We start from the raw sequence: 144,179 nt of genomic DNA on the forward strand, positions 1-144,179 counted from the left end.
TTATTTATTTTTTCAACCAAAAGTAATGACCTGAGTATTTGACTAAAGCCAATGGTTGAGCCACCTGTGCTGAAGCAGGGATATCCTGAAAACCCTGACCTGTTAGTGGCCCTTGAGGACTGGAGTTACCTACCCCTGACATAAAGTAAATTGGCAAAAAAAAAAAACCCAGTGGAACGTCTACAGGGTTCGAGGTTCATTAGTTTAGGTCAAGGGCTGATGCAATTGATGCACAACCCATATTTGTTTTGAAACCTTGCTATTGTACATGGCCGAGAGATACAAATACATATCAAAGTAAGTTCCTGGAAATACTTGCAGTATGTGCAAAACACTTTGCAAGTGTATCGGGAGCATTTTGTAATCAAAGATTTAACGAAGTGAGTGGCAGTTCAAACTGATTTAAGTCAACAGGAGTGAGTCTTCTGAAATTTAATTGTTTTACTATTGTCTCATTTGGGCCTAGTTAGCAGTAGAAGGTTTAGGAAACTTCCTACTGGTCGTCTCGCTGGATGGATGAATTTGGCAGTAATTTTTTTTTTTTTTTTAATTGTACCCAAAATGTTTTGTTTGAGTCATCTGAATAAAATCAGTCTCTCCAGACCAGGAGTGGCCAACTCCAGCCCTCAAGGATCCAGCAACAGATCAGGATATCCCTGCTTCAGCAAAGGTGGCTTAATCAGTGGTCCCTGTGCTGAAGCAGGGATATCCTGAAAACCTGATGTTGGTAGCCCTTGAGGGCTGGAGTTGGCCACCCCCTTGCTCCAGATCATATAGATAAATCAATAAATGAGTTTATACGTTCACACACTAAACATGGAAGTCAGCGATGATGCTATTGAGAAATTGTTTACTGATCTCAAGTTTCAGCATCTATATTAATGTTTTTATCATACGATCGTTACTGTTCGGCTGTATTCTCTGAAGACTCTTGATGTCTGCTTTTTCATGTAAATATACAACCACTGCTTTTTCCCATGATGGTAAAGAGATATTACGGGGAAAACACGTTACAAATAAAATACAAAAAGGATAACCTCTGTATATGCAATTGCAAAGCCTTGACAAGCCCAAGTGGCTAGGTTCTTAGGCCTTGGTCCCGCTGCGGCCGGCGGCCACCAGCTGCTTGCCCCGTTCTAGATGCCCCCGCTGGCTCCTTCCGGCGTGGCTGCGTGCTGTGACGCGTCAGCCAGCCGGAGCTACAAGGAGCTTGTGGTTTTGGCGAGTGTCGCGTCACGTGACATCCCAGCAGCCAATCCGATTTCCTCCCCCCCCCGTTCCGATTTCCTCCCCCCCCCGTTCCGATTTCCTCCCCCCCCCGTTCCGATTTCCCCCCCCCCCCCCCCGTTCCGATTTCCCCCCCCAGCTCCGATTCACCCCCCCCGTGTGTATTTGCCTGTGTGTGTATGAGTGCCTGTGTGTGTCCTTCCCTAAGTGCCTGGCTTCAGAGTGCGAGGGGCTCCGGGAGTAAGAGAGGGATCGACATACGACAGCCCCCCTCTCAAACCACGCCCCCCCCCCCGCTCCCTACAGACCGCAGGTAGCGGTCAATTGCCTGTCAGCACGCTGCCTGCATGCAGTGCGGGCGCGCTGACTGAGGGAGCGGGGCCTTAGACCAGGTGGACTTCTGGGGTGTTCATTTATTAAGTTCAACATTAAGTATTTGTATCTCTTATGCTAAGTTACCTAGTCTTACCTTGCGTGTGTCTATAGTGACCATTATATACATACAAGTCTAAAGCCAGCTTGCGGTAGGTTATAAAATTTGTCGGCAGTCCGCTATGGCCAAGTATCGGAGTTTAGGGAATAACGCCTAATTTCCATTCATGCGCCGCCTAACACTGACATATCAACGTGGTAATACGACCCTGGCCACTGCTTTAATACAGGCGGTACGGCTCTAGTAAATAGGACAATAAATCAAATTGACTGTAAATATGGGTAATACCACTGTTTTCATTTCTAGATCTTTAGTGCATTTCTACCGCGTTGTTTCATTTCCTAGACTTTCACCTCTACAAAACCAAGCACATTTATCAATGCTTTACTTTGCTCCAGTATCAAACGCCTGCTCAATTATTTTACTTAACGAAAATAAAAGCTTTTAAATGATGAATACATAAATGCACAATGTATAAACAAAGGGTCCCTGTAGTATCTGCGCACGGCGATATTTGCAGGTAATGGCGTGTAACCTTAGACGCAGGACTATGCAGGCAAACCTTGCTTCAAAGAATGTCTAAGGTAGTATTTGCTACCACAGGAGTAGGGACATTAAAAGCTAGATTCTCCAGGTTGGCAGATATCTGTCTGAAAAGGAGACACTGCTTTACAAGTGAAGGCTACCCCCCTGCAGTATAGTACCTCTTTCCCCTACATATATAATAATACAGAATTCATACTGCTGGAGCACATATTGTACCATCAGTGTGTACACACACACACGCCGCCGCCCCCGCCGCAAAATGCATTGTTCACACAGTATGCTGTTTTACGTTAAACGCCGATACCATTTGTTTTGCAACCAACCTCGCACAGATGAGACCCAAAAGGTCTAAACAGCTGTCTGTGAGCAGGTTTACTCGCCAGCCACTTCTTTAACCCAGGCTGTGCTGAAAAGCTGTGTAATGCGGCACGAGTATGCTTATAGGGGTCCATGTTAAAATGGATTTGAAGCAAAAGGTGACACTGCTTATTTGCATGTCATTACCCAGAATCCCTGGTTGCAGTGTACGCATTGTATGGTAAGTGATAATGGGGTAAGACAGAGTTGCAGACCTGTCGGAGAAATGAATGTGCTCACAAGTGGTATTTTTATTTACTGTACGATGGAGGCTTTTTGTCCCCCTTTTTTTCTTTTCTTTCTTGCATCCTCCTCAACTCTTGTATACATTTTCAGACCATACTAGAGCAGTGCAGTGCAGTGCAGTGCCATGCTGTGATCAGATGTACAACTTGAGATTAATTGGGCTGGCCACCAAAGAAGATTTTGGAATCTGCTTCCTCCTCCCCCCCCCCCCATCCCCCTTCTGCTTTAAAGCTCATATCTGCCCTTTAGGGTGGGAGGGGGGTAAAGCAAAGTGTCTGAACCCCTTAAATGTAAGCTGTCAGAAAGTGATTGTTTACTTTTAGGTTTGAAGAGCTTATTCATATGATTTATTACATATCATGTTATTTTGTTGCATTTATTACTGGTGCGATCCGAAACCCTACGTACATTCAATCTGAACCCCTTCAGTGTACATATGCGTCACCCCAAAGGTGGATGCCCAATAGGGTTCCCCAAGAGCTGCTATCCTCTGCACAGGACCAGTGTGCTAAGGGTTAACATTTACTTGTACTATGTGGAACGTCAACCCCACCCACTAGAATATTAATGAGCGAGGAGGACAAAGAACTTTGAATTTGCAGCTGAATTCAATCTGAAACCCTTCAGTGTACATCTGCATTAGCCCCAAAGGCGGACAGCCTTTGGTGCAGCCAAAGGGTGTTGGCCATTTGCTGCCATTCTCTGATGTTAAAGCTTCTCTATTTCAATCTGAAACTCACCAGCCCTTTATCCCCTGTACCCAATTTTCCAACTATCTGTCCATGAAATGTCTGTGAATTGACTGTGTAACCCTGTTCTTTTAATGTAACCATGTATTGTTATATCTCTGCGCCCAGGACATGCTTGAAAACGAGAGGGAACTCTCACTGTATTACTTCCGGGTAACACATTTTTACAATAAATGCACATGGATGGCACTATACAAATAAGGATATATCCATACATACAAAGTGTAAAATATAATGCGGTGTCCCTGCACTAGTTTGTAATCCCTTGGGATAACTTCACGAGGTTTCCCTTCAAGTTATTACAAGCTTTCATTCATTCAGACACTATGTAACACAGCACATTCTCTGAGGGCCATTAGCAAGGGCTCTGATGTTCTCTCATATACCCATCTGGAGCAGTCTCGTGATCTTTTCTCAGCATCTGTACATCTTTGTCCTTACTGTGACTCAGGAGCAGTCTCAATCTCAGACATAATCTCTTTCCCTACACATAAGCAAACGGCTCCACTCTTCCCTTCTCTTAGTGCTATTCACCTGGAGTAAACTCTCCCCTCTCTCATGCTATCTCATCTTAAGTCTCTGTCCTTTTCATTAGGAAGCTCTCTACCTCTCCACTCTGAGCAGTCTATCTGTCAGAAGCAATCTGTCTACCTCTCTCAAGCAGTTTCTTTCCTCTCCTGCTGAGCTCTCTCCCTATTACAAGGATCCTCTCACACAAAGCAGCCTTTCCTTCGGCTCTCACAAAGAAGTCTCCGTTCTTTCCCTCTCACAAGCAGTCTCTCTACTACCAGCAGTCCTTCCTACAGCTCTCTCTTCCTCTCCTCAGCAGTCTCCCCCCTGGCCAGGTGTGTCCCCAGGCCGCCGCTCTCCGGGCACCGCAGTGAGTGTGTGCGTCCCTTGGCCCTGCAGAGTGTGTGAGTCCTCGGGCCCCGCAGTGTGTGTCTGTGAGAGTCCCCGGGCCCCGCAGTGTGTGTGTGTGTGTGTCCCCGGGCCCCGCAGTGTGTGTGTGTGTGTGTGTGAGTCCCTGGGCCCCGCAGTGTGTGTGTGTGTGTGAGTCTCCGGGCTCCGCAATGTCTGTGTGAGTCCCTGGGCCCCGCAGTGTGTGTGTGTGTGTGTGTGAGTCCCCGGGCCCCGCAGTGTGTGTGTGTGTGTGAGTCCCCGGGCCCCGCAGTGTGTGTGAGTCCCCTGGCCCCGCAGTGTGTGTGTGTGTGAGTCCCCCGGCCCCACAGTGTGTGTGTGTGTGTGTGTGTGTGTGAGTACCCGGGCCCCGCAGTGTGCGTGTGTGAGTCCCCGGGCCCCGCAGTGTGTGTGTGTGTCCCCGGGCCCCGCAGTGTGTGTGTGTGTGTGTGTGTGTGTGTGTGTGAGTCCCCGGGCCCCGCAGTGTGTGTGTGTGTGTGTGTGTGAGTCCCCGGGCCCCACAGTGTGTGTGTGTGTGTGAGTCCCTGGGCCCCGCAGTGTGTGTGTGTGTGTGAGTCCCTGGGCTCCGCAGTGTGTGTGTGAGTCCCCAGTTCCCACAGTGTGTGTGTGAGTCCCCGGACCCCGCAGTGTGTGTGTGTGTGTGTGTGTGTGTGTGTGAGTCCCCGCGCCCCGCAGTGTGTGTGTGTGAGTTCCCGGGCCCCGCAGTGTGTGTGTGTGAGTCCCCGGGCCGCCCCCTCTCACCGGGCCCCGCAGTGTGTGTGTGTGTGTGTGTGTGTGTGTGTGTGAGTCCCCGGGCCTCGCAGTGTGTGTGTGAGTCCCCGGGCCCCGCAGTGTGTGTGTGTGTGTGAGACCCCGGGCCCCGCAGTGTGTGTGTGTGTGTGTGTGAGTCCCCGGGCCCCGCAGTGTGTGTGTGAGTCCCCGGGCCCCGCAGTGTGTGTGTGTGAGTCCCCGGCCCCGCAGTGTGTGTGTGTCTCCCCGGGCCCCGCAGTGTGTGTGTGTGTGAGTCCCCGGGCCCCGCAGTGTGTGTGTGTGAGTCCCCAGGCCCCGCAGTGTGTGTGTGTGTGAGTCCCCGGGCTCCGCAGTGTGTGTGTGAGTCCCCAGTTCCCACAGTGTGTGTGTGAGTCCCCGCGCCCCGCAGTGTGTGTGTGTGAGTTCCCCGGGCCGCCCCCTCTCACCGGGCCCCGCAGTGTGTGTGTGTGTGTGTGTGTGAGTGAGTCCCCGGGCCTCGCAGTGTGTGTGTGAGTCCCCGGGCCCCGCAGTGTGTGTGTGTGTCTGTGTGTGTGAGTTCCCGGGCCCCGCTGTGTGTGTGTGTGTGTGAGTCCCCGGGCCCCGCAGTGTGTGTGTGTGTGTGTGTGTGTGTGAGTCCCCGGGCTCCGCAGTGTGTGTGTGTGTGTGTGAGTCCCCGGGCCCCACAGTGTGTGTGTGTGTGAGTCCCTGGGCCCCGCAGTGTGTGTGTGTGTGAGTCCCTGGGCCCCGCAGTGTGTGTGTGTGTGAGTCCCTGGGCTCCGCAGTGTGTGTGTGAGTCCCCAGTTCCCACAGTGTGTGTGTGAGTCCCCGGACCCCGCAGTGTGTGTGTGTGTGTGTGTGTGTGTGTGTGTGTGTGTGTGAGTCCCCGCGCCCCGCAGTGTGTGTGTGTGAGTTCCTGGGCCCCGCAGTGTGTGTGTGTGAGTCCCCGGGCCGCCCCCTCTCACCGGGCCCCGCAGTGTGTGTGTGTGTGTGTGTGTGTGTGTGTGAGTCCCCGCGCCCCGCAGTGTGTGTGTGTGAGTTCCTGGGCCCCGCAGTGTGTGTGTGTGAGTCCCCGGGCCGCCCCCTCTCACCGGGCCCCGCAGTGTGTGTGTGTGTGTGTGAGTCCCCGGGCCTCGCAGTGTGTGTGTGAGTCCCCGGGCCCCGCAGTGTGTGTGTGTGTGTGTGTGTGAGTCCCCGGGCCCCGCAGTGTGTGTGTGTGTGTGTGTGTGTGTGTGTGTGAGTCCCCGGGCCCCGCAGTGTGTGTGTGTGTGTGTGTGTGTGTGTGTGTGAGTCCCCGGGCCCCGCAGTGTGTGTGAGTCCCCGGGCCCCGCAGTGTGTGTGTGTGAGTCCCCGGGCCCCGCAGTGTGTGTGTGTGAGTCCCCAGGCCCCGCAGTGTGTGTGTGTGAGTCCCCGGGCTCCGCAGTGTGTGTGTGAGTCCCCAGTTCCCACAGTGTGTGTGTGTGTGTGTGAGTCCCCGCGCCCCGCAGTGTGTGTGTGTGTGAGTTCCCGGGCCCCGCAGTGTGTGTGTGTGAGTCCCCGGGCCGCCCCCTCTCACCGGGCCCCGCAGTGTGTGTGTGTGTGAGTCCCCGGGCCGCCCCCTCTCACCGGGCCCCGCAGTGTGTGTGTGTGTGTGTGTGTGTGTGAGTCCCCGGGCCTCGCAGTGTGTGTGTGTGTGTGTGAGTCCCCGGGCCCCGCTGTGTGTGTGTGTTTGTGTGTGTGTGTGTGTCCCCGGGCCCCGCAGTGTGTGTGTGTGTGTGTGAGTCCCCGGGCCCCGCAGTGTGTGTGTGTGTGAGTCCCCGGGCCCCGCAGTGTGTGTGTGTGAGTCCCCGGCCCCGCAGTGTGTGTGTGTGTGAGTCCCCGGGCCCCGCAGTGTGTGTGTGTGAGTCCCCGGGCCCCGCAGTGTGTGTGTGAGTCCCCGGGCCCCGCAGTGTGTGTGTGTGAGTCCCCGGGCCCCGCAGTGTGTGTGTTTGAGTCCCCGGGCCCCGCAGTGTGTGTGTGTGTGTGAGTCCCTGGGCCCCGCAGTGTGTGTGTGTGAGTCCCCAGTGTGTGTGTGTGAGTCCCCGGGCCTCGCAGTGTGTGTGTGAGTTCCCGGGCCCCGCAGTGTGTGTGTGAGTCCCCGGGCCCCGCAGTGTGCGTGTGTGTGTCCCCAGTGTGTGTGTGAGTTCCTGGGCCCCGCAGTGTGTGTGAGTCCCCGGGCCCCGCAGTGTGCATGTGTGTGTCCCCAGTGTGTGTGTGTGAGTCCCCGGCCTCGCAGTGTGCGTGTGTGTGTCCCCAGTGTGTGTGTGTGAGTCCCCGGCCTCGCAGTGTGTGTGAGTCCCCGGGCCCCGCATTGTGTGTGTGTGTCCCCGGGCCCCGCAGTGTGTGTGTGAGTCCCCGGGCCCCGCAGTGTGTGTGTGTGTGTGTGTGTGTGTGTGTGTGTGTGTGTGTGTGTGTGTGAGTCACCGGGCCCCGCAGTGTATGTGTGAGTCCCCGGGCCCCACAGTGTGTGTGTGTGAGTCCCCGGGCCCCGCAGTGTGTGTGTGTGTGAGTCCCCGGGCCCCGCAGTTTGTGTGTGTGAGAGTCCCCGGGCCCCGCAGTGTGTGTGTGTGTGAGTCCCTGGGCCCCGCAGTGTGTGTGTGTGTGTGAGTCCCCGGGCCCCGCAGTGTGTGTGTGTGTGAGTCCCCGGGCCCCGCAGTGTGTGTGTGTGTGTGTGTGAGTCCCCGGGCCCCGCAGTGTGTGTGTGTGTGAGTCCCCGGGCCCCGCAGTGTGTGTGTGTCCCCGGGCCCCGCAGTGTGTGTGTGTGAGTCCCCGGGCCCCGCAGTGTGTGTGTGTGTGTGTGTGTGAGTCCCCGGGCCCCGCAGTGTGTGTGTGTGTGTGAGTCCCCGGGCCCCGCAGTGTGTGTGTGTGAGTCCCCGGGCCCCGCAGTGTGTGTGTGTGTGAGTCCCCGGGCCCCGCAGTGTGTGTGTGTGTGAGCCCCCGGCCCCGCAGTGTGTGTGTGTGTGTGAGTCCCCGGGCCCCGCAGTGTGTGTGTGTGTGAGTCCCCGGGCCCTGCAGTGTGTGTGTGTGTGAGTCCCCGGGCCCCGCAGTGTGTGTGTGTGTCCCCGGGCCCCGCAGTGTGTGTGTGTGAGTCCCCAGGCCCCGCAGTGTGTGTGTCCCCAGGCCCCGCAGTGTGTGTGAGTCCCCGGGCCCCGCAGTGTGTGTGTGTGTGAGTCCCCGGGCCCCGAAGTGTGTGTGTGAGTCCCCGGGCCCCGCAGTGTGTGTGTGTGTGAGTCCCCGGGCCCCGCAGTGTGTGTGTGAGTCCCCAGGCCCCGCAGTGTGTGTGTGTGAGTCCCCGGGCCCCGCAGTGTGTGTGTGTGTGTGAGTCCCCGGGCCCCGCAGTGTGTGTGTGTGTGTGTGTGAGTCCCCGGGCCCCGCAGTGTGTGTGTGTGAGTCCCCGGGCCCCGAAGTGTGTGTGTGTGAGTCCCCGGGCCCCGCAGTGTGTGTGTGTGTGTGTCCCCGGGCCCCGCAGTGTGTGTGTGTCCCCGGGCCCCGCAGTGTGTGTGTGTGTGTGTCCCCGGGCCCCGCAGTGTGTGTGTGTGAGTCCCCGGGCCCCGCAGTGTGTGTGTGTGTGTGTGTGTGTCCCCGGGCCCCGCAGTGTGTGTGTGTGAGTCCCTGGGCCCCACAGTGTGTGTGTGAGTCTCCGGGCCCCGCAGTGTGTGCGAGTCCCCGGGCCGCCCCCTCTCTCCGGGCCCCGCAGTGTGTGCGAGTCCCCGGGCCGCCCCCTCTCTCCGGGCCCCGCAGTGTGTGCGAGTCCCCGGGCCCCGCAGTGTGTGCGAGTCCCGGGCCGCCCCCTCTCTCCGGGCCCCGCAGTGTGTGCGAGTCCCCGGGCCCCGCAGTGTGTGCGAGTCCCCGGGCCGCCCCCTCTCTCCGGGCCCCGCAGGCCGCGGCCTCATTGCGCATGAGCGAGATCTCGGACGGCGCCACTCACACTCCCCGGGAGGCCGAGCTCCACCATGGTGAGTGAGCGGGGGCCCGGGGCCTCACACCGGAGGTGGGGAGGAGGAAGAGACACCCGGCCCTGCCGGCCCGCAGCTCAGGGCCTCCCCCACTGTGGCTGCAGTGAGACACGGCGAAGCAGGCTGGTGTGGCTCTGAGCCGGGCAGCGCCACTAATCCAGCCCGGGGTCTGAGGGCCTAGCCGGGATATGTGTGTCCTCACCGGTCCCTGGGTGCCAGCAGCATGGAGAGGGTATGGGAGACCGGGCAGCATGGAGAGGGTATGGGAGACCGGGCAGCATGGAGAGGGTATGGAGGACCGGGCAGCATGGAGAGGGTATGGAGGACCGGGCAGCATGGAGAGGGTATGGAGGACCGGGCAGCAGGGAGAGGGTATGGGGGAGAGGGCAGCAGGCAGAGGGTATGGGGGACCAGGCAGCAGGGAGAGGGTATGGGGGAGAGGGCAGCAGGCAGAGGGTATGGGGGACCGGGCAGCAGGGAGAGGGTATGGGGGACCGGGCAGCAGGGAGAGGGTATGTGGGACCGGGCAGCAGGCAGAGGGTAAGGAGGACCGGGCAGCAGGCAGAGGGTATGGAGGACCGGACAGGGAGTGGGTATGGGGGAGAGGGCAGGGAGACGGGTGGGGGACCGGGAAAGGAGGCTAAAATACCGGGGATTATGTGTGTATATGTATATATATGTATATATATGTATGTTTATACAGTCTTTCCCCCTTTATATACAGACAGGTTTGGTGTTTAAATGTCAGTCTGGTGAACTTTCATATCACAAAAAACATATATATATATATATATATATATATATATATATATATATATATATATATATATATAGATAGAAACACGTGTGTGTGTGTGTGTGTATATATATATATATACATATATATATATTTTATATATTATATACACACCACCACCACCCCTATTCACTTTTATAGGACCGCCTGTATTCAGTGAGTTACAAGAGAAATCTATATGACAATAATGCATGGGTGCGCGTTGCTTCACCAATGAATGCAAACAGCGGGAAAGGAATTGTGACTTGAGCTTAGCATCACCATTGTGTAAATATTGTAGAAATGTGTGTAAAAAGGTTGACGCGAACCAGCCTTGTGACTCATAACTGTGTATATATTCTTTTGACGGTGTAAATGGGGTTTATACAACCGTAATTATGTCATCAACCTATAGTGAGTGCCATGTAATCCATCCCGCAGTTGCTCTGGCTGAAGGTTCGTGATTGTCATCCAGCAGAAGCAAGATAAAGATTATAAAGCTCTGCTTCCAACGTTCCACTGGCAGGAAAACCCCACTGGAATGGCGAGAAACAAATTAGATGCAAAAAAGCCCATTTAATACTAAACCTTCTAAACATATTTCCCAGCATTAAGTGAATTAGTTAATAATAGCAAGTTCTTGTATTAGTTGTGAGAGTCTGTTTGGGATGATATGGTATAGAAACCCATAGTAAAGGTTAAGCGTTAATACCAAGAGGAGTGCGCCTCACATTTGGGATTTATAAGGTTCTGTGTCTGGGCATTCTTATTTTGACCCAAAAATGTACAATAATTGAGATACCATAATCCTCTTTTGCTGAAAGTAAGAAACCTAGGTAGTACATTTTTCATACCGATGATTTGGGTACAAGCAGGGAAAGGATACCTTTTTGATGCTCATCTGATTACACCTGCTGGGAGAAGGAGCTGATAACATACATGTGACATTTTTAACAAATGTTTAAGATGAGGTATAAAGGGCTTTAATACAAAGATGTGTTGAGGCAACGATAACTTTATCGTGCATGGGTATGGTTCATGTTCTTTGTATATTCAGTAGCCGAATTCATTTTCAGAGGGATAGGAGGCACTTTCTGGTAATTGTGCCAGGAAGATCTGAAGGAGAGGTAGATGACATTGTCAATTTAGAGACTAATCACCTGGCTCTAGGGATGACAGGGTAGTTGTAGTAAGGAATTAGGTGATGGCCTCAGTGGCTTTTTTTTCGGCGGTATTGCCAGTACATTGGAGTGGGGAAGTCTTTTATTCACACCAGAGACTTTGAATGTGTTTGGGGAAGCGGTGTGAAGATGAGAGATTTCAATTTATTGGACATAGATGTTCCACCTGGAGGGATATGGGCAAATATAAGGAGGATTGCCTGCATCCACCTTGGAGGGGCACCAGGATATTAGGTGAGCAGTTTAGATGCTTCATTAGACCGGATTTAAACTAGCTAAGGGAGCAGTGAAATGAGACAGTATAAATCTTTATCCCCCCTCAAGAGATAGCAAGTTGGCGGGACTATAAAGCAGGGAATACATCCAGGGGAACAGAACGCACCTTAACCTTTTGGCCATTGAAAGAGAGACAGCCTTTTGGGATAGCGATCGATTGGGGCTGAGCAGTGAAAGCTATCTCCACCTAAATTTATAGCATGACGTACCCAAGGGAGGGTTTGGATATTGTGATTTTTACAGAGTCGTGGTAAACTGAAAATCAGGACTGGGATATAGCTACCAAACCATTTTACCCGCGATTTAAAACCCGCGATTTAAAAAGGATAGTGGGGAGCAATATAATGGATAATTTAATACAATGCACTGGAGGAAAGGCAGAAGTTTTAACGGCTTACAGGATCCCAGCCAGCATGGATTTACTGGTGGGAAACAGGGGCGTAGCTAAAGCCCGGGGGCCTGCTCTCTTAGGGGGGTGTCTGCTCTCCCCGCCCCCCCTGTAGAGAAAGGTGGGGGAGATGGTATGCGGTTGACCCCCTAGTGTTAAAGGAAAAGCCGGTTGAAGTATCAGTACTTGTTACAGAGGCAGAGCAGGACAGCAGGGGAGGAGCGTGCCCCCCGCGGTCTCACCCGGAAGTCTTTCTTAGGCCATACAGCCTTCGCCCACGCGTAGGCGTGAGTAGGCTGTGATGTCACCCGCGTGAAGCGGGTGCGTTTTCTGTCCATGGTAGATGCGCCGTGGGGGGTGTGCCTAGGGGTGTCACGGAGCTGGATCGCCCTCAATGGGTGAACCGCTCGTGTGACCTGGCTATCGCGCCAAGAAATCAGTTTCAACTGATTTCTCGTGCAATGCGCGCCCCCTCTTGCTGCCACGCGTGCATGTGCGGTCTATGGGTGTGATCAATGTCTTTAGGCAATGTGATCGCGCCCTGCGAGGATGCCTCCGTGCGCACTGCAGCAGTATGGACCTGCCCTTACTTCTGGTGTGTGCTACTAGAGCGCGCTCCTCACTTCGTGCCGTCCTCCTCTGCCTGTGTGACAAGTGCTGGTTCTTCTACTAGCTTATACTTTAACACTGGTGGCCCGCCGCCACCGCCGCATACCATCTCCCCGTGCCTGTCTCCATTACCACAGGTAGGCATGGAGGGGGGGGAGTAAGGGGGAGGGGGAGATCTGATGAGGAAGAGATCTGATGATGATGAGGAAGAGATCTGATGATGATGATAGGGAAATCTGATGATGATGAGGGGGAGAGATGATGATGAGGGGGAGAGATGATGATGATGAGGGGGAGAGATGATGATGATGAGGGGGAGAGATGATGATGAGGGGGAGAGATGATGATGATGAGGGGGAGAGATGATGATGATGAGGGGGAGAGATGATGATGATGATGATGAGGGGGGGAGATGATGATGATGAGGGGGAGAGATGATGATGATGATGAGGGGGAGAGATGATGATGATGAGGGGGAGAGATGATGATGATGAGGGGGAGAGATGATGATGATGAGGGGAGAGATGATGATGATGATGATGAGGGGGAGAGATGATGATGATGATGATGAGGGGGAGAGATGATGATGATGATGATGAGGGGGAGAGATGATGATGATGAGGGGGGGAGATGATGATGATGAGGGGGAGAGATGATGATGATGATGAGGGGGAGAGATGATGATGAGGGGGAGAGATGATGATGAGGGGGAGAGATGATGATGATGAGGGGAGAGGATGATGATGATGAGGGGGAGAGATGATGATGAGGGGGAGAGATGATGATGATGATGAGGGGGAGAGGTGATGATGAGGGGGAGAGATGATGATGAGGGGGAGAGATGATGATGAGGGGGAGAGATGATGATGAGGGGGAGAGATGATGATGAGGGGGAGAGATGATGATGAGGGGGAGAGATGATGATGATGATGAGGGGGGGAGATGATGATGATGAGGGGGAGAGATGATGATGATGATGAGGGGGAGAGATGATGATGATGAGGGGGAGAGATGATGATGAGGGGGGGAGATGATGATGATGAGGGGAGAGATGATGATGATGATGATGATGATGAGGGGGAGAGATGATGATGATGAGGGGGAGAGATGATGATGATGAGGGGGGAGATGATGATGATGAGGGGGAGAGATGATGATGAGGGGGAGAGATGATGATGAGGGGGAGAGATGATGATGATGAGGGGAGAGATGATGATGATGATGAGGGGGAGAGATGATGATGATGAGGGGGAGAGATGATGATGATGAGGGGGAGAGATGATGATGATGAGGGGGAGAGATGATGATGAGGGGGAGAGATGATGATGATGATGAGGGGGAGAGATGATGATGATAGGGAAATCTGATGATGATGATGATGATGAGGGGGATAGATGATGATGATGATGATGAGGGGGACAGCTGTTGATGGGGAGAGCGGCTGATGAGGAGATATGATGATGATGATGGGGAGAGAGCTGATGATGGTGATGAGGGGGAGAGCTGAGGTGAGAGAAGATCAGTGATGAAGTGGGGGGACGCAGAAAAAATTGCAGTCAGTATTAATATTAATTCGGCCCTGAAAAAATGTTTGCACGGGGGCCCGCGCATATCCAGCTACACCGCTGATGGGAAATCATGATAATCTAATACATGTTTTTGTCTTGTTGACTAAGGTAATAGATAAGTGGGGAATAGAAGATGTAGCTTACCTAGAATCCAGTAAGGCCTTAGACACTGCCCCACATGATCACTGATAACAAGTTGCAATGCTTGGGATTGAATGTTAAGGTGGTTGTGGTAAACAGAGTGCGTTCGGAGGAGGTAAGGGTTACAGTGGAGAGCTTCAGAAATCTGTACTTGCATCGGTGCTCTTCAATATCTTTATAAGCGACATTAGGGAAAGTATATGCCTGTTTGCAGGTAACACAAAGATATGCAACAAGGTTGGCACTCCAGGGAGTAGGAAGGTAAACAAAATGATTAATGATTCTGGTAGATTAGAGAAATAGTTGAGTGTGGCAACTACACTTGAATGCCAAAAAGTGCAAAATGATGCACTTGGGCCCACAAAAATGCAAAAGTAGAATACAGAATGAATGGCACTATGGCAACTACTGAAGAGGAAAGGGGCCTGGGAGTCATTATTTTAGCTTATTTATAATTGGGAAAGCCAGCAGGATGCTACAGTATGTTGTTGTATGGGAGAAGGTATTGGCAGCAGAAAAAAAAGGTAGCCGTGCTACACTGTAGGTCATTGGTCACACCTCACATAGAGTACAGTGTCCAGTTCTGGAGACCATATCTCCAGAAGGACATAAATCGGAAATTGTGCAAAGAATGACTACTAAAATGATGCATGTTCTATGTCATAAAACGTACCAGGGAAGATTAGCAGACCTTAATATATCCAGCTTGGATGAGAGGTGGGGTATTATAGAATTCTTCAACATATACATACATGGCAAAGGAGGGATGCATATTTCGGAGAGCGAGAAGTGCTAGGTAATATGACCTGCTAGTTTTGTCAGCAGGGGTCCCTAGGAACCTTAGGATGCACGGGGAACCCAAAAGTGTTCCCTGCAGAGTTCCTTCAGGTCAGAAGAAATTCAAACTTGTTTGTATTACGAAGCGCCGCTCTCCCTGCAGCGCATGTGTATGCGCGCACTTTGCTCATATGCATTGGCGTCATAGTGTTTGTTTTGGCGCGAGCTATGTAGCTCACGCCGTATCCTGCACTATGGTCACGGCCTTTGGGGAAATGTGAGAAGTACTTCTTAATTGAAATGGGGGCGGGTTAGCCTCCCAGCAGAGGCTGTAGAGACCAATACATTAAGGGAATGCAATTGGGACTATCCTAAATATATGAAGGAGCCATGGGTTACGTTGGGTCTGAGGTCTTACAGGAGATAGGACAACGGGCAGACGCTGAGCCAAGTCGTTCTTATCTGCGTTTGAAAACGCCATGAGTACACTATATAAAACCAGCTGAAAGATATGAGGTAGGGTTGGGCAATAAAAAAAATAAATGCTAATGCTATTGAGAAATGTATCATGAATAACCATGTTAAAAATAAGTAATTCAGAAGCTGGCAATAGATATTCTACTATCGTGATATTACTGTCCTATCGGTATATTGCCCAACTCTAGTATGATGGGAATTCCAGCGTAGAAGATTAATATACAAGTTTCAGTAAAGAGCTTTCTAGGTTTTTTTTCTTTAATGTATTTATTTCTAAAACTATAGTTTGTTTTTCTAAACAGAGTTAACGACTTGCACTGAATAATAGTTCCCTCCAATGATCCTAATATCTAGTAATAACAGAGTACGTTCACTTGCCTCGGTGCTTGATAAAGTTCTTATCCCTGTGCAATGTGACTGCATTTTCTTGTGGCATAATAAGGCTGAGTCCATAGAGACTTCAGCTGTGCGGAGGCTGAGGGAAAGCGGGTGCTCTCCCTGGCCTTAGTTCGCGCGCCGTCGGGGGGCGGGCCAGTGATGTCACGGAGCTGGCTCACGTGACCGGCCCTACCGGTCCCGTGAGCGCTTAAACTAAAAAAAAAAATTGTCGGCTACGCTTCCGCACGCCTGCGGAAGCGTGCGCGAGCCCCTGCTAAAGCCCCTCTCATTGCGGCTGCAGGGGCTCACTGCCAAGCGTGAGCGCGGGTCAGCGCCTAAGCGCTGACCATGCCCACGCCCTAAGATGTAATGTGACTGGCGTGAGGTCCTCGCTCTTGGTACAAATGAAACTGAGAATTCAGCACATCTCAGCCCCCAGTTGTAATACGCGAGGCATAGTTTCTGGTCTCTGACTTCCAGACTGATCTTTAAATAAAGAAAAAGAAAATTGGGATATATTTTTACTCGCAGTTGGCCTTTTCATGGTGGTTTTTTATTTTGTGCTGCTAATCTATTTTTACATTTTTTACATTTTTCAATTGAAATAGAACAAGTTGAAATCCTCGCAGAAAGATAAAGTTCGTCAGTTTATGATCTTCACACAATCGAGTGAAAAGACTGCAGTAAGTTGCCTGTCCCAAAATGACTGGAAGATAGATGTGGCCACAGACAACTTTTTCCAGAACCCCGAGCTGTATATACGGGAAAGTGTAAAGGGGGCATTGGACAGAAAAAGATTAGAGCAACTTTACAACAGATACAAAGGTGAGCAGAACACTTCCCCCAAAACCCATCATCGTAAATCAACTAACCCAGGGGTGCTCAAGTTCCGTTCAACAGGTCAGGTTTTCAGGATATCCCAGCATTAGCACAGGTGGCACAGAGACTGTCGACGACTGAGCCTCTGATTGAGCCACCTGTGCTGAAGCAGAGACTGATTGAGCCACCTGTGCTGAAGCAGGGACTCCTGTGCTGAAGCTGGGATATCCTGGAAAGCTGACCTGTTGGAGGGGGTTGGGGGGGGGGGGCTTGAGGACTGGAGCTGAGCCTTGAGGACTGGAGCTGAGCACCCCTGAACGAACCAATGGTTTTTCATCTATAATATACTTTTGTTTGTTTCTGATCCGCAGACCCTCAAGATGAAAATAAAATTGGAATAGATGGCATCCAGCAGTTTTGTGACGACTTGGCGTTGGATCCCGCTAGCGTCAGTGTGCTAATTATCGCGTGGAAATTCAGAGCAGCCACGCAATGCGAGTTCTCAAAGCAGGAGTTCATGGACGGGATGACAGAACTAGGGTAGGTGGGTGGTTCTGGGAATGAGACTCGAGGTTGACAGCACCTATTATTTCTAAAACGCCTTGTGGTGCTTTTCATCGAGCCGGAGTTACAGCTGTGTATGTAGCAGAAGTATAGCACAAGCTAAAATACAATGCACATTATATTACCTAGTACTATGTGGGCTTGTAACTGGTATTTTCATGTAATTTTATGCTTTGTATGTTTGTGTTTACCTTCCAGTTTTAATTCCTCTAGAGCAGGGGTGAGCAACTCATGTCCTCAAGGGCCACCAACAGGTCAGGTTTTCAGGTTATCCCTGCTTCAACACGGGTGACCCAGTTGAAGACTGAGCCACCGGTGCTGAAGCAGGGATATCCTGGAAACCTGTTGGTGGCCCTGGAGGACTGGAGTTGCTCACCCCTGTTCCAGAGCATTACTAACACAAGATAATGGGTACACAGAAAGATGGCAGCCTGTTTGACCTGGTCTTCATGGGGTCAGTGAACAGAATACATGAATGAGGCCAATTTTATACTACAAGTCGGCATTCACGTCATTAGATTTAAATTGTAAAGTGTGTCGACACTGTTGCTATTGTGTTTTCTGTTCTGAACAAGGGATGTTTAATCCATTATCTTTTTGCGTCTGTAACATGGCTGGTTGGAGCTAGTGCCCGAGGTAAAAGTGTTGTGTTTAGAGGCTTGTATCCTGGTTTGGTAACATGGCCGGAGGACAAAATGATGCATCTATGCTATGAAAAACAAGCGCATATTTCATGTTGCTAATCAATAATTGGCACGTATCCCTTCGTTGATGAAAGTGCGTCATGCACAGGAAGTTCAGATGGCAAAATAATTAAAAACCCTGGACCGCATGATCATCCCTTGGTTTCTGATTTGCTCTAGTCTAGTCCTGTATTCTTTCTCTTGTGTCCTAGTTTTTTCCAATTCAGCTGCCTCTCCTTTGCAAAGCCAACATGGCCAGCCATCCATGGTGTGACCCAGCTTTCAAGGAACTTACTTTATAGAAACAAAAAGGTGTTGCCGTGTAGGAAACAGACGCACTGCGGTCAGCTGTGAGCGTGACTCTGATATACAATGAGCATTGCTGACGACAACGTTTAACTTTGGTACAGAGTCTTGAAATAGCTCAATGGGTCAGGGTGCTGGTGCTGTAAAATTCTCAGATCCGAGATAAAGCTTTTGGAAAAGATATGTGAAACCTCCCGCTTTATCATTCAGCAAATGTCCATCCCTGCAAAACATGTTTTGTCATTTGTAAAAACTCAGTTATAATATATTAAACACTTTGTGTCGTTCTGGCATTACATGTGATACTGCTGATGTTGGATCGTATGTGCATACATTACGACACAATCAACTTTGTTAATGTTATTTTGTACAGAAAAGTATTGTTCAGCGGAGAGAAGGTCTTTTGACATTGTGTTTGTTTTTGCCAAAGTGCTGGTACATCTCATGCACTTCATTTGAAGGCTGCTGCAGCACTTGATGGAATTAACTGATTTTATAACACAAAGAGAATCTTGTTTTGTGTATTTATGTAAACTTGTGTGTTGCTGCGATGTTAAATACAAATGATTTGATCATGATGTAAATCTTGACCATAGTTGTTACAACGAGCAGAAACCTCTCACGAATTCTCTGCCAATAACCCTGTGCAGGAGCATGGACTGTGTTTTATAATTATTTTGTAGTGTGACTATATATTCAACAAACTTATTTCCTCTCTCGTTTTTTTTTTCTTCCAATGCAGAAGTGACGGAATAGACAAGTTAAAGGCCCAGCTACCGAAAATGGAGCAGGAATTAAAAGAACAAGGGAGATTTAAGGATTTTTATCAGTTTACATTCAACTTTGCGAAGAATCCAGGGCAGAAAGGTTTAGGTTTGTTTTTGTTTTGTTTTTTATCTCTCTACAAATTGAAACAAACTTTGCCATAATCTTATGCGACCGCTGAGTGCAGATTTAAGCGTCATTCAGGCAATTTAGGGGTTAGGACATTATGACGGTCTAGAACATTGGCCGCGGCTCTTTCGCTGCAACCAAACCTCAGCCGGCATTTTACCGCCAGTGACCTCGCCGCAGGGTTCCTCCACTGTCGGACACTTTGCTGCTATGGTAAATCAGTAGCTAAAAAGCCCTAATCGTAAACCCTAATACGCACGCTACCCCCTACCCCAAACCTTAACCCTAAAACCCCTAAAGTTAACCCCCCACCATAAAACGTACTTTCTCGTAGAAGTGGCCGAACGCCGTCGGCGAGACTAAAGGTCCTGTTCCGCATTCCGAGGAACACACCTGCCATTCCCTGCCGCCTTGATTTAGGAAGTGTACATTTTCATACATTTTCCTCATACCGTAGACTTGTTTTCCCTACGAAAATACACAATCTTGGTAAACTGGTAACTTATAAGATGTTCTTTACCATTAAAAAAGTCTTAGCACAATTTTGAAATAGCAGAACATAAATAAATGGATCCACTACAGGATATTGGATGAAAAAGGTAGAACAACCCTTGAGCATACAGTAGGTGCAATACAAGAACCCAGCAAGAGGCTGGTGATGTTACGAACGTCACAAAACGCGTAGGGGTGTGTCGAGGGCCACCTGCTGCTGGCTGCGTGTATTGCACCTACAGTATGCTTAAATAATCTACCTTTTCATCCAATATCCTGGAACTGATCCATTTATTCACGTTCTACTGATCTTTTCCGAGACTGGGGTGACCTGCTCGGTGAGTTGGAAGAACAGTCGGGTGGACCCTTCTCTACTTTAACTGCACAATTTGGAATAATATTTTTTTTTAAATGATCAAGTTACATTTTTTTTAAAATTTTGATAAAATGTGTCTTGACCAAGAATGAATACGATCTTTAATTTGCTGAAATGTGTCACTTTTCAGATTTAGAAATGGCCATTGCCTACTGGAATTTAGTACTAAATGGAAGATTTAAATTCCTAGACTTGTGGAACAAGTTTTTGTTGGTAAGTTTCTGTTGCACTAGGAGCTGCAAGTTTTTGTTATTTTGTTTTTTTTGCAGACAGTGTTAATGCTTTTACATGTATTTTATTCAACCCCTTTTGTTGCTCGAGAATCCAGCGTTGCAAAGCAATTTGTTGCTGTCATATATTGCACTACAGCATATAATCCAGGAGTGGCCAACTCCAGTCCTCAAGGGCCAACAACAGGTCAGGTTTTAAGGATATACCTGCTTCAGCACAGGTGGCTGTCAATGACTGATCCACCTGTGCAGAAGCCGCAATATCCTTAAAACCTCACCTGCTGTTGAGGAGTGGAGTTGGCCTATAAGGCATGTTGGTTATGACGTGGAAGTTATATTTGTTATACATAATGACTAATATTAGCTTAAGAAACTGAAATATATTCTCCTACTAGGAACACCATAAACGCTCAATACCTAAGGACACATGGAACCTCCTTTTAGACTTCAGTACAATGATAGCTGACGACATGTCTAACTATGATGAAGAAGGTATGTCTTGATGCCCCTATTACTTAAGCCTCTTCCGTGGTAAAAAGACTGAATTCGTCCCCCCAAATTGCATTGCATAATTGCAATTACTCTTGAGCATTTGATGTTTCCAATGTACTTGTTAGAGGAGTTTTAGGATCATTATAAATCACACTTCCTGCAATACTATCCGTGATCTAAAAACAGGGAAGCAAAATAGTGTGTGCGTGTGTGCGTGTGTGCGTGCGTGCGTACACACATAACGTTTGATCCATTTGCTTAATGACGTTTCTGCTCCTTTGTACAGGGGCCTGGCCGGTTCTCATCGACGACTTTGTGGAATTTGCACGACCTCAAATCGCAGGGACAAAAAGTACAACAGTGTAGCACTGAGGAACCTTGTAGAATGTACATAGTCTGTACAAATTAACACAACAGAAAATTGCAGTCAATTTCTTCTGGCTGGACTGAACTGGAGCTCAACCTTCACTGCAATTCCCGAGGGTTGAGAAAGACATTTCGGAGACATCTTGGACCACATCCTATTTCATTCTTATGGTGGTTTGGGCCTCTGTGATTAGTCTGGATTGCAGTTTCCAGTTAATATTTTAAAATTGTGGATTTCATCAGATGTCTATGGAACATTCTAATTTACTCTCCCATACATTTTAGATTTATTTCTTTTGGCGTTTTCACATTCACATACAGCACAACGCTGCCTTCATCCGCTAACAGCATCACGGGCCTGAGTGAAACCAAGTTGAGCCTGTTCTGGTGGTCAGTTTCAGAGACTATGCAGGTAGCACCTCAAAGAATAATATCTGTTCTTGTTCTCATATCATTTTTAGGAGGGGAAGAAGAAGGGGTTTTGTCATTGTACATTTGTCACTGTCTGTTTTTGAACATCACGTTAAAACTGAGCAGGAAGGAGACTGATGCACGGTGGTTTGTTGAAACTAATGGAAGTGTTTGAGGACCCGGCTGGAGCTCACCGCTGAAAATATTCTACAATGGAGAACGACGTACTGTAGCTACTCCGCCTGTTTTTGTGCAGTAGGGAAAGGTGCTTTGCACAGGTTGGTTTCGCGGTCTGTGCTGAAGTGGTGTTTTCGCTCTGAGGAGGACCCTTGAAAAGGCTGGGAATGTGTAAGCATACTTGGAATCCTTTTATACAGTGCAGCTTGTTCATATTTGACTAAGGGCCTGGAGCTGACCTTTCTGCTCCATAAACAGCATATTTAACATTAAATCCAGTCCCACTTCCAAAACAAGAATAAAATGTCTCGTCCGCAATGGCATTGCGTAAATTAACACAAATACAACATCCCCAGCGTTCCTTTCCTCTTTATCTTGTGTTAATAGTTCACAAATTCCTCCTGCACTGATGCGTAAGCAGTGCTTGGGGCTGGATTAAATGCCACTGTTTGCTGCCAGTTGGATATCCCTTCAACATATGTCTCCTGATACTTTAAAGTCCATATCCGACTGCACGATATAAAAATCAGATTGGGGATTACGTGTTGAATGAGTACAACGTGGCTCAGTTCTGTGTTCGTAGCTCAAGTGATCAAGTGTTTACTATGCTAGGAACAGCAAACGACCATACACTGGTTTATTCTTACGTGGAGTAATATAAATATAATTCTGTACTAATGGAAAAAGGTGGTGACGGCAGCTTACCTCCCGAAGCTGCTATGTCCTGTGCGGTACCCAACCAATGGAACTTTTCTATAGCTGCGTCGGAAACGGATCTGAATATTGGGTTTTCTTATGACACGCAAAATAAGAACATTTAATTTATATAAAACTTTTGTTTTTGTTGTTCTTTTGCCAACAAGCCAGTACTGTAAATGTCTATTTGGGTGTATTTTATTTCCCCTCCCCCCGGCTCCACCTTCATATTGTATGTACCATGCTATTAGGAGAAAAGGATGTAGTTAGAAGCTGTAATAATGCTGAACAAGTAAGAGAAGCAGGAGTGCTCAACGCCAGTCCTCAATCTTCATGTTCTCCCCCCCGCCTCAACAGGTCAGGTTTTCAGAATATCCCAGCTTCAGCACAGATGGCTCAATCGGAGCCTCTGAGCAAACTGTGCTGAAGCTGGGATATCCTGAAAACCTGATCTTTTGGAGGGGGGCTTGGACTGGAGTTGAGCCCCCTGCCCTACAGCACCCAGAGTTAATACTTTGTATTGGTTTACATTATGTGCATGTCAGTTCATCTACAAGTGAAATCCTTGATAAACAGATTTAAGGATACAGTCCCGATAGTGGTTATAAAACATACACAGAAAAGCACTGTTTATTTCTTGTTTTTAATTTATCACTGCATTCATAAAACGAATGTGTCTAAATAGTAGGTGGTGATACTTAGGGGTAAATTTGTTATGGACTGAAGCAAGCGGAAATCACCCTTGAAGTTTATGGGGATTTTCTCCGGAACGGTTGCTTCAGGCGCCAGAATTTCCCCGGGCTTAGTTTATGGTCTCTTATTAACAGGATGTGAAATCGCTTCTCCATGTCGGGGAAGTTCTGGGCTCCATGCATGTCATTGGGAGCTTCCCAAACAAGGAGAAACCGCCTCACAGCAGAGAGAATAGGGGGCTGTGGGAGGAAACAGGAACATTTCCTTTGCAGGGAAAACAACCATTAACAAGTCAAACAAAAAAAAGTGTGTCTTACAATGAAAGTACCCCGGCTGCTAGCACCTCTTAAAAAGAGCAATTCATGTTTTTTTTTTTTTTTTTAACATACTGTTGAAGCGGGGGTCTCTCGAGTTGAACCCCGTTAACTTCAGCTCCGGGGACCCCCTGCTTCCTGAGATACTTGCCTCCGAAGGGGATGCCGGTATCGCGGCAAAGTTTAAAGCTCCCGCGTCACGCGGGCCAATAGGAAGCCGAACCTGATGATGACTTCACAGCTTCCTATTGGCCCGCAGGGCCCGGGAGCATGGAAACTCCACCATTACGTGAACCCTGCTAGCCGAGCAGCTACCACCGGCATCCCCTACGGAGGTGTCTCCGGATGCAGGGGGCTCCCCAGAGCTTAATGGGGTTCAGCTCCAGAAACCCTCTGCTGCAATAGCATGTTAAAAGAATTAAAAATAAATCGCCACTTGGATTGCCTCTGTTAGGATACCGGTGACTTTATAAACTCATCAAGGTAAAATAGTGATTTTTGTGCCGGCTACAGTTATTTTATAAAGAGTTGGCTATTTCTGGAAGCATCAACAATGGGTCTGTCAAGGCTTGGCCGTAATGTAATGACTGATTTGATCATGACGTAATGACTGATATTCATCAGTCACATTGTATCCCAGTCAGAAATGGTATCAGAATTAATGGACTTGGTATGCTTCCGGGGAACATTGACAGCAACCCAATATCATGACGTGGATGTAATTACATTTTAATTTTTGTGTTTCAGTTTTGAACATGGGGGGGGGGGGGATGATGAGCAAAACATAAGGGAACAAGTCCCAAATACCCCAGTATGACGTCAGTGTCTTAGAAATAATGTATTTATTATTACGAAACTGCAGAACAATCCGTTAGAGAAAGTTAGCAAGTGTTTTATTCACAGTATAAAGAAATGACAGCATAAGCAAAATAAAGAGAATATACATAGATGGAAGTGTTTATTTTAAAGGAAATAGCAGCAGAAGCAGCAGCAGCAACAAAAAAAGGCACAGGATACCTTAATCCTTTCAGTACCAGACAGGCCTGCTATGCAATGTGTTGCACTCATTTGGCAGTGAGCGAGTTAAATTGAGTTATCACTTGATTCCAGTATTTCCACCAATATTTCTACAATCTAAAGCGTTAGACTGTAAAATCAATGGAACCATATTCTGCACAAGCAGATGAGCTGTACAGGATTGGCGTGATATAATGATGACAGCAGACAGTTACAGATCTTGAAACAGGCCAAGGCAGTTACCTCCTTCACTGCCAGATGGGCAAACAATTCATTGCAAAGCATTGGCATTCACGTTCCTTCTGGTAATCAAGGATGCAAGTTTTTTTCCCCCAGGGCTTCTGGTGTACGAGTTAAGTAAGCCATACTAGAACTGTTCAAAACGGCTGCTAAAACCAACTGTTTTATATAGGTTTTGTTTATTTTTTGCCATTATGTAAACTAACATTATTAAGAAATGGGCTTTTATTAAAATCAAAAGCACATTTGTACTTTAAAAAAAGATAAAAGCCAGGCGTAAGTTGGCTACTCAGAAAATGAAATGCTGCTTTAGTATTTCCTCTTCTGTAAGAAAATCCGGCTTGAATTTAAAAATCCGTATGCAAGACGTGCAATACGTATCGCTGTCTGTATGAGTTGTCAATCTATTGTTGGAGATTCATTTGTTTGAAGCATTTGCTGTAGATGTGAAACATGCGCGTTCTTCATCATGATTTCCGACATATCCGTAACATTGTAATGTCAAGACGCTTCCCTTCGACAAGGAGAACTTTCCAACGTAATAACAATGCTGCCATCTGTTTGATACACATTACAATTACTGTGTAATTATAAAAATACATGATGTGAAGTGTGTGTAGCTGAGACACCAGGGAGGCTCTCTTGACATTGCGTTGTTGATTACACCAGAAAAGTATCTAGGGCTGAAAGAAGAAAAGCTTGGACGCAGAATGCTAATGTGCAGTTTATTTGAAAGGAGGTGTATTGTGCTGCAGGAAATGTTTTGTATTGGAAAGTGCTCAAGTTGTGTGTATTTTCTTTAACCTCAATTACTAAATGCTTTCAGTCACCTCAGACCTCCACTCACTGAATCCTTTTTGTTCCCCTCAAGCTGAGCAGAAAGGTACATCATCATTTTTGCCAAATATCAATAAACATGGGTAAATAAAGCAGTTAATGTGTTTTTATAAAGCAAAATGAAAAGTGCCTCGATTCAAAAGGCTCGTCAGACCCCAATTAAAAGCAGTGCAGTTCAATGTAATTAGAAGTGACATAGCTTGTGTATATTACAGGGTGTTCACATGTACAATCCGATGCTTCAAAATCATAATTGCACCTAATCTATTGAGTTTTACAAAGAAAAATAATCCATTCATTGATATGTAGTTTAAATTCAGCATGTACATAAAAGGCATGATACTTTACTGAGGGCATAAGAAAGTAACAGGATGACTTGTTACAATTAGCTGCAAAATATATGTGCATGATTAATTGTGCCATGAAGCACCAGATCACACCGTTATGCCATGAAATACTGGATATTGAGAATACGCCCAAATAACTTGCTACCATAGTGAGCGAGGCCTTTGCAGGTACCAAGGTTACCACATTGTAAAATAGTAGTGACCTGGAGCAGTGTTTTATTTCATGGTGGCGTAATATATTGCAGTGGCCATATGAAGGTCATGGAACATGAGAGCAATTCACAACAGGTGACAACAAAGGAACAAGTGCAAATACTGTACTATAGTATCAAGTGATCACACTTGTGAACGTTAATAAAAATAAAAATAGTATTATACAGTCCTCTGAAAGGGTGCTGCTCCTTAAAGGACTAAGTTGAAAGAGAGATGGAGGTAGGGGAATCAGGACCGCATTCACATCCATTGTGATCAAAGGCTCATTAAACCATGCATGGACTTGGGAGGGCGTTGCTTATATCCACATAGCTGTGACTTAAGGGATGAAAAGTACATTTTACCTAATACACACTACCCATGGTGCTGTAACAGAATACAAATTATTTCTATTTTCAATTTGGCCCCTGGATTTATTTATGCAAACGCCTTTTGGGTCTGTAATGTTGACCCTTTTCCCTTTGCGATTTGAGGATTCCCCCCCCCCCCACCTTTAACAATTCATGATGTGCACACCCAATATTTCTGATTTCCAGCAGAGGATGCTGGCTAGAATCCAGAGAAGGTGGTATCCACAAATCTAGAGCTGGATGCAAGGAGCGCATGTTTGGTTTTGAGAAGACCTTGATGGCGAAAAAGCAGCTGGGATGGAAGAAATATTAAAGCATGGATTTACTAACCAAAGGGCCAACAAAAAATCCACAGAGGCTAAGAACTTGGGTTGCCCCAACAGAGGGTTTAAGGACAAGGGTAGCCAGGCAGGGTGCTAGGACAAAAAAAATATCTTGGTCAAGATAAAAAGTCATAGGAAGGCAATAAGTAAATTGAAAATAATTTTAATTAATTGGTCATTAAAACCACTTTCATTTGACTATCTAATTTTTTGGGGTGTGCTTGACTATATTGCCTCCCTAACCAAAGGGCTACAATAACAAAGTGCCCTTAAGTAGGGCTACAAAGCGCTGGTAAAACACCTAAAGAAGGAGCTGGCGTTTGGTTTCCGCAGGTTAACACGAGGAGAGGGAAATAACACTATACAAGTGAAATCATACCTAACTGTGATGCTAGCACCCACCCTGCAACAGACCTATTGCAGGCTCTGGATGTGAGTGTTGGTAAGTTGAGCCACGACCTACAGATGTATCCAGATATTGTGTCTCCAGGTCAGCGGCTAAAAAAAAAAAAAGCACAAATCCGCAGATCCGGAGACTGTGATGGTTGCAACATTGCTGCCAGGTGTACATGTTTCTACAGAGGACTCCACAGCAATAATACTGCAGTGCCAAGGTAGCCGCGGTCACGTTCTCAAAACCTGCTCAGATGCCAGCAACTCGTCATGTTACAGATGTAACTAGACTAAGTCTCTGTGTAATGGGCAGTCATAAGTTTATAGGGGGTCCATGTTAAAATGGATAACTAAAGTGGCACTGTGCTCATTTGCATGTCATTACCCATAATCCCTGGCTGCCGTGGCGCTCATTTAAAAAAAATATATATATATTTTTTTTAATCAGCAAAACACCTGCAGTTTTATACCAATGGAAAGCACACAATAGCTCCATAATGAGACATTGTGAGTATTAGTCCCTTTGAATTTCACCAACGCCAGTTGCCTAGCTCTCAGTTTGGAAAGGGCAGCTGTTTAAAGCTGCAGTTCAGGCAATATCCTGCATGTGTGGTTTTTTTTAATAAATCAGTTCTGTAGTAAGAAAAAATACTTTTAGCATTTTCTGTTTTAAAAAAAACAACTTTGAAAGACCAATTTTCTTGTATTCTATTTTAACAAGCATGCTTGTTCCTATAGCAACAATTTACATTCCCCATATTTAAAGATGTCGCCAAATTTACTGATCAATAGACGGAGAACGAATTGACCGGCAGCTATACAGTTCTTTAGGTAATTAGAGATTGCACACATGAAACTATTGAAGTAAAAAAAATAAATAAAAAAAAAAAAAGACTGAACTGCAGCATTAACGCAGTTGTCCAAGCTGCTTTTTTTTTTTAAATGTTATTTTTTTCCCCCTTTAATGTGCATCAATACAATCCACACAATGATAAGTAATTCAGTAAGTTGCTGATCGATCTGTTCTCCTGTGATCGATTGGTGAAGATTAGGCTCGGGGGTTCACAAAATGGCATCAGTGCAGCAGAAGAGGACCAAAGATGCAAAGTTCTATGGGGAAGATCATGTGACCAGGCAGTCACTAGATACAATTGGTGCACTGCTAGACAGAGGGCAGGGCTCAAAAAGGGGTGTGCCAGAGCCTGTTTCAGAAGAGGAAGTGACTTTGTAAATGGTTGCTATAGAAACCAAAAATGTTTGTTACATTGTAATACATTAAAAATGTAATTTCCGAATTGTTTTAAAAAATAAAAAATGCTACAAGGATTTTCTCATAGTACAGAACGGATTTATTAAATAATAAAAAAAAACCACGTAGGATATTGCTTGGTCTACAGGGAGGAGGCGTGGGTTGGAAAACGTCTTACCCAGTAGATGGCACTAGTTGTGCATGAATCGTACACATGAATAGGTTTATCCCCTTTGTTTCTCCTCACCGCTGAACCAGCAAACATTATACGGGCCACAGCAATAAGGTATTCCAGAGTCACCTAGGAGCTTGTGTACATATGTCCTAGTTTTAAAAAGTGTATAGACATGGAGGGGCTTACTACAGTGGTGGGCAACTCCAGCCCTCAAGGGCCACCAAACAGGTCCGGCTTTCAGGATCTCTCTGCTTCAGCACAGGTAGCTCAGTCAAAGGCTGATCCACCTGTGCTGAAGCAAGGATATCCTGAAAACCAGACCTGTTTGGTGGCCCTTGAGGACTGGAGTTGCCCATCCCTGCATTAAACTATGATAAAGCAGAAGGGGGCACTACTGCAGTTCAATGAATAACCCGCCAAACGTTACCAGGGGGTGCTAAACCTTAAACTAAAAATCTCTTTTATTAACTTTAGCCGTAAGTGTTTTAGATTGTCGCATCAAAGCATCTTTCCCCCCTGCTAGTGATAGTACAATATTTATACTTCTACTCCATTCCTTGTAGGGTGCCTGCCGCCCGTTGTGCTGGACTGAAGTGCTTGCTACAGGAGTTCTAAAAAGTACTTTAATCTTTTAACCATTGTGTAAAAAGAAAAAAAAATCTTTAGCGGTAAATACATCCTTCAATAATTCATATAAATTCAAATGATTTATTCTCGTACAACTGAAATACTTATACAACCATCATAAAACAGCTGAGCGTTCGTTTTTACTAAAATTATAAGCAATAAAAAAAAACTGCTTACATGTCAGGACGCAGCTTCCAAGATCATTAGAAAGATTTGCACAAAAGATGACCACTAAGGAAAATAAATAAATGACTGACTGCAACACACCATGTTGGCAAACAAAATGGTCAACCACAATCATTCAGTAGCTGGAAAGAAGAAGTGTTACTATAACGTGGCAAATCTCCACCGTTCTGAGATTCAGCTTGTCATGTTTGCCACTATCTCCTTCCTCCGCGTCTCCCCAGCGCCGTCGGCTTCTCCGCGGCAAGAGCAGTAACCAAGGACGATATCCTGGACCCAAATGAGAACCACTTTCCAGGCAGAACACACCAAAGCACTTTACAAACATAATAGCTGTGATCGTCATATTGACTTTACCTTTTGATGGCCGTATATGCTGCCTTAGTTTCCATGATTTTTAGTTTACGTTGTGCGCCAGACAAATAAAAGGAGTTTGTTTATTGTTCTCCACACCTGAAACTCGGGACCTGATTTATATCCCGGTTTCCTTGTGGCTGCAGGATTAGTACGATTTCTAGTCCGGGTGAAGGACTCCTCCCTATAAAGTGGCACGCTGATTGGATACTTTGTAAAACAGACAGTTCTCCCCTTTTCTACATTCAGTAACTATTTACCAAGCAAGGGTTGATGTCTGATCGTAATATAGGGGTACACTACTTATATACACAAACTACCTATTTACACAGTTTCACTTTATGTATATAAATATAGCCTTATTTTAGAAATATCATCTTTTAGCAGAAATATATTGTAAACCTAAAGTATCACCCCTCAATGTTTAATAAATTCAGTATTTTGTTTAGTCAGACACGGTACCACTACTGTTTAAGACAAGCCGCTTTGTTCATATGTCTAGGTTTCTAAAACAACCAAGTTATCGTCTGGGGCACAAATGAAGAACAGATAAAGTGCAAGATAAGACAGTACTGCAATAAACAGTTTCTATATCATTTAACAGTCTCGCTTTATTCCCCAGTGATCTGAACGAACTTAAACAGTTAGCAATGTAAATACACACCTAAAAACCTATTCGCCTGAATAAATGCAAGTACAGTTAAAAAAAAAAAAAATATTCTAATGATCGGAATCTTCATTAAATTGTAAACAGTTTAATTAAAGGAGAAATATACAGTAAACATGTTGGTATTATAACATTTTGGGGCTAAAACCCTCTCTTCAATGTACAGCATACATTAAATAATATATTAAAATTAAATGGCAATTCTGGACATAAAAAAATATATATTGCATCCTTACACAATCACATGTCCTATGATATTCAGGGGTTGGGGAACAGAGTAAGTTGATGATGTGTTGTGTGGCACATTATGTAAATGGCGAAAAAATTGGGCAAAAACAAACATTTTCAGAAGATTACAGTTTGGTTGCTGTCCAGTTAGCCACTCCTGCTGCTTTTAAAGGATAACAAGGCATGTCCAAGATGAAGAAACGGTAAAACATTTTACACAATGAGAATTAAAACAGACAGCCATAAATCATTTCAACAGTGTTAACTTAACGATTAGACGATATGCTTCGCTATTATTTCCATATGATATAAAAAGCAAGATTCGGTGAGGTTGATGGATACCAGAACGTATGTCCAGATACAAAAAAAATAGATTGCTGATACTGGCAACAGAGGTATTTTTCGTGAACACCCACAATTTTAACGTTAATGGTAAAAAAATAAAAATAATTTTTTTTTTTTAAAGAAAAGGCTGTGAAGACGCCTTCCTTGTGCCCTAAAATATTTTAGTCTTGTTCATTCGAGTAGAGCTGATCTCTTCTACACCACTGGGATGATCGCCCACACACAATTGAAAATGGTCCACTTAACCCCAGGGACAACGGCCAATAGACGAGCTTTGCAGATGTTGACAAAATGACCAAATGAAACAAACAAACAAACAAAAAAAACCGCAAGAAGTTTTTGTCAAAGTTACAACTGCAGCAACATGAAATATTCCTGCATATAATTGATACATACATCTTATATGGAATGTGAGTAAATCGTCCCAGAAATGAGCAGCTGTGCATAGATTTGGTTAAAATAACTACAAAGAAAATACACTTTCTATCACTGAAACACACGAGAAACGTTTCCAGACACCAAACAGACTATAATAGTGGCTATTTTTAGTCGTAGAGAATCTTCCGTTCAATGCATCCACCCAACATTATAACTGATAACACGGCAACAACCTGCAGAGTTCCAAAGGAAAGTCACGTCCATTGAAGAGATGTAACAATGAGGGTAATCAGTTGTACGTCTAGATTCCTTAAATAAATAACTTAACCTACCACAAAAAGGGTACCCATGAATATTTTGGAAGTTCACTTGATTTGAGAATCTATTCAAAGTTCTGTTAATGTAGGAAAATACATTTTATGTTCATAAATTATAATTAACAAAGGCTAGGCACTGGAAAGCTAGCAAGACCATTAGGCCGACATCCGGGCCCTGCTAACATGTAGAAGAATCCATAGCAGAGAGGGTCAAGATGCTCCTGTCGTTTGTATAGTAGGGTTCTGTTTCGCTCCAAGATCTAGAGTAACAAAGAGAGAAAAATGGGCTGACTGAAACCTCATTTTAATAGAGTACGTATCAAAATGTGTTCTAGTCTGTCTCCAAGGTGAACGATTCATGGTAACAGCAGCTACAACTTCATGGATGAACTTGCCAAAATCTATTTAGCTTCTAATTCAACACTGAGCCCCTGAGGCAACTGTTTACTTTAACTCTTTGGGTGCCCAATGATGTAGCTACTATGGCGTGGGGTCTGGAACTCTATAGGACCAATGACGTAGTAACCGTCAATCTAATTTAGGGGTGGCCCGCTTCAGTCCTCAAAGGCCACCAACAGGCCAGGTATTGGGGATAACCCTAATTCAGCACAGGTGGCTCAGTCATTGTGCCCCAATACCTGGCCTGTTGGTGGCCCTTGAGGACTGGAGTTGGCCACCTCTGATCTAATTGCTAATTTTTGTAGGGGTGAACGTGATCGAACAGGAAGAGGAGAGGACTGCTTCGTAGAAGCGGCCATGTGATCGGGAGTGCCGGGTGAGGGGCTGTGACGCTGCACCTCAGCACTTAAAGGATTAATAGAAAAGGCTCGACAATTTTTTTTACATGGAGCCAAAAAGAAAAAAGTTTTTTCTACAATATGTTTCGCTATTCCAAGTTAATCCAGTTAATGTAGGATTATTTATACTGCTGGTTTTGATTGCAAGGGCTCCAATTGGACAATACCTATTGTGGGCCATTAAAATAGTAATGCCCAGGGAATATATACATGCCCTGCATATCACAGGATACAAATATGAAAAGATTTTACGGTATGGTGCTGTTTAGGTCTTCATGACGGGACCCGCATAACCGGTCATATTTATTAAGTCTAGTGTGCAAGGTGAAGAAAGACAGACAATAAATGCCTTCCCTTCTGCGCATTAGCCTGTATATTAGTAACAACGTCTGTCTCTAATCTGCCTCTCTCTGGCCTCTAGCACTATAACGTTTCAAAGAAGACTAAGGGAATTAAACATACACCAAAAACTCCCATTCAAGTTAATGTAATGCTGTTGCTTCAGCGTATGTTCATCTGGCCGCAAAGTGGGGAGGTGCGATAGGAAATTTTGAAACTTTTGTAACCAAAAGTTTTTTGATTGCTCTGCACTTTGATGATATAGATTGGAACTCCTTAAATTCGGCCCACGAGGACAACCATGAGCTCAGGTTTACAATTTATCTCCAACTTATTCATAATTAGAGCAAGCTTAATTGATTAAGTGTTGATCAGAAACATCTTGAAGTTGGCTTGTTTGTTCTGGAGGTCTAAACTTGAGTAGCCCCGAGTTAGTTGGATGGCAGGACATTCTTTGGGATCTCCCAAAGTGTAACATGCAGCATTTTGTGGCAGAACTACACTCGGTGTCCATCGACAGGCGCCACCAAACACACAGAGGCTTTACAGAAGTGAAATAATTCTATGAAATAAATGTATGCGGAGGGTACAATCTTAGCTACAATAATCATGCATATTCATATTACAGTCTACAGAAATGCTTTCCAGGAAAACATATCCTCGGTATAAAAACGTATCATACTTGACAATCAGCACGATGCTTATTTTTTAAATTATAATGTTGTCATTACGAGACCTTGATGTAAAGATCTTACATAGTCTTAACTCCCAGACTGTAAAAAGAAATGTGTTGCAAGCAGTAGCGGATTTAAAATGTTACCGCCCATAGGCAGTTACCCCGCCTCCTGCAGCGCCGTGACATCAAATAATGACGCGTTTCCATGACAACACATCGCCATGTGACGCCACGTTGTCATGGCAATGCATCCCCATTTGAAGCAGTGATGCTGCAGAACAAGGAGGGCGGAGCGAAGGAGAAGGCAAGAGACCTTTTCAGAGGCCCCACGCGGTCCCCCGGCAATCAGTGGGGAAAGTGAGCGGGTCCTCTGTATGCCGCCCTAGGCGCGCGTCTATCTGGCCTAATGAGAAATCCGCCACTGGTTGCAAGCCATTTCAGTAGCCAAGGGGTAAGAAACACCAAACCCGCCAACTTTGTCATTTTTCTGTAAATAATGGAGTAGTTAACGCAGCCGATGCTAATGAACCCCAACATACTGAAGCATGTAACATGGAGCCATTTTTTAAATACATTTTTGCATATGTACTTTTGAACCATGGTTCCAAATTGATGCATACGTATTTAAAAATAATCAAGTATGCGGCTTCGTTGTCTAGCATGATACTAGAAATGTTTTATCCTCCATTTATCGGAGGTTGAACTAATTCAAATTCCATATTATACCAACACAGCAAGAGAAACCAACGAATCTGTTACAGTTCAAACACCAAGTTTGGTCTTGTTGAAACCAACTGTAGCCAATTCCATTAAACATACATCCCTCGTTGGGAAGAGTGTACACCAATGTATTCTTTGAATTTTAATAGATGTCCTTGTGGTCATATTTTTTTTTATTACGCCAGCAAATAGACCCAAGTTAACATCAGCGCACACTCTGGCCAACATACAAATTCATGGAAGTCTCATGTTCTGATTTTTGATTTATAGGGTTAGGTTAAAACAGCAGTTCTCCATAAAGAGGTGATCATCTAAGTCACCACCTTCCCATGATGTGCTTTCTGGATAAAGTGCTCCACTTTCTTCTATCCCGTCATTAGTGGCCGGGGACAGCCGCCTGTATTATACACATATTCATCTCCTGTTTTCTCTAGATTTAAACACGACATGCTTTCGGATTGGTTCATAATCAAACCCAAATTTCGAATTAAAAAATACAGCCTTTCAGGAATATTTTGGCAATGGGGAAATGCAATGAATAGAATTTGAAATCAAGGCGCAGTTCCCCGAAATGTACGACATGGGATGAGTGAGGCGGCTTAGAATAATGTGACTTTGAGGGACTGCTGTTTTAAACTACATAGCACACACAAAGAAGAAAAAAAGCCTTTTTATTGAGAACACCCAGAGGACAGCTGAGAAGCAAGAGGCGAAAAACAGAAAATCGCTTAATAAAACCACACCAAAAATTACTTTTCCACCTGGCCAAAAAAAACCAGCGCTGATTTTGTAAAGGATGTCTTTATTTATGAAAATGAAGATATATCTTATAAGAATCAAGTCTAAAAAAATTACACTTTTTATAACATGTTTGTATAAATATTTGCTCTCATTGATACTTTTCTACACAAACATTAAATTCCCAAAAATATGCATTTTATCGTTTGAAGCATTTGTTTTAAATATAAAATGAACAGTTTGCATATTGCTCATTGCAAAGGTACATTAACATGAAAGAGAATGAACAATGCCAGGATAAAAGGGTTGGGTCACAGAAGCTGACTTACACCATTCAGTGCTGGCATGGCCAGTAATTGCTATGCAATGTAGAAACTGCATGTTCAGCAGTGAATGGGCTAAGGCAGTCAGAACTAAACTGCAAGGCAGAACCATAGAGCCCGAACAACAAGATACCATTATAAAGATTCATTCATTTTTTATTTTTTTACATGTGAATATCACATTCATTAAAATGCTACGCAATGATCGAGGATCCCCTTTCCACAGCGTCTCTTTAAGACAAAACCCCAAATATATCATTGATGAGCTTGTGCCGTGAATGTGATATTGACTGTAGAAAAAAACCAAACTGATGTACAAAAGGTTTTAAAGGTCAGAAATTCAAATATGAATGGGATGATTTTTGTAATAAAAACTGAGCAGTTTTTACAAATGTACACCTACCCAACAGTAGAACTGGCCGTGGAGTACGCTCAATTGTGAAGCAAGTGGCCTGATCAGTACGGATGGATAAAGACTTAGGATTGCAGCAATAAGACGGCTTGAAAGTCTGCGGTCATGTGCAAGATTGAAGATTAATCGGGGGTCTTTACATAGTAGAACAGTTTATAAGTTTTAAAAAAACCTTTTGTATATCTGTATAAGAACCAGAGCCCAAAACAGACCAATTAAAACAAGTTCATGAAATGAAATGATTAGACACACAGAGGTTGTGTTCCCCAATATTGACTTATGCAGCCAAAGCTAGCAAAAAAGCCAACAACATACCATTAAAACAGATACGTACAACACAAGACCTTATATACAAAAGAAAATGTACAGGACACATTGGGAATGAATTAAGAGATTTCAAAAAGGTTCAAAGTATGTCGCTCTTTCTTGGTTTCTTTTCCCTACCAGCATATTAATCTCTCTAATCAAACCTCAAAAGAAAAAGGCTTTCCTTCAAACTCCCCCATCCCCCCCCCCCCCCCCCCGTCTCTGAAAGCAGAACCCCACCGTTCGGTTACTAGTCATCTAAAGCTGTGGGTTCATCATTTTCCAGTTTATAGGAGAATCGTCGGCAGCAAAGGCTATTTAGAGAGAATCCACACCTGTTCACCCTGGACGGGCTGCAATGTCCCATCAGTCGGCCCAGCATTCTTCTAATAGGCACGCACGCTGTCTCCCCGTCTGAGTAGCAGCACATTGAGTCCAAGCAGTTGATACCTGATCCTGTCTCAGTAAGCTGGTGAGGAAATAGAAAGAGGACAGCAAACGGCTGTTAAAATTGTATACGCTTTAACACATTCAGCTAGGTCAACATTAGTGAAATGACATGTTAGGAGGGGGGGGGGGGGGGGAGAGAAACAAAACAAAAACTTTACATCAAACACAGCTACCATGAAAAAAGCCCACAGCCTCAGGGTGAAAGAAAAAGCCTCGGAATTAAAAATGGAACAACTTTTTGCGGTTCGTGTTTAAAATGTGCAGCAAGACTGACGAGCTGTTCTATGCACGAAAAAGGATTAGAAGAATAGCATTTTATTGCTTTACAACACAAAAGAACCACTACTGTAATTACAAGAAGCCAGCAAATGGCGAGATGAGCAATAGAATTACACACGAGAGATACGAGAAAATGTACAGACCACCCTAATGCAACAATTCTAAATCATTGCTCAACAGAAAACTAAATATCCAGCTAACATCAAGTGACTAGCACTGTATCTTTGTTATTAACAATCAATACCACCACTGTGCCATTTATACAAACAAAACAAATGGCTCATTAACATAGGGACTGTAGTTAAACCTCCCCCAAGGTCTAGAAATAATTAGGTGTGCATTTGATTAGATAACACACACAGTTTACAAGATTATGCTTTTTTGGCTCTTGAATTGCTCTGTAAAGAAGCAGTATCATCGGGGTAATTGGCGGATTACTTTGTGTAGATATGATAAGAGGAGGCCTCCTGGTTTATGTTTTAAGCATATAAAATCAGGGGTGGGCAACTCCAGTCCTCACGGGCCATCAACAGGTCAAGTTTTAAGGATATCCCTGCTTCAGCACAGGTGGCTCAATGAGTGGCTCAGTCTTCGACTGCACTACCTGTGCTGAAGCAGGGATACCCACAAAATTTGACCTGTTAGGGGGGTGGGGGCTTGAAGACCGAGTCGCCCACCCCCCCGATATAAATGATGTATGATGCACACCTGCGTGTATATTGTATATATTTTATTGTATTTTTCTCTCCCATCAATGACAAAATACCAAAGTAGGAGCAGTTCATTTCTTTTGTGCCATCTGCTCATCCAAATACAAGAACGGTTTCACTCCTAGAAATTGCTGAACAGTCGTGTGAGCTCATCTACAGTGTAACTATGACATCATATTTTCTCATCAACATAAACTTCCTATGGTGTATGCTCACTACAAGAAACCTTCACAATGACTTGTGTTACAGAGACGTCTTAAAGATTTCACTGGACAATCACTAAATAATCACCATTTTCAGCTACCAATGGAAATGACTGGACTGAGACATTGGTTATTTTGCTCTAGTAAACATTATGGACGTTGCTATGTCTATTATGGTACAACATTATTAAAAAAAAAAAACCAAGGTATTGAAGCAGGGGGTCTCCTGGGCTGAACCCCATTTATTTCAGTTGCGGGGACTTAACTCTGTAAGGGGGCCGGTAGCTGCTCCGCTAGCAGGGTTAATGTAATGGCGGAGTTTCAAAGCTCCCCCGCCCTGCAGGCCAATAGGAAGTCGTGACGTCACCAGATTGCGCTTCCGACTGGCTCGCATGACGCTGTATCTTTAAAACTTTGCTGAGATACCAGCACCCCCTTTGGAGGTCTGTATCTCTGAAAGCAGGGGGTCCCCAGAGCGGACATTAAATCGGGATCAGCACGGGAGGACCACTTGCTCTAATCCTATTTTAATAAATAATACATTTTAAAAAGTGCATGAATTGCTCCTTTAATGGCTGGGTAGAACTAAAAGGCACTTGTACAATTTTTCACATTGAAGCTCACTTGTAAGTTGAACTAATGTAATGTATTTGTATAGATTGTACAAGCTATCAAGGCTCGCAAAAAAATAAAATATAATCATTTGTAAGTCTTTAAAAGTATCTAAAATGACACTGCGATAAGCTTGGATCCCTGCTACTTCTAGATGTTTTCTGATCTGGCCTCTTTGGATAACTAGTTTAAGAGCCCTGGTCTAGAGCAGATCGTTGGGTAATGTGCCGGGGAAGGTACCGAGAGGTATAGAATGTATGGTCCTAGGACAATTGACTTCTAATTAGATATACATGGGAGAAAAAGAAAAAAAACCCTTGGAAACTCAACCTACTCATTGGCAAAAAGAATGATCAACATTTAGAATCACACTGAAGTTTGCTGCCACCTCTTCAATGATCTAACAAGACAAGTCTGTAGATCATGCCCAACAAAACGTGTCCCAGTGGCCCTCAGTGCATTATAATTCCATCTGTTTGCCACAATGAAAACTTAGAAAGCACTGGCAAGCCTATCTCCAAAGTTGACATATAATTATAACACCTGCACTTTAGCTGAAGTGTAAACCATACGCTGCAAGGTTCAATTTGAAAACATATGGAAACGTTGTGAATAAAACAATAAGGATTACTGAATATTGGATAGATGACAAAGTAGACAGAAAATGTCATTTTTTTTTTAAGATGCTTTTTCTTGATTAGCACTATGGCACTGTGCATTCTTATATGGAAAGCGCAGCGGGTGGATTTTTTAGGGCCCTTGTGCACTTTTTAACTGGAAACCAGAGAAATGGAGAACAATCTTGCAAAAGGAAACCACTGTTAGATCCACTGTGCCGCTCCTACGAGGAACATGAAAACACAACATGTCGGGTAACTGAAGATTTCACCGATGAATGAACTTGCAGAAAATTGAAATCATGTTCACTACATTCACATGATGTGGCTGGAACACAACGTTTGTATCAGTTGACAAATTCATGCCACCAGGTGCATTCCACAAACAGGTCCACAAGTGACCACACATTATATTACAGTAGGCGTACTACCTAGTTTGTTCAAGTGTTCTGATGGCTGGATGAAGCAGCTAGCAACTGCCTATAGTCGTCCCCTCTAGGCTCGCATTCAGCAAAGTCAAATGCTGAGCGGACTGAACCCTTATCCTCTTCCATCTAGGGACAGAAAAGTAACAGCTAGTGAAATCACCACCCCACTAGGTGGCTGGCTCTGAAAGCTCTATTCATATTCTAATTAACCTGAAGAAATTAAAAAGTGGTCCGCATGAACCCATTTGCTTGGCAAAGAGTCCCTTCTCTGCATTTGAAGAGATTACATAGATAAATCAAATTGCTGCAACTGAATGTATTTCGATCTTAATGCATCTGCTGCTGATATCATATTTTGAGAAAACACTATTTGGGGCAGATTCATGAAGCGCCGAAACGGGTTTACGCACCTGACCGGCTGTTAACCCCTACTCAAGTCAATGGATGTCAACGCTGGATTGGGTGTTGTAACCCGTACCGGCGCTTGATGAATCTGCCCGTGTGTCAACAGGTCAGTGGTCAATCTCACCATTTGTCTTGTATTCTTTATTTGTAAAGTAATGATACCGCCATCATTAGTTACACTCAATTGTCTCGCTCCTTAAGTATCTAGGAAGAATTAGATTTGTAGGACCTGAACAAAACCAAGAAGCATCTATATTTCACAGAAATACAACTGAGTCAAACATTTCTTTTAGGGGTGGCTGCATCCCTTTAAAGAAGGTGATCACGCTGATAAATTGTTTTGTGCCTGTTTTGTGGGGCTTTTCCTGTAAAACCCTGCCTGTTTATAAACCACTAGTTAATATTCTTTGCTATAGACATTTGCATGGTCTAGGCCAGGGGTGGCCAACTCTAGTCCTCAAGATCTACCAACAGGTCAGGTTTTCAGGATATTCCTGCTTCAGCACAGGTGGCTCAATCAGTGGCTTCATCTTTGACGGAGCCACTTGTGCTGAAGCAGGCATATCTGGAAAACCTGATCTGTTGGTAGCTCTTGACCCCTGGCCTAGATATTCAGGACAATGTTATACATATTTTACACACACACACCACCATGGGTGAGGAGAAGTATAAAGATTTGTTTACATAGTAAACAACAAAATTGGTGAATATACAGAGATACACGAGTCAGTAAAACAAAGAAAGCACTGTCTTTGTGAGTCTTCGAAGCCAAACTTGTACAAGATACACCAATAATTGTGCACCGTGGTAAGCGTGCAGGGACATTTTTTAGACAGAAAGGTAGCTTCTTGTCGTATTGGGTATTATATATTATGCTGCATGTGAAAACCTGTATCACATGAGCTTCCCTATTTCCAGATGGCTACATTGTGTCACTTCCTTTAGTGCAATTTACTGTAGTTTCTTGAAAGACTTGCAAATATGGGAAATTGCAGCGACTTCTTGCCAAACCGAATACCGTTGATCAATTCAATTTATGAGGCAGGAAAATCTAATTACCTGCACTTTTAAAAATACGCATTAATATCATTCCAATAATTAGTATGATTTTTTGGATGGTTGTATCGCGTTTAAACTGCAGACTGCACTTGGAAATGTAAAGGAGAGGACTGCAGTAAGACATGAATGACGACTCCCAGGGTCCTCCATCTTGTCTCTAACAACACTATTCAGCACCGTTAATGACGTAACGCTATTTCTATGAGCATAATAAAAAATAGTGATTTTAATTTCTCTTCAAAAAAATGTGTACTACAGGATTGACTCAGGGGGACTTCGGAGCTGAACTGTGTTAATTTCAGCTCTGGGGACCCACTGCTTCCAGCAGGGGATCCCCATAGCTGAAATCAACGCAGGTGTAGCTCCGGAGACCCCCTGCTTCAAACCTGCAATAAAAAAAGGTGGGGGGAAAAAATGCGCAATGCTACATGCTTTGTTGCTTTCAATATTGCAGCGTCAATGTGAGGGAGGAAATTGATTAATTTTGGAGCTGCCAGGTTTATGATCGTGTCAACGAACAAAATAAAAGTGTAAATGGTCTTAAAAGTGGACATCTGTGTAAAACAATAGTCTTATTTTACAAATAAAATGTTCTGGGAGCATGAAAGCAGCCGTCAAACCTATGTTCTGGAAAGATCTACAGTGCAATTATTAAGAGGAAGCACACATTACAAATACTGAATTGATATGCAGTTTAAAATTTACACCAATTTAGTGAATGAGAGAATTCCCACTGTTGCTGGCCCATAGGAGATTGCCCTTTTGCTACATTAGGTAGTTACAAAAACAAAAGAGATGAGTGTGAAATAAAAACGGTACCGATAATTCCACAGACAAGACAATCAGGGGGAGAGGAAAGGTTTTCTTTTTAAAGAATTGAATAAACAAAAAAACAACATATGATCCTGCTTTATGTAGCATGGAATAATCCAGCAAGCGTTAAGCACAGACAGCAGTTTTAACATGTTGCCCCTAATCAAGAGACATTCAAACCATGCTAGGAAATGTAATAAAACAATAGGAGTATTCTGTTAACAGACTGTCATGCTAGGTCTCACTTTAACCGAGGTATACACTGCATGCGCTCTTGCAGGCTATACACCCTGGTAAAAAAAAATAAATACATGGCAAAAAGGATGCTGAGAAAACAGCTGGCAGTTTGGGCTGTTAGCACCATCGTATTCATGCCTGGTCCCAGCTCTTAGTGCGGGTTAGTTGACCCTCAGCATGCATAAGAGTTGCAGGATGAGCCACCCCTCCTACTCTACCTAATTTTGCTCAGCTGATTCCTTGCTCGTGACAAAGGCTGCAGAGCGATGAACTCGTCACTTAAAGCAACTCTGTTGGAATACATCTACAGGTGGACAGAAAAGGTATGTAACACACAACATGTCAATAAGAATTAGTCATTTCACAAAGGCAATTAAACATGGGGTAGGAACTTCACATTTCATAATGCAAAATCAACAAACGCCGAACAGAAACCATACGTAAACTCATTTTCCATGCACACTATATTTTTCTAAACATATTAGAACGCCCTAATTTAAAAAGTACTAAATAGACATTATAATATCCCCACCTGTTTTCCAGGGGCGGGGAGGGAATAATTGCCTGGTATTAATTTGAATGTGACTGTATTTAGTAGCGATAGAGTTATCAGAAACAAATACTTGGGGTGGACCGATCTGTCCTCCACAAACAGGTGTGTGGTCCTTGGGTTTGCAATGTGAATATTTAGTTTGCTTAAATTGATGAACTTTGCAATTCCCAATATGTAGTATTTTAGCTAAAGTACATAGAACAGTCAGAAAACAAGTCTGAAATACGATGAAGGTTTTTCAGTCCATGGGATAATTTTGAGCACCTCAAAATAGCAGGAAACAAAGCCTAACATAACTGTGTAAACTTAGAAGCAACTTGTGCTGCTTCTCAAGGCAGAATGAAAGCATCACACATCTAACACAATGCACTTTGTGTAATGCCTCTCTGCAATATCTTATTCCCTAAAACTAGTGCTAGTGTTGGAAATTAAATACATAATACAGTACCATGAAGGTTTCATTTTTTTTATTTGTAAAAGCACTACTTCACAACGTGCTCAAGCAAATCAGACAAAAGCAAAAAAGGCTTAGTTAGTAATTATGTCACTACAGTGCAAATGTTTTCTAACCGTGAATCACTGACATATACTTTAACCGATATGTTTAGTGGTCTTTAACACCTGTGACCGTATAATGCATCACATTTTATCTGCAAAAAAAGAAAAAAAAAAGCATAACATTTGTGCTTGAAGACTTGACAAAAAAAAAAAAAAAATTAAAAAAAAAAATTCCCACACTGCTTTAAAAGAACACGCCTGTCATTCACACGCATTAAAAAAAACCTGGTACAAAAAAAATAATTAAATACCACAGTTCATAGAACCGCAGAGTCTCTGGCCAAGAAGGCTATACTGTATTATAAGGCTATATTATAAGGCTATATAAGGCACAACCAGCAGTAAACAATTTTTGTTTTTATTTCATATGTTCTGAGGGATGATTTTGAATTATATTTGCTCGACATCTGTCTAAATGGTTAACAATTTGGAAACAAGCCCAGACGAGCTCATGCTCATTAGCAGTAGAAAAATTGTCAAACTGCTAGACTTTTCCACTAGTTTATGCTAAGCTTGGGGACAAGACACGCATTTTTGCAGTGTGCGGTAAAACAAAAAGCGTATTAGGAATACCTTGCGTTTCAGAAGTCTAACACCTATTTGCTATTAGAGCAGGGGTGGCCGACTCCAGTCCTCAAGGCCACCAACAGGTCAGGTTTAAAGGACATCCCTGCTTCAGCACAGTCAATGACTGAGCCACTGGGGAGTGGGTGGGCGCCAGAGTAGGTGAATAGTCGGTTGCTGCGCCAGCTCCCTGCCTACACAGGGCAGGAAAACGCAATCTCTCCCCCTGAACCTATGTGCAGCATGCAGGCGAGTGTGCTTTTGAAGTATGTGCATGCGCGCGCATGTACAGAAGTACATTTATATATGGGTGTGAGAGGAAAAAATATATTATATACTATATATATATTATATAAATATTACTTGTGAGCACATTCACATCATAGACAGGTCTGCAACCCTGCTTTTCACCATTATCACCTAGCATACAGTGCTTCCACTGCAGCAAGGGATTCTGGGAAAAAACATGCAAATGAGCACACCGTGCCACCTTTTGCTTCAAATCCACCTGACATGGACACACACACACACACACACACACACAGTGTGTGTATGTTATGGCTCACAGTATCTATATATAAGATATATATGTGAGGTGGATATATGGATATATCTGTATACATACACGTGAGCATGTCTACATTAAAATACTGTGTGTGTGTGTACATATATTATGCACCGTATACACACACACACACACACACACACACACACACACACACACGTGTCAAAGTGATACGCGTAACGGGTGTGAGAGTGTGCACGGTTCTGGAAGGTTAGGGCGAGCAGGGTGAACTGCCCCCGATAAAAAAATTGGGAATTTAAATGGATTGCTAAGCAATTTTGACGAGTACCAGAAATATACACGGAATAAAGTGAAACCATTTTGCTGCAGGACAAATGTAAGGGGGAAAGAACACATTCGCTGCTTCTCATAAGAAAAGTAAATTAACTACAGTTTTAGGCATAATATAATTTAAACAGATCTGGCTATTAATAGTTCTAACCATTTTCCCATTGATATACTGTAGACAAAGTACTCAACTTATTGTTGCCGTTTGTTTGGCAAAACTTAAAATGTGTCGCAAAGCTGAAATCCACGCGTCCGTTACGTAGCAAGATGCAGGTGTGTGTAGCCCATGGGGGCTCAATTCCAGTCCTCAAGACACCCCAACAGGTCAGGTTTTCAGGATATCCCAGCTGTGGCACAGGTGGCTCAGTCTTGGACTGAGCCACTGGTTGAGCCACCTGTGCTGAAGCAGGCATATCCTGACAACCTGACTTGCTAAGTGGTCTTAAGGACTGGAGCTGAGCCCCCTGGTGTAGACATTTCTAGAGTTAACACTGAGAACTTAAGTGCATCCCAGGTGCATTGATCTATATGGCAAATCCATTAGAAACCCCCAGCTCTCTCCGAGTCTCATTAACTGTGCTACTAATCAGGTTATGGATGTGTAAAGAGTTCTTGCTGTCTGCAATACATTGCTGTGACACTCTTGTCATTGTCCTCCAGCAGCAAAAATGGTAACATGATCTGTCCATGCATCCCTGTATTTTTGGGGTGAACAGATACTACGAAAGCATAATAATTATACAAGCCACAACTAAAGGCACAGCTAGAACAATCTTTCCGCAAACACTGTTTGATGGCCGTGAACAGTTCTCGATACCTGTGCCTTTTCTGTACTTGAAGGCTGGAGGTGTCTGTAGGCGACTTTCTTCACAACATCGAGGATTAAACATGACGCGATGATGATGATGATGGCAAACCAAGCAGAACCACTGGAAAGTAGCTGAACAAATACAAAGTACATGTCCTGTGTATGCAAAAATGGCCTGAAAAAGAAAAAAATATGTTTGTTATATATGCTGAAACAAATGGTATGTTTAGATCCTATTGATTAAAACGTTACATTATCACTATCTAATTAAAGCAGCAATACTATATTCACCGTTGTTATTTTCTTCTTATTTGTATAAATAACATGTGACAATGTATAATTCTACATTCTTACCTAAGCTGGCAATCGTTTGGTCCTCCTGTTATAAATTTGTAAAAATCCTGATTGCGTGCTTAACAAAATGGCCGCCTTCTAACGTTGTGCTGCAGTCTGTGACATGCTGCACCTGATATGTAATATTACTAAGTGCAACACATATTACTATGTGTAACACATTATTGTTACAGCTGTTACTAGTCTGTTTGGAACATAGCAACTTATCTGTTTGTGATACATTATTGCCAAAGGGCAGAGCTCTACAAGGTGTGTTTCAGAGCCTGTTTCAAAAGAGGAAGTGGATATGACTTTCTAAATGATTGTACATTAAAAAAAACCATTAACAATGGCATTAGGAGTTTAAAAAATGCAGACCATATTATCGAATACTACAGAACTGATTTATTGAATAAAAACAAAGGATTTTTTACGTTTTGCTGCTTTAAATGCAGTTGCACTTTAACAAATTAATAAAGTCAAATACTCTAGTTGCATGATCTTTTGTTAAAATATCAGTTGTATCAAGTTAGTTTAATGAACTATCCTTAATACAATGTAATTGAATATACACTGCAGACAAGCGTGACATATTGGTCTCACCAGATGATTCCTCCGTAGAACAAAGCAAATATAAAATAGAATGCGATGGAGCCCCAGGTAACAAAGTGATTGATCCAGGTCCAGAAATGAGTCTCTAGAGCCATCTGAAATACAAATGACATTACCAATAAATAAACCACTGACGTACAGCACATTTTTTTTGCGAATTACTTTTTTTTTTAAATATAGGCTTCAAACAAGGGGTCTCCGGAGCTGAACCCCGTTAATTTCAGCTGCGAGGACCCCCTGCTTCCAGAGAAACCTGTAAATTAGGTGCCGGTAGCTGCTCTCCTCGGTTAATTCACAATATGTCCGCTCTTCAGATATTTCCCGGCCTGCGGGCCAATAGGAAGCCGTGATGTCATCGGTGCAGCTTCCTATTGGCCCATGTGACGCAGAGCTTCAAACTTGAAAGCCCTGCTTGCTGAGTCAGAGCAGCTACCGGCACCTACTTCGGAGGCAAGTATCTCAGGAAGGAGGAGGTCCTCGAAGCTGAAATTAACGGGTTTCAGTTCCGGAGACCCCCTGCTTCAATTCTGTATTAAAAAAATAAAAAAATTAATTAAGGGTTTTTGCCTTCTCTTGATTGCTCCTTTAAGCTCTTTCACTGCCAAAGGAGTCAGCAAAGCAAAGATAAATTAGGCGGATTTGCTTTTCTTGTTAAAATAAAGTATTTGTTATATCTCCAGCAGCAGAAGTGGTATTATATTCTTTTAAGGAGTCCCTGCTTCGCACAGGAGGCTCAATTCAGTCTTAGACTGAGCCCCCTGTGCTGAAGCAGGGATATCCTGAAAACCTGACCTGTTGGAAGCTCTCGAGTTGGCCACACCTGTACTAGAATGTGACATTCTTTTAGAAAACAGCAGGATTAACAAAGGAGTTATTATTGACAATAATTGGAATGGGAGAGGGTTATTAATAGAAGTAAAACGTTAGATTTGATTGTTTCTCTGTTACAATATAGTCCAACCACATACCTGCTTACATGCAAACACAAGGGTCAGCGTGACAATGGAAAATTGCATGACAAGGTGTTAAATGAGCTCCTGGTGAAAATGATCCTACCTTCATGGTAACTGTTATTACCATAACGGTAAACACCAAAGTGCCGAACGTCCAGTTCCCAAACATCTAGGCAGAAGAAAAGAAAAAAAAATATATATATATTGTATAGGAATATGGAAAAGCTTTAGCTGATTTTAGAAAAAGTTATAATCCCGCTTTCAAAGTGCATAACACAGCAAAGAAATTCGCAGTGCTATGTCCATCAGGAACGCAGAAACAGGAGACATTCATAAGTTTGCTTACTGTAGAGGCACATAGATCGAGTCTAGTGACACATAGGCTGCTCACATCTCGTCTCAATTTAGTATGGTCGTCTCCACATCACCAATTGGTAGTTTGGCAAAAGGCAGTAATATTTTACCTCAGGAGTGCTCAACTCCAGTCCTCAAGCCCCCCCCCCCCCCCCCCCCCCAACAGATCAGGTTTTCAGGATTTCCCAGCTTAGGCACAGGTGGCTCAATCGACGCCTGAGCCTCTGATTGAACCACCTTTGCTGAAGCAGGGACTGATTGAGCCACCTGTACTGAAGCAGGGATATCCTGAAAACCTGGACCCGTTAGGGGGGCTTGAGGACTGGAGTTGAGCATCCCTGCTTGACCTCATTCTAGAAACTAGCGAGCCCCTGTTCACCACCAGTAATGTAACCAAACATGATCTGAATGTTGCCGATTATGTGGCGTTGAAATCTCCAAACGGGTTGTTTGTTTTTTTTGACGCACACAAAGCTAATACTTCTTGGTAGTTGAAAGGGAAAACTATTGGGGGATTAGTCCGCCTCTGTTTGCTGTCTCTCTGCAACTGGTGCCCAGCATAAAAGGAGATCACCCCCTAATACTGGGGAGGCTCCCCAAGCACATACCAGCACCCCTGTGTTAGAGGGTGTGGGGAACATTGATCACAGATGTTTTCTGTTAGAGGGAAATAATGGAATAGTGATAAACAGAAATAAATCTTGGGCAGGTAATTCAGTGCATTAAAAATACTGTATCTGCTGCCATTACCAGAAATAGCTGCAACTTACATTATATTATTATACATTAACAAACAGAATAGCTCGACTTTTTGCACATTGTGGCATGTTTTATTTAAACATGATGGTAGATATGGTAGTACGGGAACTTTTTAAATCACAGTCTTTTCTTGAGACGTGAAAAAACTCTGGGATCCAGAAATCTCATCATAGGAGTCTTTGAACAGGTAACAAAAGTAAATTGTGAGCTTTTAAAAACAGATTCCTCATATTAAATGTACATCGCTCAAACACAGGCAGACCAAAGTAAGGGATGAAATATTGAAAACAACAACCATGTGTGTTTCATGTTGAGCTAATAAAAGTTATCAGAGCGTGCAAGTAACACTGGTTAGAATTTGTGTCACACAGTAAAAAGCCACGGATGAATCCAACCAGCCAAATACCACAAGAGAAATCGAATAAGACTCACAATCTTATTAACCTTTACAGTGCCGGAAGGTGGGGGAGCTAGTGGCAGCAGAGTACCAGACCTTCAGTCACATGATGCTCCCAGGCTTTGGATGCTGGAAACTGAAGTGGAAGGGGCTCCACTTTCGACTGGTTTGGGCTGGCCTCTCCTTCAGAGCAGTCAGCCCAATGAGCCCTTAAAACACAAGCTAGTTCCCATGAAGCATCTGGTACATTATAAGGGACTCTGGCATGCCAGGGCCCATGCCTTACCAGGTACGTCACTAGGGCACTGAAAAGGTTAATATGATATCCACAAAGGTTTACAACTCGCATTTTATTCTTTGGGGACTAAGGGTATCTACAACACAGAAGATTGCAGGACTTTCCAAGAGTAAAATGAATAACAATGCAGCATAGCTCGCAGTTTTTAGCACCGCTTTCCTCTTTCCAGTCAGAGTTAATAGTCAGTGTGTTTGAATGTCATGGATAGAAATATACTCTTTCTATTGTGTTGTAAAACTCCTCACTACAAGTATCAATGCTTCAGACATGTGGCACACTTGTTACCATATTTGCAATGTGATCTTTCCACGTACTGTACACTTTTTTGCACAATAACCAAATGTGAGGTTGTCCGAACGTCTTCAGGTCGAGAGCAGGGAGTATTTAGTAGCCTAATATTGTCAGGGGGCTGCATCACGGACGCTCTGGTAAAGTCCTGTGGCTAAACCAGTTATGTATGTACAGATGTATAATTTATATAGTGTCAACAGTGTACGCATCGCTTTACAAAATAACAATGCAAGGTTAATAAAGTACAAACAATTGGGATAAAAGCAGAAAGTAAATCACACCGTAAGCAGGGGCTCTCGACTCCAGTCCTCAAGAACCCCCAACAGGTCAGGTTTTAAGGATATCCCGTACTGATTGAGTCACATGTGCTGAAGCTGGGATATCCTTAAAACCTGACCTGTTGGGGGGGGGGGGGTCTTGTGAACTCCTTACGCAAGACCAAAGACTTATGATTAGGGACGTCTCTACAGTGCCAACTCCGCTGGCACAACAATACGCAATGTTACCCTTTCACTAAATCTAAATAGTGCTAGTTAATGACATTTGGACCATTCTGCAATAGATGTCTTTTGAAGAAATGAACATTTCTCCTCTTCCTTTAATTATACTCTTACCAGTTGCCTGTTAGGTTTGAAAATCTGACGGCATGCACAGCGTGAAAAGGAGGAAAGGAACAGCAGAGCCAAAAGATCAGAGTACAGCACAGAGATGCACATTCTAAAGCCCCAGCGTTCCGTACACAAAGCCAATGCTGTATACGGTCAATGAACTGGGGAAGCCTTTTTTCTGCTAAGAAAGGGAATGTAAGTACTAAAAAGACCCAACATCTATCAGATATGTATAAACCTTTCAATGTACACTTACAAAGAAACAGAGACCCGCCCCCCCCCCCCCCCCCCCACTACAAATCTTTGCATTGTTGAGTTTTAATTGCCTTGTACAGCAGGTCTCAGAGAACCTTAGACTATTTACATGTTCCACAGCTTTTGCTGGACCAACAGAAAAATGTGTGTGCGTGTGCTTTACAAGACCAACAGGACACATGTTCAGGTGTGAAGTCTCACATCTCTGCCTATTCATCTTCACTCTTGCAGATCGGAGGCAGTGGAATTGAGTGGAAAGTAGTGCATATTTAAACATTGGAAAATGAAAAAGGTGAATATTGCAAAGAGGTAGTTATCATACAGATTTTCTTTAAACCCCCCCCCCCCCCCCCCATGTAAATACGACATAAGAACACTATGCAAAATGATACGGGAATGGGACCACATTAAACTTTTGTTCAGAAAATTACACAATCTGTCCCGGGTATGAACTCTGTCTTTACACTAGACCAGGGGTGTCCAACTCCAGTGCTCAAGGGCTACCAACGGGTCAGGTTTTCAGGATATCCCTGCTTCAGCCAGGTGGCTCAAATCAGTGGCTCAGTCACCTGTGCTCAAGCAGGTTATCATGAAATCCTGACCCGTTGGTAGCCCTTGAGCACTGGGGTTGGACACCCCTGCACCAGACTATCCTGCAGGGACCTGCTTTACGGACGCTGGTTTCTGTCTCAAATATTTACCTCTCACTTGAAAGCATCTTATGCTGGCTGATCCCCACCATATATCATGTCTCTACATTCTACACTAGACACACAAAAAGCAGAACTCTCACCCAGGGTGGCATGCTTTTTTAATAAGCTTCCTGTATGCACAAAGAGAATACAAAGTCAAACAGACAAGGGAAAGAGTAGATCTCAAATGGTTTCTTACCTGGCCATTTCCTAGCAGAGAAGTGTCTTCACCCATAAGAAAGTATGACCCGAAAAAGAAGACAAACGCGTGACCGAAGCCCAAAAGTGTCCAGTAAAGAAATGGTTGGAATCCAAGGAGGGCATTTTTACTAATGTCTCTGTGGAAATTAGAAATGAAGATAATGCAAAGATCACTCCAACGGCAAATAATCAAGCAACCCGTTTACACTCTTCATTGGGCTATATTAAAAGGATCAAATCGGCACAGTGGGTGGAGTATCTCAGCCATCATTTACTGCTGCCTTCTCATTTTTTGGGGCCTATGCAGAGAGCAGCGGTGGAATTAATTGGAGATGTTAATAAATAGTACCTTTTTTGGCGTGATTTTATCTCCATATGCAGAAAGGTCCTAAAACTGCATTTAAAATCATGTCTGCATATGGAGAGTTTCAACCGGCGAGATGCGCGCTGGTGAAACATGTTTTAAAAAAAGCGCGTTTTTTTTTTTTCTTCTCCCTCTGGCCGCCGAGCTCCAGCTTCCTGCCAACTTTTGTTGGCGGCGCTAATTGTTGAATTTTTCTCCATTTTAATGGCGCGATCAGCCGCTAGATGGCGATCGCGCCTTTCTGAATACGGCACTTTTGAAACCTGGCGAGATTTAGGTTCTCGCCACCCGCGCGGCGAGATTTATATATATTTAAAAAATAAAAAATAAAAAACATACTCGCCATTACCTGCCTTTCTAATGTCATATTTCGCCAACAAATGCCGCTAATTCAGTTACCGCAGTGAATATAACAGGTGGCCCTGTATTAACAGTGTGTGTACACACACACACACACAGTTATATTCAGGTGCACTGAAGCTTCACACTAAAGAATATGTCACATTGACTCTGTTGCTGATGGAGATGATACCCACAAACTTAACATCTGCCTTGCCGATAGTGGTGGGGAACACTTTCCCAAATATACACCCAGTGCATAGCTTACATAGATTGAATATATATAGATATATGTAGATACACTGAAGCCCCCCCCAAGTCGCACTCACCGATAGAGACCAGGTTTGGTCTGTAATACATGTGGATGCACATGTTGTTCAAACAGACTGTACATCAGAATGGGTAGGGAGGTGAAACATATATTGTACAAAGTCAGGTACACACTGTCATACAGTGTCTGCAAAAAATACAAAACAGGAAACATTTCAATTAAAAAGAGATCACAATTGGGAGGGGAAAAAATGAGCATTTGAAATCTAATGTTGAGTTCAATAAGATGTTTATCTGGTCATCCCACTTCTTGGTATGCGCTGCATTAATTAACAGTGAGCAATTAAACTAAGTGGTCTGGCTTGGCGAGACGTCGTATGGATAGTTGCCTTGAGAACAGCAAATTACAGTCAATTCTCAATGAACGGTTTGGAAAGTTCTCCGGTTTGAAAGGTTGCTGCATAGTTAAGAAATGTCATCAGCAGTTTCCGCTACATCCTGAGAGAAGTGACTGTCTGCTCAACTAGCTGAATGAATACTTCCTTGTTTGGAACGGACAGCCTGCTCAGCGCCAGTCTTTAAGATCCCCCTCCCTCCCCCAAGAGATCAGGTTTTAAGGATATCCCTTCTTCAGCACCGCACAGGTGGCTCAATCAGTTGAAGACTGAGCCTCTGATTGAGCAACCTGTGATGAAGGAGTATCCATAAACCTGACCGCTTGGGGGGGTTAGAGGTCTTGCATTGAGCACCGATGTGCTAGACCAGGGGTGTGCAAAATGGGGAGCACAAGATTTTTCTTTCTTGGGGCGCGGGAGCTGCAGAAGCCCCACGCTCTTTCCCATGGCATTTAAATTAAGTGCCGGGGAATCGCGTGAAGCCTCTGCATGGTCTCCTACCATGTCTTCGGCGACCCGTCGCCATGGCAACGCGGAGTATTTTCATGTGACGTGACGCGTCGCCATGGCAAGGAGCGTCAAATGACGTCGGAGTTTAGGTGGGGGGGGGGAGAGTTGGCACAGAGTCTGGCAGTCGGGGGGGGACGGGACGACACACGCACCCCTGTGTTAGACAACGGGATATACTTTATATATATTAATCTGGTTTGCGGTGCAGAAAAAAAGTTTGCTTTAAAAAACAAACACGTGTGTGATGTCGCACTTACCTGTTGTGAAAACAAACAAAAGAACTGATACAAAAATTGCGGTGTAATAAAACACACATTCTGAAAAAGACAAAAAGGAACACAATTATATTATTAGTTTGAGAATACGAACCAAACACAGATCTGTTGTATCAGAGAATTATGGAACAAAGAGCAAACCTATTACATAAACCACTTAAGTAAATACTAGTGAATAACACTATAGGGATGAAAAATGATCACACTCTGGGACAGGTGCAGCTGGTAAAAGGGTGTTTCTCAACACCCTTAATTAGAAGTTACAGCACGACTTCCAAAGTGTAAACCCTCCTCTTGTGAGGTAAATATATAGTGCAGATATGTGCACAATAGTGAGAAATAATAGTGGTTATAAAGTGAATGGGCATATATCACTTTATAGCCACTGTGAAAACAAAGAAAAACCTGGCGCCAAAAGTTCATTGGATAATCCTGTACTCCTCAGGGGATCAGCACACTTGCTTGACAGGCCATATAGGGGAAAAAACACAAACAGACACAGATCATAGTGCAACACTGTAGGGTTAAAACAGGTCTACACTAATACACACACTGCACATATAACATAGAGACTCCTAGTGACTATAAAAACTATTTATTAAATAAAAAGAACTATGCCATAAAATGGTTTGGACAAATGAGAACACCGCTGGTCATCCAGATATGAAAAATCAGAGCCCTACTTACAAGCAGCAAGGCAAATACAGGCAATGCAACAAAGAGTCTTCCGGCTGCTGCTGATGTCTTTGCAGAGATGTGATTCCTGCTGCACCGTGACTCTCGTGCTGACTCTCCCTCCAGGGGTTAACAGGAACAGTGGCAGTGTTGGAGGCCTGCTTGTGGGGCTCACAGCTCTCCTCCACGTGAGGCTGCTCTCCTCACTTCCTCCTCCGGTTACACAGGCTGTCTCAGCGTGCCTGCACGCGAGTGTGCACGTGCCCTTAAAGGGACAGTACAAACGTCCTGTATGCCAAGAACTAACGGCTGCAATGGGGCTCAAATGTGACCAAGTGTCCCAAAAAGTCCAATACCAAGCTCAAAGTGACTGTGTCACCTGCCCTACGCGTTTCGTGGATGTTACTCCACTTCCTCAGGGGGTAGCCCCTGAGGAAGTGGAGTAACATCCACGAAACGCGTAGGGCAGGTGACACAGTCACTTTGAGCTTGGTATTGGACTTTTTGGGACACTTGGTCACATTTGAGCCCCATTGCAGCCGTTAGTTCTTGGCATACAGGACGTTTGTACTGTCCCTTTAAGGGCACGTGCACACTCGCGTGCAGGCACGCTGAGACAGCCTGTGTAACCGGAGGAGGAAGTGAGGAGAGCAGCCTCACGTGGAGGAGAGCTGTGAGCCCCACAAGCAGGCCTCCAACACTGCCACTGTTCCTGTTAACCCCTGGAGGGAGAGTCAGCACGAGAGTCACGGTGCAGCAGGAATCACATCTCTGCAAAGACATCAGCAGCAGCCGGAAGACTCTTTGTTGCATTGCCTGTATTTGCCTTGCTGCTTGTAAGTAGGGCTCTGATTTTTCATATCTGGATGACCAGCGGTGTTCTCATTTGTCCAAACCATTTTATGGCATAGTTCTTTTTATTTAATAAATAGTTTTTATAGTCACTAGGAGTCTCTATGTTATATGTGCAGTGTGTGTATTAGTGTAGACCTGTTTTAACCCTACAGTGTTGCACTATGATCTGTGTCTGTTTGTGTTTTTTCCCCTATATGGCCTGTCAAGCAAGTGTGCTGATCCCCTGAGGAGTACAGGATTATCCAATGAACTTTTGGCGCCAGGTTTTTCTTTGTTTTCACTTTCACTTTCTCTGTCAGTACTGACAGTATTACTAGGCAGCCTTTATATATATATATATTTTGCAATTGTCACACTGGTGTTTTAGTCTTTAGCGCTTGTGCACATTTTTTCTTTTTCACTTTATAGCCACTACTATTTCTCACTATTTTGAGAAATCCTTTAACACGTTCAGAAGAAATGATGCGACAAACCATGAAATGACATTACACATTAAAGCAGCAGATCGGATTGAAGCTGGGGGTCTCCGGATCCGGACAGTGTTCATTTCAGCTCCGGGGACCCCCTTCTTCCCGAGATACTTACCTCCATAGGGGGTGCCGGTATCTCTTTTCAGTTTAAATGTCCCGGTCGCCCTGGTCAATGGAAAGCCGCAACGGATGACATCACGGCTTCCTATTGGCCCGAGTGACGTGGGACATTTAATGCCGCCATTATGTTAGGCACATACTTTCTCTGACTGCAGATATACTGGCCTGCTATGGAGGTAAGTGTCTCTGGAAGCAGGGGGTCCCTGGAGCTGAAATGAGCACAGTTCAGCCCCAGAGACTCTCTGCTTAAATACTGCAATTTAAACAATAAAAAAAAATATAATTTTTTTAACGCAACGCAGCCTGTTCTGCTGCTTTAAACTGCCAAGGAATCTGGACTATATTGGTATTTACCTGTTATTTACAGACGGTGCCTGTAAAATTCCTAATGTGCTGCATACTGCTTGCTACACTATTGTGAAGCGCTGAGAGTCCCATTGGGAGAAAAACACTATATGAATAAAGTTATTATTCATCATTACCTAAAACATACCATTCCCACTGGACGTGCACAAGTTGCACTCACAATATACACTTACCTTATAAAAAAAGTACTGTACAAGGGTGGCTATTCTAATGTAGTAGAAGTGGCCATGGACCAAAAGTAATTTTGAGAGGAATTTAAACCTTGCAATTGCATAGTCACTGTTCCGCACGGCTTGTCTGCCTTCTTTTCCCATGATTCCTACAAAAACGTGGTACATTTTTTTTTAAAGAATATATATACACATACACACACCTACATATATTTATATATACAGTCATATTTCATAGCAAGTAAACAAATTACATATGTTTTTATCAAATACATTCACTGTAGTTATATTAATAGTGCAGCATAGGAATATATTGAACAGCAGGAAAAGATATTGTATTACCAAAGAAATGAAAATAAAAACCTACTAAAAAAATGTAAAGGGGACCAGATACACATTGGAAGATATCTTACCTATGCCCACATGAGCTTCTTGTATCATGCTTACATCATTTGCACCATCACCAATGGCTAGCGTGATTGGTTTTTCTGGAGATGTTTTTAACAGTCTTACTACCTACAAAAATAAAGAAGAAAGCAGATTTCTTATGGACCAGATTATTATATATTTTAGGATTCATTAATACCATTGTAAGGATTTTTGTTGGTGCAGTTTAGTTTAAAAGAACATTTATACTTTTCCGACACATTAACACTAGCATTTGTAACCAAATACATGGCTATGTCCTTGGACAGCCAGGAAAACGTAGAAATCTTGTTTTTCTTATTGAAACGTAACTCTGTGTTTGCATACCTTTGCTTTTTGTAGAGGTGCCATTCGACAACAGAGAACCGCAGAGCAGCTTCTGCAGACTTCCATGAACAGCTTCTCGTGTTCCCTGAGTGCGAGAGAAAGGCTGGCTCCATCCACAACCAGCCCATGCTGAATAACATGGTCGTCCTTCAATCTAAACAGCAGAACAACAAGGTGCGGTTATTTAAAGCTGCAGACCAAGCAATGTCCTACTTGTGTGTTTTCTTTAAGTGAAACTTCTTTGCTGGCGCCAACAGGGTTTTCATGGGAAAAAATCCTTGCCTTGTAACGAAATACCGTAACGCGAGTGACGTCAAGGTAATAATAGGCGCGCGCGCCAGTCGTGCTCGCGCCCGTCACCATCACGCTCGTGCACAAAAACACTATGCCAGGCTCGGCGCATTGGTGGTCGAGCTCAACGCACATTGTCATTAATATGCATATGCGTTCCAATGACTGCAGAATACTCTTCTGCAGTCATTTAGTGAACCCGCGAACCGAATCTTCGCCAATCAATCACAGGAGAACTGATCGATCGACAACTTAGCTAATTACTTATTGTGTGGATTGTATTGACGCACATATTAAAAGGAAAAATAAAAATGTAAAAAGAGAACCGGCAGCTTGGACTGCTGCTTTAAAGCTGGATGCAGAGGTGCAGCTGCAAAATAGAGCAGAACAAGTGAAAATCAAGTGCTGTGGTTTATGGCCCAAGCTACTACACAGCAATTTGCAAAATCCCCTGTGCATGTATCCATCCGTTTGTGTGATTATTTTAATGTCTATCAAAAGTCAAGGAAGGTGAAGAGGTTCAAAATATCTGAGAGTGATAATTAAATGCAAAAGTAAAATGTTCTTTTTTAGAAGAGCATTCCGAAAACGGTCAAACTCCATCCTAGTTAAATATATAGTCTACATGCAAAACCTCAAAGTATTTTAAGCATAATGTCTTGGCAACTATTCACTTACCGCCTGGCAAGCTTCCTCAGCTGCTCTGCACATTCATTGTCTGATTTTTGCTGCACAAGTTCAAGAACATTCATAGTTCTGTGAAAATGTCCGCAGGATAAGCTGACGCTCACTGCGGTTTCATGCTTGTCTCCCGTGAGAACCCATACTTTTATTCCTGCCAGTCTGAGAGCTTCAATTGTTTCCTGCACCTTGTCCTGCAGCCTGAAATACAAACCACACCTAACATATTCGTATTAGCACACTATATACACAACAACCACTCAGTATACAACTCATTAACCATTTAGTTTCAAGACGAGATAAACACACATTCCAGGCCACTGTGGCAGTACACAGTCTCTGCACACTCAACAGACTACTTTTAACAAGGAAAGTACTACGGATATAGCCACTTATCAAAATAAAGAAAATCTTCTTTAATGTAATATGCAAATGCTGTGTGTGACTTCAACTAACAATATTTATGGTTCTGAAATGTTGGGTTATCATCAAATCAATAATGATTTGAGATAAAGGTTGGTAAACATGAATGCGCCTGAGTTTATATTATTTGCCAACGTGCTTGTTTTAGACAATGCGGTCGTGCAGTATTCTTACTTGTCTTCAACTCCGGTTGCCCCGAGCAGCTCCAGGTCCCTCTCAATGAGGCTGAATACATCAGCTAAGCGTTCATCCCTATGCTGTAATGCAGCCCTTGCTTCAAACAGCCGCTGATCAATCTCTTGGTATTCTTCTGCAGTGAACCGTCTATAGGCCACGCACAGTATCCTTAGCCCTTTCTAGAACGAACAACAAACGGGATTTGTGAACCCAACCTGAAGCAAGAGCAGATAGCACCATAAACTAAATATACAACTATGGCTGCGGTTATAGTGCCGGCGACGGCGCTCCAAAACAAAACAATTGACTCTGTCGCGAGTGCTTATAGAAAGCGCGACGGAACGACCAAAAGTTTGGAAGCCGGGTAAATTTGATTTTTTCAGAGACTGTGGCCACATGTGACTGTCTCTGAACCAAGTGCGTCGCCAGCACTATAAGCGCGGCCTAAGTGAACTGAAGCGAGCGAGCGTGAGAGACCCGACCCCCCACCCCAAAAAAAGAAGTATTATCTTATACTATACATTTGACCTTTTACAAAACATAGGACTTCTAATGAAATGCTGCTTTAAGGTCCCCGTCTCAAATGGCAGGAAAAATATTTTTATGCTATTTTGTTTCTGATGCCTAAATTATAAGGCTAAAATAACTGCAGATGGTCCAAAGGTTTCAATGTCAGAAATATTGATTTCCCCCCTTGTATTTGTCCAAGACAGCCAATAATGCATACCAATATAGATATTGCTTTTAATTTTAAATATCAAAAACTTACCAAGGCAAATTCATCCACATGAAGTTTAGTTTTATCTATTTCTCCACTTTTTGAGTTGGGGAGGATAGCAGATTCTGCTCCTTTGGTAAAAAGTATCTTCTCTCCTAGAAAGTAAAAAAAAATAATAATAATAATAATAAAAAAGGATCAACAGGACATCCAAAGAATAATAATGTGTACAGCTACAGACAAGGTGGTACTCTTACCAGACTGACTCTCTACAATGACGCTCATTCGACGACGATTTGGATCAAACTCCAACACATGAAGAAGTTTATACCTTAAGAAACACAACATGTTTATTGAGATATAGGTATAGATACTGTACATATATATCTCTCTCTCTCTCTACATATATATATATTTACATATATAGATATATATATATATATATATATATATCAAGCTAATGATGTCAACAACAAAGATTCCCCAATGAATGCACTCGAATCAATAAGTGAGAAATGATGAATGAATTAAAATTACTCTTTACTCAGAAATATAAATGTAAAATAATGTTGTACAGAGGGATATGGTATTAGTATCCATGACCAATCCCTTGTGACATACCAATTCCTATATATAAAATAGAAGAAAAAAGTGCCCATTTAGGGGTTTTTTTATACATTTTCTGATCATTTATTATTATATTATTGCTGTCACACCATACCCAAGCGCAGTCCTTTTCTGTATATATATATATATATATATATATATATATATATATATATATAAAATTATATATATATCACCTTCTACTGAAGATACTGTATATATATATATATATATATTTTTTTTATTTATTATTATTATGTTTTGCTATAGGTGTGTGTGTGTGCGGTGTCTTCCGGTCTATCAAGCCCTTCTCATGGTATCTGCACACACTATCTGCACACATAGTGTGTAATTGTTGAAGTCTATTAAAAGGCAGTGCTAATTTGCTAGTTTAATGTTAAAAAAACAAAAATCCCTGGACAATAGGCCGTAAGACTAAATTTTAATTTCACACTGCTTCAGCATGTAAACGGAATATTAATAAAACACTACCTTTCGACTTTACCAAGACTTTTGATTTCCATTGTTTCTCCGCTTGTGCCAGAAAATACAACACCCATTCTAAGACACCAAATAAAAACAGAATTAGTGGATTACATTTATTAATACGTTTTCAATTCATATGTATTTATTGGCAACACCTATAACAAATTACAGAGCAAAAACAAGAAGAGAAGAGACGACAGACGGTAAAAACACTCCAAAGCATTTGATTTCTGTGGAGTCAACAAAAGTCTAAAAAATGATTCTAAACACATTTGCCAGATTAAAAAATACCAGCGGCCTTCATTTAAAGAAGTTTTCTATTTTTTTTATTTTTACAGGGTGGGAACCCCCTGTTTCCAAAGTATTTACCGGTGAAGTTACCGGGTTTAAATATCTCTGGAGAAATAAAATGACTGCCAAATATCGGGCCAATAGGAAGCTCCAACATCATCAGTTGTGGCTGCCTATTGGATGGCCATTTAACACCCCCTTAAAAAACAGGAAGTAACCCCAATAACATCACCAGTATCTCAGGAACAAATAGTGGGGTTCAGATCCTGTTAAGAAAAAGAGATGTTAGTTAGGGTGGATTGCTCCTTTAACCTATTAATCATGCTGTCGCTATTAGATCTCTTTGGTAGGAGGGACTGCACCTTCATGGATTCTCTCACCTGCTAGACGCTTCAACCAAAGCCTTTTCATCTGGTGAGGAAGCATAGTACTCGAATTGGGTGGATATTCCATTCGCATGCCAAGGACCTTCTCCATTGCCATCCGGTTGGTCACGACTGATTTGCACCGTGTGACACAGGGAGACTGCCTTCAGGAAGAGCTCCTCTTCCCTGCTCTGGTAAAATAAACAAGGAGTTATCCATATTTACTAAGCAGTGTTATGTCATAGGAGACCTTAAAACCCACTCAAGTGAATGGTGCTATGCCAGGGGTAGCCAACTCCAGTCTTCAGGGGCCACCAACAGGTCAGGTTTTCAGGATATCCCGTTGACTGAGCCACCTGTGCTGAAGCAGGGATATCCTTAAAAACCTGACCTGTTGGTGGCCCTTGAGGACTGGAGTTGGCCACTCCTGTGCTTTGCCATAACGCCTTACAAGCCACAATGCACAGGATGATAACTGCACATTCGTATTGAGTGTAGAAATATTCTTTATACAATATACAGCAAAAGTGTCTCTATACTGTCCACCTGTGATCATTTTTAATCAAGTCATCTTCAAATCGTTTCTGAATAAGGGAACATTTCTTTTAACACACGGAACAAAGTCTCACTAGGTTAGTTGTGGTTCCATCAAGGAAATCCTCGGTCACTCCTTCTGGCACCAGCCTGCCATTGATCTCTTGGTATTTATTTCCATTTACTGAGCATTCTCGAAAATGCATCTCATTTTCTGTCAGCGTGCCTGTTTTGTCTGTGAACACATATTCCACCTGCGCAGAGGGGATAACAAGGAGAAGAAAGGTTGACAGGCAGTAAATATATATCTATTAAACCCAGTATCTCAGCTACCAGTTAATAGATTTGTCTAACCAGTAAATAACAAGATCAGTAAAAACAATAAGAATTAGTGTATATTTCTGTAATACCTCCACTAAATGCTTTTGCCTGTTACATATTGTTCTAAAAGTGTAGGAAGACAAATGCAGTGAATATCCCAGTAACAGATGTACTTTATTTTTTAATACAGCACTGCAGGCGTGACAGAGAATTAATTTTGACTGTTCTTTTTTCATAGAGAGCCAGATCCCTCTCTCGCCTACCCCCATTCCCCCCCTCCCTCTATATCTATATATATATATATCACATCTACTTCTTGGATTAGGTTGTCCATTGTAGAGGCTGCATATTTTGCTCAATATCCTGTGTTACATATTCGTATTAATCCACGTATTCTATATCAAACAGGACTTCATTTTTATTTTCATTACACTTCGTTTTCAAGTATATGAACACGTTAATATTTACACTTATTTCTGGATTTAGCACTGTCATTTTAGGTGTGTACACACACACACACACACACACACACACACACCTCCCCCCGCTGGACTACAAATATGGTCGACGGGGTCATCACACCGTCATCACTTTTCCATTGGTCGCCCTGCCGAGCCCTAACCTGTCACCATTTGGTGCATTGGTGTTGAGGCGGGGGGAGTCCCCACGGAGCACTACCAGGGAACCCTCTGGTTTTGGTGCAATGAAAGATAAACGTGGAATGCGGCTGCCAATGTGTTGGGATCTCTGTGGTTGAGCCATGTATAGAGACGAGGGATCTGGGAGGCTTTAGGCCACAGCAATAGGGGTTTTATGAAACTAACACCGTCATTACTTTATTTTGACCTCTGATGCTGTTTAAATCTAGTTATGTCAGATTCTGCTGCCCAAACAACTAAAAACAGCGCAAACAAGTAACCTAGCCCATCAAAAATAAACCTGGCATTTAAATATACCAGTCTCACATTTTAACTTTTACCAAAATAGTTATGTATCCTGGATATACAGCACACTGTTCTGAATATTCAGACTATTTTTATGGCAATCACTATTCAAACACTAATAAAAAGGCAAGCATTATGCTCAGGAAGGTCACACTAAAAAGGCTTGTGTCTTACTCCGGGTCACTGTGATTTCTCTACTTTGTACCAGTGGGAAAACGGTCCAAAAGTTGTAAAGAGCGCATGGAAAGTGTAGTTGGACCCATGGGAATGTAATCATTGCACACAGGAAGAAAACAGGCATGTTAATACAGTTTAGCTGGTGCATGGAACACCTCACTATTGCATCTGAAGGGATTAAATCGCATCAATATGCTAGCTATTATGATTCTTGTGGTTTTCTACGGATGGAAACATCCACTCGCGGGTTTCTAATCACCAATAACCTGGCGCAACCCTGAAACCAGCAAAGCAAGAAGTAATGGTCGCTGTTCAATTTCTAAAACTCCTCCTCCAGCGCAGTCCCACTTTATCCAAATCACTGTTTTTCAACACACTGCCTCTATTTTCTTCCTACCCAAGAGCTTTATAACCTCTAATTACAGCATTCCCCACACTAGAGCAGGGGTGATCAACCAGTCCTAAGGAACCCCCCCCCCCCCCCAACAGGTCAGTTTTTAAGGATATCCTAGCTTCAGCACAGGTGGCTCAATCAGGGACCGATTGAACAACCTGTGATGAAGCAGAGACCGATTGAGCCGCCTTTGCTGGAGCAGGGATCTGTGCTGGAGCAGGAGAGGTAGAGCTGAACCTAGCTATTTTTAGCTCTGGGGACTCCCCGGGTTCCATTTTCGTTACCGATCACACACATACTTTACCTGTCCCAGCTCTTCATTAAGGTCGGAGGTATTAACTTGAGCTCTCTGGTCTGTCTCCTCGTGGTAAAGATCGAGATCCCAGACAATAAAAAACGAGCCAAGGAACTTCTGCATCTCCACCGTCACGTAAAGCGAAATGGGGATGATAAAATTGTACAGGACCAAGAACGCCAGGAAATCGGAAATAAATTTGAGGATCTAGTAACAGGAGAAGAGAAATAATACTTTAGCGCTTCCCACAAATTAATCAGAGGAACAGCACGTCGATATAAACCACTTAAAATAATTGGCAACCTGTCGTTTAGCTCGAATAGAAAAGGCTTCCAGAGCATTTATATATATTAATTGAAATGCCAGTGTAATAACTTGAAGTTTGATTTGACCAATTCACCCAAACGATCCTTTGGAAATTCATGGAAATCTAACAAATTACTATACAAGAAAAAAAATGATTCTTGTTATACGCAAAAAAAAAAAACAAACAAAAAAAAAAAACCTATAATGAAGGCAAATAGTAACAACTTATCCATATATATCCATAACATATCCAATAAAAGGTATGTTACAAGCTTTACCTCTTAGGGTCAGAGTAACCCCATGAAGGACCCCGAGAGGTTGGAAAGCTTGTAACATAACCACTACTTGTTGGTCCAATAAAAAGGTATCATACCCCCTACTCTCTCTCCCTTCTTTGTTCCTAGATGGAAGAAAGGACGAACATGTATACCCATCTTTCTTTCCTTATAATGAAGGCAAACTGAAATGTTGATTCATATACAAGCAGATAAATGAGGGGAGTGGTGTAGGCACAAACACACTAATTAAAGTTCATGTTAATATTATAAATAAGTAATCCTTAGAAATACCTGTGATAACATACAAACCTTACTGCTATTTCTGTCATGTTCAGTTTTTTGGTTGTAATAAGGCTCGTCCCATTTCTCTTCAGCTTGCCATGCATACTTCAGAATTGTGCTCAGAATTGCTTCAAAAAGGAGGATTATCAGGTATATAAGCAGAAAGGTGTTCATGGATCTAAAGAAAAGAACAACAATTATCCACAAAACTTGAAAAGGAGTTTCAAGATGAGTGTGTATTTAAAGCAGCTGCTTTTCCCAGGTTTTTTTATTTTTTAAATAGATGCAGGGGGTCTCCGGAGCGGACCCCCATTAATTACAGCTCTGGGGACCCCCTGCTTCCGGAGATACGTCCCTCCGTAGGGGGTGCTGATAGCTGCTCCACTAGCAGGGATCACGTAATGGCCGCTTTTCAAAGCTCCCGCGCCCTACGGGCCAATAGGAAGCTGTGACGTCATCCGGTGGCGGCTTCCTATTGGCCCACGTGATGCAGGAGCTTTAAACTAGCAGACATACCAGCACCCCCTATGAAGGTAAGTATCTCAGGAAGTAGGGATCACTGAAAATGAAATTAATGGGGGTCAGCTCCGGAGACCCCCTGCTTCAATCCTACGTAAAAAAATGAATAGAGAATACATATATACACATTTTTTTTTTTAAATGGCCACTTGGATTTCTCCTTTAAAAGGGGTATTTTTTATACATCTCACTGCATTATAAATATTGATAAAGGTTGTGAACATATTCATATCCCCAACTATCCCCCCAAAAACCCAGATACATCTGGTTAATTTCTCTTAATATTCCAAGAGACATATTACAGAAATCAGTGCAACCCCCATATATTATTATTGGCTCTGAAAGTATCTCCGTCCCCAAGAGATGGGAGAAAACTTACTTTTCCACAGCAGAGCGTTTTTGGGATTTACTTTTGTAATTTAATGCCATCTTTGCTTCCATCCCAGTGTACACAGCCACACCTCCAATGGTAAAAGGGAAACGCTTGTTACATAGGGGAGAACACGTAACCCCCGCAAACGTCCCCGTGAGGACAAGCTACTCTTGAAAGTTTATTATTAATATGCCAACATCTCACACCAACATATGAGAGCTCTTCAACTAGCTCTCTCAAGGAGCCAGATCGGAAAACATTTTAGCGTAAAAAGGCCGCAAGCTTGTCATGTCATTTTAGATATATTCAAAGACTTACATATACTATAATTAAACATTTTGCAAGCGGTATCTTGTATATTTACATTACTGTAACGTACAAGTGAGTTGCAGTGTGAAAAATTGCACTTAGCTGCCCAAGCAAATAGTATGAAATTAGCAGGAGTAGAGAGCCCAAGGGCCCATATCTAGGCCGCTAGTTAAAGTGTCCTGCAATATACTATATATAACTACAACGATGTAATTAAACAGTTAGTTATAGGGGAGCCAGCAGAGAATAGAACCAGCTAAGAGAAATCAATGGTTGGCTAATAAGTCGGTTTTTTTTATCAGCTTAAGAATGCATGTTTATACACATAATTAGATACAGATGTAGAATTGTAAACCATCAACTTTTAACTTTATCCAACTATTAATAAAAATGGTAGAACGATCGAATGGAAAGTTACTTACCAAAAATTTCCTTTGTGTTTTTTAAACTTGCCCCTCGAAGTAATAAATTTTCTGGCCCAAGAGGTCTGAAACAGTAGAAAAGAAGTTGCATTTACCACTATTGCATAGATATACAGGTTTTTTTTCCCTCCATTCAAGAACCTACAGATAATATGGCATCACTAACTTTCTTCAAGCCACCTTACTGTAGTTTGAGGATCTTTATAACGAAGATTACCAAGTTTTTGGCAATACAGCTCAACCCCCTTATAACGCTGTGCTTGGGGTCCAAAGTATCACATCGCGTTATAAGCGGATCCTGTTTGGATCGTGTTAAAAATAATGTGCAATTATATGCATTGCACAATAAAGTATTTAAGATACCAATAATCGTGTCGTAAAATATTAATAAATACAAAAATACAAAAAAAAAAAACGGATCGCACTATAACGGGGTTGAGCTGTACTACCAATTTTCTGTAATTGTGAAACACTGACGCACACAGATGTCATTTAAACACTGACGCACACAAGCAGCTACGTGGTAAGCAAATGCAATTAATAAACATGCTAAATAATGGTGTTCGATATAACCAAGAGAACAATCATATAAAAACCGTAATAAGAAGCAAAATTTAATTATTTACCTCACAATATCTTCTTCGTGTTGACTCACTGTCATTCTTCCAACAAATCTAAACAGGATGAAAATATTAATATTTTATAGAGTGCATCTGGCATTAATCACTAGAGCAGGGCTGGTCAACTCCAGTACTCCAGGGCCACAAACAGGTCAGGTTTTTTTCTTTTGACAGCCACTTATTGATCCACCTGTGCTGAAGCAGGGATATCCTGAAAACCTGACCTGTTTGTGGCCCTGGAGGACTGGAGTTGCCCCCCCTTGCAGTAGACAATGGGGGGGGGGGGAAGAGGAGGGAGAGGAGAATACCTATAATTAAGGAGTTTCTAGCTTTAAAAAAAAATAAATAAAAAACACGTATGCAATGTTATTTGCTTGTGTTTATTCTACCTTAGACTTCCTTACAATGCCAAAAATGTATGGCAATAGCGATATCAGAAATAGTAATTTTAAAAAAAAGTACCAAATCTTGCACCGCAGTCCAAGACCTGTGCCTATCCCAATCTCTCACACATCAGAGTGTACAAACTGCTATTTAAAGCAGCATTCAAAGCAAAACGTCATTTAAGAAAAAAATAGGTATGGAGCTGGGAGTCTCTGTAGTTCAAACACGTTAATTTCATTCCTGGGGACCCCCTGCTTCCCGAGATAATATCCTCAGTATCTGCTGGTACTTCCTGATTCTTAAATCTCCCCCAACACACATAGGAAGCAGTGAGGGATGATGTCGTGTATTTCTATTGGCTGCCATGCCGAGGGAAATTTAAAACCCTATATTGTTTATCCAGACAGGCATACTACAAGGTGCACCTTCGGAGGTATGTATGTCGGCAAGCAGGAGGTACCTGGAGCTGAAATGAATGAGGTTAATATCCAGAGACCCCCTGCATCCCACGAAGGGGTAGGGGGTGGGAACCCTAAGCGGGACCACACCTTAAAGGAGCATTTGTCACTTTTGTGTTCTATATACCTTCCAATTATCTTGAAACTACAATGTAACCAATTCATTACATCTTAGAAATGTGAGGAGATCAGATATATTGCTGCCCCTTTTAAATCGCTCAGCTACATGTGGTATGTTTAGTATCAGAAAGTGCCGCCGCTACACTAGAACAATCGTTTTTCTTATGTTACCTGTACAGATCTGCTTCCGGTTGCTGACATTCTATAACTGCTATTAGAGCGTCCAGGTTTGTAACTGACTGCAATACCGCCGTTTCTGGAACTGCAACATGGGTCTGAAAAGAGATTTTTTTTAGTATGTTTTATATATGTATGGAAATAATGCACTAGGTCAGGGGTGAACCAACTCCAGTCCCCAAGGGTCAACAATGGGTCAGATTTTCAGGATGTCCCTGCTTCAGCACAGGTGGCTCAGTCAAGGATATTCTTAAAAAAAGATCTGTAGGGGGGAGGGGGTGGGCTTGAGGACTGGAGATGAGCACCACTGCAGAACTACTGCTACTCTCTTGCATGCTTGAAAAGGCATCGAATACTTGAGTCTTCAGGCCCAACATAAGCATGAAGATGTCTGCCAAGTAGCAAATCTAGATTAAAAGCACACCGTTCTACTTTTTGGGGGTATCAAACTGGACTATTGTTGCCGGTCTGCATGTCTATTTCAGCATTAACATGAGTGATATATAAATATGGCAACTGTTCCAAACCTTGAGATTAGTCTCTCCATCCAGACTCGCCGTGGTCACGTGGCACGAGCCCTCATCTCTGTCAGAGGACAGCAGCACCAAATCAACAGGAAAGGTCTCATCTTTGGCTACTCTGACTATGTCACCGACCTGGAAAGGTTAAGAAACAACACAAGAAATTAAAATAATGTGTTAAGAGTTCTGACTAGTCACCCGGGCATATATATATATATATTTTGGAAAGTTCGCTATGCATTTGGTCACTTCTTAAGATAGTGTAGCCAGGGGGGGGGAAGAAAGGAGGAAGGGGGAAGAGACGGAGAAAGGGAGAAGAGACGGAGAAAAGGGAGAAGAGATGGAGAAAAGGGGGTAGAGTAATTTAGATTACTGCAGCCTGTGCAAAGCCAGTTACTTTCAGCTAGTATACTATATAGAGAGGCACGAGTTTTCATTATTCAGGTGGTAGCTGTGATGTTTCTGTACGATACGTACTCGGATGTTTTTTGATCTAGTTTTAACAAGGCCACCACTTCGGACAACAAAAACCGGAGCTCCATTGACTTCATTGTCCGCTTTATGTCGTAACCAGTCTTCATAGCCCTAAGAGCAAAGCAGAAAATAAGACCTCTGAAGAGTCAATGCAAACTATTCATTCGCCTAAGAATCAAGATGTTTAACACTTTCTATTACAGGGGTAGCCAACTTGTCCTGAATGGCTGCCAACAGGTCAGGTTTTAAGGATATCCAGGCTTCAGCACAGGCGGCTCAGTCTTTGACTGCGCCACCTGTGCTGACACAGGGATATCATTAACACCTGACCTGTTGTTGGTGGCCCTTGAGGACTGGAGTTGGCCAGTCCTGTTCTATTAAATTGTTATTACAACAAACTTGAGTCTAAAATGTGATTTCTTGTATGTGAGGTACAGAGAAACAAAAACACAGAATTCAGGACCGGAGGTCACTCTTGCATACACTGTGTGACAGAAATGATGCAGTGCTACATGGCTTTGGGTAACATGTCCGTTAGTCAGCTTGACTTGAAAATTCTATTGTGTAATCAAAAGCTATTAAGCAACCCACCGCCAAAGTTTTGCAACTAATAATTTCAAAAGCATCTTGCCCCTCAAGCTTAATATGTTATACTGTACTGTATATCTGCAATTATTCCCAGCTGACCGGTGTTGCGAGAGTTTCGGTAAAATGACTTTCTTATGATCACACGGTCCATTGCCATTAGCCCCAAACATCCCGGCAAAAAACGTTGTGAACGATAAACACAGAACTGAGGCATGAAGTCAAATTTCTGTTCCACACACAAATGTTCCCATTTATTCCGCAGTGGTATTACATCAGGGGAAAAGGGTTGTGTGCTATACAAATGCGGATTTACCTGTTTAATGGCCGTTACCGTAATTACAAAAAATAATGGCAGTCCACTTGTTACAGGACTTGTGGGAGTATCTATCATCAGCTGCAAGAAAAGAAGAAAAAAAATCTGCTTATTATATGACATTTTGTTAGCATTTCAGGAAATAGATTTGAACGTTTTCACTGTTTCTTTCTGGAATACAAAGTACCTCTCCATTTTTAAGTAGCAATCTCGTTTAACAAACCCCCATTTTTCTTCTTCTTGGGAATGGGAGCTAAGAGGGTCCCTCTGCAGAGTTAAACCGTGCTATTTCAGCTCCGGGGGTCCCGAGGTTCTGGAGATATTTACTGCTAACGCTACTGGTATTACCTGCCTTTTTTTAATTTATTTTTTAACAGGGATTTAAATGGCCGTCCAATAGGAAGCCGCAACTGATGATGCTGCGGCTTCCTATTGGGCCACTAGTCTCACAAGATTTGGGGGTCATTTTTGTATTCTCATAAGACTGTTTTTAAACCAATAATTTCACCGGTGAGTATCTGGAGAACTGTAAGGTCCCCGGAGCTGGAAATGACCCCGTTCAGCTCCAGGGACCCCCGATTCTCACGCCGGAAGTTCTTTTCATCGTTGCAAACAGTGCTCGTAACGCTAAATATTTCAAGCTTTTATGTACCAACAATAATCTTACGCAGGAAAAAAAAATAAACAAAAAGTATCAAAATAGTGTTGTAGGAGCAGGAAACTATATACTTCCTTCTTTTAAATATAATTTGAGAAAATGTTTTTACTTCACTAATGCACCACTAATTCGTGCACACCGAATACAGCTTTAAAAGCTTGCTCATCCAAACATGAAAACACAGATTACACAGGCTTTTTGGGGCTCAATGATGTCATCAAAACACTTCTTTACATCACAGATCATTTGCAAAAACACAAGATAATGAAAATACAGGATTAAACAAAAATACATTTATTCCAGTTAGCAGCTTATTCCACAATGCAACAGAAAAATATAAGCGTGAAAAAACATATTATGGGAGCCTGAGAAACAAATCCATTTCATAATAGAAAGTTCTTTACAGATGGCTACACAACAGTGACTTACCTGAACAAGAAAAATGATGAGAAAATAGAAATTGGCTATTCTTCTGAACTGTTCAAATAAATTCTTAGGGACAAAATTCCACACAGTGTACTGCAAACAAAGAAAACTTGTATTAACATTTAGACTAATGAACCAGACACAATTCAAATGTCCTTTATGCAGCCATAACCCACAATTTAATAAGGACACTGTTTTTATTATTTACAGTCAGATACTCCATTCAGGAGGCAAGTGTTTGAAATATTAAGCGTTCAGAAGGTTAAAATGAAGCTCTCCCCAGAGCCCAGCGCAGTGTAAAGGTTACCATGGTATCATCTCAGATGCTAAAGATTAAGCTTAACACACCAAAATAAATATATATATATATATATATAAATATATATATATATATATATATATATATATATATATATATTAATCCATTCATTTTCTTTTTTTACAGAGATGCTCAGAATACAATATACATGTACTAACATATTAGTTAAACTCATAGGCTTCTAGGAGGGATTTCTGCATTAAATAATAAATAACATTAATGCCGTTAGATTAATATGACACTGCTGTTTTAGGGACAATTCTCAATTCAGTATTAAGTGACATTTTAGAAGACCAATATTGCATGAATGTAAAACGGAATTGAGAACTGCCCTTAAAATACCAGTGTCACAAAGCCACCCAAAATTATGTTGCTGGCTAATTATAGCTTCTATTCTGGTCCTAGAAGTAGCAGTAATTTAGTCTTTAATTACGTATTCTGCAATATGCCCATGGACAAAGCAGGCTTCAGTAATATTTCACACAGGTTCTAATTTACTGCGCTATTTTGTTCCGCTAACTCGCAGATCGGGGGTTAAGAACTTGCGCACGCATGCACACACTTTTTATATTGCTCTATAGAGTTGATCTTTAATCTTTGCCAAAACATTGTGTAGATTTTCCAGCCACACAGGTGTTAATGTAAATTGGACCAGCAACTAATGAAGCAAAGTACATTTTTTCAAAGGCACAATTAAAGGGTCAGTTAAGCCTAGCGGCTCACAAAACCACATTTTAAAAAAACTTCTCTGTGTAATTAGCTTTCTTAGGCCTCGGCCATGTTATCTGCTTGCTTGCTGAAGTGTGCTGACGCGCACTCCCGCTCAGCACTAAGCCCCTACAGCCGCAATTAGAGCGGCTTTAGTAGGGGCTCGCCTACGCTTCCGCAAGCGCGCTGAAGCGTAGGTCTTAGCAGATTTTAAAATTCCACCGCTTGCCGGCGCGACAGGCCGGTCACGGGCGAACCGCTCCGTGACGCCACTGGCCCGCCCCTGGCGGCGCGCAGGGCAAGCAACCGCAAGGCCAGGGAAAGCACTCGCTTTCCCTGCACCTCAGCGCACCTCAGCACGCAAGCGAAGAGCCTGGACGAGGCCTTAGGAAAATTCAATAAAGCTTAAAGTAACCATCATATTCATGTCTTGAGAACATGAGCAGGAATCAGTCCATGTCAGGAACACTGACACCAAGTCTATCGGCTTCTTAGGCTGAATCCATAGTGACTTCAGCCGTGGAAGGCGCGCTGAGGCTGAGGGAAAGCGGGTGCTTTCCCTGGCCTTAGTTCGCGCGCCGTCCGGGGGGCGGGCCAGTGACGTCACGGAGCTGGTTCTCCCTCATTGGGCGAACCGCTCATGTGACCGGCCCTGCGCTTCTGTGAGCGGTCAAACTAAAAAAAATTCGGCTACGCTTCCGCGTGCCCCTGCTAAAGCCGCTCTCTTTGCAGCTGCAGGGGCTCACTGACAAGCAAAAACAAAAGAACTAAGCTAAACCAGCAATGTTAATGACCATATAATGTATTTGTGATAAAACCATTTGTTTACCATGGAAATGTTAAAATGTAAAAAATTATTTAAAAAATACTTATATATTTGTATGATTTAATTATAATTATTTTTTTCTATCTATTAAAAGGTGTCAATTACATTTAACTGGCTACTGTTTGTTCCCTTTCGTCCTAAGTAGGCTGAAAAGCTCTTTAAATCCAGTTCCACTCAGAACGCAGCTCAGGAAACTGGCATTTCACCTAAAATACGTCTTCTGCTGCACAAATATTTCCATATTCTTCTGCAATTCTTAACAAGAAAATAGCTCTGAAGGTTTATGGATTTCTGCATTTTAACTAGAACAAGGTCCACACATAAAAAGATAAAACACCAAACTAAAAGGCAGGGAAAACAGGAAGGAAAAAATAAACAAAAGCTGTACAGCAGATGGAAAACAAGAACAAATATGAAAGGTAGGGTTTACCGATGTAACAAATGTAATATTTATGCTGCGACAGAGCTGATCTTTAAAAGAATTATAGACCTAGATATTAAAGGACCTCTGAAAGTAGTCTTCTGTTCGGAACACTCCACCGATAGTGTACATGCTGCAATATAAAACATGGGTGGCCAACTCCAGTCCTCAAGGGCCACCAACAGGTCAGGTTTTCAGGATATCCCTGCTTCAGCACAGGTGGCTCAATCAGTTCAATAGAAGACTGAGCCACCTGTGCTGAAGCTGGGATATCCTTAAAACCTAATCTGTTGGGTGTGTGTGTGGGGGGGGGGGAGGCGGGGCGTCAAGGACTGGAGTTGAGTTCCACTGCATAAGGTTACTCTTATCCTTATCCTATCCTTTTAAAAACCAAGGTTTCCCTTCATTACAATTCGAGATAAAGAGTGGCATGAGGCATGGTTGTCCCCTATCCCCTCTTATTTTTGCCCTTTGTATGGAGCCCCTAGCGGCTCATATCTGCCAAAACTCTAACGTCGTGGGTCTAGATGTGGGGGAACAATCCTACAAATTAGCCCTATTTGCCGACGATGTCATCGTAACGATAGCAAACCCTCTAACAACCCTTCCAAACTTGTTCAATGAACTTACCACCTTCAACAAAATATCCGGATTTAAAATTAACAACAGCAAGTCAGAGGCTTTAAATATCAATTTAAGACAGGAAACAGTCAAACTAATCAAACTCAAGTTTGATTTCAAATGGCAACAGTCATCTTTGAAATATCTAGGAGCAGAATATCTAGTGAAGATTATGACTCCCTCTACCAGGCTAATTACCCCCAAATTCTGATAATACTGAAGGCCGACCTCTTGGTATGGACCAAATTCAATATACTGTATCCTGGAAGGGGAGAGTCCAATCAGTACAGATTAACCTGTTACCAAGGCTGCTCTATCTTTTCCAAACCCAACCCATCCCTATTGCACCCTCAGATATAGTCAAAAACCAATCTGCAGTTTCTAAATTTAATCTGGAACAATAAGAGACCCAGACTCAATCGTAGGTTGCTAACTAGACCTACTAGAGCAAGTGGCTAGCACTTCCCTGCTTACTTTCTTACTACAGAGCAGCACAAGCTAGTCAATGAGTAGCATGGCACGCAAACCCATCACTTAGGAGATGGGTTTCTCTCGAAGTGCAAATTCTATACGCCCAACCTCCACAGAAAATATTATTTGGCTTCCCTCTCGGGTGGACCTTCTGACTCTCCCCTCCCTGCCGACAATCACACACTCTCTCAGAATGTGGGACAGGCTTAAATTTAAATACAAGCTGAGTAGCCCAAACTCTCTAATGACCCCCATTTTTGCGTACAAGGATTTTTCTCCAGGATGCGCCAAACAAATGTTCGCAAATTGGAGACTAGCAAATGTTAACAGACTTTCTGATATTAGCCACAATCTTAAGATTGTTCCATTTGACAAACTGGTAAAGGATAAAGGAATCCTGTCGGGTGAGATTTTCCGTTATCTCCAGATTAGGGCCTTGTATGCCAAAATCATGCCCACTGAACCAGTCTCTGTTTGAGAAGCTGTCTGGGTGCAGACTCCCACCAAAGGTTAATCTCAAAGTTATATGGCCAATTCTCCCTTCCAGTTGCAGATTCCCAAGGTAAACTTAATTTTATGAAAAAATGGGAGAATGATCTGGGAGAGGAGCTGGAAGCGGATGACTGGGAGGAAATTTTTTTAATCTGTGGCTAAAAGCTCTATCTGCTCAACTATCCGGGAAAACGCATATAAAGTTGTGACTCGCTGGTACAACACCCCTGAGAATATAGCTAAATATGTCCCGGGCTACTCCCCTCTATGTCACAAAGTTGCCACCATCCAAAATATGTGGTGGTCCTGCCCACGGGTGTATGATCTTTGGAGATAGGTGAAATCCTGGATCCAGTGGATCCTGGGTTCAGAGATTCCCATGGACCCTTGGTTGTTGCTTTTAAACAAACCACTCCAGGAATACACAAGGGCTACAAACAAGCTAATTAACCATATTTCCACGGCGACAAGATGCGCCATTGCGAGTCTATGGAAGCAGGACAAACTCCCACCAATTCTGTCTATTAGAATTCTGTGGTTTATTTGTATGATGGAAAAGCTGAAGAGCTTCCTTAATGATAAATACCAACATTTCCATTAAGTCTGGTTTCCCTGGATAGGCTCACGCAGGAAGCCTACATATTAACCCGGACTCTGAGCCTATATCCCGAGATTAAATAGCCCCACTCTTCTCCCGTAGAAAGTTTAGATGTTTCTCCCGTCGCCCATCTACAGAATATTTATTATGTCCTATTGGTATCTATTTAAGGCCATCAGACCGGCTTTTTTTTTTTTATCCCAATCAAGGAAGCTCTTACACGATATTCATTCCCACCACTCGACCTTAAAACTGTTTCAAGTATGAAGAATTGCTGACTCACCCTGATGCTGTCTCCCCCCACCCCCCCAACTCCCCTCTTTTTTGTATGTACCCACTCCCCCCCCCTTCTCCCCAACAATCACTCTTAAATGTTTTACGTTCTGTATACTTCTGCTGAAAACCCAATAAAAATTTTGTTTAAAAAAACAAAAATCTAACCTGTTGGTGGCCTCTCCTGATCTAAAGCAAACTAACTCGGTCTAACCCAGTTCACAGGACAACATAGAATGGAAAATCTATGTCATTCCCACTTAATGGGGTTTACTGGAAAGGGAAATCATACAAAACAGGCCAGGCACGTTAAAAAAGTTTGGCCTTCATTAAAAGTTCCATTTGAGAAATGTGTTGAAAATGTCAGAAAGGAAATGTCAGAAAGGAAATGTAGTACAGCACGCCGACTTCCTGCATTCGACAGGTACAAAAATACACAGCTCTTAAAGAAGCAGCCCCTCATAGGACCAAATGGCAATAGCATGTCTAATGGGTTTTCATGGCAAACAAATGCTTTGAAGGGGTTTTAAGATCTTTAACAAATCTCTTTTGTTGACCGCAAGTTTCATATACAGTAATTCTAACACAATCATTACCCAAACGGATCTTGATGCAAATAAGCGATTCACTCTACAGGAAACAAACTAGCAAAAGATTCACTTTTATAATGACACCAATAAACGGTTTACATTTGTTTTTCTGCTTACAGTGCGGCTCTGCCTCTTTAAAAGAACACAGTGTATTTCACAAATGAGAATAGTTTGCTTTGCAGGCTTTGCAAGTTTAACAAGAACTCAGGCCATCTGTGACGTGCAACGCCTTCAGAAACGTATTCAAGAAAGTCAACAGAATGTAAAAGGGAAAACATGACACCACCCCACACTCCTTTACATGCAGTACAGGGAGAGGGTGGCTTGAATTTATTCGGTGTAGGATTCAACTTCTTTATTTCAAAAGGCCGGTGAGCCGCACTAGCTTTTCAAATGCCGTGTGTGTGCCTCCCATGGCTGTATATCGCAGCCAAGTTGTTGTTACCTCATGATAATGCTAAATCATTCACTGGAATGACTTGCAGGCACCAACCTGTTCACGAAAGTCAAAAACTAAGGGTGAAGCGGTTCAATTAAGGATAGGCATACGAAAATGTAAAATCAAAGAAAGACACGGGAACTGTTTTCTAGGAACAAGGAAGATCTTTGGACACCACAATTTTTTTTAAAAAAAATAAAGATTTATGGTGTTTCTTTGCTGTTTGATTAGTAAGGGAGAGAAAAGAAAGGCCATCCTTCATGCAGACCTCCCGAGGAAAAACAAAAAGTAAAATTTGAGGGTTAAAAAACAAACAAAAAAAAAATTAAAACACCAGTAGCACTTACTACCAACTTAATCAGGTTTCTGTCCAAAATATATATTTTTTGTGATAATTGCCCTCACATTCCTCTTTTTAATACCATCGTACAATCTTTTTTGTTTGTTGTTGCAGATAGATACTGTTAAAAATAGATTACGTGTCCCCACGTGGGACAGCACCTTTTAAAGGTGCACTGAAAGTAGTCGGTCATCTTCTGGACCGGCCACTGATAATGTAGATACTATAATATAAATCCGACCAGCTCCACAAATGGCAAGTCTTGAGTCATTATTTCCATCTGCATTGAATCTCAACCACCCCTGTGTACATCTCCGTTGCCCCAAAGGCGGACAGCCTGATGGGGCTCCCCAAGAGCTGCTCCCCTCTGCATAGGACCAGTGTGCTAAGGGTTAACATTTGATTGTACTTTGTGGAACATCAACCCCACCCACTAGAATGTTAATGAGCAACGAGGACAAAGAACTTTGAATTTGCAGCTACATTCAATCTGAACCCTTTCAGTGTACATCTGCATCGCCCCAAAGGCGGACAGCCTTTGGCGCAGCCAAGGGGTGTGGGCCATTTGCTGACGTTTGCTGATGTTAAAGCTGCTCTATTTCAAGCTGAAACTCACAAGCCCTTTATCCCCTGTACCCAATTTTCCAACTCTGTCCATGAAATGTCTGTGAATTGACTGTAAAGCCCTATTCTTTTAATGTAACCATGTATTGTTATATCTCTGCGCCCAGGACATTCTTGAAAACGAGAGGAAACTCTCTCAGTTTATTACTTCCTGGTAAAACATTTTTATAAATAAAAAAAAATTAAAAATCTGCAAGCGGAATACAGGATAAGAGGAGCTACCTGAACTTGACTGCTGTATGAGGTTACATGCAAGGACGTACATGGTATTTAACAGATTGCGCAGGCCTTTGCTGGTTTTTACCCAGATGCACAAATTCATTTGAAAACAAGTAGACTCACCTTGGACGAAATAATTCTGTTGTCTGCAAACTTTTGAGGAACGTAATGACCGTTTTGAGGGAATCGATTTGCAACGTAAACTGTTCGTGTTTCACTGTGATTCGGTGGGTCAAACCCCTAAATAAAAAAACAAGTGCTTCGTGAATTTATGAAAATGGTAATCTATATAAAACAAAATGAAATACATTTAAAATAGGTGCTTAACCATCCACATCAAAAATGGCAAGTCACATTGGACCTGCCATTAACGGTTTCAGGGCGATGGGTGGGAAATGCATTCAGTTGACGGCCACTGAAGGGGTTAAAAAAAAGTGAAGGCAATTTCTTTGTGAATCTGAAGAATTCACATGCTACTTTCGAATATGCTGTGTAACGTCCGGTTTACTGTGGCAGCAGTGAAGTGGTTAGATCATGGGTGGGGAACTCCATTCCTCAAGGGCCACAACTGGTCAGGTTTTAAGGATATCCCAGCTTCAGCACACGCGGCTCAATCATTCCCTGCTTCAGCACAGATGACTCACTCTGCGTCAGCACAGCTGGCTCAGTCTTTGACTGAGCCAGCTGTGCTGAAGCAGGGATATCCTTCAAACCTGACCTGTTGGTGGCCACCCCTGGATTATATGGAACAAAGATCCATTTGATAAGAAACTACTGGTGGAGAGATGAGTCACGTTTAAAATCCTAGTAACACTGACACAAGAATATTTCTGTCTTATAAAGTGTCATAAGTAGGCGTGGCACGTGTGGAAACAAGTCGTCACTCCCTGGATTAACCTGTTCCCTGAAAGTCAGTATTGTGGCATGATGTAAACAGTACTGCTACAAAATAAGAATATTTTTCCAGTCAGATTATATCTATAGCGCAATGCCAGGCAACCCAAATACTTCATGGACACCACAAATTTGATTAAAACACACAAAGGGGTGGAGAAAGATATAAAATACTTGAGCTAGACAGAATTTTTAGGAGCCAGCGTTTTGTTAAGCGCCAGGGAGGGTTGGGGGAGGAATTGAGAACCAGGTCGGTCAGAGTACTGGAGCATTACGACTAGCTCTGCATGCTGCCCTCGTGCGCCTGCTGCCTCCTGACCCCCACCCAGCGGGCTGGCGGTGACTGACAGGTCAGTCGTCACTACGCACAGCGTCACATGCCCTTTAAATATCAGGTCTTATGATGCACCTGTGAATGACCAGTTCATGAAGACTCCTTCCTGCATTAGAGAGGTAAAGAGAATGTTTGCAGATAGTGTTAGGACTTGCCGAGGAGGGGACACCATGGCATGGTTTGCAAACTTGTAAGGCTTCGGTTGAAGAATTGAACTAAATGTAAGGATCCGTGAGTCCCGCTACCCTCGGCACGCCCCCTTCCTTACCTCGGTCCGCGATCGGGTGCTCCGTTTCCCCCGCCTCCTGCGGCGCGTCACCTGGGCCATCAGCCGGATTACAGGCGTGCGCACGGCGCATCACACGCGGAAGTTTATACCAAGCCCTCTGGTCCCGCCTCTGGGTTGCGCCCGCGCGGGGCGTCAACGCCACGCGCGCAGGTACCGCCTCACCAGCCTCCGCCTGCAAGTCCTCCCACACCTCGTCAACCAATCGCAGCAGGCGTTCCTGACGCGCCTCCTCTCGCCTTATCCTCATAGGCTCCTGTTTGCCTTATATGCTCAGCCTTTTCACTGGAACATCGGCTGAGCATAAACCTTCCTACTAGTGAAGTGTTCACTGCTGTCTTGCCTCCAGTCTTGTCGTGCTTCCAGATCCTTGCTCCTGACCTCTAGCTTTCCGCCGGACTCCGCTCTTCTGTTCTCCTGACCTTGGCTACGTACAACCATCCGCACCTCTCCATCCAGACCCCGGCTAGCTCCTCGACGATCCGCTCCTCTCCAATATTGACCTCGGCAAAGTACCACGACGATCCGCCTCTGTCCAATCCAGACCACAGCTAAGTACTTCCTACGATCCACTACTCTCCAATACCGACCTCGGCAAGTATTACTGACCATCCAGACCTCTCCTACCCCGACCGATCTACACTCCAGACGCGCCCACGCGGCTGTGGGTTGGTGTTATAGCAAATCCCCACCTCGGCCTCGCAGTAACGCCTTGTTGTGGTGAGCACTCCGTTAAATTAAACGGAATTACGCTCCCTTATAAGGAAAACAGATAAGCATTTAAACTATATAATTCGTCATATTGGATGTAGCACTGTGGTGTCTTGTCTTTTATATACATTAGGTCACAATCCCAGTAGCACTTCTTTTGACACATATACAGTATTATGGTGTTGTGGGGTTGGGTTCTGAGCTTGCAGGGACTGTGTGTGTCAGTGCATACAGCGCTGGTGCCGGAGAGGGTTCCGTCCCTGGCATAGTGGAAGCATTTAAGCATTTGAAATCAATTTGAAGGTCAACACTTTGAAGTAGATAAAACCGCTATTCAGCAATTACCTATTTCGGAAGGGTGATAATGCTCCCTTGCATGTCTAAATTAAGCCAGAACAGAAATTTAAATACTGGTGTCAAATGAGCATGAAATGGTGTCACCACTGCAAAGCAACTTCAAACTTGCCCTTGGTGTGTGATATCCGACAAACACACACTCACAAGGCATTAATACAGAATATATACTTTCCAGTTCTCCAACTGGATGTAAATTGTGATGCAATTACATTTTCAATTAAAATATTGTGTTAAACACTATGCTTGGTAATCGATTTAAAAAAAAGTTTTTTATACTCACAGTAAGAAAAGTATAACATAATGCAAATAAGGAAATGTAAATTCTAGACCACTTTGGCCTATAAATGGGCAATCCCTTTTATCCCTTTAATCCCAAGGATTAAAGTGTAGTAATGACTGACATTTAAAGCAGCAGTTCAAGCTGCCACAATCTACACGATAAGTAATGAGCTATGTTGCCGATATATCAGTTCTCCTGTGATCGATCGGGATATTTTGCTGAAAACCTGAACTGTTGGTGGCCCTTGTTGAGCACTGGAGTTGACAAGCCCTGGTCTAGACTGCATGTGTGCAGCTTAGACCATTATATTCGTTTGATATTTCAAGCGGCAGATGCAGAAGGTGTTGGGGTGGCGAGTTTTTTTTTTAATATGTATTAGCGGTGGCCCTTTTAATATGTATTGGCGGGGGCATTTTTTAACATGTAGGCGTGATTGTGCGCACGCCAAGGCGTGCGCTGTAGAACGCACTGGGACTGCAGCCTTAAACATAGAAAGACTATACAGAAAGTATTTTCCCCAAAAGGAAAATACCATAACACCGAGACCTGCATACTGCCGAGAGCTAGGAATAAAACGGCAGGTAACAGCTGTATGATAAAACGCCTGAGATCAGATGCATTGTAAGGAACCACAAAGCTCTCTAGTAGCGCATCTGAGATCAGATGCATTGTAAGGAACCCCAACCCTCTCTAACAGCGCGTCTGAGATCAGATGCATTGTAAGGAACCCCAACCATCTCTAATAGCGCGCGTCTGAGATCAGATGCATTGTAAGGAACCCCAACCCTCTCTAATAGCGCGTCTGAGATTAGATGCATTGTAAGGAACCCCAACCCTCTCTAATAGCGTGTCTGAGATCAGATGCATTGTAAGGAACCCCAAACCTCTCTAATAGCGTGTCTGAGATCAGATGCATTGTAAATTCTTCTGTATTTGGTACAATTTTCAGATGACCTGAAAACTGCAGGGAACCCTTTAGGGGTGCCCGGGGAACCCAAGGGTATCTAGGAAGACCTGTTGAAAAACACTGGGCAAGGCACTTCTATGTAGTTACTGCAAGGGTATATGCCAAGGCAGGGGTGCGCAAACATTTCAGTCTGCGTCCCCTGCCTGCTCTCCCCCCTCATATGTCAAATGATGCTGCGCGGTCATGTGATGTCACGTTGCCATGACGACGATTCGCCCGAAGCCAAGGTAAGAGAAGTTACAGAGGCCTTGTGCAGTCCCCCAGCATTTAATTTAAATGCTTTGTGGAAGAGCCAAGGGCCTCTGTAAGCACCGCGCCCACTGGAAAATCTCACACACCCCAGTTTGCGTACCCCTGTGCTAAAGCAATATTAAGAACTATATTATTTTAAAAGAATTTGTTTAGTTTAAAAGTTTATATGAATATACAGTGCATTATATTCATTGTCAGACTAAAATGCATTCTTATCCTGCTCTCCCCTTCCAAATTCATGCAACTTTTATACAAGACAATAGTTTAAGATAACTCATTAAAATCTCAGATATTAAACTAAATAAGGACACGTTGCTTACACAGTACAACTGATATTTCTAAAATAATTGTATATTGACCACCTGCACAGTGATCGCAGTACACCAAGTCCAAAGCATTGACCCAACTCGTTAATGGCAAAGTAGTCCAAGACAGGTGAGGTGGGTAAGATATAGTGACTCATTTTGTGTTTTCTACTTAATTACTCAGCTTTGCCATTTTTCCAGCATTGGCTGCTGCTCTGCCCATAGCTGCAGCAGTGGCAAACACGACCTGTCAGGTATTACTAAAAACAGCAACATTCATACTTTCTGAACACTTATCACATCTTAACCTCTTCAGTGTCTGGGGAACATATGATTCATTTCAAGCCCATGTTTGCCTAGTTTATATGTAGTTGGATTTTTTTTTTGCCAACCCAGTGGGAGTTCAATAATAAAATAAATAATGCCTATTTAGCTTTTCATTGCCCCATAAGTCTTGCTTTCATTTTTTTTGCAATATTTTTTACGTAATGCTGCAATGTTAAACGACCTATAGAATAACAATGCTGTAAAAAAAATAAAATAAAAAGTATAATCACATACATGCATACATGCATACATGCATATATACATACACGAACACATTAACAGTTTTTAGATGTTTAAATAAATCAAGCATTCCAGAGATGGAGAAAAGTATATTTTACGTGTTCTGCAGTTCCTGAAAGGTCAAAAACACACCAATTAAAAGCTACATATTTGTCGATATCACCTTCAAACAAGTGTGCGTGCGGCCTTTATTTTACAATTGCGGATGTTGGGTTGTCCCCTGTATTTAGGCATTCACCATCTTGCCATTGGGCTCATTCGGCACTGCTTAACAGCATCATGAGTCACATGATGTCCAATGATGTTCCAGTGACCTCTGTGAAGCAGAGTAGGCTGAACAACACTGGCGTAGAGAGGAGGTTCAACCCTGATGAACAGAGATCTTTCTTTGATTTTAATTTATCCCAAGGACACTAATGTTCTAAGTACAACAACTCTGCGGTATGGCAATTTTCGGGAGTTCCTGAGAGAAGACTTACAGTTCAATAAGAAACCCAACAAGGAGCGAAACTGGTTTGCAATGGATTGCTAGCCCCACTGGGTGCAAAGGGGTTAAAATGTGTGAATTTTGTTATAAACATAAAACATTTTAAAACGTACCTTAAAGGCACAACGTACATAATTGATCAAATAAATATATAAGAATGTGCCCATACTTTCCTTAACTACATTGCTTTACTGTCAAATCTTCTGACCGTTTTTTAATCCTCCTCAAGTATTTATGTAAAATAAACTAAAAAGTTATAATTGGCCAAGTCACTAATTTTGTAATTACTGCAGCATTTCTATCCAATTTAAATGTTACTAAATTACTGTCCCTCGAAGAGATATCTATCCATCAATAGATAGATGTAGATATATAAATATTTATAATACAAAAAAGGACAGCGCGGCTCCCATAGCGTGATAGTGTAACATCAACTTTAATAATACAATAAAATTAGATTACAGTCACGCGCAAGAGAAAAATGGATAAAGCGCATAGACACTGTGATAAGAACACTCAGCAGATATCTCCGTAAGTCCCACGCTGGAGCTCCAGAGCAGCATGAGTGGCTGTGTATACCGTACAGTTTCTTCCGCTTCAGAACACAGTCTGGGAATGTGCGTCCGCACGGTTTTGCCCCCTGCTGCGGAGTCGCGAAAACTCCTTCAGCTCCACTGCCCTGTCGCACTCGTGCTTATGATTCTGCCTGGCTCCTAATCGTATGTCACAGTCTCACAACGCAACCTTACGCGTTTCGTCGCAGTAACAGGCGACTTCATCAGGGGATACTGATTAAGGGGCTGAATAGCGCTTAAATACCTTTGTCCTAATTGATTAATTAGAAATACAATTTTAACCCTTTGATATAGAATAAAGTGTCCGATATTGGGAAAACATGCAAGAATATACATAAAAATAAATCGCTGGGATGTACAACAATAACACATGCAGAGAGACTCAAAATGTTAATAAAATATCAGATTGTAATAAAAATTGATAATGACATACTCAGAATAAAATATTTAAAATATTATGTAAAGAAAATAATGGTATAAAAAATGTTTTTAAAAAGGAACACCAAACACATAACGGTGTGATATCTGCCGAGTGTCCTTATCACAGTTTATATGCGCTTTATCCATTTTTCTCTTGCGAGTGGTCGTAATCTAATTTTATTGTACTGTATTATTAAACTTGATGTTACACTATCATGTTATGGAGGCCCGCGCTGTCATTTTTTTGTATTGTAGTTGTCGAGGAAGGAGGTTGTTCCTGAGGATAGCTGTCGGCGTGTCCAGCACTTATATTTATCTACATATATTTTATTTCTTCTTTGGCAATATCTGCTATTGGGATTATTCCTTTGTGTCTCTTCACCCCATCCCTTTTCCCTAGTCTACCCTCCCTTGTCTTATATGTTAGTGTGTTTGTTTCATGTCATGCACTTTTTATGTAACGGACATTCACTTTTGTGTCCTGTGAATATTCATATCTTTGTCTATATTTCATTCTGGTGTTACTATAACTCTCTCAACATTATATCTATTTTATATTAACACCTGTTTAGGCGCAGTGTATGTGTGTGTGTGTATATATATATATATATATATATATATATATATATATATATATATATATATATATATATATATATATATATATATCCTATTTCCTCGATTCTAAGACGCACCTTTTTCCGATTTTCACATCTCTGAAATCGGGGTGGGTCTTAGAATCGATGTATTAAAAAAAATTAAAAAGGGTCTACAGTACAAACCCCCTCTTTTCACTTAACATGTTTCAGGAGAGGTCCCATGTTAGCGGTGGATGAAGCGGGTGGTAGCAGAGGTCCCACGTCTGCAGATAGAGTGCGGCGGCGGTGGCAGGACAGGTCCCAAGTCTGCAGGTGAATGAAGATAAGAAGACAGTAGGGTGGCGGTGGCAGGAGATCATAATAGCAGGAGAGTTAAGCAGGAGCGTAACAGCTTGGGAGGTGCGCAGTGTAACACCGGAAGTTGACCAGAGTCTGACTTTCGGTTACAGTGTGCACCTCCCAAGCCGTTCCCCTATGCCGCTCAGCTCTCCTGCTATTATGATATCCTGCTGCCGCACACCCACAGTCTTCTTATCTTTATTCACCTGCAGACTTGGGCCCTGTCCTGCTGCCGCCACCGCATTCCCGTCCGCTGTCCATCTTCAATCCTCTGCACACGTGGGACCTCTCCTGCCGCCGCCGCACACTTCATCCACCGCTGACATGGGACATCGCCTGAAACACGGAGAGTGAAAACGTAATTTTCCTGGATTGTAAGGGCCAAACCGATGGTGCGTCTCACAATCGATGGCGTCTTACAATCGAGGAAATACGGGGTATATATATTTCATTCAGTCGAATCTGTTCTTGTTCTTATTATAGTTAGGCGTTTAGGTTTCTTCGATTGTTTTATAGTGTTTGACAAAATTTGACAAACAAATGTTAGACAAGATATGTGTGACATGTCCGAGTGCTTTCATTCAATACAGGCATACCCCGCATTAAAGTACACAATGGGACCGGAGCATGTATGTAAAGCGAAAATGTACTTAAAGTGAAGCACTACCTTTTCTCACTTATCGATGCATGTACTGTACTGCAATCGTTATATACGTGCATAACTGATGTAAATAACGCATTTGTAACAGGCTCTATAGTCTCCCCGCTTGCGCCCAGCTTCGGTACAGGTACGGAGCTGGTATTGCTGTTCAGGACGTGATGACAGGCGCATGCGTGAGCTGCCGTTTGCCTTTTGGGCGATATGTACTTACTCGCGAGTGTACTTAAAGTGAGTGTACTTAAAGTGAGGTATGCCTGTATAATGTAGCAAAGTTGAATATATGTTGCTAAATAGGCCCCTTCCATAACATGCCTACATGGTGGTGTTTTGTATAAATGTTTTTTTCTACTCTGCTTTCTTTTGCCTTTTTACAGTTTATCGTCCTGCAAAAGACATTCACGGGGCAACTAGTCCTAAAGTTAAACGACTGCCCAACTTCCAAGGAACATGGTCCCATCCTGCAAAGAGAACAGCTATATTTTGAAGCAGCTCCCCCTCTCACTATGTTTTGCAGGCACTTCCATCAACTCCTTTGACATCAAATTGTACTGTTCACTTTTGACGGTCGATCAATAGGACATCCCTAAGCCATCAAGCTATTTACTAATCGTATGAAGCTCTTCGGATATCTTAATTTGCTAAAAAAAAAGTGGAAATAACACAAAATGCAGTTTTCATTACGTTATATGTCATCTTCAGGAAAGAAAGCATGCTTCATCCCCTCCCTTATGAATAAAAACATTAGTTGTGTTTCAGGCCAGACTAAGCAGATAGTCTCCTTTAATCTGCTGTACAAACAGCTGGTTGTCACAGGGAAACATCTGAGTTTGTTAAGACTGTAAATAAGATGAACACAAGACACAGTCATACTCCTGATGTCAAGTAAGGTATTTGCTTTTAAAAACCAGGCCACACAAACCAATAATAAATAGTAAATTCCCATGGTGAGCATGATTGTATAAACCATCTTTCATAATAAAGCTTTCACCAATAACATAAATAATTCAGCATGTACTCCACATTAACATCTTACATTCAACACCTTGGCATGGCAAACAAGTATTTCATTATGTACATACATCTTAACACCCACTGTAGTGTAAAAAATGCTGGTATGATTAAAAAAGAAGTTAAGTAAAAAACTGTGCACTTCCAATTGTGCAAATATTTTTCTACTTGAGCATAGACCCGCAACAAAATGATTGTTCCAAATACCCTGAACTCTACTGTGGACTAACACACTCACTTTAACCCTTCACAATAAATTCTATATCTGGAGTCATTTGGGTCCAATTTTCTTCCACCTTGTTTGTTTTCATGCCAAGTACCCTGTCTGGTTTGGCGGTGTGCCTTTTTCTAAGGTAAATTGCATTTTCAATCTCAGCTACAAAGACCTATGCTTACTGTAGGCCACTTGCTCTCCTTTTGGCTCCTATACAATATGCACGTAAACATAATCCTATTGTCTGTTACTTCTTACAATGTCAGTCTGCATTTATGTCTGGGGCAGTGTTCACAACCTGTGTGATTAGCAATACCTGTGCTTCTAATTGTAACACTCTGATCATGCTGACAGTACTATATAACACCAAGCTAAAAAAAATGCCAAGAAAAATAAGGTAATCAATTAAGAATATATAATAGGAATGTCCCCAGAGGAAGAAAATGGTGATATCTTTCAAGCACTAGTGTCTCGATGCTTTTGTTTTCATTTCCTCTCCTGAAACGCACCATCAGTTTCCCCTATTCGCGAGGTGATGAATACTGACAGAGCAAACAGCAACAACAGATGGGGGGGAGATGTGTCTTTTCACGATGGCAGAGAGGTGGATTGGACTAATGTTCATTGTCAGGTGTCACATGAGTAATTTCTTCTAGTGTCTTTGCCTAAGAGTTTATTAGGAGCAGAAAAAAAGAAGAAAAGTTGCTACAGCAGAGTGCAAAGTCCATTGCCTTGAGAGGTGTCACATTTAAAGGAGAGAAGCAGCACAGGAAATGTCTTTACGAAATGATCTGAAGAAATCATTGCTTTAAAATATGGAAGCTGCATTGAAATGCAATGTTGAAGGACTACATGTTTTTAAGTATTAGCCTTTATAAAATGACTTGAATAATTTACTTCCCACGTCACTATTTTCAGTTACTGGACCAAACCTTATTCTCCTTCAGTACACGAGAGGGGACAGCAGTGCATGGTGTCACAGGCCCATTTTAACCTCCTTGTAGCCAAAGGCTTGCATTGCAAAACAGCGCTGAAAGCCCCTCCGGCAGCCAAGGGTTAAATACGGAAATGGACAACAGATAAAGGCTATTAGGGAAACAAAGTCTGAACATTTTGCCTCTGACACATATGATTTACAATAAAGGATATGGTTCAGATAGTTGGTCATTAAGGAAATGACCCTTAAATGGTATGACTAGGTAAACTCACTCGTTACCAGGAAAAAACAAACTTAGCACTCATTTACTGGACATAAGCAACCTCTTCAACACCAGAAAAGGATCTATAAAATGCAGAGATCTCTCTTGCAAACCTATTTTCTGGTCATTAACGAATTAAAAGAACAGACAGGTGACAGATGGTTCCACAATCTCAAAGTTGCAAACATCCTCCTCAATAATACCACATATGCACAGATGGATAAAAAGACGTGAATCCATCTACATATTCCACTCTATCCTAACTTCCAGTACCGATCACAAATCGGTCACTGCTGCGACTGATGGTCAGTTTGATATTTCAGATAGTCACCAAAAAAAAGGGTACTGACAGTTCTGGAATGGTTTCGTTTTTAAACAAAAAAGCCAACAAAAATTATTGGAATGAATCCCATTACATATTTGAGTTGCATATTTCTTGATAACTTTTTTTTTTACATATATAAAAGATTACATACATATGAACACTTTAAAAAGCATAAGTAGCACATTAAATAAAAAGAATCATTTTTAAAATGTCGTTTTTTAAAAACCACTTTCCTATCAAAACCATACAAACCATAACAAACAAAATTTTGTCTGCTGAATCAGAGTTGCAATAGGTACAGTATAGCGTCCCATGTGAAAATCTAGAAATTAGGCAGCGTTCTTTAAACTATCATATGGGTAATATATCACATGGGTACGATCACAAGTCAATGGGTGTTTCTGTGCGATAGCGCCAGGAGTAACTGAACAACCCCCACAGTTACTTATAAACAAATATTACTTTAAATTAATATTGAAAACACTAGCGCGGTCTCAAAGAGTTAAATTGGATCACAACCAGTAAGTATTTAAAATCCTAGACTTTCAGTCCTGAGTAAACATATCACTGCAATATACAGTACTCAGACACACAGTAATAACGCACCTACGTCATTTGCAAAACGCATCAACAATTTTTAAGGAAAAAAACAAATATTTGTTAAACAGCTTATTCTTTTGCTGCACAGTTATGTCGTATATTTATGGTTTGTCCTTATCTGGTATTTTATTATGTTTATGTCACTTATATCACAATTTATCCCAATAAAGAATAATGATCTGTTTAAATATACATACAGTATATAATTTGCTGTTATTTACTAATATGGTTATTTTCTATATTCATACTGATTATAATACATGTGAAATTAACCTATAATGGAAAAAAAGACTAATAAAGTTAAAAGGAATGGTAGTTTATCATATGAACATTTTTTTTTTGCCGATTGACTTTTTTTTTTTTTTTTACAACATTAATTTCTGATCAATTTTAAAATTAAAAAACACAATGACACTTATTTTTTTCACATTTGAAGTGAATGGCCCAATGCTGTTCATGGCTTCAAGATCAGACTGCGGTTTTTAGTTACAAATGATTGACACTTTAGTAAATGTGAAACACAAAGTTATTAAAACGATGTTCTTCTTCTACAGAATACTTCCAATAAATGACATGCTCGCTGTATGTGTCATACTATTGCCATCCTCTGCTAAGTGACTTATCCCTTTATGCATCATTCATTTTAACTTTAACGTGAAAAGAAAAAGTTAAACAGAAACTGAGATTGAGGCCTACTCCAGGAGCCGCATCCCCGAGCTTTCCTGCGGAACGGCCCCGAATTAGAGAGGGGGAGGCGGGAAGTAATAATCAGTGTAAAAAAAAAAAGGACAGAGTCGCCACATACCAACTGCTGGCGGATCCAGTGCCACATCCCCCCGGCCCGGCCCTGCGCCGTCCTCCCGGGAAGCCAGCGGCTCTCAGTAACCCCGCGCTCGCATAGCTCCGGTGGGAAGCGGCGTCCTGAGCTCGGTGACACAACCCCCCCCCCCTCTCTCCCCTCTCCACCTCCGCCGCTCCCGCCGCGCGTGTCCGCGAACAAGTTCGCAACTCTCCCCTCACAGAGACGCAGGAGCGCGCACCGAGGGAGGGGAGCGAAGGGAGGCCAGCTCGCTGGGAGCGGAAACCCCGCCCACCCGTTGTGACATCGGGTACGCGCTGTGACGTCACCAGCAGTTCTCCGTAAAAGGCGCGTGTGGATGGGTTTGGGTTGGGTTACATCTGGACTGGCTGTGGTGTTGGTGTTGGTGCTGGCTGTGGTGTTGGTGCTGGCTGTGGTGTTGGTGCTGGCTGTGCTGTGCTGTGCTGTGGTGTGGTGTTGGTGCTGGCTGTGGTGTGGTGTTGGTGCTGGCTGTGGTGTGGTGTGGTGTGGTGTTGGGCTGGCTGTGGTGTGGTGCTGTGGTGTGGTGTGGTGTTGGGCTGGCTGTGGTGTGGTGTTGGGCAGGCTGTGGTGTGGTGTTGGGCAGGCTGTGGTGTGGTGTGGTGTTGGGCTGGCTGTGGTGTGGTGTGGTGTTGGGCTGGCTGTGGTGTGGTTTGGTGTTGGGCTGGCTGTGGTGTGGTGTGGTGTTGAGCTGGCTGTGGTGTGGTGTGGTGTTGGGCTGGCGGTGGTGTGGTGTTGGGCTGGCTGTGGTGTGGTGTGGTGTTGGGCTGGCTGTGGTGTGGTGTTGGGCTGGCTGTGGTGTGGTGTGGTGTTGGGCTGGCTGTGGTGTGGTGTGGTGTTGGGCTGGCTGTGGTGTGGTGTGGTGTTGGGCTGGCTGTGGTGTGGTGTGGTGTTGGGCTGGCTGTGGTGTGGTGATGGGCTGGCTGTGGTGTTGGGCTGGCTGTTGTGTTGTGTTGGCATTCTATATAATGCTTTATTTTTTTTAACAATTGACCTATAAATCTACCTAGTTTCTTGTAAGTAAAGTACTACTGATATAAGAAGCAAGACGGGCCAAGGAAATTGAAATAAAAATGGCATCGGGAACATATATTAGCTTTATCAGGTTGTCTTCTGTAAATAAGCAGAGAACAAACTCCAAGATGCCCACGTGTTTCTTTTTTTCTTTCAAACTGCATATTAATACACTTGACACATTTTTCCTTATGTATGTTGTCCCAGATTTGCTTTATAATTTAGGGGGAAAAGCAGAAGATTGTGCCGATTCCATTAGCTTTCCTTAGCTCTTCTATTTGTGCATGGGATTAGAACAACTGGGGTCTTTGTATGAGGGTTGAGCTCTGAATTGGGGTTTGACAATAGAAGACAAAGTTCTAGCTGTATTCTCTGACTCCTCCAGTTATTAATTAGGTGAGTGACTACTCCACACCAGTAGAATCTCCGGACATGTCCTCCACGTGTAGCAGAGTGCCCATTTCACCACAACCTTCACCAACAAAGTGGTGATTTCTTTTATTTTGAATAACCTGTCCAGGGTAAAGTACCATCTGACCAGCATTTTAAAGCCCTGCTACTTATAATTAAAGCAGCAATCCATTAAGAAAAAAAATACCCCTTAGGTGGGAAGTAGGGTGTCTTTAAAGCTGGACTGTTAATTTCAGCTGTGGGGACCCCCTGCTTCCTGAGATACTTACCTAGGAAGGGGGTGCCGGTGCTCCATGGAGGTTAAAATCCCGTGTGCCATGTGCCAATAGCAAGCTGGATTCCTGTTGGCTCCCGGCCTGCTGGCGATTAAAGCCTCCATATTTACTACCTAGCTCGGCATGCTATCAGGAGGGGGGGATTGTGTGATTCCAAGCATGAGCGTGGTCAGCGCCAGCGGGGACTTCAGCCTAAGGCTGAGCTCAGACAGCAGGCGATGCAGCGTGCGTGCGCCTGTCCGTCGCAAATTTACTCCACCGGCGGCAAAGTGCAGCGTTGTCGCTGCGACATTTTGCCACCACAACCCAAATTGAACTTTTGGGCTACAGTCGCGTGACGCGAGCTGGTTCAGCCAATCAAGGCGAACCAGCTCCGTGACGCGTTCGTTACACGCCCCAGCCACGCCCCCAAATGCCGCGATCTGGCTACTGCCGTTTGAGCACAGATTGCTGTCCTGCAGGAGCATGCGGCGGGGGCGCGAACGCTAACAAGCTGCTAGCGAGCCTGTCTCAGCGAGCCATAACTTGGCTCGTATGAGATTTCTACTTGCCAAAGGTAAGTGTAAATAAGCCCTTTCTCCAGGCTCTGATAGATGATAGGACCCCGTCTTCTGTTTAGAGTGGTGTATTCCCTCAGGGGAAGAAAGATATGGCAAACATGGTGCAGATCAGAAGCATACAATTTGTATTTAAGTCTATACAATACTCACATTTAGGACATACTGTAGTATAAGAAAATTCAGATTAACTGTGGAGACATTGAGATGGTGCTGGAGGAGTGTCCTTAGGGTCTGCCTCTGTACCCTCCTGGATTGGAGCTTTGGGGCAGACTCTCCCTTTTCCTAAAGTTACTTCTATGTCTCAAGTACTTATTCCCATGATGTGTTATGTTAGTATGTGTTGTTTTATTATGTCACATGTATTACTGCTGTGAAGCACAATATAAATAGATATACAAACAATACAGATATTTTTTTTTTTTCCCCTGCAAAGGTTTGTAAATCTTTTTGGCAACAAAGGGGTTCATTTTATACCAAGGTGTCTATATATAAAGGCATTGCATTAATGATTTGGCCCCTATCCAATAAGGAGAGAAGCCGGACCATGCATGATTAGCGAGGGATTAACCTCCATTTAAGAGCTTTGTTGTAATATACTTTGCTTCCCTCTCTGGCGGGGCTGGAGCACAGAATATTAGTTAGCGGTAAGCGGGGACTGTGATTCCCTACGGGAAATGCTTTTCTAAATGTACTGTTTTTTCTGGAGTGTAAATTATTTTGAGAGTGAGGCTAACAAATAAATTAAGTCAGTGACCACCAGTAAATAAGTATAAAGCCATAGATATTTATTAGCGCAACTTATTAGTGAGATAATAAGAAGCCCTTTGTCTGGAACAGCTTTTAATTTTAACTAAGGAACTTGGGCACCCCCAATTTTTCCTTCATAAGGCAAAAGGAATTTTGTTTGTTTGTTTTTGCCAGTTTTAGTTGCAGTAAATCGCAAATGGCATAAATTATTAATTCAGTGATCCCTTTAGGCACACTTCCATATTTCACAATGATTAGTCCACTGACTGGCCTTAAGCTTGGGGGTTCCCAGTTGCTAAACTCTGTCCGTGTGTGGAATCTTGATGTTATCCTTGACTGAGACTCAACCCTTAAACATCAGGTGTCAGTCGTGATCAAATCTTCATTCTTCCACCTAAATAACATAGCCAGGATTAAGCACTTGATCCCCTCAGAGAATCTTAGGCCTCATTCAGGGTGCCGGAGGCAGGAGTTGGAGGGAGGGAGTTCGGGAGCGAGGGCGGCTGGTTTGCTGGGCAATATGTGTTCATCCCCAGCAGACTGTTTCAGGAGTTGAGGAGGGGGCGGGGCTACAGACGGCAGGTTAGGGATCCAAGTTGCAGTCATGAAATCATTCTCAAGAATGATTTAATTGGCTGCCGAGGTCCCAGTGACGCTGCTGCAGCTTCAAAAAACGATTTTTTCGTTTATTGAAACTGTAGCCAGCGTCAACTCCTGGCTTCGGAGACAGGGCAGCTGCTACCCTGACAACCAGTATTCAATTTGAATACTTTGTGTCCCACGGCAGCTCGCACGGCAGCACGCCCTCCCTCCGAAGCCTGCACCCTGAACGAGGCCTTACTATGCTTGTCCATGCCTTTGTGTCCTCACGCCTGGACTACTCCAATGCGCTCTACCTGGGTCTTCCGTAAAAAGAGCTGGTGCAGAATGCTGCGGCCAGGTTATTAACTATTCAGGCCTGTTCTCTGCTGTCTGCACTGGCTGCCTGTAAAATGGCAAATTTATTTCAAGATTGGCTTGTTGACAATCAAAGCCCTGTACATGCCCAGGTCCCAGCTATCTGAGAGAGCTCCTAGTTCCCTGCACTCCCGTTCTCTCACTTCCATCTGCAGGTGAAGGACTCCAACAGTTCCCAGAATCTCCTTCACTTCCTTTGGGACCGAGCTTTTAGCCACGCTAAAACACGCTGGAACAGTCTGCCTCGTACAGCTCGAGAGGCCCCTCTCTGGCAATCCTATAAAAAACAGACTCAAGACCTGGTTACTGAGGCATTTAATTAATGAACCCCAACCTGCCCGGCATTTAATAACTACAGCACCGTCCCATCCTGTATTGTATCTTTCCTTGGGTTTGGTCTCTTTTATAACCTTAAATGTTTTCTTTTTTCCTTTTTGTAACGGTGAAGCGCTTTGAGTCCCATTGGGAGAAAAATGCTATCTAAAGTTATTAAGTCAATAAGAAATATGTATTTAGCATAGATACTTGCTAAAATGGAGCTTACCTCAACGGGGTTAGCAAGCGTTACTAATTTTTTTGATAAAAAGATGCAGCCAAATTCAGAACAAAGGGGGGCAGGCGGTTGCTCCGGGCGCTACCAGCCAGGGGGCACAGGTTGGGCTGGTAGGGATGGGCCGCGGAGTAGGAAGAGGGCAGAAATGGGCGGGGCAGAGCCGACCCAGAAGTTAGTTACAACTTCCGGTGTCTGCCGCCAGGGTGGACTCCGCTCTCTCCAACAGGTGGGGACTGGCGACTTTTAGCTGGGAGTAGGAGGAGAGCAAGAAATGGATGACAGTGGAGGGGGTGAGCAAGAAATAAATGGTGGAAGAGGATGGGGAGCAAGAAATGGATGGAGATGGGGGGCAAGAAATGGAGGAGGAGGACCAAGAAATGGATGGAGATGGGGGGCAAGAAATGGAGGAGGAGGACCAAGAAATGGATGGAGGAGGGGGAGAAAGAAATGGGGGAAAGGGGGGGGAGATAAAGGGAGGGCGGGGAAAGAGAATGGGGCTAAGGAGGAGGGTAGGGTGACCAGATTTTCAAAATGAAAAACCAGGACACAATAAAAAATTATTTATAAAACAAATTACATCACGTGACGCACCCCGTTGCCATGACGAGACACTGACGTCAGGCGGTGACATGTTGCCATGACAATGTGGCATCACGTGATGCCTCGGCACCATAATGGGTCCCGTTGGTGGGGGCTGCAGTGTGTGTCTGTGTGTATAGGAGGTGGGCCCTGCAGTGTGTGTTTGTGTGTATATAAATAATGAAGACATTAATTAAAATTAAAATAATTAACAAATTAAAATTAAATAAATAATTAATTGACATAAATTAAAATTAAATAAAAAAATGTAGGCATTAATTAAAATTAAGACTTTTAAAAATGTGACATTCCTGACCTTGTATGTACATTACACTTTGCAAAATAGGGTCTCTTGCTCTCCTCGTGGCAGTCAGTGACATCACTGCCATGCAGGGCCGCAGACAGCTTTCCCGGGGCCCAGGAAGAACGTTTTCACTGGGGCCCCCCACCCACGTTTTGGCGGCCTTGCGTGAACCCCCCCTTCTCACACACCTCCTCAATCTCAGCCCACCTCACACTCCCCAGTCACCCATTCCTTCCCCCCCTCTCTCTTACACCCCTCCCAACATTTATTTTTCTCCCCTCCCCACACTCAACCTCCCTCCCCAATATAAGTGCACACACAGTGACACACACACACACAGCCCCTCCCCTCCTCATACTTCCCCCTCCTCTCATACCAGCCCCCTCATACTTCCCCCTCTCCTTATACCTCCCCCAACTCTCCATATACCTCCCCCCTCTCCTCATACCTTCCGCTCCTCATACCTCTCCCTCCCCATCCTTTCCTCATACCTGCCCTCTCCCCCCTCCTTATATCTCCCCTCTTCATACCTCCCCCTCCCCTCCTCATACCTTCTCCACCCCTCCTCTCCTCATACCCTCCCATCCCCCCCTACCTTCCCCTCCTCATGCCTTCCCCATCCCTCCTCATACCTTCCCCATCCCTCCTCATACCTGCCCCATCCCTCCTCATACCTTCCCCTCCCCTCTTCATACCTTCCCCCTCCCCTCCTCATACCTTCCCGTCCCCTCATCATACCTTCCCCATCCCTCATACCTCCCCCATCCCTCCTCATACCTTCCCCTCAGCTCCTCATACCTTCCCCTCAGCTCCTCATATCTCCCCCTCCTCATACCTTCCCCTCAGCTCTTCATATCTCCCCCTCCTCATACCTTCCCCTCAGCTCTTCATATCTCCCCCTCCTCATACCTCTCCCTCCTCTCCTCCTATGACACACACACACAGACAGACAGACAGGACACACACACACAGAGAAGCAGCTCACTGAGAAGCAGCTAACTCCATCCGGCCCCGGTACTAAGCCCCGCCCCCGAGATCCTTTGACCTCCAACCAATTCCCTGCTTCTACTCTCTAAAGCCCAGCCCCCCCCGGCATTCTAACTAACATGGAAAAAATATTACCCGGCTGCCGCATCCTCCTCCTCCTCGACGCCGCCGCTCGCTCCCCCCGCGCATCGTCGCCGACTCCCCCGCGCACCAGGGAGAAAGAACGGGACATTCCCGGGACGGACGGGCAACCGGGACAGCCCAGCAAAAACCGGGACTGTCCCGGCAAAACCGGGACAAATGGTCACCCTAGAGGAGGGGGAAGGGGGGGGGGGGGGAGAGAAAGGGAGGGCGGAGAAAAAGAATGGGGCTAGGGAGGAGAGATAATGGAGGAGTGTGTGTGGCGGGAGAGGATGGGGGAGTGTGTGTGGTGGGAGTGGGGGAGAGAATGGGGGAGTGTGTGGGGAGAGAGGGTAGGGGTGTGTGGAAGAGAGGGGATTGTGTCGGGATGTGGCAAGTCCCATCAACATACAAAAGATTCACAAATACAATGAAAATTACAGGATTGTTTTGCCTTGGTTCTATACATTTTGGGGGAGGGGCGCAGTTGGAACTTGTCCTGGGCGTAAAAATACATAGTTCATTCTCTGATCAAATTGCTCCTTTGTTATAACACTTAGGATAAAAATGTAGAATTTAACAAATAACTTACAATGCCCTGTCTAATATCTACTCTTAACCCCTAAGGCAGGGGTTCTCAACTTCAGTTGTCAACCCTCCCCCCACCCCCAAAACAGGTCAGGTTTTAAGGATATCACTGCTTCAGCACAGGTGGTTCAATCAGTGGGTCACTCAAAGACTGAGCCACTGATTGAGCCACCTGTGCTGAATGAAGCAGGCTCTTTGGTTGAGCCACCTGTGCTGAAGCAGGGACTGATTGAACCACCTGTGCTGAAGTAGGGATATCCTGAACACCTGACCTGTTGGAGGGTCTTGAGGACTGGAGTTGAGAACCTCTCCCCTAAAGCTTCTTCTTTTTTATTTTTCGGGTTATATACTTGAACTTGTTTTTGCATTTCTAAAGATGAAACACTGAATTTCTATTCACACTATTACTCCCTAATTTTTTTTATACCGTCACCACCAGAAAGAAGTGTATATCTAGTGTAGATTGTTATATTAGTCTTGATGATTTTGTTTTTTTTTATAGACCATGTGTATAGGTGGGGGTTTGAAAAGTATTGTTGTTTATTACTGTGTGTGTAATTTTATGTGATATATCGGTATGAGTATAGTTGATTATATTCTATTGTTGCTTGTAGATGTGTATTGATTATCAAATAGTTTTATTGGGGCCAAGCTGTCAGCAATAACCTGCATTTGTATTTAAGCCTCAGTGACCGCCAACTGGACACTCCACAGATGAAGTGACTGTCACAAAACGCGTCGGGAGATCAGAGCAAGTCAGCTCGTTCTCTGTTCCATCAGAGCCACCGTCCCTTTGGAAAGCTCACGTGATGATGAGCTCATGGACCCTGCGTCCATATAATAACCAGGCTGGTGAAACCAGGCTGGCGCTCTAGCAAACAGCGGCGTCCAGTGCTGAGCAAACGCTCTGTTTATATGCTTTGAACTATCTGACATTAGAAGTACATCACTTACCTTTTCTAATTGAATATAAAAACGAAATTATGCTATTGGCGTGCTTTGCTCTTTCGCCTTTTTCTTGTGTTTACAGACGTTAGTGTTTGTAGTATGTAGATTAAAATATACGGTTAGATTTTGATGAACTTTAGAGTGCTAAATTAATTAATAAGTATCTATTTCTTATCTCTATATAGAAGTAAATATGTCCAGGCAAAGAAATGTGCCTTTTTTTTTTTTTTTTTACCCAAAGCTTCATAGAGCATCTGATGCCAGTTTTTGCCACTGTAGCACACACTTTGTTCTGCCCTTGTGTTTTCACCTGCACCTTATCATCTTGATAGGTTTACCTAGGGCAGTATCATTACAGGTAGAATTAAAATCCTATCACATCATCAGTGTCTATGCAACTGTTTTCTCAGTTTCACAGGGCGAAGGGAGAAACTCTACGCCGGTTGGAATCAGATATGAAAACCTGTGCCAAGTACAGTTTCCGTTTGCACGTCCTCTCGCACAGGGGGGCTCAACTCCAGTCCTCAGGACCACCCCAAACAGGTCAGTTTTTAAAGATATCCCTGCTTCAGCATAGGTGGCTCAATCAGAGGCTCAGTCGAAGACTGAAGTCGAAGTCTTTGACTGAGCCTCTGATTGAGCCACCTGAGCTGAAGCAGGGGCTGATTGAGCCACCTGTACTGAAGTAGGGACTGATTGAACCTCCTGTGCTGAAGCAGGGATATCCTGAAAACCTGACCTGTTGGGATTGTCTTGAGGACTGGAGCTGGCCACCCCTGTTCTAGGATACTGTATGTGGTGAGCTACTGCCCGACAATAAACACTGCGTGAAATGCCTTGAGCAATTATTAATGCAGAAAAAAATATATATATATATATATTTGTTGCAAATGTACAACATTTGACCTTCCTTTTCTAGGACAGGGGGGCTCAACTCCAGTTCTAAAGACACCCCAACAGGTCAGATTTTAAGGATATCCCAGCTTCAGCACACATGGCTCAATCGAAGACCATTTGAAATATTATTTTTTTTAACCTTTATTATCTGACTCTCACGTGGGTTTTTCACATGAGTTTTGGGGATATCTAATATATTCTGTGTTATTGAAGGACTGGGGGTCCTTTTCTCCCCTGAGCACCTGGGGACTTGAATGGATTAGGGGGTGCTGTCTGATCTATTTGTTTTATATATGTTGCTTATACGGTGTCACACAAAATGTAATTCAGAGGTAATTGAACAGGTGATGAAAAGGGGATTTCTCAGGTGTGTCGGCCCTTTTTTGCATGTTTGTTTCATTATTATGTAGCCATGTGTAAAATTGGTGTACAGATCTCTCTCATGCTGGCAGTAATCCTGGTAAGAAGGCAGGATTGCCAGTAACTATCATGGAGGTTTGCCCTCAAACCCTGGTGATGTGTCATATGTAGCAAAGGAAGTGACAGCATGCTTTGTGTCCACTGTTAGTGACACAGAGGTGGGTCTTTCTGGAGTCTATATATTACACAGCACTGCCTAAAGTTAGTCTCTAAGTCAGTCTAAGAGTGGAGAAGGGTGATGTTCAAGGTTAATCGCTGCTGGTCAGAGTGGCAAGTGACAAGCTGAATACACACTGTGTCCAGGGACCTGGCACAGCTGGTGATCTCCCTTAGGGGAGAGGTGGGAGAGCAACTCGATTAGAGAGAGGAGGAACATTCTGCATGGAGTACCTCCACGAAATGTGCGGCTAAGTGTCGGCCGCTATGATGGGCTGTCTGCCAAGTAACATACAATTAAAGATGCCCTGGTTCAAGAGATCCTTCCTGAGTGAGTCTGGAGTTATTCCACAAGAAGATGCACCAAGGAGTTCCCCGTCAGAAACTCCTCCCTGCTGCCGTGGGGATCCTGATGGGGTGGAGGCGCTGTACCAAATGTGAGTAGGACTCAGAACACTACCTCAGACGCCTGTCATGGTGATATTCCCCATAACATCAAGCGGGAGACTCAGGAGTCCTGTGAGCCAGCAGGTGCACCACAACACACATACATGTAATTGGGAGCAGATTACACCCACAGGGACCAATATGAGATTGGGTGGGGGTCTGACCATTACAATTATATTGGTGTTTTTTGTACCTTTTGGACATTACTGAAATACATCATTTTTATATATCTCGCATTTGAGTGCACACTGTTCCTTGACTGAATTTCTTTCCCTGACTTTTTCTTAATTGATCATTTGGGGCTGCATTTTGTTTTTGGGGGGGCCGTCATTGGGATTTTTTTTAATAACCTGGGCGATCCCTGTTTATGTCCAAGGGTGGCTGTCACGGGAGACCAGGCATTTACACCTTTATTACCAGGATCATTTACTGAGCAAAATAAGTTTGTGAAATAAATTGTAGATGTATTCGCACAAATAGGCATACACACAACACACAAAATACAGACGAAAAGCACCACTTACTTGGGAACTGGGGTCAAACTAGGCTTGCCTAGCTGTATGGCACTCTAAACAAGAGTTTTTCTTTGACCGGGACTTAGCACCAAACGTCCTGGTTCTAAAATCGGCTTGAAAACCTAACCGTAACTGCAACGTTCGTTTCTTAGAACTTGGCCGCAAAAAGAATATTTTCCGAGCAGACTTTTCTGAAGCCGGTGCCTTGTTATTCGCGCAAGAGCACTTTAAAAAAGGCCGCCTGTCTTCTGGTGCTGAGAACCTGAAAAGTCATTGGCTTAGACCTTTCTTATAGTATTTTGAAGTTCATTCACAAAATACTACAGCCAATCGGAGCGTGGGAACTTTCCTGCCGGCCAATCAGAGCGAAGCCAGTATGGAAAGCCGGGTAAGTGGGGAATCTGGATCTGCCGAAGGACATGCGCGAGTTTGCCACCTAAATCCCTTACTATTCAGATGCCACCCGCTGGGTCAGGCTCCTCCAGGTCTGGTGGGACAAATAGAAGCCCGGACGACTTCCATTCATCCCAGGACGTGGGTACTTGAGCCTTTCCCTGCTACCCAAATGGCTTTCACACCTCAGGCATCCTCTGGTGGCTTTCAACTCTGATGTCCAACAGATATACTGGCACCAACTTGGTAGCCCTGGCAGAATGTCGGAACATTGGTTCTGAAAGTCCCAACTCATGTACAGTGCACAACAGTATATCCCATGTGAAACACAATGTTAATTAAATATACTTTTAATACATCCCAAGTCCCTGGGAATGAGGAATAGAAAGATGCACTTTTAATTATATCAGCCCTTATTCCCCACACACTATCTAAGGGACTTAGCCTGGACTCTAAGAGTCCCTCACAACATATTTATGGTTGGAGTGCCCATGAGCCCCAATACAGGTTCTGGGCATTAACTGGGTATCCCCTTTAACCTAGGGACCCCTTATAGCTACAGGGACACTTTATATCCCTTTGCCCCATTTACCTTTCTGGCTGTGCTGAAACAGGGAACCCTAATGGTGAGTAACGCAAGCGTTTTCAAGGGGAGATATTGCCGGGACAATGTACCTACATTGATCCAGGATCAGACCTGATTCCTGGCTACATTTTTAGGGGAACCGACAACTCCGCACCCCAACTACCCAGGCACATTCTGAGAACACTTTCTCCACAAACCCCCCCCCCCCCCCCCATCCCCCTTGAAACTCTTACCCTAGCAATCCCTGCTTGCTGGCACCCCTGAAAAGGCAAAAACACAAATTCTTTATTGTCGCACATTACAGTTTATGCATAAACAGTTACTGGGCTCGAGCAGACTCTTCTTGAACCCTTATTACGGATCAGGGGTAACCAAACTGTCTGAAACCTTTATTTGAGAGCCTGGTTACCCCCCCCTTACTGTCACAGTGGCCAACTCCAGTCCTCAAGGGCCACCAACTGATCAGGTTTTAAGTATATCCCTGCTTCAGCACAGGTGGCTCAGTCATTCTAAGCCACTGATCGAGCCACCTGTGCTGAAGCAGAGATATCCCTAATACCCGAGCTGTTGGGGGGCCCTTGAGAACTGGAGTTGGCCGCCCCTTGTTTGTGTAGTTCTTTCTATGCATTTTGAGTGCACAAGTAACCCCCTTGATTACACACAATTCTAGATTCACTGCAGCTATTTGACACATAAATGAGGTCTGCAAACTGCCCCCTTTTCTATATTCACTAAAGTTTAAACACTACCCCTTGTGATCTTTAAAGACAGTTACAGTGCACAGCTGAGGGCAGTGAAGGTTCCTGAGCATCGTGTGTGCAGACGTTAGGAGGAAATGCTTTTGCTGTGGATTTGCTTGGAGCAGGCATCCTGCGTGCATGGCAACTTTGATTAAATTGCAGCGTAGGTGGGTTGATGGCGTAAAGAACCTTGTGGGACAGATGCCTTAAGTGCACACTGAGGTCATCCCATTAGAGGCAAAATCTTATGGAAGCAGAAACGGACAAAGAAATAAAGTGACTTGTCCCTCAACATATAATGTAATAGACATCGACACGGAAAGCAGTCTCCCCCATCACATAAAAATAAATAATAATAATACAGAAAATCGATGTACTTTTTTCACTTTCCCTCCGTAGACAATATAAAAGAAACATTTAATCACGCAGGGCTTATTCTTGTTACTTCCATTGTAAAATATACAAATTAGTGATGTACCAGGAAATTACCCCGGTACCCGCCCATATTTTCAGTACTCGGACCGAGGAACGGTGAGGAGGACCACGGCGACATCCTGGTGGATGTGGGAGCAGCGCAAGACATCCTTCACAGCCAGTGCCGGTGGGATCGCAGGAACATGTGACCGGAGCAGGAGCGTTACTATTGGACAGCCGGGGAGGAGGTGCACCGGAAGTCGGGAGTTGCGCTCCTCCTCGACTGTCCAATAGTAACGCTCCTGCTCCGGCCGCGTCATTCTTTTTGTTCCCGTGTACCCAAAACCAGTTACCCTTTCATTTTTGGGACCCAGTGCAACACTAATACATATAATATATTTCGGGACTGCAAGATAGCAAATATTGAAAACACATCATTAGGCCTGGTAGAGGTTGCCCTGTTAAATATACATTTTTCCAATGGTATATATTTTTAACGCCTTCACTGCCAGAGCGGGGCCAGCAATTTATTGCTCTGCATTTGCTCATGTATATGAGCTGACGTCTTCCCGCTCCGTTGTAGTTTCTGCCTGTCTGTCCTCCTTCATCTCTCTGTCGCATACAGTAGGTATCCAACGAGATCAACATAAATGTGACTGCAACAGCTGAAGGTTTGTCACGCAAGGTGTAGGAATCTGTATCTGGCAGACCATGTGTTTCATTTTTCATGCACATTATTCAATGATCCAGTTTTTGGTCACAGCTCCTCCTGAGGGAAGGCTACACCTTTTATCAAATAGAGCCTGAAAGTATTAGCAGTCCATATAAACCCTTAATAAACCAAACAAGCATGAGATTGTTAATATATTGTTTATTGGAACCAATAGACTTTCATTTAAGCTATGGGATTTCATGTGTCACTGGTAGGCTCATAAAGGTTCATATGCATGAGGTTCCTTATAAAATGTGCTAAACTTTAGCTCATCTAAACTCCTGTTCACTTTGATTAAGAGTTAAAGGATCATATTTACTAAAAGTTACTACAATTTAGCACTACCAAGCTGCCATTCACATGAATGGGAGTTCAGATCGGCCAAAGCTTAGTATCATTCAGTGAAAATGGACCAAAGGGGGTAGATTCACAGATGTCCGTAAAATATTTACGAATCCGCTAAATTGGGATAGTGGTACGCTAAGTCATAAAGCATATCCCCAAAGGTACTAAGCCTTACGATGCCCTCGTGTTCACCTGAAATGAACGGATCACTAACTTTTAACGGACGCCTGGCTTACTCATATGCAAATAACAACATGGTAATGTGCAGTTTACCTAACAACGGAAATCCTCAGACCTAAGTATCTCAGGAAGCAGTTGGTCATCTGAGCCAAAATGAACGCGATTTATCTCCAGAGACCCCTTGCTTCCTATCTAGGAGGAAGAAAAAAATTTGTTACAAATGTTTTGAGGACGACGACATTTTTTTTGGGGGGGGGGGAGGGAGGTGGTAGGGGGGTGTCCTTATTAGTGCTTGGCTAAGGGTGGCACACAATTTTGGGACGGACCTGCTCTCATCCCTCTATCTGCCCCACTCCTCTCTCCTTCCCTTCTCTCTCTCCACCACCTCTCTTTCATTGAATACCTTATGATGACCTCAATTCTTTCTGCGTCTCTCTCCTCCAGCCTTTTTGCTTTCTCCCCACTCTCTTTCTCTGTCTGCTTTCCGTCTAAACTTTATAGATTTCTGAGTCCCAATGTCTGCCACCAGGCTATGTGCATTATGATGTCACCAATAAGCTATATCTCGCAGAGGGGTGGACAAAGCTTTTTTAGAAATAATAAGCTTTAACATATTTTATGACCAGATATACTACATCTAATTTGCATGTGTTGATGGAAAAAAAAGTACAGAAACAAACCCTGCAGTAGCACAATCTACTACAATTACAGAGACGTCAACCTCTAAAGACCAAAATCTGTAAGGCCTGAGGGTTTGGGACCAACATTTTTCATTTTAATGGGAAACGGAAGAATGGTCAATTTATTTATTAAAACTCAAGGCAGTACTATTCTCCCCTAATAAGATCTGATTCTTACTGAACTGTCAAATCATGTTTTATTCATCCAGCCTTGAGGCAGACCAATATTTTGGGAAGTTTCTAAACAAATCCTGATTTTTCTCCCCCGTGTCCTCCTGGAAACCATAAACATGACTCTAAATGCACATTGTTTGATCTACAATTGAATTTGTTTATTATTTATAAAATGTTTTACCAGGAAGTAATACATTGAGAGTTACCTCTCGTTTTCAAGTGTGTCCTGAGCACAGAGTTATGATGATAAATACATGGTTACAAATACATGGTTACATTAAATGTACAGGATTATACAGTACATTATGGAGGATAATAAACTGTTTTTGTCTGTGGAACTAGGGGAATACATTTGATTCTGAGACTGGTAAAATTAACTGTTGCTAACTGCTAAACTTATGGTTGCATTGGGATGGACCTCTTAGGACATTTGATCAAATTGCGGAAACATGTCAGTGTACTTGACTTTTAAATAAGCTATAAATATTAAAACTCAAAGAGTACCCTTACCTTTAAAGAAGAAAATATTTCTTCTTAATGTTATCTAGTAAATGTACTTACTGTAGCTGAAGGCTGGGTCCTATGGGAAATTATAGATCCATTGCACGATTTATTGTGGTCTTATTACATAAACAATTTTGTGTGGGAGATTTAGGAGGTTAACGTTGTTTGAGTTCAATGTTCACATTTTTGAAGCTGGGATAATGATCTGCAGAAATAGAGGGAGCTTTGTGATGAGCAGTTGCAGTGACATGTGAGCGGATTCTTAGTGATGTCATTGAAGATGTAAAATTCAATCATCCAATTACTGTATTCACACTTGTAGGCCTCAGATATAGAAGGTGCGGGCCCGCGACGGAGCGCATGGCGTGCGCCTGCTGCTGAGGCGAACCATGGGATGTGGAGAAAGAGACGCGACGGGGAGGCGTGCCCGTGACATTGCGTGAGCGGTTCGCCCTCATTTGCTGAACCACGCACGTGACCCGTCTGTCACACGACAAAATGAAAAATGTTGTCTCGCGAAAAAACAGCAGCGCCGTCGCTCTTGTGCTCACTGAGGTAAGGCCTTTTGTTTGCGTCACGTGCGAAGTCGCACGGACTATGGATGCAGCCTAAAGTACTTTTTTCCTCAATTATCAGCTCCCTAATAGTGTCCTGGTTGATGAGATTGTAACTAAAATATTGTAGTTCAGAGAACTAACAAAGACTTGGCCAGCTCTAAAAGTGATGATGCTACCATGCATCTCTATTTAGCTGCTATCTATCTGTGAACGAGATTAGCCAGGAGGTAGTCAAGATGCCAAGAGGACGTACCTAGCACCAAGCTGCCAAGATGGACTTGCCTCAGGAGCCTAACGTAAGGACAATTTAGTCTGCTTTTGTTGCACTGCCTGTGATTAAACTATCCCTGAGTTTTGACTAACTGGTAAGCGGGGTAGCCTTCCAACATAGAATCAAGATGGGTACTGTGTAGTTAGTGCTCAGAGAGGAGCTAGGCATTTTTTTTGATTGTTGCATTGTTTTATGCCTTTAAGAATAAACCTGCTAACAGATTCTTATGCTTCTTGCCTTTAATGTGATAGCAAAGATCCTGCAAAGTGGCTGAGTTGTCACTTCTATCCTATCTATCTATCTATCTATCTATCTATCATCTATCTAATTATATTAATCTGTCCATATCTATCTATGCATCCCATTCTGTCTGTCGCCCCCCCTATATTTTGCAGGTTACCCAATAAATTAGAACTGTTAAATAACTTTAAAAGACAGACAACAGTTTCTGCATTTAAATCAATTTATTTTTGTCATAGTTTCGATATGTTGGACATACAGTAAGTGTTATGTGAACCTTTTACTCATGAAAACAAACACATTTTAATACACGTATATGCTTATAATAAAGTTTGTCTCTCCATATATAGTTCTTTCATTCGTAGTGGCACAGAAGTAGCGATACATTTGAGTATTCTGTTCGGACAAGTAACTGTGAAAAAACAACTAAAAGTGCAAGAAATTGGAAAAACGATGTACATGAAAATAACTAACTAACATGAATGGGATCGGATATTGTCATGACATTAAAGCTGCAGTCCAAACGATATCCTACATGTGGTTTTTATTTAAAAAAAAAAACGTTTTTTATAAATAACTCAGTTCTGTACTATGAAAAAATACTTTTTTTTAAAAAAAACAACAACTCTGAATGACATTTTGAATTTATTATAATGTAACAAGCATTTTTTGTTTCTATAGCAACCATTTACAAAGTCACATCCTCTTCTGAAACAGGCTCTGGCACACCCCTTTTTGAGCCCTGTCCTCTCTCTCTAGCAGTGCCCCAATGTTATCTAGTGACTGCCTGGTCACATGATCTTTGCCACAGACATTTGCGTCTTTGGTCTTCTTCTGCTGCACTGAAAGCCATTTAGTGAACCCCCGAGCCGAATCTTTGCCGATCGATCACAGGAGAATGGATCGATCGGCAACCTAGCTAATTGCTTATCATTGTGTGGATTGTATTGATGCACATATTAAAGGGGAAAAAAAACATTAAAAAAAGGCAGCTTGGACTGCTGCTTTAAAAGGCCTGCATATCATGATATATCACTATCTGAGCACATTAGTACATAAAAGCAACTTGTCAGACAAATGTCTGCCTTGGCGTATGCGATACAATGTATCAGAAGGTTATATTAAGGTTAAAAATCAGTACTGTACTTGCACAGTTAATTAGATCTTAATTGCTGTTCTTATTTTCTGACTAAATTGTCTTTTTCTGCGAACTTTAATTCAGCCTCATAATTATATACATTAAACCTATAATCTGTAGAACAAACTCGTACTTTATTTAAAGATTTTTTTCCCCTCGACATTTTTATTAACAATGAAGTATTTGTTTTATTGGATTTAGATCAGGATTTAATGCACACCTGGAATATATTATTCCTGGCATTGAGAGGGTTTAATGAGACACAGGGTTTACCCTTCCTGTAAAAAAAACTCCAATCCCACTTAGCAACATGTATTGGTGACGCGTAATATGAAAGTACTCAGCCATGTTACGCTTTCAAGAGTGGCAAACGCCAGTCACCAACAGGTCAGATTTGAAGGATATCCCTGCTTCAGCACAGGTTGCTCAATCAATGACTGAGCCACTGATTGAGCCACCTGTGCTGAAGCAGGGGTATCTTTAAAACCTGATATGTTGGTGGCCCTTGAGGACTGGAGTTGTCCACCCCTGTTCTAGTTGCTGTATATGATATGGAGAAGTGTATGTGTGTTCCATGTTGTAACAAACCTTTTGTGTCCACCTGAAGAGCCCCATCAGGTTTGCAAATCTCTGTCAACTAGTCTAAAGAAATCTCATGTTGGATTAACGTCATCTCAGAACTGGTGGGTTTTTGGGGCGCAGAAAGAAAGTCAAAGAGACACATTCCCAGTCTTAGACTGACCTACTGAGTAACCAGGGAAATCCTGGCTGGACTCCAGCATCAGATGGGTCCTAAAATTCCTGGAATGACCGCCGGCACCTAAAATCTGGAGTTGAGCCAGCAAACTGGGCGAATCTTAAATGACAGTCGTTCTGTAGGTAATTGTGATTGCAGGCAGTGTTTGTTTTGTCTATCGTATGTATGTGGGTATATATGCATGAAGGTATGAGGGAATGCATGTATATATGCACAGGTGAATGCATGACTGAGCCTGGATGTGTATGTATGTATGTTGTATGTATATGTGGCAGCCCTGATACAACTTTTGTTCTTTATGACCCTGCAGTGGACTCCTACATCCTGATTCCCCTGTGACATCCAAGTCTAAGACTGCACAGTCCACAATAATATCACTTGGAACAATCCCTCCTTTAACTGCTCGAGAACCACCTCTCCCCATTGCTCACTGTAACTAGCGGGCCCACTTTAGCTACACAGCACCTTAATACATGGATGTTATCATGAAGTTGTTTCTTTTTGTGCCAACCCCTCATAATGGCTATTTGTGGCCTTTGATACGTATCCCAATTAAATTACTGCTCTGAGCCATATTACACGGTAAGCCCTCCCCAGTACAAGGTTTAATATATGGACATGGGACAGGCTGTTCCAAATGTCCAGGGGGCAGCTCTCTATCCAACTCTACTGGTTGCATCTCAGCATTCCATCTTATGATATACTGCACCGACACACTTTATTCGAGCAAATACCCAGTATGTACCTGGCAGATACCTGGAATGCGCCGCTCCTCACCTCTGACAAGCCCCGTTGCGTTTGCCTTCCCAGCCTGGGTTCATGCCTGGCTGACGGGCGGCTGATCTGTTAAATGATAATGATTAGGATTTAATAGGCTGCAATGCTTCGCGTGTCTACCAGATGGCATAAATTCATGAATTGTAATGCAGTATATATATATATACTGTGCAGTATTGCAGCCAGCGGGAATAAAATGCTTCAATCCCTGCCTGGAAAATACCTCAATGCACTCGGGCAGAAAACAGTCACAAACCTCAATACACCCGGGTATACCCGAATTCGTGGGACTAGCCGAGCTCGAATAAAGTGTGTCGCCAGTGTATATAGCCATGCATAATAATGGTATACTACTTTCCTCTCTGTTGGCAGTAAGTCCTGATAAGTACAGGTATGCCAGCAGTAGTTATGGAGGTTTTCCCTCACACCCTGGTGAGGTGCCCTATGTATGGAGGGGAGTGGCTGTATGCTCTGCATAAGGATTGTAGGAACACTTTGTGACCCTAGTGCAGTAACTAGCGGTCCAGGTTGACCAATCAAGCCTGTCTAAGCCACTCTGTGTCCAGGGACCTGGCACAGGGGTGATCTCCCTAGGAGAAGAGGGAATCCCACCTCAATACGGGAGGGCGTACCTGGCAAAGGGACAGCACGGAGAGATGTGCGGCTAGAGCCGGCAGCTGCATGGGGCAGTCTGCTACATCCCAAGCTACAATAAAGATGTTCTTGTTAACGAAAACCCCACTGTGTGAGTGTGAGATTACTCGACAGTGGATGGCACCACCCAGAAGGAGTTCCTCACCAGGACCATCTCCCTGCGGAAGCATAGACCCTGATGAGGTGGAGGCGCTGTACATGATGTAAGTTGAACTTGCACCCACCACCTCAGCTACCTGTCCTGATGACATCCCCTAATACCATCAAGCTGGAGACTCAGGAGTCCTGTTACTTGCAGGTGCACCACCCTACACGAACATGTAATGGGGACTGGTTAGACCACATGGGCCAATGTGAGATTGGGTGGGGGAAAACCTGTTACATATAGAACAGTGGTATTCAACTCCAGTCCTCAAGAACCCCCCCCCCCCCCCAACAGGTCGAAGAAGCTGGGATATCCTTAAAACTTGACTTGTTGGGGGTCTTGAGGCCTGGAGGTTCGCTCCCCTGATGTAGAAAACAAAATATAAGCAAACGTTTATGTAGGCACTGACTCACTGTGCTCATGGTTGCATAATGTGTTTATATATGGGATGGGAGATTCCTTGTTTGAATGCTGTGTCCTAAAACTGGTTAGACAAGCTAGATAATACTATTAGCCCAGCACCTACTGTAACAGAGACATTTTGTTGAGTGCTATGTAAATCTTCCCTGTGTCAGTCGAGTGAATGACATGGAATAGATTCCTGGATATGGTTGATATTAAATTGTAAGTTTCTTCTCTATTGACCATTTGTGTGTATGTATGGTATGTATGTATGTATGTATATCTTTATTTATATAGCTCTTCACAGCAGTAATACACGTGACATAATAATATAAAATAACAAATACGGTAATACAAATAACACATAAGGGGAAGAAGTGCTTCAGACATAAAAGTAACATTTAGGAAAAGGATTCCCCGCCCCGAAGAGCTTACAATCTAATTGGTAAGTAGGGAGAACATGCAAAGACAGTAGGAGGGAGTTCTGGTAAGTGCTTCTGCAAGGGGCAGAGGTTGATGTATGAGGTGTAAAGTATCAGCCACTGAGCTACTCATATGCTTCGTTAAGCAAGTGTGTCTTAAGGTGGGTCTTAAAGGTGGATAGAGAGGGTGCTAGTCGGATATTGAGGGGAAGGGCATTCCAGAGGTGTGGGGCAGTCACTGAGAAAGGTTTAAGGCGGGAGAGGGCTGAGCAGAATGCTAGAGTCGGGATGGTGTATAGCGAGAAATTAGGGCTGAGATGTAAGGAGGGGCAGAAGAGTGTATAGCCTTAAAAGTGATATGTTAATGTTGTAATTAAATTGTATGTCTTTATTTATATAGCGCCATTAATGTACATAGCGCTGTTGTGTTTTGAACATCCCCATTGCACAGTGCTGGTAACATACATAGATTACAGTTCAAATACAATTCTGGACTGAAAACCAGGCTTGATAGGGGTCGTGGTGTCCATGTCAGTGAGTGAAGACACTGACTGATAGCGACGCTGACTTTGCAGTAAGGGAACCAGGTTCAATTCCTGGCGTCAGCTCTTGTGATCTTGGGCAAAGTGACTTTATCACCCGGGGTCTTGGGCAGAAACATGGAGTGCAAGCTCACCTGGGCAGGGACATAGTGTAAGTAACAGCATCCCTATGTGCTGCGCACTGCACTATACTGTCATTGTGAAGCGCTTTGAGTCCCATTGGGAGAAAAGTGCTATATGAAAATATGGGAAACTACAATCATTTAGTTTTTTCGTGCGGCGCCGCATCACAAGAACGGTTCAGCCAACGAGGGTGAACAAGCCTGGTGACGCGTCCCCCACGCCTCCACCACGCCTCCCCAATCGCTCGAAGTTTAGTTCACCCATCGCTCGGATGACAGGCGCGCCTGACGCCATGCACCCCGTCGCCCGCCTACTATAATCTCTGCCTTAACAGGAGAGACCTGCTACCATTCTAGGGTTTGATCTTTTCCTAAATATTTATTGCAAAACAGCAAAATGCTCCTTTATCTCATGTGCGATCCTACTTACAGAGGCAATCCAAGCGCTTTTTTTGCGTAGGTTTGAAACCGGGGGTTCTCCATAGCGGAACCCCATTAATGTCAGCTCTGGGGAGCCCCATGCTTCTGAAGATACATACCTCTATAGGGGGTGCCGGTAGCCACTCCGGCTGGGAAGCAGGGCAAACATTATGGCCGCTTTGCAAAGCTCCCACACCCTGAGGGTCAACGGGAAGCTCTGATGTCATCAGGCGCGGCTTCCTATTGCCCCGCGCGGTGCGGAGCTGTAATAAGCAGAGGGACATCAGCACCCCCCTTCAGAAGTCTGTGTCCCTGGGAGCAGGGGGCTCCCCGGAGCTAAAAGAAATGGGGTCCCGCTCCGGAGACCCCCTGCTTCAATCCAAGCAGTTTCAGAATTTGAGATATATTAAATAGCTTTGCAAATCTGCGGCACAGCAAGGACAGCGCACTGACGAATATCAGGGAATATAGAAGGGCTGCTGCCTGTGTTAGGTGCGGGTGAGAAGCAGATACCTGGAGAAAGAATGTTGTAACAATTCCAAAGCTGCAGTGATCTGAGTTTGTAGAAAATCACAATGGTTTGTCATTCTGTTCCCTCCCCACACAATGTTTATGCATCTACAGGCCTCAAATAAATACACAAAACAAACTCATTTGGATAAAAGTTACTCTGTAGTTTGTTTTCAAGATGAAAGAGGTAACGGGAAATTAATTTCTACCATTATATTGATTGTGAAATGCATTTTTCCCATAAAGTTCCCTCTATCCCAGGGACGGCCAACTCCAGTCTTCAAGGACCACCAACAGGTCAGGTTTTCAGGATATCCCTGCTTCAGCACAGGTGGCTCAGTCTTCCACTGATTGAGACACCTGTGTTGAAGCAGGGATATGCTGAAAACCTGACCTGTTGGTGGCCCCACCTATCCTCTTTTTTCCCCCCTATGCTTTTTTAAGGGAGTAGAAAGTAGAAAATCAAGGCTGTTGAGTATCCGGCTGCAGACACTTATAGAAAGTGATTAGGAGGTATAATTAAGATCATGTTTATACACGATACAATGTTTAGTGACCCTCCCTTTACACATGAGTGTATTTTAAATACATTTTAAATGTAGGACACCACACCATGATTAACATATTCTGCATTGCAATGATTCAAACGTACGTGCTAATAAAGTCTCGATCATTTAAAGGTACTCGTTCAGTTTAGGATCAGAGTCTTATACCTTCATAATACCCAGAAAGAGGCTTCAGATCGACGCTCCGACACATTCACCTCCACGTGATTACAGTGATAAGAACAGGTGCAGAAACTAGATTTTAAACCACATCTAGTGCAACAATTTGTGTTCCTGGCTTTATCACCATCTAGTGAGCAGATATCGTGTAAAGACAAATATATAGTATTTGAAAATATACTTCAATGCAATGGGTCCCCAAACGCGCGGTGCCCACAGGCGCCTGGGCATTCACCAAGCTTTTTTGAGGTTGCCCGCGACTGACTGGCCAACTGGTTCAACTTAGGCCTCGTTCAGAGTGCCAGAGGCAGGAGTTGGATGGCAGGGGCGTTCGGGAGCGAGGGCGGCTGGTTTGCTGGGCGATGTGTGTTCATCCCCAGCAGACGTTTTCAGGAGTTGAGGAGGGGGCGGGGCTACAGACCTGAGGTTAGGGATCCAAGTTGCAGTCATGAAATCATTCTCAAGAATGATTTCATTGGCTGCCGAGGTCCCAGTGACGCTGCTGCAGCTTCAAAAAACGATTGTTTCGTTTAGTGAAACTGTCGCCAGCGTCAACTCCTGGCTTCGGGGACAGGGCAGCTGCTACCCTGACAACCAGTATTCAATTTGAATACTTTGTGTCCCACGGCAGCTCGCGCGGCAGCACGCCCTCCCTCCGAAGCCTGCACCCCGAACGAGGCCTTAGCTGTGCGAATCACTGTTTTCAACCATGAACATTACACGATCAAAGAACAGATCTCGACTTGCTGATACCCATCTGGACGATTGTCGATGCAGGGATATCATCCAACTCTCCGAAAACTTCCAAGTTCAAAAAGTTGGCTGATGAAAAGCAGTGCCAAAGATCACACTAACGAACCTTCCACGTGAGTGGGGATGTCGGGTGGCGTGTCAAGGATTTTAATGAATAACTTTTATATGTAAGACCACTTATATTTTTTTGTGATTTTATGGTTTCTTGTAACATTAAATGGGGTGTTTTGTGTATTATTTGGTGTCCATATATTTATTTGCCCTGAAAAAAGAAAAATGTCTTGTGTTAATTGGTTGATGCTTGCACGCCAGCATGAGAAGCGCGGCGTGGGACAGAGTAAGGGAGGCCCGCAGTTGGTAGAACCGGGGCATGGCAGCGAGAGGCCGGGCCCAACTTGCAGTGTCGGCCGGCTGGGTCCCCCGCATCCACCGGGCCTGGAACACCTGTCCCCGATCTCCCCCCTGTCTGTGGTCCTGGGGAGGGGTTGTGATGGCTGTGTGTGGGGAGGGGGTGTGATGGCTGTGTGTGGGGAGGGGGTGTGATGGCTGTGTGTGGGGAGGGGGTGTGATGGCTGTGTGTGTGGAGGGGGTGTGATGGCTGTGTGTGGGGAGGGGGTGTGATGGCTGTGTGTGTGGAGGGGGTGTGATGGCTTTGTGTGGGGAGGGGATGTGATGGCTGTGTGTGGGGAGGGGGTGTGATGGCTTTGTGTGGGGAGGGAGGAGGGCTTTGTGTGGGGAGGGGGTGTGATGGCAGTGTGTGGGGAGGGGGTGTGATGGCAGTGTGTGGGGAGGGGGTGTGATGGCAGTGTGTGGGGTGGGGGTGTGATGGCAGTGTGTGGGGAGGGGGTGTGATGGCTGTGTGTGGGGAGGGGATGTGATGGCTGTGTGTGGGGAGGGGGTGTGATGGCTGTGTGTGGGGAGGGGGTGTGATGGCTGTGTGTGGGAGGGGGTGTGATGGCTTTGTGTGGGGAGGGAAGAAGGGCTTTGTGTGGGGAGGGGGTGTGATGGCTGTGTGTGGGGAGGGAGGAGAGGGCTTTGTGTGTGTGTGTAGGGGGTGTGATGGCTGTGTGTGGTGAGGAGGAAAGTGTAGTTTGAGTAAGAGGAGGTGAGTGGTGTGTGTATGAAGAGCTGAGTGCTGTGTGCATGAGAAGAGGTACGTGTGTGATGAGAGTAAGTGTAGTGTGTGTGTGTGGGCAGGAGTGAGTAGTCTGTATGTGCGAGAGCAAGAAGAGAAATGATGATGTGTAGCACAGCCACGGTATGTGCGAGAGGTAAGGTGAGTGGGGTGTGAATGTATGTGTATGAGAGAAGTGGAGTAAATGTGGAGTGTGTGATACAAAAAGGGGTTTTGTGTACAATGTGAGAGGGGGGGAAGGCTTATTGTATAGTGTGTTCAGAATAGGAGTGAGTAGGAAGTGTGACAAGGGAGGGTAAGTGTGGAGTGTGTTGAGAATAAGGGTGAGTATGAAGTGTGAGAGGGGGTAATGGAGTGTGAAAGAAAGGGGTGAGTGGGGTGGGTTTGTGTGTGAGAAGGAGGGTGAGTGTGGTGCATGTGAGCGAGAAAGGTTGAGTGAAGTCTGATGAACAGGGTTTGCCCAAGATCCTCCAGCCCTGCCCAAAATATGCAGAGAACCACTAATCCATGAGTTTTATTTCTTTAGAACCTTCGCCATCTAGTGGGCAATGTGAAAATGTCAATTTCACTGACGTCTACTATCTACTATACATGTGGGGCGCTCTTCAGCGCAAGGCCTCTGTAACTCACTTAAGCTAGCTTCGGTCCACGCGTCTCTATGGCATTAAAGGTAAGGGGGAACGGGGCGCGACCCAGGGGGAGAACGGTCTTGGCGCAGCGCAAGAAGTTTGCGCACCCCTGGACTATACCACAATAATGCTAGGGGTGTTTTGAAGCAGCAATCCCCTGTATTTACTGGATGAAACACACGGAGAGGGCCCCCTGGCTCCTGAGATACTTATTGGTAAAAGTACTGGCGTTACTTCCTGGGTTAAGTTAAAGACTCGTTAAGTGCTAACGGATATCTTCAAGGCTCACAAGCTCAGCGAAACGCGTAGCGCCGCGGGTGCGGCCGCCGAGAAACTGCGCCAGGAGGACTCGCTATCCAAGATTGTCTCCCTCTCCCTGATCCGTGAGCCAGGACGTGACGTAGGTCCGACCGGAAGTGACGCATGACGCGGAACCGGTGACTCGCAAGTTTACACGGGGAGAGACTCTTGAGACCAGGAAGCAGCGTATACTGATGTCTCCAAGGTGCGAGACGTTCCCGGGCGTCCATCACCTTTTATGTGTTCATTTTATATGTACGCAATGTGAGCACATATATTACTGTTTTATTGATTTTAGATTAAATTGTGTTGGTCTGCACAATCGGTCTTTTCTTTTATGTTTCCCTGAGATTTACCATCCATACTACATCCCTGGGACCAGTCATCTACAATTTATCCTGATTCAGTCATCTGAGTATTATCTCTCCGCTCATGTACTCTGACCTTCTTGTAAGTAGGCGTTCTATACGAGCCAAGTCTAGAATTCTACCAAGATTGTTATACAGAGGTACTGTTACGCCGGTGCTGCCCGCAGACCAGACCCGTCCCCTGAGCTGAAAGGGGAAGTGGTAATACACGCATCCACAGCAAAGGGAGCGTGTCCGGAGTGTGGTATGAAGCGTTGCCAGGCCAGGTGTAGTAAGGTAGACAATACTTGCCGGTACCGGTTGTAGAGATAGAGTGAAGGATGCCTCGCCGAAGTCAGGGAGTGGAGAGTGGAGATAGGTCGTTGTCAAGCCATGTTCAAGGGGTTACCAGAGGGAGCGTTGTCCAAGGAGTGCCGATATCGAGAGCCAGAGGGGGTAGTCGTACAAGCCGCGTCAGAACCTGTGAAAACACTGAGAGAATCCAGAAGTACTTCCATACAGAGACTATGTCGAGCAAAGACTGAGAGCAGAGAGGAGCTAGATAAAGCAGGAAGGTCCAATTAGGAACGGAGGCGGGACAGAAGAGCTACAGGGAGACACTGCAGATTGGTGCAGGCATAACAGGCCAGGTGAGTCTTGTTGGTAACCTGAGTATGCCCGTGCAGTGTGCGGGGCGGAGCCTGAGGTCCGGGGGACGGGAAGAAGAGTGTGCAGACTGAGCGTGCTCCGTAACTCGTGTACGCGCGTGAACCGAGCCAGTGGATGGTGCAGGTGTGCGTGCAGGTGTGCGTGCAGGTGTGCGTGCAGGCGGGCGTGGGCGCGCCCGGCGCTGAGCAGAGGAGTCGCAGAGGGGAATGATCCCGCGACGGCGGCTGGAGCGAGGAGCCGTGGAGGCCGGAAAGGCAGGTTTGTTTTGTGTGTCCAGGGACTCCCTGCGGGAAGGGGGTGTTTTGTGTGTGTAGCGTAGAGAACGCCGATTCCTGACGGTACCCCCATCTTCAGGAACGGCCTCAGGACAATCCAAGAACGGTTTCTCTGGAAACTTTTTCCTGAAGGACTTAAGAAGGGCCGGGGCATGAATGTCCTTTGAAGGTACCCAGGATCTCTCTTCAGGGCCAAAGCCCTTCCACTGCACCAAGAACTGGAGCTGACCCCTGGATAGGCGAGAATCCAAAAGAGAGTGAACTTCGTATTCCTCGTTATTTTGTACAGTAATGGGATCCGGTTTACGAGTCTGATCCGGAAAGAAGTGACTGGAGATAAATGGTTTTAAGAGGGACACATGAAAGACATTGGGAATCTTCATACTGGGTGGTAGTTGGAGCCGGAATGCCACGGGATTGATTTGTTTGGAAATAGTGAAGGGACCCAGGAACTTAGGTGCCAGTTTAGGAGATGGTACCTTGAGGTGGATATTCTTAGAGGAGAGCCATACCAAATCCCGTGGTTTGTAACTGGGCGCCGAACGACGACGACGATTGGCCTGTAGTTTCGATCTGCGGGAGGAGTCGAGAAGCGTAGAATCCTGGACCATGCGGTTTGGAGGAAAGAAATACGTTCATCTATGGCTGGTACTCCAGAAGGGATGTTGGGGATGGGAAGACAGGGAGGATGGAACCCATAATTTATAAAGAAGGGTGACTCCCGGGTGGACTCGTTTTTGGCAGAATTGACGGCATACTCTGCGCAAGAGAGGAGTTGAGCCCAATCATCCTGGAAATCGGATATGAAACGTCTCAGGTACTTCTCCAGGGATTGATTGATTCTCTCCGTTTGTCCATTGGACTGAGGATGATAGGCGGAAGAGAAAGAAGAAGAGATGCCCAATCTCTTCGTGAAAGCTCTCCAAAATTTGGATAAGAACTGAGAACCTCTGTCAGAAACAATGGACGAAGGGATCCCATGAATCCGGAAAATCTGCTCCGTAAAAATATCAGCAAGGGCGGGGGAGGTGGGTAATCCTTTAAGTGGAATGAAATGGGACCTCTTCGAGAACCTGTCCACGACCACCAAGATAGTGTTCATTCCTCTGGACCTGGGCAACTCCACGATGAAGTCCATCGAAATGTGGGACCAGGGGCGGTCGTGTACTGGAAGGGGTAACAGAAAACCCTGAGGCTTTTGACGAAGAGTCTTGCTTTGAGCGCACGTGAGACATCCTTGACCACCAGAAATTCCGACGAATGAGATCAGTAGTCTTCTTAAAACCTGGATGAACGGCAGATTTAGAGGAGTGACCCCAAGACAGGACCTCTGGAACAAATTTGGAAGGTACAAAGAGTTTGTTGTCGGGAACGACCAAGTCCTTGGGAATGCGTCTCTGGGAGTGCAAAATCTTGTCAAGATTCTTGAAAGAAGACGTGGCAAGAATCCTCTCATGCGGAAGGATAGTCTCCAAAGATTCCTCTGGCCTCTCTTCAGAAGAATGTATTCGGGAGAGTGCGTCTGCCTTTACGTTCTTGGTCCCGGGGATATAGGAAAGGTGAAAATCGAATCGAGAAAAAAAAAGAGCCCAACGAGCCTGTCGTGGACCAAGGTGTCGAGCGTTCTCTATGTAAAGAAGGTTCTTGTGGTCCGTGAGAATAGTAATCGGCTCTTTTGACTCCTCCAGCAGGTGTCTCCACTCTTGAAGAGCCATCTTCACAGCCAGATGTTCCCTGTTACCCACGTCTTAGTTCCTCTCGGCAGACGAGAATTTCTTGGAAAAATATGCACAGGGATGTAACTTATCTTGGGGCGTGGGTCTCTGAGAAAGAACGGCACCAGCGCCATAATCAGAAGCGTTGACTTCCAGGACGAAGGGAAGTTCAATGTTGGGATGACGGAGAATAGGTGCGGATATAAAGGCTTCCTTGAGTGTCTCGAAGGCGGAGATGGCCTCGGATGACCAAGCAGAAGGATCAGCTCCTTTTTTGGTGAGCGCAGTAAGGGGTGCCACAATGGTGGAAAAACTCCATATAAACTTATGATAATAATTAGCGAACCCTAAAAAACGTTGTATGGTCTTGAGAGAGTTGGGTCTTGGCCATTCAGTGACTGCTTGAAGTTTACCGGAGTCCATCATAAAGCCCTCATCGGAAATGATGTACCCCAGGAACGGAGTAGAGGTCGTATGAAAGGTGCACTTCTCCAGTTTGGCGTACAAATGGTGTTCACGGAGACGGGAAAGGACGTAGGAGGTGTGGCGTATATGGTCCTGGAGATCTTTGGAAAAAATCAGGATATCATCCAAGTATACAATAACAAAAATATTGAGTACCTTATGAAAGACGTCGTTGATGAAATCCTGGAAGACAGCGGGAGCATTACATAAGCCGAAAGGCATTACCAGATATTCGTAGTGTCCACTACGCGTGTTGAAGGCCGTCTTCCATTCATCCCCCTTCCTGATGCGCACCAAGTTATAGGCACCACGTAGATCCAACTTGGAAAAAATCTTGGCTCCCTGTAATTTATCGAACAGTTCGGTAATAAGGGGAAGGGGTAAAGATTTTTAATAGTTATGTGGTTTAAACCCCTGTAGTCGATGCAAGGCCTCAACGACCCGTTCTTTTTCTTGACGAAGAAAAACCCAGCCCCTGCTGGGGAATTGGAGTGACGAATAAAGCCTTTCTTGAGATTCTCCTGGATATATTCATCCATAGCGTGAGATTCTGGTAACGACAAGGGGTAGGTCTTGGACTTGGGTAGGGAGTAACCTGGAACTAGGTCGATCGGACAATCGTATGTCCTGTGTGGCGGCAAGAGGTCTGACTGTACCTTATTGAAAACGTCCCGGAATTGATGGTAAACGGAAGGTAGAATAACTTCGGGAACAGAGGTATTGGCCAGCAGTTGATGAGTCTCGTCTGACCCCGGCCTCCAGGAAATGGGAGCAGAGGAAGTCCAGTCAATGAGAGGATTGTTCAGCTGTAGCCAAGGAAGACCAAGGGTGATGGGTATCCCAGGAGCGTGAATGGCATCGAGAACTAAGGTCTCCTTGTGCAGATGTGAGGACAGAAGCAAAGGAGCCGTCTCTAAGGAGATGTGGGCCGGGGTAAGAGGACATCCATCGATACCGACGAGTGCGATGGGAACCTTCTTTCTCACGAGTGGTATGCGGTTTAACCTGGCGAATTCAAGATCCACGAAATTTCCTCCAGCTCCTGAGTCAATGAAAGCGGCGGTAGAATTCTTGAACTTATTGCCTGAAAGGGAGACTGGAAATGTAAGTTTCTTAGGGAGTTCGCCTTTATAAAGGGGACGTGGAGACATTACACCCAGAGAGAGCCCCTCTGTACTCACTGGGTGTTCCCGTTTCCCGGATGCAGTGGACACTCCTGAACCAGATGTTCCATGGATCCGCAGTAGAAACACAATCCCCCGGCGTGGCGGAACTGCCGTATCGGTGTGCGGATGCGTTGTACCCCCAATTGCATTGGCTCTGGCAACTCCAGTGCAGGACGAAGAGATATGGTAGCACTTGGGGGAGCAGGAGTGTTGCTGGGAGTACTGGAGAACGGAACTTGAAAGTTATGGAAGCGAGTGCGCTGACGCTCAAAGCGGCGTACCTGGATACGTTGATCCACTCAGACAGCCAAATCAATGAGGACCTCCAATTGATCCGGCCTGGATTGGCGAGAGAGTTCGTCCTTGATGGGATCTGCCAGGCCTTGCCAGAATACGGAGACGAGAGCCTCTTGTCCCCAGTTAGTCTCGGCTGCTAGAGTCCGGAATTCCACAGCATACGGTGTCACCATTCGCCGTCCCTGAGTGATCTGGAGGAGAGAAACAGATGCCATCTCCCGACAAGCGGGAGAATCGAATACTCGTTGAAACTCGGCTTTAAATGCCGGGTAATCTTGGGTAAGGTCAGAACGTCGCTCCCAAACCGGGGAAGCCCAAGCGAGGGCGCTGCCAGTGAGGAGGTTATAAATGTAGGCTACCTTCTTGCGATCAGTATTGTAGAGATGGGGGGCCATTTCAAACTGCACGTCACACTGGTTTAGGAAATCCCTACAATCTTGCGGTTCACCTGCATAAGGCTTGGGGGGAGGAATCCTTACATCTGAGCTGCTAACTGCGCTTGCGGAGTGGGGGCTTACATCTGGCGGGGTCGCGGTCGGTACTCTGTCTGAGAGTACTGCGACCTGGCGTGTAAGTGCCACAATTTGATCCGCCATGGCCTGGTTTTGCTGAAGCAGATTGGAGAGAAACTGTTGAAGTTCGGTCTGGTCTGCGTCTTGTGGACTCGACATAATGTTTCGCTGGTGCTGCCCGCAGACCAGACCCGTCCCCTGAGCTGAAGGGGGAAGTGGTAATACACGCACCCGCAGCAAAGGGAGCGTGTCCGGAGTGTGGTATGAAGCGTTGCCAGGCCAGGTGTAGTAAGGTAGACAATACTTGCCGGTACCGGTTGTAGAGATAGAGTGAAGGATGCCTCGCCGAAGTCAGGGAGTGGAGAGTGGAGATAGGTCGTTGTCCAAGCCGTGTTCAAGGGGTTACCAGGGTGATCGTTGTCCAAGGAGTGCCGAGATCGAGAGCCAGAGGGGGTAGTCGTACAAGCCTCGTCAGAACCTGTGAAAACACTGAGAGAATCCAGAAGTACTTCCATACAGAGACTATGTCGAGCAAAGACTGAGAGCAGAGAGGAGCTAGATAAAGCAGGAAGGTCCAATTAGGAACGGAGGCGGGACAGGAAGAGCTACAGGGAGACACTGCAGATTGGTGCAGGCATACCAGGCCAGGTGAGTCTTGTTGGTAACCTGAGTATGCCGTGCAGTGTGCGGGGGCGGAGCCTGAGGTATGGGAATAAGAGTGTGCAGACTGAGCGTGCTCCGTAACTCGTGTACGTGCGTGAACCGAGCCAGTGGAATTTTGCAGGTGTGCGTGCAGGTGTGCGTGCAGGAGGGCGTGGGCGCGCCCGGCGCTGAGCAGAGGAATCGCCGAGGGGAGTGATCCCGCGACGGCGGCAGGAGCGAGGAGCCGTGGAGGCCGGTAAGGCAGGTTTGTTTTGTGTGTCCAGGGACTCCCTGCGGGAAGGGGGTGTTTTGTGTGTGGAGCGTGGAGAACGCCGATTCCTGACAGGTACACTATATTTGTCCTTTTCTCATTTTGTGGGCTACCTGGATTACAGCGCTCCCTCTGAACCACGGTCTACATTGCATTCTATAGGGAATCTAAACCATTCCCATCTGAGGTTGAGATTATATCCATTACCTTACACTATTATTATTATTATTATTATTATTATTATTATTATTATTATTATCATCACATTTACGTATTGTGAGCACTATTCATTATTTTTAATTTAAGCACTTATTCACTATAGTATATCACTTGGATTGACAAACACTATTTTGTGTTTTAGAATATTTATTTGTGTATTTACGCGCCGTTCAAATCACTTGGGTGTGTACCATAGAGGGCTGTGCCATGTGTGTGGCACACACGCCGTAGTGCGCCCCACAGTGGTCACTGGGGACCTGGCCTTAGTCAAGCAGATATACATAGGTAGCTATGTTTGAATCCAGGGTTCCCATAGAATGCAAAGCATCGTCACAAGATACAAATAAGACAAAACAGCTCATTAAAGAAGCAAGACAAATGGCACTTTAAAAATGAAAAAAAAAATTGTTTTATTATATACCGCCTTTGATTGCCTTTTATTGACAATGAGTTTCCTAAGCTGCCGATCGATTAGTTCTCCCAAGATCAATCAGCATACATCCTGCATCCCAGAGTTCACTAAACGTCTGCCTTTCAGTTTCAATTACAGTAGGGCCCTGCTCATATGGTGGGCTCCGTTCCATTGCGCCACTGCAAAGGGCAGACTTGCAGTCGCCCTTCTGCGCATGCGCGAACTCGTCTGCTCCCCCGTTCTGCGCATGCGCAAACTTGTCCGCTCCCCCGTTCTGCGCATGCGCGAACTTGTCCGCTCGCCCATTCTGCGCATGCGCAAACTCGGCCTCTCCCCCTTCTGTGAATGAACAGGCTTGGCTGTCCCCCTTCTGCGCACGCGCAGACATGACAGCCCCTTTCTCGGTACTGCCATATTGGCGGATCGCCGTGAAGCGGAACGTCTAGAAATGGGCCCTACTGTAATCCTTCAGTCAGTGTAACTCAGCAGCTACAATGTATTCTTATATTACTAAGGTAACATTATCTATTGTTACAGTTTGCAGCTCAAACTGCTGGGAACATTGGCAACAACTGGTTACAAATATCTTGCGCTCCTGGAGAGGTGGGCTAAAACCTGCTATAGAAATCAAAGTATGCTCAGTATATTAAAACTCATTAAAAATTGAGTTGAATAATTAAAAAAAAGTAGTGTTGTCTAATACTACAGAACTGATTTATAAAAATAAATACACATGTAACATATTGCTTGCATTGATCCTTTAAGGATCTTTAAAGAAGCGGGTTGAAGCTGCTCTGTTGAATGGCCCCATTAAAGGAAATATCGTTTGGACATTTGGCTGTGAGCTTTAAAACATTTCAAGATGTCGGTGAGAATGCCTTGTTGTGTTTTCTCTCATCTATACGGCTTTATTACATCAAGTTCAAAGAGGTGACGTAAAAAAAATATATGCATTAAAACGATTCGATTTGACAGCAATGGCCAAGTACATAGTAATCATGTTGGCAGATATTGTTCTATGCGCCGTTATACGAGTACTTTTCCACGTTAAGAGGCCAGATAGTATTTGTTCTCCTTTGGTCCTTGATTACACACTTTATGGCAGATTTTCTGTTTTGGAGAAACATAAGATGCAATGTGTGGTCTCACTATATTGAAATTACTTTACATGTCGCTAATTGTGGCTGAGCGCCAGAGGCACTCGGCTCCGTAGCGCAAATAACATCAGGTTATCTAAGTGAGTATCGGACGATCGTTTCCCGGAGTGTATCGCACAGCCGCAAAGGTAATTATATGCAAAACTCATTAGCATAGAATTAACGCCATGATTAATTGGGAGAGAGAGACATCAGCATAATTGATTTTTGATGTAAAAGCCTCCACTTGCCGATGCTGTTTGGCCACAGAGAAATTTAGCCATCGGCTATTTCGCTGCCAACTAAATGTATAGCGTAACCCCCTAACCTTACCCTAAAAACTCCTAACCCTAATGCCTTACCTTAACCCATTAACCCCTTACCCTAAAACCCCAAACCTTAAACCCTTAAACCCTTACCTTAACCCCATAATCATGCCTCTTACCCTAAAAAGCTTAAACTTAACCCAGGGGTTCTCAACGCCAGTCCTGAAGACCCCCCAATAGATCAGGTTTTAAGGCTATCCCAGCTTCAGCACAGGTGGCTCAGTCAGTCCCTTCTTCAGCACAGGTTGTGCCGTCTTTGATTGAGCCAACTGTGCTGAAGCAGGGATATCCTCAAAACCTTACCTGTTGGGGGGTCTTGATTACTGGAGTTGAGAACCCCTGCCTTAATCCGTTACCCTTCCCCCTTAACCTTATCCCTTACCTTAAAAACCCTAAAGTTAAGCCCTAATGCTTAACTCTAATCACTTACCGGCGGCAGACTGTCCCCGGCAGCCAAACGACGGCACCAAAAGGTCTCATTCCGTTTAGAAAAGCCTTAATAGTCATACGCTGGATTGCTTTACATTGTAGTACTTCCATTTTCAAATGAAATGAGCTCCTTTAAGTATTCATTAAAATACAGAATAACATTCTAGTGATCACTAACCTTATGGCAATTTATCAAGTAAAAGATGTACATCGGTGCTTGATGTAGAAAATACCACTAGGGGGAGCTCTTGGGTCAAGTCTAAATGCAGCTATGTATTTCCTGGAATCTGATATTTCACCTAGACCAGGGGGGCTCAACTCCAGTCCTCAAGACCCCCCAGCAGATCAGGTTTTGAGGATACCCCAGCTTCAGCACAGGTGGCTCAATCAGTGGCTGAAGCAGGGACTGATGGAGCCACCTGTGCTGAAGCAGGGATATCCTCAAACCTGACCTGTTGGGGGTGTCTTAAGGACTGGAGTTGTGTCCCCCTGGTCTAAAGGATAAAACCTTTTTTAACATACAAAGCTCTGTTATGGGAATAGTGTCGTCTCCATCATTTCAGCCGGCTATGGAGTGTGCAAGGTGGCTGTCCCCAAGTCTCACAGGTCCATGGATGTGAATTGTTGTGAAGAAGTTACTAGCTACTGCAGCGAGTCGTTATCGATGCAGCAATTCACTGCAGACGATTCTCCTGTGTTTTGCTATATTGAGATATAGTAAAATTGCCACCCTTATGATTTAAAAAAAAAAAAAAAATCATTATCAAAACCATTTAATTCAGTAAACTCCTGTTGATGGGCCTAATAGCTGTATAGTTGCTATTTGTAACACTGCTGTTTTGTCTACAAAGTGATTAACAGAATATATTGTTTAAATCAGCAATACTACATCCCCATCCCCCTTTTTTTTCCTTTTGATTTTTTTTCTTTTCTTAGTTGTATAAGTAAAGCATGTGACAATGTATAATTCTACATTCTTACCTAATCTGGAAATTGTTTGGTGCTCCGGTTATAAATCTGTAAAAATCCTGATTGTGTACCTAAGATAATGGCTGCATCAGTCAGTGTAACTCAGCAGCTACAATGTATCCTGATATTACTAAGGTAATATTTTCTATTGTTACAGTTTGCAGCTCAAACAGCTGGGAACATTGGCAACAAACTATCACAGACAGGAAAGTGTTGTAAATATCTTGCACTGCTCGGGAGGTGGGCTAAAACCAGCTGTAGATGCTTTAAAACTAATTTAAAATGGCATTAAGAGTTGAATAATAATAATAATAATAATAATAATAATTAAAAACACATACAGTGTCATCTAATTCTTCAGAACTAATTTATTTTTTAAAAACCCATATAAGATTTCACATTTTGCTGCTTTAATGGTGTCGGATATTTCACACTATGTATTTTCCCAACAGAATCATACAAGATATTTCCCAGAATGCATTTTGTTGCCAGAACGACAAATGAGTTCACTAAAATGCATTTTGTTGATGCACTTGGAGCAAAATGTTAAAAGCACCCTATAGATTTACTGTATTTGGTGACTGATAAAGGGGGACATGGCAGGGATATCTCTGAGCTGTTAGCACCTAACAAACTGGGATTATTAAATGTTTTTTTTTCAGTTATAGATTAACTTCATGTTACCATGAAATTCTGATCCAGTCCACATCCCCAAGTCCCGGTTTTCCATAGCCATGCAGGTCTGAAACACACCGAGATTAGAGTTTCAAATCAAGGACTGGATTCCAAACCTCACAATGGCATGGAGTTAAACTGGCAATATTGCACTGCTTCTAAAGCATGCATACACCCAGAACATAACTCACTTCTAATGTAGGTGACTGGAAGCTCTGCACTATCACAGCAATCTCAGTGACAGGCACCTTAGTGTACGTCTTTAAAGGCCTTCTCAAAATGCCATAACAACGTTAAACAATGTCAGTTCAGCAGACATAACGATGTAAATCCAACTAGCACTATTGTTTAAACCTGACAAGCTATTACAAAGACGCGTAAAACGAAGATCATTTGCTAGTTACAACACAGGGACTGTTCCATTTCCATTTCAGGCAGCAGTCCTGGATGCACCTTTTTTATTTAAGTTTTACTATATGCAGCATGTGAGTAGCTTTAATGAGAAATAATTACCTAAGCTGCCGATTGATGCTTGTGTACCTATCTAAATGGCCGCCTTCTGACTCTGTGCTGCAGTCTGTGAAATGCTGCAGCTGATATGTAACATTATGTTACCAAACATAACACATTGTTGTTGCAGCTTTCACAGTAATAGTCTGTTGTTTGGAACACAGCAACTGGTCTGTTTGTGATACTTTGTTGCTAAAGGGCAGAGCTAAAAAATGTGTGTGCGTGTGAGAGCCTATTTCAAAAGGGGAAGTGGATGTGACTTTCCAAATTTTTGCTGTAGCAACAAAAGGATGACCAGTGAGATCTGATATAGCCAAGGTCAGGGGCGGCCAACTCCAGTCCTCAAGGGCCACCAACAGGTCAGGTTTTAAGGATAGCCCTGCTTCAGCACAGGTGGCTCAATCAGTGGCTCAGTCAGAAGGATTCAACCACCTGTGCTGAAGCAGGGCTATCCTTCAACCTGACCTGTTGGTGGCCCTTGAGGACTGGCGTTGGCCGCCCCCTGGCCTTGGTCTACAAGCAGCTGTAAGGGCCAGACCATCGTGCAGAACTGTTCCTTTAAGAAGCACACGCATAGCCTGCGTATCTTGTCATGTATATCATCAGCGTTGATAGTAAAACACCCCGGGATAAAATTAGTTTGTGGAAAATGTCTAGCTTAATATTTGTATTCTGCGGCATAATGGAAACGGGGAAAGTAACAGATGTTTTCAGTCGTGCATGCGTGCCATTCAGCCGGCTGTAACCGTGGTGTGCGCCTCTGAATTGAATGAAGCAATGGAACGATTCCACTATCAAAAGCAACTAAGTTACATTGCACGCGGAAGGGACTTTCCCCAGCTGATAGATTATATGATTAAACATTTCAGGGAGACATGTACTACATAGCAAACATTCAGAGAGTCAAGCTATAATATATCTGCAATTCTAATAGCATTTGTTTTATAGATCTGTGAGATCATTTGCATGCCATTTCCCAGAATCCCTAGCTGCAGCGGAAGCAGTGCCAGTGAATGTCCTCACAAGTGATATTTTTTATTTGTTTTATAGATCTGGAAGCACAGACTATAGACTGTAAGAGACCTCCTCATAAAGCACTTGTATGATATTTATGTGAATTCTGAGTTGAATGTGTCACAGGCCCCTCTGTTTAGAGGATGATACTCCTCCCACAGGAGAAAGAAACAGTGCACCGCCAAGGGGAAAAATTGCAAAGGCTGAAGATGTGACTAAGAAAATTAATTTATTGGAGCATAGTAGTGGTGTTCTGGCGGATCCTCTGACGCGTTTCACGCCGAAGCGCTTTGTCAAAGAGTGATCCGCCAGTGCACAGGTAAACCTGATATAGCGCGCCAAAATCTAAACACCTGTGAGACATGATCACCAAGTGATGTTTAGAGTACTACTTTCCAACTTTAAAAAAAAACTATTTTTATATGTAAAGCATGTGACAATGTATAATTCTACATTCGTACCTAAGCTGGCAATCGTTTGGTGCTACTGTTATAAATCTGTACAAAAATTGTTTGAATAATGAAAGGTCGTATTTGGGTAGAAGTGAATAGGGCAATGAGAATATACACTATTCCACTTACTATGATTATAATAACTTTATTTCATGTAGCCCTTCACAATTACAATATAGTGCTCAGTACACAGGATTTTCACAGACAAAGTCCCTGCCCAGATGAGCTTACAATCTATGATTTTGATGCCTGAGGCACAGGGAGATAAAGTGACTTGCCCAAGGTCACAAGGAACCGACACTGGGAATTGAACCAGGTTCCCCTGGCTCAAATTCAATATTACAATTTACAGTCAATGTCTTACTCACTGAGCCTCTCTATCTCCCCATATACAGTAGTATAAGGGAATGAGACTATATCACGTTTAACCCATGTAGTATCATTCAATAAATACAACCACATACTGTAGCTTCATCATCCAATGCCGGGTCAGTACATCCTTTGTTCTAGTTTATGATCACAAGCCAATTAGGATTCCTGGTTGTCTTGACTAATAACAATTGGACTAGGCCAGGTAGAACGAATCCCTCCCTTCAGGTTCATGACAGGTGAGTCTCACATTTCCAGGCTATAATACTACAGCTGTGACTTCTTACTGTTATATCTTTTATAGGTTTGTCCTATTACTCTAGTTTTAAATCCCACATTATTAATCTTATCATACAATTACTATAGCCACAGTACTAAACCCATGAACCTGTCGCCATGCAAGAATCGATCAGGCACATCCAGGTAATAAGGAAATGAGAAATAAAGGAGGATCAATTTGACCTCTTGGATGTCCGAGCAATGTGAAGCAATGTTAATCAAGTACCGTGAATCAGTTGATGACAAACTTAATTCAAGCGATTTATGCCAATTGTATTTGAACCTTTTAATTGGATTACCACCTTGGAATGTATTTTTACCTTCTGCTTCTGAACCTTTTGCTTCAAAACCATATAGCATGGTCCCCTATAAGCTTATGCGTGCTGCATTTCACAGCGTTGAGCACAGCCAGTATAACCAACCCCACACTGATGAGACTCATTAAGGTCGAAACGGCTGTCTGTGGGTGGGTTTACTGGCTATGCATCTTAACCCAGGCTGTGCTCAAAGCTGTGAAATGCAGCAAGCTTAAGCTTATGTTATATGGTTTTGAAGCAAAAGGGGGCACAGTGTGCTCATTTGCATGTAATTTCCCAGAATCCCTTGCTGCAGTGGAAGCGCTGTGTGCTGGGGGATAATGGGGAAAGGTGGGTTTGCAGACCTGTCTAAGACATGCAAATTTCCATTTGCTATATGCTTTACTGTGGAGGTTTTTTTTCACTTTTTTTACCCACCATAACTTAACTGTGTGTATATATTTATATATGTCACTACGGCAGCCTACATAGACAGGACCTGATTCCTCACACACTCACTCAATGTATGTGTGTGTGTGTGTGTGTATATATACACACACACACACACACACACACACACACACACACACACACACACACACACACACACACACACACACACACACACACACACACACACACACACACACACACACACACACACACACACACACACACACACATTCCCTAATATACACATTGTATCACTTATTATGTAGTCAATTTAATGCCAAAAAGAACATTGTGTCAACTCCTCTTATTTAGTACAGAAAATGTGTCACTAAATCTTATATACATTTAGCGCCTATTCTATAAAGTCTGAAGGGAACGCTGGGCCGTATTGAGCTGCAAAATGCAATGGAAATGTTGAGCCGACAATGGCCCAAATGTCCACCTTGGACCATATAGAATGACCCCTAAGGCTGGGGCCGTAGAGGGGGTAGCAGGGCTGAGGCGCGCTGACGCTGAGGCTCACCTGCTGAAATCTGCGCGATTTCAAGCCCATGCAGGCGAGCCAGCGGGCGCGATCGGGAGGCGGGGGGAGACTGAGGGAGGTGGGACAGTGACGTCGCTGGGCCAATCGCCTGCGACGCACCGACTTCAACGTCACGGCGCCGACGTCACGGCGCCATGACGTTGACGCTGCTCCGCGCTGATTGGATGTTTTCAGCCGACAGCGCTCTGAAAAACAGTTTGGCTGTCACCTGAAAAATCCAGCACCTCAGCACGCCTGCTGACGCTCGCGTGAGCCCCCTCTAAAGACATCCTCATGGAGGATGCAGGGGCTCAGCGCGGAGCGTCCGCACGGCTCAGCACAGACGTGCCTTCTATGGACTTAGTCTGTGCCCCCGTAAATATCAGAAAATTCATCTGAAAGTAATAGAGGTGCGTTTCTTTGATTCACTTAGTGCTATTTTTTTGTGACACCTTTATATATATATATATATATAGTCCCATGTACTTTGCAATAAATGACTACCAACATTACACAAATACTGTAATACTGTCAGTTCATTCGGAATTCACTGGCCCCATAAGACTTCGATTGTAAGCTCTTCGGGGCAGGGACTCCTTTTCCTAATGTTACATGGATGTGGAAGCGCTTATTCCTATTACGTCACGCGTGTTATCGCTGGGAGGCGCTCTGCTCATGGATGGCGCTATATAAATAAAGATATACATACAAGACGTGTGTTTTTTTTTTACCTATAAGCACCGATCCTTTAGGAGTGAGTGTACATTAAAACACATTGAATAATATAAGTATTCAGTGTGCATGAAAAAGGAATGAAGATATCAGGTCAAGAATAATGATAAACGTTATAGCACTGCTGAGGGCACATCAAGGCATTTGGTGCAGTTCTGTGGGAAAGTTTAAACATATTCTTGGTTGTAAGGTGAATGACTGTGACCTCTTTGTAACTTCCATACCATGTTTCATTTGACCCAGTTGCTGCAGGGTCACGACATGTTATCCCTCCTTCAGTCATCATGAAACTCCTGTGCAGTGCCAACTTGTTATGTAATACCGGTGCTATTGTCACGAGCACACAGTCCTACATGGGACCAACAGAGAGTCTGATCAATTCAGCCAATGGTGGTGGGGGGGGGGTTTAACCTCTTCAGCACCAAAGGGTTCGGCAACGCATTCCATGATCATAAACCCAGGGTGTTTGGGACATCTCCTCCTTTTTGATCTGGAGACCATATGAGTCGGGAACCTCTAAACAAAGGAGGGCGGAAAAAAAGCCATTGTTGATTCATAATTAATTCCCAGAAAATGATTTTTTTAAAGCTCAAAAAAATAATTATTTGGAAAGCTTGATGTAAGCGTGTAAAAATAATTTGGGGGTAAAACAGTATACAGACAGGTATACCCATAAATCTTCTTCCAAAATGTATTTGTGCCATTATAAATTAAGCTGTTCTCTTTATATTACTTCACAGAAAATAACTAAGATTGGTCCATTTTGGAAATGTACTTACGCCAGATTCATTGGAGGTTATGTATTAAACTGCAATAGTGCTGATGGGGGCACTGTGGTATGGAAACTTGACTTCAATGGGAGTTTCCATGTGTTAATGCCCCGATCAGCACTATCGCAGTTTATTAAATAACGTCTTTATATTATAATGACTGCTCACTGGGATATTTACAAAATGTATCAATGAATTACAATAATAGACTTGTGGGTACAAAGACTAACAATTACTTTTTTGCCTTATATACAACTTCTGTTGCTACACAAAGCTACACTTTGTTAATAAACTACATGGTGACTGTAAGATTGTATCTTCCAGGAAGAAATGTGATGACATTTTTCCTTAAACATTTCGAACAGTGACTGCTAAATCATTTGAATTGTATATAACTTAAAATATTGAAAAGTTTAGGCTCAATAGACCCTCTAATTGATACACCCTGTAGTACTGGATATTTTATAAGGTGAAAGTAAGCTACCCTCAAGGGGATATTAGCTTTCTGTATATAATAACACGAAAACTGTATCCTGACATTAAGTTCTGAATGAGCATCGCGGAACAAAAAGGCCATAAATTAACATTAATTATGTATTAAAGTTCCAATTAACCTGGCTGACACTGATATACTTTAACAAGGTACAATTAGATAAAAGAAGCAACTCTCTAATTACTTGGGACAGGACCTTTTGACCTACTCTGTACTTTTATCCCAGCGCAAGCCTAATGAGGAAGGAAGTGAGGAGAAAGAGACTGGATACCAGACAAGGGTTCAGCAACGCTAGCTGTCCCCGGCTCAACGTCCGTTACCTCCGTAACATTGTCACACCATGAATTTTTTATGGCTGTAGCCTTTTAATCCTTGAAAGTTCAACGCATTTTATTTTAATTCCCTGCTTGGGTATGTGGCACAGACTTTTATGTCGCATTTTTAAGAAACATACAGATGTAGCAGACGGTGATGCCCCCATTTAATATGCGGTATCAATGCCGGGTTATTTAACAGCGCTGCTATTGAAAACAATGGACAAGGAGATAAAACTCTGCCCCGCACCTCTGGAATGCCCTTCCTCTCAATATCCGACTAGCACCCTCTCTATCCACCTTTAAGACCCACCTTAAAACACACCTGCTTAAGGAAGCATATGAGTAGCTTCGTGGCTGATATTTTACACCTGATACATAAACCTTGGCCCCCTGCAGACGCACTTACCAGAACGGCCTCCTACAGTCTCTGTGCGTTCTTCCAACCAATTCGATTGTAAGCTCTTCGGAGCAGGGACTCCTTTTCCTAAATGTTACTTTTATGTCTGAAGCACTTATTCCCTTTCCTTTATTTATATTATTTGTTATTTGTATGATTGTCGCGTGTGTTACTGCTGTGAAGCGCTATGTACATTAATGGCGCTATATAAATAAAGACATACATACATACGTGTTAATTAGCATGTTATTCTGTGTGTTAATTAAACAATGTGGAAGAAGGTAGAGTTCTTCGATGGTTAGAAAGTCTATGGCCGTTAACCTGTTAATTGGGTCGTCTGAAAGGAACACGCCATGATTTTCAGGATTTAAAACAACAGAAAAAATACCTTTTCGGTTTTTAAAATCTGAAAATTGCATTAGACATTTGGATATTTAATTCTTTTGGATGAATCAAAAATGGCTTCTGTTGAGTATATTTGTGCCTTACTCTTAAACATGAGCATGAAGGTCGGGGTTCCTTACAATGCATCTGATCTTAGATGCGCTATTAGAGAGTGTTGGGGTTACTTACAATACATCTGATCTCAGACGCGCTATTAGAGAGGGTTGGGGTTCCTTACAATGCATCTGATCTCAGATGCACAATTAGAGAGGGTTGGGGTTTCTTACAATGCATCTGATCTCTGACGGACTGTTAGAGAGGGTTGGGGTTCCTTACAATGTATCTGATCCCAGGCGCGCTATTAGAGAGGGTTGGGGTTACGTACAATGCATCTGATCTCTGATGCACTATTAGAGAGGGTTGGGGTTCCTTACAATGTATCTGATCAGAGATCCGCTGTTAGAGAGGGTTGGGGTTCCTTACAATGCATCTGATCTCAGACACGCTATTAGAGAGTGTTGGGGTTCCTTTAAATACATCTGATCTCAGACACATGCTTTTAGAGAGGGTTGGGGTTCCTTACAATGCATCTGATCTCAGACGCGCTATTAGAGAGGGTTGGGGTTCCACAGAATTTCACAATATAATTATAGGGATCCTCAAAAAAAAAAAAGGTTGAACACCACTGCATACAGGTCAGCAGAACTGTGAATGTACACAGCAAAAGCGCTACATTCACAAATAGTGGCCACCCATGCCCACCCGTGCCCTGAGTACAAAAGAAACGCGTACAACAAAAATCAGAATCGCTTTGAGGGAAAGTTACTGCTACGTGAGATAGGACCTATAGAAGGTTGTGTGGGTAACAGTTTGGCCCCATACAATGTGTGGTCTTTAGGAAGCACTGTGATAAATGTATCAAATAGCCTCATTTTGCAACGTGCTGTAAATGGCAGATGCAGCGCAGTCCTGTGCATGCAAGGTGCTGTAAATGGCAGATGCAGCGCAGTCCCGTGCATGCAAGGTGCTGTAAATGGCAGATGCAGCGCAGTCCTGTGCATGCAAAGTGCTGTAAATGGCAGATGCAGCGCAGTCCTGTGCATGCAAGGTGCTGTAAATGGCAGATGCAGCGCAGTCCTGTGCATGCAAAGTGCTGTAAATGGCAGATGCAGCGCAGTCCTGTGCATGCAAAGTGCTGTAAATGGCAGATGCAGCGCAGTCCTGTGCATGCAAAGTGATGTAAATGGCCGATGCAGCGCAGTCCTGTGCATGCAAGGTGCTGTAAATGGCAGATGCAGCGCAGTCCTGTGCATGCAAGGTGCTGTAAATGGCAGATGCAGCGCAGTCCTGTGCATGCAAAGTGCTGTAAATGGCAGATGCAGCGCAGTCCTGTGCATGCAAAGTGCTGTAAATGGCAGATGCAGCGCAGTCCTGTGCATGCAAGGTGCTGTAAATGGCAGATGCAGCGCAGTCCTGTGCATGCAAAGTGCTGTAAATGGCAGATGCAGCGCAGTCCTGTGCATGCAAGGTGCTGTAAATGGCAGATGCAGCGCAGTCCTGTGCATGCAAGGTGCTGTAAATGGCAGATGCAGCGCAGTCCTGTGCATGCAAAGTGCTGTAAATGGCAGATGCAGCGCAGTCCTGTGCATGCAAGGTGCTGTAAATGGCAGATGCAGCGCAGTCCTGTGCATGCAAGGTGCTGTAAATGGCAGATGCAGCGCAGTCCTGTGCATGCCATTGAACGCAATCTGTCTCAGGAATTTTTCTGTACACTGGGTGTGCTGGAAACCGGTGCGGCTGCCGAGAGGGACTGGATACCACCATAACATTGACAATGAAAAGTAAGGTAGAAGTAATACTTTCAATAGCTAACTCATGGTTATGAAGAGTGCACGCTTTCAGGGCCTCAAAGGTGCCTTCTACTCTACGGGCAGATTATTTTTAGTTAACAAATCCTTTCTTGTCTTTGTCTATTTCACGGTACCATCCTCTATTTAACCCACTGACATTGAATCAAACCCTTATTCATTTGAAACTGGACACTGGAGCTCAGATTAGCATTCTGCCTGAAAAAGAATATGAGACTGAATAAAAGCCAAAACTTAGACCAATAATAGTAACAGGGAAGGGGAGAAGTTTTTTGTAGTGTATTCGTGTATTATTCGCAAAAAACACCACATAAGCCTCTATTTATACGGGTATCTGAAGATGTTATACCAATGTTAGTCCTGGCGACTAGCACCAAACTCAATGTGGTAACGTGGGTACTTTAAAGATGGCACTGAACCTAGTTATAAAGGCGCTCATTTTGGAATACCCAGACTTATTTCAAGGGCTTGGATGCTTTCCAGGCGAGTAAACAATTTAGGTAAACAGGCAAAAAGTGCTCCTTGGGTCTGCGTGGTAAACTTAAGGCCCAGATAACAAGGATGGGAGCTGTGCGCGTCACACAAAAAATGGCGGCACTGATGGATTGGGGGAGCTGTGTAGTTTAAAGCAGGAGAGCCCAGACTTTTCCCCCTGCGCCCCCCTGCCGGCTGTCCTGCTCTCCGTGGCCCCCCTCTCTCCTCCTTACCGTGGTTCTGGGCGTCATGGCGCCACGTCTCCAGATGCCGGCTGAACCACGGTAAGTAAGGTTTACAGAGGCCTTCGCCGCATCCCCGGCACTTAATTTAAGTGCTTTCGGGAAGGGCACGGGGCCTCTGTAAACCCAGCGCCCCCCCCCCCACAGTTAATCTCACGCCCACCCTGGGGGGCGCACCCCCAGTTTGCACACCGCAGGTTTAAAGGATAAAATCAATAGCAGATGCTTATATCCTAGAAATCTTAATAAAACTGTAAAAAGGGAACACTTCAAATGAGAAAGCTCATAGCAATAAACATTTAATACCCCATTTGCAATATACTGAGTCTTCCCTTTACCTTTGGCAGAGCTTCAGCACCAGTGGTACATCACAAAATGATACATATGATATATTAACAAGTTGAGGGTGTCAACAAGTCCATGGATGACATTATTTTGGGTTCAACTAAAAAAAAGAACATTATTGTAGACGTGGAAACATCTTGAAAAGTACTAGAGCTAAAATAAATACATGCATTTTTACGGTTAAAGAATGAAGGTTTATTGGAGACGTTGTCTCACGTAAAGGTATAAACCTGATGACAGAAAAGTGCCAGTTATTGAAATGGTGACTCATACACAGTGAAACGAGGATGTTCAGCGGAGAGTGGGCGTGTGAACTACCTTGGAAAGTTTATTTCTAATCTATTAACAAAGGCAGGACCATTGGGGACACACCTGGGAGCTAAACATTAATAGTTATCGGGCCCAGAGGAGGAGGAATCATTGAACATTTTGAATTAACTTATTATGATGCAGGAGCGGGTCTTGATGTTTTATTCACTTAAAATTCCTATTAAAATTCCATCAGGTGGATCCCAATCAGGGCGGGGGTGCAGTCATTTTTCAGGACCAAATATAAAAAAAGTGAAAAATTCCCTGTAAATACTTACCTAGACTAGCAGCCCTCCTCCGGCAGTGCCGCAGCGTCATGTGATGTCATGTTGCCATGGCAAAGAGACGCTGCAGGAGGCAGACCGCTGCGGAGAAGGTAAGAGCGAACACGCACACACCCTCCCACCCCACATCTACCCCTATGCCGGTCCAGGGGCCCCGTGCTTTCTCTTCTCCCTCCTGTCGGCGCCGGGATCCAACTTCTTACCGGAGGGGGGGGGGGCTGGAGGAGAGGGGGGGTAGGAGGGAAGGGCATGCTCCCTCCTCCCAGCTCCCCCTGCAGTCGGGTGATAGATGAAACCCGGCACCCACAGGAGGGAGAGGAGGAAGCTCATCTTGCCCTAAGGCTGTCCCCACCAGTGTGCATAGCATAAACTCAAACGCAGGGCCTACTGAGGGTACAGGAACAGCACCATCCTCCCTTTCTGACACCTATCACTTTGCGTCCTGTGTGCAGCCAGGGATTCTGGGGAATGACATGCAAATGAGCCCAGCGTCAGCTTTGAACGAAGAAACTGTGGTTAAGGCTGCGGTCCCAATAACTGCCACAGCGCACGGCTCGGCGTGCGCTGTGTGTGTAAGCACCGCCCCTCAATGGGGCTGTGCCCAGTAGTCACCTTCACGCTGAAGGTGCAGCTGCGTCGTACTGCAAGGTTTTTTACAACTCAATGAAATTGAGTTTAAACCTTGCGACGGAGGCGTGGCCACGCCCCCACCGGTGGTTCACCCAATGAGGGCGAACCAGCCGCGTGACGTGATGGCCACGCCCCACAAATCCCCGACCACGCCCCCTCCCATCGCAAGCTCCCTCTCTCCCGTCAGACCGCAGATCTCAGTTAGCGCTGTGCACGCGCCGCCCCCCCCCGCCGGGCGCGCGGCAGAGTCATGACTGGGACCGCAGCCTTAGACGTTTAGAGACAAATACAGTTGTATATGTGCTGCAGAATAGTTTTAATATATCCATAGACATTTAGTTATGTGTGTGTTTTCTTGGGAGGGAAGATGTAGCTATTGTATAACAGTATAAATTATTGATGGTACTTTATATTGAATTTATAATGGACCCCTGGCAGTGAGGAAGGATGCAACTAGCAGGTATATGTGCTCCATAATATGGCTGTCACTTGTTTTTAAGAAGTATGTTTTCTCATTTAATTGCTTTACCGCTTTATAAACTCGCAAAGATTGTTAGAAGTGTATATATTTTTTTCTGAAGGATAAATGGACATGTCTTTTGTCTAAGACTGGGTTGTAAAATAAAATAAAAATGTAATAGAAAAAGGACTCTCCCTTAAGAAGTTGTTGAAGAGTTACTTTTAACAAGTCACGGTAACATTTGTTCGAGGCTCTCTCCCACTTGGTGCAGAAATCCTGGTTCTGGCTGCAAAGAACAAGTCACAGTGAGATTCTCAAAGCCGCTGAGTGTGTCTGACCTTGGGACAGCGATGAAGAATGCAACTCAAGGATTGTTTGTTTCTTCAGAGGAGTCTTCATCAACCGACAAGAAATACAGCACAAGCTTGGTTTCTAACATTTACAAGCACAAACTCTTGTCTATTGTGTGAACAAATATGAATCTTTGTCTGTGTTTCCTACAATTTGTCCGCTAAGCTCACCAGGAGAGTGAAACACATAAAGGAGATGAAAACATTTCCATTCTCAAGGAATATGCTTTGACCAAAGGGGTTACAATTAATGTCCAAAAAACATTTCGGGAGATTTTTGACTCAAATTGACTCTACAGAGCCTTTATATACTGTATGTATGTAAGTATGTACAGCCGCGTCAGCCTTTATTCTAAAGCCTCGCACACCGTACCACTCTGAATACCGGGTCGCGGCACGCTATATTTTCCAACCATATAGCAATTGACTCGGGTTTCTATTGGTTTTCTATCAGGTGCAGAATCCATCTATCGGGCGCAGAAAATTGCATGTTAGCGTTGTCTGCAATAGCGTCTAGAAACTCAAGTGGGCGATCGCGAGCTGTTGTCTTAAAAGTCTAATAGCAATTCAAATACAATACAGCTGTACAGTTCTGCAAGTTTGTGTGTGTGTGTACAGTAATTGTAATTTGAAACGCATATGCGTCATCACATTTTGGCGCATGCGTGTATGACGTCTCATTCAATTTGAATTTCAAGTCAGAACCCTCCCCCCCCTTTTTTTTCCGTTTTTCGACATGGGCTTGCATAACAAGTTAGACTATTCTGAGATTCAATCACTGCTGTAGCTTTTTAATTCTACACTAGTCATGTACATACTGTATGAGGTGGGTGGCATACTGTGACTCTTATAAGAACCCCCCCCAAAAAGTTATAATCTTTTATTCTATACAGTATGTATTTATTGTACAGTATATGTACAGTATTATATATGCATTGTTATAATATTGTTTTGATTTAATGCGCATGCGTGTATGACTTCTCATTCAATTTGAATTTCAAGTCTGAAAAAAAAATCCCTTTGTTCGTTCCCCGATATGGGCTTGCATAACAATTTTTGATATTCTGAGAATCAATCACTACTGTTGCTTTTTAATTCTACACTAGTAGAGGCATACTGTGATTTGTTTTTGAGGGTGTGGGGTTCAAAACATGATAACCTGTCGAAAATATTTCTTTCAACTAATAATTCAGCATACAGCCCTATCCCCCGGACCCCAACCTCCCCCCCCACACACAAGGCTAAAGTATTTCTACTTCTTATCGCCACCTCCCCCAAACCATTCATTTGTAATTGGTGGCTTTCTGGCTTAGTTTAATATTCCCGAGCGTGTTATCACATTTATGCGCATGCGTGCATGTGGACAAGAGAGTTCCCTACACCCAACCCACCTCGCACGCAAAGTCTTACTAACAAGACTACGGTCATGCAACCGCTTATCAACATCCCCCCCCCGAGCCATTCATGAAAATTCTTGTAGCCTTCTTGAGGGACTGACTGATTTTAACCAACCATTATGTGAAATGTTATACTTATGTTTAATAAAAGGTGACACAATGAAACAATTAAAAAAAAATAACTCAATCAAGCGGAGAAAGGTAAAATGAGGGATGTAGATGGACCAACAGTGTAATATCGCTTTTTTGAAACGTTGCTTGAGCATTGATGAATCTGATTTAAAAATCCAAGTACAGAGTCTTCTTGAGGCCGGCGGTCTCACACACGCATTCGCACGGGTTTAGCGAGAATGACTCCTCCATCCACCCCCTCTCCCACCCGAAGCAATTCTTTACAATCTTTGAGGCTTTGTTTACAGTAATTGTGTTACTGAGTCTTCTTGAGGCCGGCGGCCTCTTTGAGGCTTTGTTTACAGTAATTGTGTCGCTGAGTCTTCCTGAGGCCGACAGCCTCTTTGAGGCTTTGTTCACAGTAACGCATGCGCACGTGTGATAATCCCTTCTCGAATGACTCCTCCACGCACATACTGGTACCAAGAGAATTTCAAGTTTAGGGGCCTCTGGTAACTAGCACCTTCAACCTCTCCCCCCCCACTACTTCACACACAAAGCCGTACAACGTGAATAGAAATGTTTATCCACACCATCCCCAAATTAATCTGTTAATCTGATAAATCCTTCTTGGCACCAACTGTAGCCCACCCCCAACCACTTCACACACAAACCCAAAGCAATTCACCTGTGATAAACCCTTCTTGGAGAATCCCCCACACATTCAAAGTGAATTTCAAGTTCAAAGAAAAAAAAAGAGACATCCTTTTTTAAGGACTGATTTAAATAAACCATAATCTGAATCATGTTTTTGATAAATTAACCATTTTTGCCATTCTTTCTTTTTCTTTGGGGGTGGGGGTGTTTCAATGATTCTCGTGAATTTAAAGAACAATTTATTTTATTTTATCTGGATAATGGAATTTTTTTAGTTTCTTAATGCTAAAACAACAACTCCATCCATAATAGTTGAATTGCCTCTGAGGTCCTGCAGTGATCGATCGCGAGCCTCTAATGCCACGTGTATGGGGGACATTGTACTCTCCTCCCAAACATTAACCCCGTGCTCTGAAGAACTTTGGCTGCTCCTGTATTGTTGCTAATGTTGCAAATTGGATTTTCAGGGTGACCAATATTAATTGGTACCAACAATTGAAAAAAATGCAGAGCACAGCGCAAAAAGAACAGGGCAGCCATACTTGACAAGAAATAAAAATAAATAACGATTATTTAGGCCAATGCCATGAGTAAAAAAGACAGTGAATCCCTGGACGCGTTTCTCACCAGACATGTGCAAAATGCGTCAGTCTTTTTTTTTTTTTTTTTTACAGGATTTGAGTTCATGCTGTTCCCATTGGCATTTATGTGCCTAGTTTTCATTGACTATTGGGCATTGGAAGAATTTAAATACACTTCTCACCACATTATTAATGGAGGCTTAAGACGTTAATATAGATTATTATATCACATTATTTTTATCTGTGATTTATTATCCTGTTTGAAGACTCACTGGACACTTACCAAGATTTCACACATGCACTGCGGAGTGGATACTTTTTCACTTTTTTTGTTGATTAAGTGGTAGCTTGAGGGTTGTGTGATGGGAAAATGTAATTTGTGATGTCATCAGTTAGGTCATTGCTGATGTCATTTGTGATGTTAAATGTTATTTCATCAGTGATGTTATTTTTGAATTGTATCAAAACATAGTCAAAAACCCGCTCCTTGATCTCAGGAACCATCATGCAAAATGTGATTGTATTGTATGTCTTTATTTATATAGCAAAACATACTGGACACCTAACAAGCTCCTATTGAACCCCCAAAATGACCACAACATATATATAAGCATATGAGTGTCATAGAGGAGTGCTACTGAGCATGGCAATATATATTTTAAAACCAGAGACAGAACATAAAACACAGACAAAGCTCAGTTTTTAGCACATCCAGTGAGACTCATACACGGTACAGTGCCTAAATATATATGTATAAATATCTAATAAGTAAAATGGTCTTTTAGTTTGACATTTTTGGCCAAAATTGTTGTAAGCCCCTGAGCCACCGCCAAGGCAGACCACATATCAAGGGTCCCTAACGCTAATATAAATTCTTAATAACCTGTGTAATAACAGGAAGAATGATTTATAGTAAATCTGTCAATATTAGTTGCAAAGTTCTGAGTCTGACTGAAGCTTTTATTAACCTGTACATTACCAGGAAAAGCACTCTGTATTAGAGATGTCACAGCCAAACTGCAAGCAGGCAAGTTCCCCTGAGTGGAAGATGCTATGGAGTGAGCCCATAACCATTTAAATGTGGGAGGGGGTGAGCTTAAATTAGGAAGGAGGTTGCCACCCTCCAATCAGCCATGACTAGCTGGACAAGAATTGTAAAACATACTGGACACCTAACAAGCTCCTATTGAACCCCCAAAATGACCACAACATATATATAAGCATATGAGTGTCATAGAGGAGTGCTACTGAGCATGGCAATATATATTTTAAAACCAGAGACAGAACATAAAACACAGACAAAGCTCAGTTTTTAGCACATCCAGTGAGACTCATACACGGTACAGTGCCTAAATATATATGTATAAATATCTAATAAGTAAAATGGTCTTTTAGTTTGACATTTTTGGCCAAAATTGTTGTAAGCCCCTGAGCCACCGCCAAGGCTATGATATGATATGTGGTCTGCCTTGGCGGTGGCTCAGGGGCTTACAACAATTTTGGCCAAAAATGTCAAACTAAAAGACCATTTTACTTATTAGATATTTATACATATATATTTAGGCACTGTACCGTGTATGAGTCTCACTGGATGTGCTAAAAACTGAGCTTTGTCTGTGTTTTATGTTCTGTCTCTGGTTTTAAAATATATATTGCCATGCTCAGTAGCACTCCTCTATGACACTCATATGCTTATATATATGTTGTGGTCATTTTGGGGGTTCAATAGGAGCTTGTTAGGTGTCCAGTATGTTTTACAATTCTTGTCCAGCTAGTCATGGCTGATTGGAGGGTGGCAACCTCCTTCCTAATTTAAGCTCACCCCCTCCCACATTTAAATGGTTATGGGCTCACTCCATAGCATCTTCCACTCAGGGGAACTTGCCTGCTTGCAGTTTGGCTGTGACATCTCTAATACAGAGTGCTTTTCCTGGTAATGTACAGGTTAATAAAAGCTTCAGTCAGACTCAGAACTTTGCAACTAATATTGACAGATTTACTATAAATCATTCTTCCTGTTATTACACAGGTTATTAAGAATTTATATTAGCGTTAGGGACCCCTGATATGTGGTCTGCCTTGGCGGTGGCTCAGGGGCTTACAACAATTTTGGCCAAAAATGTCAAACTAAAAGACCATTTTACTTATTAGATATTTATACATATATATTTAGGCACTGTACCGTGTATGAGTCTCACTGGATGTGCTAAAAACTGAGCTTTGTCTGTGTTTTATGTTCTGTCTCTGGTTTTAAAATATTTATTTATATAGCGCCATAAATGTACATAGCGCTTCACAGTAGTAATACATATCATATAAATAACAAATAATATAAATCAGGTCATGGGAATAAGTACTTCAGACATAAAAGTAACATTAAGGAAGAGGAGTCCCTGCTCCGAGGAGCTTACAATCTAATTGGTAGGTAGGGAGAACGTACAGAGACAGTAGGAGGGAATTCTAGTAAGTGCGTCTGCAGGGGGTGGTAACGGTGTCTGAAGAGGTGTCCCAATGCAGAGCGAGCTTTCCAAAATATATACTCGATTCAAAACTTTTGAGTATTTCTCCCAGTAGAAGAATTGCCATGTGAGACATCATTTGCCTTGTTTTATGCCCTCAATCCCCCGCCTAGCATGACTTTCTCAGCGAGTTACTATGTAATGAAAAAACAAAGGCTGAAGTAATTGGACTTTTACTGCCAAGCTCATTAATATTACTGTTGCTAAGGAAGAATAGTTATTTTAATTGTTTACTTTTCTCAAAACCCAAATCGCATGGATGGGGACATGGATGTTGGGTTCTTCTGCTACTTTGACAAAACTCAAACTGCACACGAAATGTTTCATTCTACATTTCCAGCTCCGAGAGTAACGCCATGGAAACTAGCAAACGAGTTACTATGATATGTTTCACTTAGGCAAAAAATATCCAGTGCTTTCAATCATTCTTGTCTGTTTCATACGTTACAAATCTGCTCTTTAACTTCCTCTGTCTACAGGACTTTTTTTCCCCGCAGGTTGGATCACCCTGTACCAGTTCTTTCATCACCGAGTATTAGCACTTCAAGGGAAACTGACTGGTGTGAGTGCTGAGGAGGCATTCTGCAAAGCAAGACGCTGGTCGTACTGCACATGCAAAAGCAATAACAAAAAGTAGGAGGCACACAGGAAACAAATTGTAGTGAAATCAGCTTACTCTGTGTTTATTTCCAAAACATTCGCAGAGCAGGTACATCCAAATAGTAATGTTTCAGGGCTCTGAGTCCTTTCATCAGACCTATGCACCCATTACCTTTTGTTTTTGCGTATAGAGTTAGGATCCAGCTTTGGGATGCCGGGGTCAACGGAGGCTGAGCACCTGGGATATATACTTCCTAATGGACTTGTGAGAACTGGTGTGCCACTTTATTGCAAAAAAACAAAAGAGGTTTGGATTTATCTCGCCCTACTGCAGTGTGGGCTTAGGATCATTCTCAAATGACTATGCTTGAGGTGCATGAAAAGCATTGCAAAGCAAGTGAAATGGTGATGGGACTGGATGGGAGCGCCTATGTATGAAATGGCTGGATAACCCCTTCCGCCCATCCCACGTATCACTAACTTCTGCTCCATCACAGCTCCTTGGATCCTCCATCTCTTCTTCCTAAACTGACACTCATTTAAAAAGAACTGCTCACCTGAAACAGAACCCAGCACACTGTTTGTGCCCATATCGGGATGTAATGTATGGGGTCAGTCTTAAAAGGTGAGGGGTGAAGTTACATGCACAGCTTGAAGTGACATTCAAAAAGTGGTGATACTATCCTTCATGGATTAAGAGTATAAACATTTTAATAAACGGCGCTCCAATATTTGGTTCTCATGTTTTTAAATTGATGTGTTTATT

At 43.8% G+C, this 144,179-nt stretch overlaps 2 protein-coding genes across 11 annotated transcripts; one reads left to right on the forward strand and one right to left on the reverse strand.

Moving 5' to 3' along the window:
• Positions 1 to 9,021: 9,021 nt before the first annotated feature.
• On the forward strand, positions 9,022 to 27,106 carry DCUN1D1 (defective in cullin neddylation 1 domain containing 1). 2 transcript variants are annotated; one of them, XM_075570701.1, is made up of 7 exons: positions 9,022 to 9,176; positions 16,355 to 16,571; positions 16,937 to 17,105; positions 18,861 to 18,991; positions 20,011 to 20,093; positions 20,506 to 20,602; positions 20,889 to 27,106. In XM_075570701.1, the coding sequence occupies exons 1-7, from the start codon at positions 9,174 to 9,176 to the stop codon at positions 20,966 to 20,968; spliced, it is 780 nt and encodes a 259-aa protein (XP_075426816.1). In that variant the 5' UTR covers positions 9,022 to 9,173; the 3' UTR covers positions 20,969 to 27,106. The 2 variants fall into 2 exon arrangements, with proteins under 2 accessions (XP_075426816.1, XP_075426815.1); XM_075570700.1 differs by lacking the exon at positions 9,022 to 9,176 and adding an exon at positions 9,187 to 9,408.
• A 1,984-nt stretch (positions 27,107 to 29,090) lies between these two features.
• Positions 29,091 to 89,493, reverse strand: ATP11B (ATPase phospholipid transporting 11B (putative)). Of its 9 annotated transcripts, none has more exons than XM_075570708.1 (32): positions 89,335 to 89,493; positions 77,273 to 77,389; positions 70,212 to 70,301; positions 69,125 to 69,205; positions 68,227 to 68,334; positions 67,756 to 67,884; positions 67,223 to 67,326; positions 66,096 to 66,143; positions 65,470 to 65,534; positions 64,745 to 64,826; positions 63,874 to 64,024; positions 62,990 to 63,187; positions 60,945 to 61,103; positions 60,331 to 60,506; positions 59,666 to 59,734; positions 58,825 to 58,898; positions 58,619 to 58,722; positions 57,847 to 58,028; positions 57,247 to 57,450; positions 56,278 to 56,431; positions 55,938 to 56,040; positions 55,528 to 55,673; positions 52,851 to 52,910; positions 51,748 to 51,875; positions 50,714 to 50,852; positions 49,574 to 49,597; positions 46,964 to 47,029; positions 45,899 to 46,002; positions 44,972 to 45,137; positions 41,845 to 41,930; positions 36,149 to 36,282; positions 29,091 to 31,762 (listed from the first exon to the last, which is right to left on the reverse strand). In XM_075570708.1, exons 1-31 carry the CDS (start codon positions 89,359 to 89,361, stop codon positions 36,180 to 36,182), a joined length of 3,447 nt encoding a protein of 1,148 aa, XP_075426823.1. In that variant the 5' UTR covers positions 89,362 to 89,493; the 3' UTR covers positions 29,091 to 31,762; positions 36,149 to 36,179. The 9 variants fall into 9 exon arrangements, with proteins under 9 accessions (XP_075426823.1, XP_075426819.1, XP_075426821.1 ...); XM_075570709.1 differs by lacking the exon at positions 29,091 to 31,762 and adding an exon at positions 39,116 to 39,238 and having other exon boundaries at positions 36,146 to 36,282; XM_075570707.1 differs by lacking the exon at positions 29,091 to 31,762 and adding an exon at positions 39,116 to 39,259 and having other exon boundaries at positions 36,146 to 36,282.
• Between the last annotated feature and the right edge of the window lie 54,686 nt (positions 89,494 to 144,179).

This window comes from Ascaphus truei, chromosome 14, assembly GCF_040206685.1.
Source record: "Ascaphus truei isolate aAscTru1 chromosome 14, aAscTru1.hap1, whole genome shotgun sequence".
NCBI classification, from domain to species: domain Eukaryota; kingdom Metazoa; phylum Chordata; class Amphibia; order Anura; family Ascaphidae; genus Ascaphus; species Ascaphus truei.

Excerpts from the sequence above, each read along its gene's own strand:
- ATP11B (XM_075570702.1), bottom strand. The coding sequence starts at position 89,361 with ATGTGGCACTGGATCCGCCAGCAGTTG. Across the intron at positions 52,911-55,527 it reads TACAGTACTTTTTTTATAAG|AATGTGTGTTTTATTACACC; the intron begins GTAAGTGTATAT and ends TGTCTTTTTCAG. Across the intron at positions 45,138-45,898 it reads TTCTACGGAGGAATCATCTG|GCCATTTTTGCATACACAGG; the intron begins GTGAGACCAATA and ends TTTCTTTTTCAG.
- DCUN1D1 (XM_075570700.1), top strand. Across the intron at positions 17,106-18,860 it reads GACGGGATGACAGAACTAGG|AAGTGACGGAATAGACAAGT; the intron begins GTAGGTGGGTGG and ends CTTCCAATGCAG. Across the intron at positions 18,992-20,010 it reads TCCAGGGCAGAAAGGTTTAG|ATTTAGAAATGGCCATTGCC; the intron begins GTTTGTTTTTGT and ends GTCACTTTTCAG.